A 144,179-nucleotide genomic window follows, 5' to 3' on the forward strand; every position below is an offset into this window, starting at 1 on the left:
CTTGACATCTCTGTCTTCAGTTTTTATCTGTGTCCTCTATTGCCTTAATCTTCAGGTCAGGTTCCTGCTCATAGGCATGCTAATCATTTAAGGAGTGTTCATTTAAAGCTGCTAATCTGCCCCCTTCAAGACAGAACACCAAGATAAAGAGTAGCTAAGGTATTTCCAAGACTTGCAGGGACATTCACCACGAGCTTTTACAATGTCGTGGTCTAGGCCACTTGGAGCAGCACCTGAAGTCTCCAGTCATTCCTGTCTACTTTCCCGAACAGCAGGAGCAACCACAGCCTCTTTTCCAGTCAAAGACGGAGCTCAGAGATGGCTAAAGGGATTCTGCCCACAGGTCACTAGGAGCACGCAGCAGTTTAGGTCAGAAAATGGAAACAATAATGTGAGAACTGACAGCTCTTCTGTGTAGGGTCATCAACAAGATGAGTGGGGAAGAAGCCAGGAAAGGCTTTGCACCCCAAGTAAAGTAGCAAGAGCACGCGTGTTCCTGCAGCTCTGCCCTTGTTCCCTTCCTATTAGATCATGCCCATCTCTGAACAAACTGGCACCTGCACCTCTGACCTTGAGAAACGCCATCATGAGATCCCCCACCTGTCTCCAGCTGCCACATCATTTCTCTGCCCCCCTTTTCCAGAAAAAACAACTCAGGAGAGCTACCTACACCCTACTTCCAATTCTTCTCTTTAGCCTTCTCTTTATCTTTAGGATGCTTTATTTTTCATAAATAGCAGAAAACTCTTAATTAACTGTGTAAAATAAAATGGGGATTGGTTGACTCAAATAATGAGAACTCCACAGGTGGAGTTGGCTTCAGATATGGGCTCTGGGTCTGCTTGCTATGGTTTTCTCTGTTTGGAGCCTTCCTGTTTAGGGTTGACTTTATCCTCAGGGTGGTGCCAAGATGGCTTCCGCAGACCTAGATGTCACACGCAGACATGACAATAACTGCCAGAATAAGAGGGAACTCTTTTCTCATTGTGCCTCCTCCTTCTTCCCCTCCTCCTCCTTCCCTCCCCCTCCCCCTCCTCCTCCTTCTTAGATTGAACCCAGGGGTACATACCTCTGAGCCACACCCACCCCCTTTTAATTTTTATTTTGAGATAGGGTCTTACCAAGTCTGCTGAGAGTCCTTGCTAAGTGGCTGAGGCTTGCATCAAACCCGTGACCCTTTTGTCTCAGCCTCTTTGTACTGAAGTTACAGGCGGGTGCCATTGTGCCCACTGCATCTCTTATTTTCAAGGAAAAGAAATATTGTACACAATATTTCTGATCACAAAGGTTCTCTTTCTAAGGGAAAAGGGAAGGGCGGATTGTGGGTCGGTATCTAACTTTCCAGTGTAACTTTGTCCCCAGCACTGCTCTGAGATGGAGCCACAGGAGGCACCAAAACCCCACGAGCCTCTTTCTTCACGGTGCACTTCCTTTTCGCTGCTCTTCTACATCACACTCTCCTGGTTTTACTTTTCCCTTTGGTTGCTCTTTCTCGGTTTTCTGAGTTGGGTGCACAGGATATTTATACTGGGGATTGAACCCAGGGCCTTGCACAATTCATGCGAGCTCTATTACTGAGCTACCGCCCTGGCCTAGATGCACAGGATTCTAAAACAAGACGAGTCCTATTTTGTCTTGAACTTTGTCTTCCTAATGCAATTGGAGCAAATAATTCCTGAGTTTCCAAATGATTCCCTGTTTCAAAGTGAGGAAGGAGCTAGGCGTGGTGGCAAACGCTTGTAATTGCAGTACTTGGGAGGCTGAGACAGGAGGATAACGGGTTCGAAGCCAGCCTCAGCAACTTAGTGAAGCGATCAGTAACTTGTTTCCAAATAACAAATAAAATAGGTCTGGGTTTTTGGCCCAGATGTAGAAGGCCCCTGGGTTCCATCTCCAGGACTATAAAACAAACAAACAACAAAACCCAAGGAGCAAGATAATTAAAAATTGCAGTGGAAGTGGCCAAGAATGAGCTTTATCTCTCTTAGTTGATTAAACATCCCCAGATTATGAATGAGCTGTTAAGTTAAAAAAAAATTTCCCCCTTCTCTTTCTCCTTTTCTGTGGTACTGGAGACTGAATCCAGGGGCATTCTACCTCTGAACTATACCTTGGGCCCCTTTTTATGTTTTGTTTTGAAACAAGGTCTCCCTATATTGCTGAGTGTCTCACTGCATTGCTGAGTCTATCCTCTAACCTGTGATCCTCCTGTCTCAGCCTCCCAAGTACTGGGATTGTGGGCATGCACCACCAAACCAATTTACAAATGAGCTTAAAGAGATCAAGATGCATAAAAAATTGGGGAGAGCCAGGCATGGTGGTGCACGCTTGTTATCCCAGTAGTTGGGAGGCTGGGACAGGAGGATTGCAGGTTTGCAGCCATCCTCAGCTACTTAGTGAGGCCCTCTGCAATTTACTGAGACCCTGTTTCAAAATAAATAATAACAAATAGGGATGTGAGTGTAGCTTGGAGGTAGAATGCCTCTGGGTTCAATCCTCAGTACCACAAAAAAATTGGGGAGAAATTTTTTTAGAGAGGCCTTGTAATATAAGATTTTTCTCATGCTAGGGAGACAGTGGGGGATTCTTGCCCTTCCCCTCCAGTTAAGGGAAAGGGGTCTCACTGGGAATCATTTGAAAAGCAGAGCATGGTGGACCAGTGTCTGATAGTGGCTGGCTAGCTGTTGGCACTAGCAGGATCTGATCGCAGGATGAAGAGCCAGTGCTCTAGTGGGCTGCTCTTCCAAGGTTTAGCAATTGATGTTTGAGAGCTTCCAGTGGACCAAAAATATATATAGAGAGAGCAGGTATGAGGTTTTCTTGGATTCTGCTCAAGAGGTCTTCTTGTAGAAAAACGTGTAAACAAACCACAAATGAATGTTGGCAATATGTTATTAGATTCTGAAGTCGTGATGGGGGAATTATAAGTGAATGGTGATGTGTTACTTTCACCAAGGGAGTTGCCGCTGTAAGATTCCCTCAGATGATATGGTCTCTGAAGAAGCCATCATATTATCTCACATGAGAGACAACAAGCTGTGGACATCTGTCAAGTCCAGGTAGCCCTCATAGTTCACAAGAAGACTAATCAAGCAAGATGCCTCCTGCCTCCTCACTCAGATGTGGTTCCAGGTGAAGCAGAGGTGGCCTACTGAGTTGGGAAGTAGGGTTTTGCATTTCAGGTGAAATAGAGAGGAGCTAACTCCCGCTGGAGGCAGATAGGTTGAAGTTTGCCCAACCTGGGAGAGGGAGACCTTCAACTCGCCATGAATTTGCCAGTTTTTATTATTACTCTGGATTATTCATAATACTTTCTGAAATGAGACTCTATGTATGTGTCTGGCCAGCACTAACCAGGTGTCTTTTTTACTAAAAATATCTAGCCGGGCGTGGTGGCGCACGCTTGTAATCCCTACGCTTGAGAGGCAGAGACAGGAGGATCGTGCAGGTTCGAAGTCAGTCACGCTGGCTTAAGACACCCTGTTTCCAAATAAAAAGTATAAAATAGGTCTGGGAGTGTAGCCCAGAGGTAGAAGGGTTTCCAGGAACCCCAGTACCACACACACACACACACACACACACACACACACACACAATCTAGAAAAATCACAAATTTGCCTTCAATTTTACTCAAGGAACAAGAAAAAAACCTAGTTTCAACAGTTTGAACAGGTATTGGAAGAAGAGAATAAGTGGCTTTCTGATTATAATGTGTTCCTCCGTCTTGCTCAGTGTATCAAGACTGGCTTTCCCTCCTGCTAACCGACCTCTAAAAGAAGTTGTGTCCCAAGGCCTGTCCCTAGTATTCTCCCTTCTCCCTTCTTTGCACTTTTTTTTTCTTTCTTTGTAGTACTGGGAATTGAACCCAGGGACATTCTACTTCCAAGCTACACCCCAGTTTTTAACTCTTTTATAAAAATTTATTTTTATTTATTCTTTTTTTTTTTTGCAGCACTGGAGATTGAACCCAGGAGCATTCTACCTCTCTGATTATATATATATATATATATATATATATATATATATATATATATATATATATAATTTCAGTGCTGGAAATGAAACCCAGGGGCATTCTACCTCTGGGCTACACCTCCAGCTCTATTTTCTTTGAAACAAGGTCTCACTGAGTTGTAAAGGGCTTCACTAAACTGAGGCTGTCTTCAAACTGTGTACTACCACTCCCAGCTCCCCAGCCCTATTTTTAACTCTTTATTTTGAAACAGGGTCTCACTAAGTTGCAGAGGGCCTCACTAAGTAGCTGAGGTTGGCCGCAAACCTGCAATTCTTCTGTCTCAACCTCTCAGGTACTGGGATTACAAGTGTGTGACACCATACCTAGCTTAACTCTTTATTTTTTTATTTTTTATTTTTGATGGTACTGGGGTTCCTGGAAACCCTTCTACCTCCAGGCTACACTCCCAGACCCATTTTTATACTTTTTTATTTGGAAACAGTGTCTCTTAAGCCAGCACGGCTGGCTTCGAACCTGCGCGATCCTCCTGTCTCCACCTCCCAAGTGCTGGGATTACAAGCGTGTGCCACCACGACCGGCGTTTCTAACTCTTTATTTATTTATTTATTTTTTTGGTGGTACTGGGGCTCCTGGAAGCCCTTCTACCTCCGGGCTACACTCCCAGACCTATTTTATATTTTTATTTGGAAACAGGGTCTCCTAAGCCAGCGCACACGCCTGGCTTCGAACCCACGCGATCCTCCTGTCTCTGCCTCCCAAGCGCGGGGATTACAAGCGTGCGCCACCACGCCCGGCTCTAACTCTTTATTTTGAAACAGGGTTTCACTAAATTTCACAGGGCCTCACAGTAGTGGAGGCTAGCCATGAACCCGTGATCCTCCTGTCTCAGCCTCCCGAGTACTGGGATTATAAACATGTACTTTCTTGATTTGTCATCTTTATTTTATGCCCTAACCTTCCCTTATGATGGTGAATTCCAAATGTGTACCTTTAGCCTAAAATTTTCTCTGAGCTCCAGAATCATAAGTTCAATTGCTACTGGCAATTCCACTTGGACAGCAAATGGGCAATGTTAACATGCCCCATGTTTCCCTGCCCCATCATCTGTTTTTCTCCAGTTCTTTCCTATAATAATTAAGAATGTCACTTCTCAACTGGTTGCTTAAACACAAAAGCCAGGAGTCATTTTAATTAATTATTAATTATTTTTGTGGTACTGGGGGTGAAACCCAGGGGCTTTTCTACTGCCAGGCTATACTCCCAGACCTATTTTAGACTTTATTTGGAAACAGGGTCTCACTAAGTTGCTGAGAGCCTCACTGAGTAGCTGAGGCTGGCTTCGAACCTGTGTGATCCTCCTGACTCAGCCTCCCAAGCACTGGGATTATAAGCATGCACCACCACGCCGGGCCCAATTTATTTATTTTTTGCAGTACTGGGGATGGAACCCAGGGGTATTCTGCACCCAAGCTACACCCCTAACCCTACTTTTTATTCTTTATTTTTTATTTATTTATTTTTTGGTGGTACTGGGTTTCCTGGAAGCCCTTCTACCTCCGGGCTACACTCCCAGACCTATTTTTATATTTTTTTTTATTTGGAAACAGGGTCTCTTAAGCCAATGAGACTGGCTTCAAACCTGCGTGATCCTCCTGTCTCTGCCTCCCAAGCGCGGGGATTACAAGAGTGTGCCACTACGCCTGCCTTTATTCTTTATTTTGAAACAGGGTTTTACTGATTTGCAAAGGACCTAAGTAGCTGAGTCTGTCTGCGAACCAAGATCCTACTGTCTCAGCCTCCCAAATGCTGGGATTACAAGCATGTGCCACCACGCCTGGCTCTTTAAAAATTTTTTTTGAAACTGGGTCTCACTGAGTTGCAAAGGGCCTCACTAAGTAGCTGAGTCTGTGGACCTCGATCCTCCCATCTCCACATCCTGAATGCTGGGATTACAAGCATGTGCTACAATGCCTGGCATGTCTTAGCCATTCTACTTGAAGAATATATCCAAAATTCTTCCTATTTTCTCTATTTCTGCTATCATCTCCTGATCCAAGGCACCGTAATCTTTTGTCTGATCTATTGCCAAACCCTTATCTCTCTCTCTTTCCTTCAATGTTGGCCTTGCTCAATTTTTTTTACATCATCAGAGTAAATTTATTAATATTTAAATGTAGCGATGTCACTGCCCTGCTTAAATCCTCTAATTCATACATAATCAAATCCAAAGTCTCACCTGGCCTACAAAAGCCTTTATGATCTAGTCTCTGTCTTCCTCTTTAAATTCGTATTGACCTCCCCCCACCCCCATGCTCACTATGCTGGAGCCACACTTCCTGAGACACCCAGTCTCTTGCTTACCTCAGGGACTTCTGCATCTTCCATCCCCTATGCCTGGAAAATTCTTCCTCAACCTTCAGCTCTCTGCTCCAATGTTAACACCTTGGGGAGGCTTTTCATGAGTATGCTTTTTTTTTTTTTTTTTTTTGTACTGGGGATTGAACCCAGGGGTATTCTACCTCTGAACTACACCCCCAGGCCAGTTTTATTTTTATTTTGAAACAGGCTCTCATTAGATTCATGAGAGTCTCACTACTTGCTGGAATAGCATCTGGCTGATATTAGGTGCTCAATAACCACTAAGTGAGCAAATGAATGAAAGGGGCAACGTCCAATAATGAGTAGGCGTTCTCTGTGGGACTGGTGTAGCCTTGAGTTAGAAGAGCCCAGAGTAGAATTACAGGGCTCTAAAGTTTATTTAGGTGCCAGGTGGTGTGGCGCACGCTTGTAATCCCCGTGCTTGGGAGGATGAGACAGGAGGATTGCTCAGGTTTGAAGCCAGCCTCAGCTACTTAGTGAGGGTCTCAGCAACTTAGTGAGACCCTGTTTCCAAATAAAGTATAAAATAGGTCTGGGAGTATAGCCTGGAGATAGAAAGCCCCTGGGTTCCACCCCCAGTACCACAAAAAATAAATAAATAAAATTTGTTTAGAAGGGAGGATGTTAGAAGTCTGGCTTGGTGGTGCATGTTTGTAATCCCACCCTTTGGGAGGTTGAGACCAGAGGATTGTGGTTCGTGAACAGCTTCAGCTACTTAGTGAGGCACTCCACAACTTAGTGAGACACTGTTTCAAAATAAAGAATAAAAAATAGGGCAGGGGGTGTGACTCAGAGGTTGAATGCCCCTGGGTTTCATCCCCAGACCTAGAAGAAGAAGAAAAAGAAGAAGAAGAAGGAGGAGGAGGAGGAGGAGGAGGAGGAGGAGGAGGAGGAGGAGGAGGAGGAGGAGGAGAAAGAAGGAGGAGGAGGAGAAGAAGAAGAAGAAAAAAGGAGGAGGAGGAGGAGAAGGAGAAGGAGAAGGAGAAGAAGAAGAATGGGGGTGGGAGGGGTTTCCTTCAAATGAAAGGAAACCCCTTTCTCTTCTCTGCCCCATCTTCAGAGAAGAGAAACACAAAGTCTTCAGGGTCAGGGGATACTGGTTACTAACAGTGACTAGCTTTGCCTTCTTTGCAGTCAGAAAATAAATGTGAAGTACATTTCTCAAGGCTTTCTTTTCTTAAGAAAATCCTGTTAAAATGGCCAAAGGGCAATACCTGAAGCATTCTCCTCTTTATTGGGCAGACCAAGTGACAGTCCCTCCAGTGCAGAGGGTCTAGGTGGAGATTCCTCTCTTCATGGCCAAGGCACTAGCCTACATGGAGCACTTTGAGACCTGAGAGTGAGAATGTCTCATATACACCCAACCAATAGAGGCACCATGAGTCACAGAAGTGATGAGAAATTCTGGGATACCATCCTATGTTCATCACTTCCATCCCCTCCTCTAGAACCAAATTTAAATTGCAAATGGCAATAGATGACAGTGGGTTTCTATCAGCAAGGTCTGGTGGAAAACACGTGGGCTTTGGGGTCAGCGACATCTGAGTTCAAATTCTGTCTCTGTCACTTGTTGACTTAGTGATCTTGGGCACGATGCTTCCCAAATCTTAATCCCCATCTATGAAATAATTACCATTGCAAAGTTGTTTGGGTTTAAGGGTTTAATATGTGGAAAGGGCCTAGCAAATGTCATATGATCATTATGGTTTGGCTTGTAGCTCAGTATGCTAGAGCACTTCATTAGCAGAATAAAATGTAAAGCCCATGTTACCCCTCTCCTGTCATCTGTATAAACTCCAGAGGATCAAAGCCTCTTAGAGAAGCCAAATCCTTTAAAGCAAGAAGTATATTTCAAATGAAACTGGGTCAAGGTTGCTATGCAATATGTCAATTTGAGTTTGGCTTTGCTACTCATGACCATGAGAATGCTGATGAATACAATATCTATAACACGATTCTTGGTATAGAGCAGCACCACTCTGACAAATGGCCACTATTATTATTATTACTACCTGTATTCCCAAGTACCTGTTCATAAAGTCACACCTCTAGCATGACGGGGCATTCCTGAAACTCAACTGTCAGTGTTCCTAAACTCAACTTAGACAGGTTGGTAAATCAAACTATGCTCAAACTAGGTCTTTGCCACTGGTTCTAGTAATAGATTATTTACTCCATCCATCCATCCATCCATCCATCCATCCATCCATCCATCCATCCAATATGTCACAAACTAGGAAAAAGAATTTCCTCTTAGTTGAAGTATTTGATAAGAAGAGGTACTGAAGCCTTGAGTAGAAGGCTTTGGGAGTGAGAGAGTGGATCTGGTGCTGTTGCTCAAGGAAGACTTGTTATATCCGTATAGTTAGTTTTCTCACCTCTGAACAGGGCTTAGATAGGCCATTCCTGTCTGCTGGCAGCCAATGAGTATTTTAAGGGTCTGAGCGAATCCATGTCCTGCCTGACCCTGACTGACACTCACACCAGCCTCCTGCCCGCTCTGCTCTGCCTGGCTTTAATTATCCGGTAACAGCTGCTGCTTCCTTTCCTGGTGCAGCCCAACTGGGGGCTGTCATCTAGTTGACTTCTTGAGAGCAGGCGCTCACAGGGCTGGGAGCAGTTTTTGCATGTCTTTGAAGAGGGCAGTTTTCCATGCTAGCATGGTTCTTTGAGCAGCACAGAGTCACTTTCCTGTAAGCCTTGCCATTAGCAGAGGGGGTTTGTGCTATTTGAGTTCACCATTGCCAGAGATAACTGGAGAAGCAGCACATATCACGTAAGGAATGTGTTCTTGGACGTGGATCATTTTTGTCAGGCAGGAAACCAAAAATATCACTTACGGCTTCTCCTGGGAATCAGAGTCATGAAATTATCAATTTCGTGGAAAAGCTAAGCAGCTGAATTAATATGCCAGAAAATGCCCCAGTAAAGACATTGAGGCAAGGAGCAGCCTGAGTGAGTGCTGTGGCACCGGTCAGTTCTCTATCCACAGGGATGGGCCCCTTTTTTGGGGGCTGCATTAGCAGCTTCAGGGTTACAGTGCAGCCAGTAGTGGTTCTGTAGCTTTAAGGGGGTGGGACGGGGGAGCCAGGGAGGAGTGAGTGTGCTGGCCTAGGACTGTGGATTCCTGATGGCCAGAAGCCATTCTTAGGGCAGAAGAAAGTTCTACTTAAGGGGGAGACAGGGCAGGAGGGTTACGGGCAGGTCACTTAGGGAAGCGCTGTTTTCTTGAAGCAATCTGAGGCCATGGGGCCAGGGTGGAGAACCAAACTCATGCCTGAAACAAGCAGTGTAAGCAGAATGGAATCAAGTGTGAAGGGGAGACTGGTTCAAAAGGAAGACTCTGAACAGCCAATTTCTGGGGAAGTTTCCTGCCCCTTGGGGCTTGTGTAATTCTGGGAGTGGGGGTGAGAAGTCAAAGCAGCTGTGCAGGGTGCACAGACTGAGCCTGGAGCCAGGCGGAGGGGACTCCTTCAGCTTCCTAGCACTGTAGAGTGGGCACTGACCCACTCTACCAATATAATATCATTTTGCCTTGACTATAAAACTTTGACTTACGTGGCTCATTGGGATTTCATTTTTCAACTCTATTATCTGTGATAATAAAACTGGGCTCTTCTCACATGAACACACTGCTGAAATCTGCAAGCCTATAAATAACCTCCCAGATTTTGAATGCTCTTCTTCGGGACTGAAGTGGAGACACGGCGTCTGGTCCATGCTGAGGTCTGATCTGTCCCCAAATGCAGACGTGTGGGGTTGGAGGCACTCTCTGTCACCTCTGTCAACACCAGCCAGGGTTCTGTCAGCCCCTGATCCACAAATGAGGGGGCAGTTATCTCTTTAAACATCTTCCATCTTTTCTCCATAGCTGCTCCGTGATGTCTTTCTTGAATTTCTTTTCTGTCATGTCATTTAATCATTTTTGGCCTCTACCAGCAATATAAAGCTTTTGAAAATCTTTTTTTTTTTAAAGGTACATTTTCTTAAGCATAGGAAAGTTATAGAAAGCTGTGGTAAACTTCAGAAGAATGATAGAAAATTTGAGGGGTATGGAATCACTGGCCAGACCTGAAAAATATTTCCCTTAAGAAATAAAGGGGCCGGGGTGGTGGCGCATGCTTGTAATCCCAGCATTTGGGAGGCTGAGACAGGAGGATCGCAGGTTCACGGAAAGCCTCAGCTACTTTGTGAGGCCCTGTAAAACTCAGTGAGACCCTGTTTCAAAATAAAGAATAAAACTAAGTTGGGGCCGGGCGTGGTGGCGCACGCTTGTAATCCCTGCATTCGGGAGGCAGAGACAGGAGGATCCCACAGGCTTGAAGCCAACCGCGCTGGTTTAAGAGATCCTGTTTCCAAATTAAAAAAAAGTATAAAATAGGTCTGGGAGTGTAGCCTGGAGGTAGAAGGGTTTCCAGGAATCCCAGTACCACAAAAAAAAATAAATAAATAAAAATAAAAATAATAAAGAAAAAGAAAGAAAGAAAGAAAGAAAGAAAGAAAGAAAGGGATACCGGAGTGGTGGCACACGCTTGTAATCCCAGCATTCAGGAGGCTGAGACCAGAGGATCGTGGTTCATGGCCAGCCTCAGCTACTTAGTGAGGCCCTCGCAAGTCAGTGAGACTCTGTTTAAAAATAAAGAATAAAAATAGGGCAGAAGGTATAGCTTGGAGGTAGAATGCCCCTGGGTTTCATCCCCAGACCCACACACACACACACACACACACAAAAAAAAAAAAAAAAGGAATAAAGGGAAGCCGGGCATGGTGGTGGGCATGCTTGTAATCCCTGCATTCGGGAAGGCAGAAGTGGGAGGATCGCAGTTCTCAGACAGCCTCAGCTACTTAGAGAGGCCCTTCGCAACTCAGTGAGATCCTGTTTCAAAAAAACAAAAAAATGGGACTGGGGGTGTAGCTCGGAGGTAGAATGCCTCTGGGTTCCAAACCCAGTACTGGAAAAAAAAAAAAAAAAAAAAAAGGAAGCCAGGCGTGAGGACGCATGCCTGTAATCCAGCATCCAGGAGGCTGAGAGTGGAGGATTGCGGTTCATGGAGTTGGACAGCCTCAGCTACTTAGCAAAGCCCTTTGCAACTCAGTGAGACCCTCTTTCAAAAATAAAAACACTAAAAAATAGGGCTGGGTGTGTGGCTCAGAGGTACAATACCCCTGAGTTTCATCTCCAGTACTGAAAAAAAAAAAGAAAAAAAGAAATAAAAGGTCAGCTGGGCATGGTGGCATGTGCTTGTAATCCCAGCCTTTGGGAGGCTGAGACAGGAGGTTTCAGGTTCACAGAAATCCTCAGCTACTTAGTGAGACCCTTTGCAACTCAGTGAGACCCTGTTACAAATTAATACTAAAAAATAGGGCTGGGGGTGTAGCTCAGAGATAGAATGCCCCTGGGTTCCATCCCCAGTACCAGACACACACACACACACACACACACACACACACACACACACACCACATAAAAAATAAATAAATAAATAAATAAATATAGGGTCCAGCAGTAAAGAGGTCTGGGCTCCAGTCCCAATTGAGTCTCCATTTAACAACAGACCTCTGCCAAGCCAGGCATGGTGGCACACGCTTGTAATCCCAGCATTCAGGAGGCTGAGACCAGAGGATCGTGGTTCCCGGACAGCCTCAGCTACTTAGTGAGGTCCTCTGCAACTCAGTGAGACCCGGTTTCAAAATAAAGAATAAAAAATAGGGCAGGGGCTATAGTTCAGAGGTAGAATGCCCCTGGATTCCATCCCCAGATCCGTAAAAAATAAAAATAAATAAATAAATAAAAACAACAGACCTCTGCACATTTAACAGTACAAACTCAACCTCTCTGGGCCTCATTTGTCAAAAAAGGGGGTGTCCATATCGCTGCTTCTCAAACTGTGGATTGCACATTTACTTGGGCTCTTGTTCAGATGCAGGTACCCATTCAGTGGACCCAGGTGTGGCCTGAGAGTCTGCCTCCCCCAGGACGCTATTGTTTATGGGCACAGCTGAGTAGCAAGGGCTTAGAGAACCTCTAAATAGTTCTCAGTCCTGGATCTATCGTAAAATCTTCTTGTAAAGTGCTAATATAAGATACAAATGCCCCAGGCTTTACCTCCAGAAAAGGAAACAACTGGCCTGAGAGGGAGCCCAACCATCAGTCTTTCTAAACAAGCTAAAGGTGATTTTAATGCTGATGAATGATTTTCTTTTTTTGTGTGTGGTACTGGGGATAGAGACCAGGGGCATTCTACCTCCGAGTAACACCCCCAGCCCTATTTTGTTTTCTCTTTCTTTCTTTGGTACTGGGGATGGAACCCAGGGGCTTTTCTACCTCTGGTTTATACTCCCAGACTTATTTTATACTTTATTTGGAAACAGGGTATCACTAAGTTGCTGAGAGCCTCACTAAGTAGCTGAGGTTGGCTTCGAAACTATGTGATCTTCCTGTCTCAGCCTCCCAAGCGCTGGGATTACGAGCGTGTGCCACCATGCCTGGCTGTATTCTTTATTTTGAAACAGGGTCTCACTGAGTTGCAAAGTACCTCCTTAAGTAGCAGTAGTTGAGGCTGTCCACGAACCATGATCCCCCTGACTCACTCTCCCAAATGCTGGGATTACAAGAGTGTGCCACCATGCCCAGTGGTGATTAATGATTTTAATGGTGATTTTAAAGGTGATTTTAATGACCTTTCTAAAGGTGATTTTAATGTCAAAGTGAGGATTGATATGATAAACTCTAGGGATCCATGAAAAGATGTAAATATAAAAGCATGTGTACATATATATGTATATACATACATGTCAATATATGTATGGTGTGAATGTGTACACATATACATACATAGAAAAAAGTGTTCCTTTTTACTTTTTAAGAGATTACAGAAAGTTAGAATCTGCCTCCTTTCTGATTCCTATGTGTGAGGAGGGAGGGCAGAGGAGGCTACATGAGCCTCATCAAGGTAGCACTTCTGAGACAAGATGCTGAATGCAGAGCTCTGTTTTTAAAACTAGTATCTAGCACTATAAAGCAGTCAGGCCAAACCACCTGCCAGTTTGTAATTTGGGAACTTTGAGCTTGGAAAAGTTGAGCACACCAACCGCCGGTCCAGCACGTGCAGTGAAACGGGGAAGAAAGGTTTCCGCTGTTTATTCAGGCTGAAGAAAGAGGTTCTTATGCCTAATTTCCATTGCCCTGTTCATCAGAATAGCAAAAGCAAAGAGAAAAGGTCTCTTTGAAACAGCAGCTGTCTGCATGGAGAGTAAATGCTGTTAAAGAAAAGCAGCCATGAGGTCAAGGCCTCTGCTGAAGGCTCAATGGCCTATTTGATCAGGGCGCCCCGGCTAGGAGTGGGTGGTGAGATGTGCTGTCCTGGGTGTCTGAAGGGACTTGGAGACCAGGTTGTCGACATGAATGTGTGAGCTGGTGAAGGGCAGCCTGGTAGCGCCTCCCGAGGGTGGACTAGTGGCTTCTGGGGTCTCAAATGAAAGGGCCAGTGCCAGGCGCATAACACAGGGCCAAGATAAAGGAACAACTTCGGGGCTGAACAGAGTCCTAATTCAGGGGAGGCTGCGAGTCAGAGCCCAGGGACCTGCTCTCCCCCCCACCCCCCGCAGCCATCTCAGGGAGGGCTCTGGGCTTGCTGCCGGATGTGGAACTGGAACTGGCAACCTGTCTAATCTATATCTCAAAGTGTTGGGGCTACTCAAGCTCACGTTAGGAGCACATTTCAAGTCAGGCTTATTGAATGATGAGATGGGGGAAATGGTCAAGAGTATGCATTTTCCTTATGCCCGTGCTCTGAGCCATTTCCAATTTGAAAGTAGTTGAATCCAGAGAGTACAGAGTGGCCTATTTCAGTATCATGAGGGAAGCCGGGTGTGGTGGTGCATGCCTGTAACCCCAGTACTTGGGAGGTTGAGACAGGAGGATCACAGATTCAAGGTCAGCCTCAGCAACTTATTGAGACCCTATTTTAAAATTAAATATAAAGAAGGCTGGCCATGTAGCTCAGAGGTAGAATATCCCTGGGTTCCATCCCCAGTATCAATAAATAAATAAATAAATTTATTTTTTGTGGTACTGGAGGTAGAACCCAGGGGCTTTTCTACCTCCAGTCTATACTCCCAGACCTATTTTATTTGGAAACAGGGTCTCACTAAGTTGCTGAGAGCCTCACTAAGTAGCTGAGGCTGGCTTTGAACCTGTGCGATCCCACTGTCTCAGCCTCTCAAGCACTGGGATTACAAGTGTGCGCCCCCACACCCGGCCCTTAAATAAATAAATTTAAATAAAAAGATAATACCATAAGTGGCTAGGTTGAGGAGATTTGTTGATTTGCTTCTTGAGAGAAAAAAATGACTTGCTGGGGACTCAGGCTCTGTGAGACTCAAAACCAACTGGGCTACATTTCCCCAGCAAAAGGACTTCGGGAGGCTGTCAGAACACTGACCTTGATACTTGTCCAGGGAGGTGCAGGGCCTCAGGCCCAAACCACGCAGCTGGAGACTGTGCTCATTTTCCATTTCTGAACTTCTCAGAGCTTGGTGAAGTCACAGCTTTTGAAGAGTTATAGAGTTATTTGGAAGAAATAAGTTGCAATCTTGGAAGAAATTTGATGAGTTTGAATCATGTTTTAAGTTTCTGTGGCTGCTGATGGAATTTTAAGAAAAAATTTCTATGGAGTTCAGTAATTTTCCAGAAAAACTGTTTTCCTTATTTTTGAGTGTCCATTTATAACACCTGTAATGTAAATACATGGATTTTTTTTGGGGGGATTGGGTTTTGAACTCGGAGGCATCTTACCTTTGATCTATACCCCCAGCCCTATTTTTACTTTTATTTTAAAAGTGTCTAGCTAGAGGCCAGGCATGGTGGTGCACACTTGTAATCCCCGGGCCAGACATGCTGGCTTAAGAGACCTTTTTTTCCAAATAAAAAAAGTGTATAAAATAGGTCTGGGAGTGTACCCCGGAGGTAGAAGGGTTTCCAGGAATCCCAGTACCACCACAAAAAAAGTGTCTAGCTAGGTTAATAAGTCTCATTATTTGCTGAAGTTGTCCTTGAAGCTGTAATCCTCCTGTCTCAGCCTCCCAAGCACTGGGATGGCAGATGTGCACCACCATGGCCAGCTATGTGGATGCATCTTGCACCCAGGATGTGGAATTGGGAGTTGATAGTGGGACCTCAGCATGGGCTATTTTGAGGGGATGCACTGGGATTGAAATCCTGCCTAAGCTCAGCTTGCCAAACTGTGCATCTTGAGTGGGGCTACATCTGCTGGGGGGTGGGGGAGGGAGGGATGCCTTTGTTCTTTACCTGCCCAGAGGTGGCACCATTTCTAAATTCATGCAGGGTGGCATATAAGCAGACAATTAAAAGACCTTAGCAAATGATGCCACACGAGGGTGGCATCTATTCTGAAGTGGTATTCAGGGCATATATTGGTTGCTGCAGAGAGAGCTCAGCAGCCTGGGGAGGTGGCTGGCAAAAATCTCCCATTCTGTCAGCTCTTTCTTAAGGTTCTTTATAATCATTTTCTTTGCTGTACAGAAGCTATTCAGTTTAATGTAACCCCAAGTATTAATTCTCATTTTAACTTTTTGTGCCTTTGGGGTCTTGAGAAAGATTTTACCCATGCCTATATGTTAGAGTGTTGGTCCTATGCCCTCTTCAAGTAACTGTAAGGTCTCTGGTCTAATTTTTAGTCGTTGGTCCATCTTGAATTGACTCTTGTGCAGGGTGAGAAAGTGGGGTTTATTCCCAGTTTTCTGCATATGGATAAACAGTTTTGCCATCATTTATTGAAGAGGCTATTATTATAAGTGCATTGACTTGTTTCTGAATCTTCTATTTGTATCCATTGGTCTATGTGTCTGCTTTTGTACCAATACCATGCTGTTTTTATTACTATGACTTTGTAGTGTAGTTTGAAGTCAGGTATTTTGATGCTTCCTGCGTGGTTCTTATTGCTGAGAACTATTTTGGCTATTCTGTGTTTTTTTTTTTTTGTTGTTGTTGTTCCCAAAGAATTTAAGGAATGATTTTTCTATATCTGTGAAGAATGACCTTGGTATTTTAATTGTTTTTGCATTGGACTTGTAGATTACTTTTGGAAGAATGGCCATTTTGTTGATATTTATTCTGCCTATCCAAGAGCATGGAAGGCCCAGGAAGCTGCTTTTGATGTGGCTAAAAGGAAGCTGCTTTCTGATTTCCCCACCTCCCGTCTTACCTCACCCCAAGCCATCCTTCCGGTGGCATGCAGACCTGATATTTATTTTTATTTTTATTTTCTGTACTGGGGATGAAACCCAGGGGCATTCTACCTCCAACATATACTCCCAGCCCTATATTTTTTTAATCTCTATTTTTAATTTAATTTTTTTTTTTTTTGGTGGTACTGGGGTTCCTGGAAGCCCTTCTACCTCTGGGCTACACTCCCAGACCTATTTTTACATTTTTATTTGGAAACAGGGTCTCCTAAGCCAGCACCCGCGGCTGGCTTCGAACCTGCGCGATCCTCCTGTCTCCGCCTCCCAAGCGCGGGGATTACAAGCGTGCGCCACCACGCCCGGCTAATTTAATTTTAATTTTTTTGGTGGTACTTGGGGTGGAACCCGGGGTCTTTTCTATCTCCTGGCTATACTCCCAGACCTATTTTATATTTTATTTGGAAACAGGGTCTCACTAAGTTGCTAAGAACCTCACTAAGTAGCTGAGGCTGGCTTCGAACCTGTGTGATCCTCCTGTCTTAGTCTCCCAAGCACTGGGATTACAAGTGTGCGCCACCAAGCCCGACTTTATTCTCCTTCTCTCTCTCTCTCTCTCTCTCTCTCTCTCTCTCTCTCTCTCTCTTTGTGGGTTTGGGGATGGAACTCAGGGCCATTCGACCTTCAAGCTACATCCCCTGCCCTATTTTTTATTCTTTATTTTGAGACAGGATCTCACTAAGTTGCGGAGGGCCTCACTAAGTAGCTGAGGGTGTCTGTGAACCGTGATCCTTCTGTCTCAGCTTCCCAAATGCTGGGATTACAAGTGTGCACCACCACACCTGGCTTATTTTATTTTTATTATTTTTTTGAGGTACTAGGAATTGAACCCAGAGGCACGCTAGCTCTGAGCTACACCCCAACCCTTTTAATTTTTTGTTTAGAAGCAGGATCTTTCTAGGTTGCTGAGACCCTTACTATGTTACTGAGACTGGCCTTGACTCTACCATCCTCCTATCTCAGCCTCCCAAGTATTGAAATGACAGGCATGTGCCACCACTCCCAGCCAGGCCTGATATTAAAGTGAACATCGGACTGTTGCTGGCTGTTTAAAGAGCTCGTGGTCCTACACTGTTCTCCAGTTATGTCCAGTGTGCTGTGGCTCACGCATCTCTTCAGGAACTGGCCCTGAGGTCCTCTCCAACTTTATCTGTTGACCCTTCCAACTTCCATACCACTGTCAGCTTCCTTCTTTCTTTTTTTTTTTTTTTGCGGGTCTGGGGGTGGAACCCAGGGGCATTCAACCTCCAAGCTACACCCCCTGCCCTATTTTTTATTCTTTATTTTGAAACTGGGTCTCACTGAGTTGCAGAGGGCCTCACTAAGTAGCTGAGGCTGTCCGCGAACCGCGATAATCTGTTCTCAGCCTCCTGAATGCTGGGATTACAAGCATGAGCCACCACGCCCAGCTCCTTCAGTTCTTTGCATGCTCCCTCTCCCTCTTGCCTCTAAGTGTATGTGTGTGAGTGTGTGTGTGTGTGTGTGTGTGTGTGTGTGTGCGCTAGGGATTGAACTCAGGGACATTCTACCTCTGAGCTACACTCCAGCCCTACTTTATTTTTCATTTTGGAACAGGGTCTCCCAAAACTGCTGAAGGCCTCACTAAATTGAAGAAGCTGACCTCTAACTTGTGATCCCCTCGTGTCAGCCTCCCAGATACTGGGATTATAGGCATTTCCCACAACACCCATCTTAGGCTTTTTTTCTTTTTTAGAAGTTGGCCAGCCAACTTCTAAGCAAACCTGTTTCAGCTTCCAATTTACAGGTTAAAGGAACCTGTTTCAGATTCCAATTTATATGTGACTTCCTCCATTAAAACTTTCTGTAACTTCCTCAAGTCTAAGTCATGTTCACCTGTTAAAGACTTCCAAAGCACCTACTGTGGCCCCCATAGTAACCTTTATTCTGTGTCATCATTGCTAGTCTAAGTCCAGGTAGAGAAGGGACCCTTAAAAGTGGGACCAGGGCTGTGTTAGTCCCAGTGGTATATCTCCAGTAACTACCATGTGATGGGTGTTTAGCAAATATTTGTTTATAGCTGTGGAGAGTCCAAAATGTATGACTGCCTTCAGAAAGACTTAATAGCAGATATATAATGGTAAAAATAATTTTCAAAGAATTTCCCCCCAACTTTACCTCTTCTTTCTACCCTCCCTCCCTCCCTCCCTCCCTTCCTTTTGCAGGTCTACCCTCCAAATTCGATAACATTTTGTTTTGAAAATGAGTACATGTGATAGGATAGCCTGGTATGTTTAAAAACAAAACCAAAAACAAACAAACAAACAAAAAATAAGAGCTGGCATGGTGGCACATACTTGTAATCTTAGTACTTGGGAGGCTGAAACAGGAGGATTGAACGTTTGTGGCCATCTTCATTAACATGAAGCTCACTGCCAACTCAGTGAGACTCTATTTCAAAATAAACAATAAAATTAGACTGGAGATATAGCTCAGAGGTAGAATGACTTTGGGTTCAATCTCCAGTAAAATACACACACACACACACACACACACACACACACACACACCTCCAGACTTGAAATTTTAGCGATAGCCAACATTTGCTTAATTCTTACTGTATGCCAGATGGTCTCTGAGGTACCTCACATATATTAAGTCACTTAGTCCTCACAACAGGTTTGTGGGGTACTGTTATCTTCACTTGGCAGATAAGGAAACTGAGGCACAAAGAATCAGATCTTAGTTCAAATCTTGCCACTTCTTAGCTGCACGACTTGGATAAACAACTTTTCCTTTGGAACTTTTATTTCCCAAACTATAAAATGGAGATACCTATTGTAAATTCTTGACTTTCAAATTTTTAGTTTTGTTACATGCCATATACATTACACATACAGATTACACAGTGGTGTTTTGTAGCTCACTTTTTTGTTTGTTTGTAGTTCTGGGGATTGGACCCAGGGCCTCGCATGTGCTAGGCAAGCACTCTATCACTGAGCTATACCCCAGCTCTTTTATTTTTTATTTTGAGACAGGGTCTCACTAAGTTGCCCAGGCTGGCCCCAAACTTGTGATCCTCCTGCCTCAGCCTCCCATGTAGCTGGTGTTATAGGAGTGTACCACCATGCTCCTATAATTTTGAAGGCCACCTTTCCGCTCCTGTTTATCAGTGGACAAATGACCTGCGACATGATGGTATTCCAGTCTAACAGCCACCAGCACAGCTGTAGTGGTGTTGCCAGTATGTTTATTTCTTCAGTTATATAAACATTTTACTGCAACTTGCCATCACGAGATTATAAAAATGTGTGGGAAACAAAAATAAGGGTTCTGATACTAAAAACAAGAATAACGACGAACAAGAACCACTAACAGTTATCAAGCATGAAACCAGCTATTCAACCATTGTCTCACTCATCTACATTTGTCTTTGTGATGCAGGAGCGGGGCCTTTGCTATATTCTTCCTCTTAGGCTCTGTTGAGAAAGAAGAAAATATGTTTCTGGTTGGTTTCTCCTTCCTTCCTTCGCTTCCTTCCTCCTCCCTCCTTTCTCCCTCCCTTCCTTCCTTTCCCTGAGAATCTCACTAAGTTGCTAAGGCTGTCCTCAAGCCTGTGGTCCTCCCGTGTCAGCCTCTCAGTACGAGGATGCCAGGTGTGTGCCATCATGACTCTGCCTCTGGTTGCTTTCTCAATCCTGTCATCCAGCAACATGGCTGCCGTGCTGACACATTGTTCTGGCAGAGGCAGTTCATCCCAGAAGTATTTCGACCCAGTTGGCAATTTCACCAATATGTGGAGACGGCCACATCACGTCCTCAACAAGACCCAGCATAACTGAGGGTACCTCCTCCTCCAAAGTCTGTGTCCTGGTTCCACGCAGACACTCCTCCAGACTTCTAAATTCTAATAATTCCTACCTCACTTCTCTATCCCTTTCAGCCTTGTAAACTTCTTCCTATAGGGATTACTTCTGCAATAGCTTAGTGTTTTTCTTTTGCCTTTTCAATTATTTAGTTAACAATGGTTACCTAAGTATCCTCTATATCAAATTCTCTTAAGATATCTCATCTGGTTTCCATCTCCTAATTGGACCATGACTGACACAAAGTCACTTAATTCTAACAATAATCCCAAGAAGCTAGCAATAATCTAACAATAATATAAGGAGTAGCTTATATCTATTTTTAAATTATTTAATTCTTTTAAAGATAAGAAATTGAAGCATAGAGAGATTAAGCAAGTTTTGAAATTTATATAGCCAGATAGTGGTAGAGGTTGGATTTGCACCCATGCAAGGTAATATAGGGTGGTTTTTGTTTTTTTTTGGTGGTGGTACTGGGGTTCCTGGAAACCCTTCTACCTCCAGGCTACACTCCCAGACCTATTTTATATTTTTTAAAATTTGGAAACAGCGTCTCTTAAGCCAGCAAGACTGGCTTTGAACCTGCGCGATCCTCCTGTCTCCCCTTCCCAAGTGCAGGGATTACAAGCATGCGCCACCGTGCCCAGCAAAAATTTAGGGTTTTTGATCTTAAATAAGAGGCCACTGGTTCTCAAACTTCAGTTAACATCAGAATCACAAGGATGGTTCGTTAAAACCTGAGGTTCTGGGCTCATCCCCAGAGTTTCTGACTGGGGCTGCCGTGGGCTCTGAGAATTTGCATTTCTCACACATTCTCAGGTGATGCTCATCCTAGGACAATAATCTGAGTTCTACTGTAGTAGACTACAGGTGTCAGAGCTTAACATAATTAAGACAAACATGGAAACAGTTCAGCAGGCTGGAAATTATGGTGTGACCCTCCTTCATGCCGTCCAGCAGATTTATATCTGTGAGGTGTGTAACATATAGGAAAAGAATTAAAATGACAACTGAAGGTCCGGGCGTGGTGGCGCACGCTTGTAATCCCAGCGCTTGGGAGGCGGAGACAGGAGGATCGCGCAGGTTCGAAGCCAGCCGCGCGCGCTGGCTTAGGAGACCCTGTTTCCAAATAAAAATGTAAAAATAGGTCTGGGAGTGTAGCCCGGAAGTAGAAGGGCTTCCAGGAACCCCAGTACCACCAAAAAAAAAAAAAAAAAAAAAAAGACAACTGAAAATATTTTACTGACAAGTTTGCCCTATGAGGTAGGGACAATTACTATCAATTTTACCTTCCAAGTAAGAAAACTGAGACACAGCGTTTAAGTAAATTGTCCAAGGTCACATGGACTCCAAGTATCTTCTCTGAACCTTTATACTCTACTACTTCTCATAGGAGATGATAAATAACAGTGTGTTTCTGGGGGAAAATATCATACAACTTACAGGATTAGGCTCATCCTGGGAAAAGTCGGACCAGCTTCACACGAGTAGAGGGTCCCTCTGCACTCTGTGTGGGACATTCGAGAAAGCCCAATCCTGCAGCACCCTGCAGGCCTGTCTGCAGCTCTGAGCGCCCACATGCTTGGTGTCTTTTCTTAAGGAAATAACTAAATTGAAGGCCAGTGTAAAGTGCTAGAGATATATAATTACAGTTTGCGTCTAAAGGGTTCCGTGTAATTTAGGACTTTTTTTTCTCCTTGTAGCCTGTACATTCCACATCCTCCTTAGAGGCTTTCTGTGCACACATCGGTCTTACTAGGCTGGAAGCTGCTCAAGGGGAAAGCTGGGGGCAACATCCACTCACTTCTCCATCCCCTACTGTCCATCTCTGTGGCTGACACATGCTTGGCGTTTAATAAATACCAGTTCAACTTAAATTCTGGAAACGGACCTGTTTGAGAATTCTTTTTGACATATCCTCTTGGACATGGTGGTGACTCAGAACAGAGTCCTCTGAGAAAGAGGAAGGGGCAACCTGGTGAAAGATGTATACCTTGTCCAATTTAGACAGAGAAATGACTTTCCGTTAAAGGGGGTTGTTTTGAGAGAGTCAGAAATGATTTACATGCCAGTTAGTCAGTCAGTAGCCAAAATGTTCTTATTATGTCCGAAGCAAATGTATGCCTCTGCACTTTGGGGCTGGAAACTTAAAATTTAACTGTAGCTGATATTTACTCAGCATGGCTGCATGTCTGCTGTGAGATGGGTAGTCCATTTTATAGATTTAAAAAACCCCTTCAAATTGCCTAAGGCCACACTCTGGTAAGTGCAGTTCCTAGGAATTAATTCAGGTCAGGCTCGAGAGTTGGTGCCCCATCCAAATAGTCTTTTGCTTTCCTGCTTCCTAGGCAGGGCCCCTAGACCTCAAAGTGGGGCAATGGATTTTCTGTCTATCTCTTCACACTAGATTTCTTTCCTCAGTTACAAGCACTCAAAATCCTAATCATCTCTCTGAGAACATGATGGCTAAAATTTCCAGTACAAAAAAAAAAAAAAATCCAGTTCCTGGTTTAAATTGAATAAAGCACCTTTACCTTCCCACACACTGCACCAAAAAAGAAATTTGTGAAATGTCTGTGGTGTATTCAGATGTGAGTAGGGTGTTTTACTCTTTTTTAAATTTTTGGTGGGGAGGTTGAACCCAAGGGAAAATCTACCTCCAAGCTACACCCCAATTCTTTCTTTCTTTTTTTGCAGATCTAGGAATGGAACCCAGGGGCATTCAACCACCGAGCTACACCCCTTGCCCTCTTTTTTATTCTTTATTCTTTTATTCTTTTTTTATTCTATTTTTATTCTATTTTTTATTCTTTATTTATTTTATTCTTTTTCTATTTATTCTTTCTATTTTATTCTTTTTCTATTTATTTATTTTATTCTTTATTTATTTTTTATTCTATTTTTTATTCTTTATTCTTTTATTCTTTATTCTTTATTTTTTTATTCTTTATTCTTAAACAGGGTCTCACTAAGTTACGGAGGGCCTCACTAAGTAGCTGAGAGTGTCTGCGAACCGTGATCCTCCAGTCTCAGCCTCCCAAATGCTGGGGTTACAAGCGTGAACCACCATGCCTGGCTTCCCAATTCATTCTCTCTCTCTCTCTCTCTCTCTCTCTCTCTCTCTCTCTATATATATATATATATATATATATATATATATATATATATATATATGTTTTTTATTTTAAAACAGGGTCTCTCTAAGTTACTGAGGCTGGCTTTGAACCTGTGATCCTCCTATCTCAGTCTCCCAAGTACTGGGATTATAGGCATGTGCCACCACATCCAGCTGAGAGTTTTACTTTTAAGTCTTGTCACCCTCAACTTCTCTTGTGACATTTGTCCCTGGAAGGATCAACGTGATGTTTAACTATATTACGGATACACTATGTTGGCCATTTAAGACACTTTTATTTTCTGTTACAGAAGATTGAATATCCCCAGCCCTAGTTTATTTATTTATTTATTTATTTATTTATTTATTTATTTCTGGGGATGGAACCCAGGGGCATTTTACCTCCGAGCTACACCCCCAGCCCTATTTTTTAATCTTTATTTTGAAACAGGGTCTCACTGAGTTGCAGAGGGCCTCACTAAGTAGCTAGGTCTGTCTGCGACCCACGATTCTCCTGTTTTAGCCTGCCAATTGCTGGGATTACAAGCGTGCAATACCACGACTGGCTCCTATTTTATTTTGAAATAACACCTCCCTAAATTGTAAAGAGCCTCATTAAGCTTCTGAAGCTGGTCTTGAACCTGCAATCCTCCTGTCTCAGTCTCCCAAATACTGGGATTACAGGTGTGTGCAATTACACACAGCAAAGCAAGTTTTGTTAACTTGCTATTTTCCTTGTCTTTCACCTCTCATCTAAAGTTGTACTGAAATTTTGTAGCTTGAGATTTCAGACAGACTTGATCACATTTCTTTAACTGTGTTGAAGTGTCTTCAGAGTGAAGAGGCCACCTGGCTGTTTCAGAATGAGATTGAATGGAAGTCCCCTTCCCCTGATTTCCCACCCCCTTTCTGCCTTTGTCTTATCTTTGGTCTTATCTTTTGGTTCACCTTATTCTCATAGTCTGCCCAGAGGTGACCATCCCTGGGGTTTTGTTTACTCACTGGGGGGTTGTGTTATGATTGTGTTAATGGGGAAACATTGGCAGGGGAGTGGGTGGCAGTGGCCTCTACACTTGAACTGGCAATGTCAGTGGTGTGAGCTGCAGTATCTAATACTCAGGGATGGTGAGAGCAATATCCTCGTGTGTGTGTGTGTGTGTGTGTGTGTGTGTGTGTGTGTGTGTGCATGCATGGTACTGAGGGTTGAGCCCAGGGACATTCTACATCCAAGCTACACCCTCAGCACTTTTTATTTTGAAACAAGTTTTCAATTAATTGTGCGGGTCTTGCTAAGTTGCTGAGGCTGGCCTTGAACCTGTGACCCTCCTGTCTCTGTCTCTCGAGTACTGGGATTATAGGTGTGAACCACCATTTCCAGCCCATCTAAAGATATTTCAAAACACACAACATTTGAAGTTCATACTTTTGGATCACTGGAATATCCTGTGTCCCATGTTCCCAGTATGTTACACCTAAAGAAAATACTTGTCTGCTTTATTTTGTTGTTGTTAAAAATCTAAATGTTTGTAAGTGTATAGTTCAGTAGTGTTAAGTGTGTTCATATTGTTGTGTCCAGAAGTCTTTTAATTTTTCAAAACTGAAACTCTATACCCATTAAACACTAATCTCCCACTCCTCTCTCTCCTCAGCATCTGCAACCTCCATTCTACTTTCTGTCTCTATGAATTGACTATTCCAGGTACCTCATATGAATGGACTCATACAGTATTTGTCTTTATGATTGGCTTATTTCCCTCAGCATAACGTCCTCAAGGTTCATCCATGATATGGCATGTGTCCGAATTTCCTTCTTTTTTAAGGTGCAATAAGATTCCATTCTATGTATATATATCGTTTCATTTATCCATTCATTGCTGGTGGACACCAGATTGCTTTCACCTTTTGGCTATTGTAAACAATGCTGCTATGAACACGAGTACTGTTTTTTTAAATCAAGGATCCACACAAGAATTATACACTCAACATTCTTTTTATAATTTAGTTTCTGCTGAAAATCATCAAGTGTTGATTTGTTGCTAGTCATCAGGGACCTGGACTCTACTCAAAGGTGCATGGGACAGCGTAGTGTTGTGCACATGGTAGAGGTTGCCTAACAGACCAGATGCCAAGTACATATCTCATCGTGGTGCTGCCAGCAGGGATGCTGCCTCCCCTTCCGATGCCTCCTGGCTTCAGCTCAATACTTCAGCCTTCTCTGCTTCTTTACATCCTTCCCTCATTCTGCCTCGGGGAAGAGGGTGAGTTAGAAAACAGAAACCATGGGTGAGTGGTTCTACTTCTTCCTCTCCTCTAACATGCCTGCTAACTTGGTTAATTCTGAGGGTGAGGTAGGGACAAGAGCCAGGGGTCCAGTGTTGCCACAACTGGGTGGAGAATCTGTCGACTATACAGTTTGGCTTTCCAACTCAGCTGGGACTGAAGTGTTTTGTCTTCATCTCCTCTATTTTTTTTTTTTTTTGATACTGGGGATTGAACCTAGGGGCATTCTACCTCTGAGCTACACCCTCAGCCCTATTTTTTTTATTCTTTATTTTGAAACACAGTCTCACTGATTGCAGAGGCCTCACTAAGTAGATGAAGTTGTCTGTGAACTGCTATCCTACTGTTTCAGCCTCCCAAACACTGGGATTACAAGTGTGTACCACCATTCTCAGCTTATCTCCTCTCTCTTAAAAAAAAAAAAAAAATTCCTCAATGATTTATCTTCGGAATGAGAGGGTAAAGGTTGCTATTTATTGGGCTCCTTAAAATACCTCAGTGATCTTGGATCCTAAATGTGACAATACCTGGGCAGCCCCTTTCCCTCCTGTCGCACATATCTCCTCAGGATAGTGAATTACTGGTTAGATCTGAATAGACCCATAGAAAAGAACATGAGTTGCTGAAGACATTAGCATCGAACTAACTTGGCTTCCCCTGGTAGGAAGGGGCAGTCCTGTTGAGATCACTAATTCTGGACTTGAGAAACAGCTCTCTCTTTCTTGTTATAGGCACAGGAGAAGTGTACTCTGTTTTTTTCCACTTATTTTGCACTAGGGATTTTGTACAGGGATTTTGTTCAACCTCTGCTATACCCCTAGCACTTTTTTTATTTTAAAATAGTATCTCACTAAGTCACCATATACTGGTATTGAACCTGTAATCTTCCTGTTTCAGCCTCCCAAGTGCTGGAATTACAGGCATCAACCACTGCAACTGGATTCTTCCTCCTCCTCCTCTCCTTCTTCTTCTTCCTCCTCTTCCTCCTCCTCCTCCTCCTCCTCCTCCTCCTCCTCCTCCTCCTCCTCCTCCTCCTCCTCCTCCTCTTCTTCTTCTTCTTCTTCTTCTTCTTCTTCTTCTTCTTCTTCTTCTTCTTCTTCTTCTTCTTCTTCTTCTTCTTCTTCCCCTCCTCCTCCTCCTGCTCCTCCTCCTCCTCTCTTTTGGGCCTCATAAAATGATACCCCAAAGACAGGTGCTTTGACATGCTGAGAGAGCCTAGAACCTACCTCAGAATTCAGGTCCCTCTGCCCTTCCCCTCCCAATGCAGGGAGGGCTTTTGAGAACACGCCTCACCTGCCTGGTCCTAGTCCAGCCTCCAAAAGAGAAACAGTTCCCTTTGGTCCTCTGATCCTTTCCCTGAGCCTTTGTTAAGTGAAGTTAAGTGAACTCCTATCTCAGGAAGGGAGGAGTCTGTCACACTTGGGCAGACCTGTCCTGTCACACATTACTGTCACCTATTTCCCTACCACGGAGAATCATTTACAAACCAATGTCCATTCTGCAGGCCAAACAGACATTGTCAGGGGCCCACTGTATGTTCTCCAAGCCTATTGAGCTTCCCTAAAAATCACTTTTTGTTCCCCTAACATTCCCTATTTTCTCCTCCCTTATAGAAAAGGGGGTATATAAATTTCTGAGTAATTCTGGGCCAGTGAGTAATCACACTCCCATGATTATCCAGCAGGTGTTGATTTTTCCTCTTTTGTATATTTATACATTTGCAGGCCTTTCCTCCTATTTAATCAGTCTTTGTCAATTTAGACCAGTGGATCTTCAGAAGGTGGTGGGGGAATTTCCCTTCACCACTATAACTCCATTTAGAACAAACAAACAAACAAATACACATTTATATATTTCATTGGTGAAAATTTGGGAAAACCAAAAAAAGCTCAAAGAATAAATCAAAGGACAAACAAAAGCTTGTCTGTTTCCCAGAAATAACTACTTTTAAAGTTTTGGTACATGAATTTATATCTACAGCCAAATTTCCCTTCCATGGTATAGGCTTGTATAGTAAGTGTCCTACCCCAGAGCTGCCAGGTCCTTCAGACTGTTCCCTTTCCAGTGTCCCCCATGGTGGAGTGTTGGCTCCTCTATTTATTCAGCTGTTCACACTTGAAACCCAGGCCACTAATGGAAATTCCATTTCCTTTACATTCCACATCTACTATATCACCAAATCTATTGGTTTTGACTTTTTCCCTCACATTCATCTGCCGTCTCTGTCCCCAGCAGAACTTCTTGGTCCATACTCTGTCATATGCCACCTGGGTTACCATGACTGATCCAGACTGATCCCTTCTCTATCTCCCCCATGCTGGCCCCTAGCAATTGTTTTTCTACACTAAGACCATATTTGCATTAAAAAAGATTTTCCAGATCACTTCCGGGAAGATGGTGATGGAGAAAAGCAAAGCGGGGCTTACAAGCCCCACTAAAAACCAATCTCTGTTACCACAAAAACAACACCTTTCATAGCCAGAAAACACCATCAGCAGAGAAACAAAAAATGTAATTACAAGGGACAGAGAAAAAGAGGGCTGGAAAAACAGGACTCCAGAAAGAAACCAGACCACAGTGCTGCAGCTGGAGTCACGGCGCGAAGCGGCGGGCACCATCTTCCCTTCCCTTGCAGCACCAGGCCCCAGAGAGGAGGGGGACTCAAAATGGAGCTCAGAGCCACAGAGGAGATACGCCAGCCTCACACCCGAGGATGCGGCAGCAGCACCTTACTGCTGGCGGCAGCGGTGAGTTCACCAAACGGCTCCAGACCAAAGCACTCAACAGCCCACCAAGCTCCAGAGAGGAGCGGCGGACAGCGAGCTGAGGTGAGCCGCTGCGGATTAGCTGGGAGGAATTCGGCAGATTACTTAGTGCAGGGAGCATCTAAAGCTCCCAGGGGCTGGGCTCGGCACACCCAGCAAGGACTCAGAGTGGAGCTCAAAAACAGAAGAAATACCCCAGCCTCACGGCCGAGGGCGTGGCAGCGGCGCCATATTGCCACTGTGGCAACAGCAGCAGCGAATTCACCGAGTCCACTACAGCTCCATCTGCGTATTCAACAACAGTGAGTCAAATTGTGGACCCCAGAGGAGAAATTCCAGTACTGCACTCCTAGGGACTTGACCCAGTGGGGGAGTGGCGGTGGCAGAGTTATCACACCACAGGAGAACGCCCAACCTGGCATCCCCCAAGGTCTAAAGCAGCCTCGATTGACTCCCTGGGTCTGAGACTCTGTGATACAACCCAGTAAAGGAGTAATAGGGACCAAAATACCACAGACTTGAGATCCAGAGCACCTTAAGTGAAGTCGTAGTGACCCAAGGGAAGAACCCAGAGAAGGCACAAACTTCCGAAATCATGGGAAAGAGGAATAACAATGGAGCAATGAATGCCCACAACCCCACAACATCAGAACCCGATAAAACAGAAATTCAGAGATTTCTAGAAGATCAAATCAGGAAAATAACTGAAGAAATAATAGAGGTGTTTCGAAAAGAATTCAGAGAGAGCCAAAAAGAGATAAAGGATGCAATTAATGAAGTAAAGACCTCAAGTCAAAGTACAAACAACCGATTAGACCACATGGAGAATAGAATCTCGCTCTTAGAAGATGACCATTCAAAAAAAGAACGCATAGTTTCTAATTTAGAAAAAAAAATCCGACAGCAGGAATCTGACATTGAAGAAATATGGGCCCATTTTAAGAGAGCTAACCTAAGAATAATTGGAATAGAGGAGGGAAAAGAAGGTGAAACCAAAGGGATCAACAATCTCTTCAAGGAAGTAATAGCAGAAAATTTTCCAAACATACAGCAAGAGGTTGATACACAGGTCCAGGAAACTTACAGAACTCCCTTTAGACAGGATCGGAGAAGAGGATCCCCACGCCACATCATTGTCAAAATGACCAATGTGGAAGCCAAGCAGAGAATCTTAAAGGCAACAAAAACAAAGGGCCAAGTGACATTCAGAGGCAAACCAATTAGAATCACTCCAGACTTCCCAAACCAAGTCATGAGAGCCAGAAGGGCTTGGAGTAACATATTCCAAACTCTGAAAGAAAACAACTTACAGCCAAAAATTTCCTACCCAGCAAATCTTTCTATCAAATTAGATGGGGAAATAAGAAATTTCCACAACAAACAGAAACTAAAGGAATTTATGTCTTCAAAACCAGCACTAGAGAAAATACTCAAAGAGATTAACTACAATGAAAAAAAAAAATAGGTAGCACACATCAGAACCAGAAAAACAAGAGTTTCCATCCAACAGACAACTAAGATTGGTTATCTGTGGAGATTAATTACTTATGTTAGTCTTTTACCTATCTCTAAATTGTATTGTTTGCTTTTATTGTTGCTAATTTTTAGGATTTCTAGTTGGAATATTAATATACCTTCAGATATAGCATTTGGAAATATTTTATCCCATTCTATCAGTAACTTTCAACTCTGTTTACATTGTCTTTGGATATACAATATATTTTAATTTTTTAGGTAGTTTGTTTACCCTTTCGTTGCCTATGCCATTGAAATCATATCCAAGAAATCACTGCCAATTTCAATGTTGTGAGGTTTTATGACCCAGATTTTCTTCTAAAAGTTTATAGTCTTAAGATTTATATTTAGGTCTTTTATCTATTTTGAGTTAATATTTGTATGCGGTGTTAGGTAAGGGTTCAATTTTATTCTTTTTCATGTAATTATTATTTTTCAGCAATATTTAGTTAAAAGATTATTATTTCCACCACCAAATGTTCACGGAAACCTTATCAAAAATAACTTGACAATATATGGAAGAATTTATCTCTAGGCTTTTATTTAATTCCATTGGTTTATATATCTGCCTTTAGAACAGTACTACACTGTTTCAATTATTGTAGCTATATATGATTTGAAATCAGAAAATATATATCTTCTAGCTTTGTTCTTTTTCGAGATTGTTTTGGGTATCTAGAGTCCATATTCCATATTAGGATAGATTTTTTTCTGAAAAATAAATAAATAAATGTATGATAGTTTGACCTAAAAAAAAAAAAGAAAAAATATTCTCTGGTAAGAAATAAAGCAAAAAGAAATACTGAAATGTTATCTTTAAGTCATCAAAAGCTTGATATCAGACAAATGAAACTGTTATGTGAGATTATCATTGTTAATTTTGGAAATATTGCTATAATACTAGATGTCAACCACTAAGCCAAGCATGGGAAGGAGGGATGGGGAGGAAACGGGGTGGGGATTGGATAGGGGCTAAATGGGCGATGTGTGCATGTATGTCTACAAAATAATAAAAAAATAAAATTTTTTTATAAAATTATGATGTATGAATACATTGCACCAATAAAAAATAAATAAATTAAAAAAAATAAAAAATAAATAAAAGATTTTCCAATATCTTTAAATTGACAGATGAAATTGAATGTGTTTATCGTGTGCAACATCATGTTTTAAATATATATATAGACTTCCGGGAAGATGGCGACCGAGAAAAGCAGGGCTTAAGAGCCCCGCTAACAACCAATCTTCATTACCACAAAATCAGCGCCTTTCATAGCCAGAAAACACCATCACCAGAGAAACAAAAAAATCACCAGGCTCCAGAGAGAAAGCGGACTGAGAACAGAGCTCAGAGCCACAGACACCGGCCTCACACCCGAGGACGCGGCAGCAGCGCCATACTGCTGGCGGCAGCTGCAACTTCACCGGACGGCTACAGCAAGCCGAGGTGAGCCGCTGCGGAACAGCCAGGTGGGATTTCTCGCCACAGGTAAAATCTAAAGCTCCCAGTGGCTGAGCTCGGCACACGCCGCAGGGATTCAGAGTGGAAATCAAAACCAAGAAGAAATACGCCAGCCTCACGGCCGAGGGCGTAGCAGCGGTGCCATATTGCAGCAGAGAATTCACTGAATCCAGTACAGCTACATCTGCGTACTTAAGAACAGTGAGTCAAATTGCGGGCCACAGAGGAGAAATCCCAGTACTGTACTCCCTGGGACTTGACCCATTGGGGGAGGGGCGGTGGCAGAGATATCACACCATAGGAGAACATGCAACCTGGCACCTCCCACAGTCTAAAGCAGCCTCTATCAACTCTCTGGGTCGGAGACTCTGTGATACAACCCAGTAAAGGAGTAGTGGGGTCTGAGATACTACTGACTTGAGATCCAGAACACCTTAAGTGAAGTCATAGTGACCCAAGGGAAGAACCCAGAGAAGGCACAAACTTCTGAAATCATGGGAAAGAGGAATAAGAATGGAGCAATGAATGCTCACAACCCCACAACATCAGAACCCGATAAAACAGAAATTCAGAGATTTCTAGAAGATCAAATCAGGAAAATAACTGTAGAAATAATAGAGGTGCTTCAAAAAGAACTCAGAGAGAGCCAAAAAGAGATAAAGGATGCAATTAATGAAGTAAAGGCCTCAATTCAAAGCACAAACAACCGTATAGACCACATGGAGAACAAAATCTCGCTCTTAGAAGATGATCATTCCAAAAATGAGCGCATAGTTTCTAATCTAGGAAAAAATATCCGACAGCAGGAATCTGATATTGAAGAAATATGGGCCCATTTTAAGAGAGCTAACCTAAGAATAATTGGAATAGAGGAGGGAAAAGAAGGTGAAACCAAAGGGATCAACAATCTCTTCAAGGAAGTAATAGCAGAAAATTTTCCAAACATACAGCAAGAGGTTGATACACAGGTCCAGGAAACTTACAGAACTCCCTTTAGACAGGATCAGAGAAGAGGATCCCCACGCCACATAATTGTCAAAATGACCAATGTGGAAGCCAAGCAGAGAATCTTAAAGGCAACAAAAACAAAGGGCCAAGTGACATTCAGAGGCAAACCAATTAGAATCACTCCAGACTTCCCAAACCAAGTCATGAGAGCCAGAAGGGCTTGGAGTAACATATTCCAAACTCTGAAAGAAAACAACTTACAGCCAAAAATTTCCTACCCAGCAAAACTTTCTATCAAATTTGATGGGGAAATAAGAAGCTTCCATGACAAACAGAAACTGAAGGAATTTATGTCTTCAAAACCAGCACTAGAGAAAATACTCAAAGAGATTAACTACAAAGAAGAAATAGGTAACACACACCAGAACCAGAGAAACAAGAGTTTCCATCCAACAGACAACTAAGATTGGTTATCTGTGGAGATTAATTACTTATGTTAGTCTTTTACCTATCTCTAAATGGTATTGTTTGCCTTTATTGTTGTTAATTTTTAGGATTTCTAGTTGGAATATTAATATACCTTCAGATATAGCATTTGGAAATATTTTATCCCATTCTATTAGTAACTGTTAACTGTTTACATTGTCTTTGGATATACAAATTTTATTTTTTTTATTTTTTAGGGAGTTTGTATACTCTTCTGTTGCCTGTGCCATTGAAATCATATCCAAGAAATCACTGCTAATTTCAATGTTGTGAGGTTTTATGACCCAGATTTTCTCCTAAAAGTTTATAGTCTTAAGATTTATATTTAGGTCTTTTATCTATTTTGAGTTAATATTTATATATGGGATTAGGTAAGGTTCCAACTTTATTCTTTTCCATGTAATTATTATGTTTCAACAATATTTAGTTAAAAGATTATTATTTCCACCACCAAATGTTCGTGGAAACCTTATCAAAAATAACTTGACAATATAGGGAAGAATTTAGCTCTAGGCTTTTATTTAACTCCAATGGTTTATATATCTGCCTTTAGAATAGTACTACACTGTTTCAATTATTGTAGCTTTATATGGTTTGAAATCAGAAAATATATATCTTCTAGCTTTGTTCTTTTTCACGATCGTCTTGGGTATCTAGAGTTCATATTCCATATTAGGATAGAGTTTTTTTCTGAAAAATAAATATATAAATATATGATAGTTTCACCTAAAAAAATAGAAAAAAAATATTCTCTGGTAAGAAAGAAAGTAAAAAGAAATATTGAAATGTTATCTTTAAGTCATCAAAAGCTTGGTATCAGACAAATGAAACTGTCATGTGAGATTATCATTTTTAATTCTGGATAAATTGCTGTAATACTAGATATCAACCACTAAGCCAAGCATGGGAGGGAGGGATGGGGAGAGAATGGGGTGGGGATCGGGTGGGGGCTGACTGGGCGATGTGTGCATGTATGTCTACAAAAGTTTGTATCCCACTCTGATGTATGAATACAGTGCACCAATAAAAAAAAATTTGGAGAAAAAAAAATATATATATACACACACACATTATAGAATGGCTATATATAGCTAATTAGCATACTTTACAAAATTAACATCTTTGTGGTAAAAACATTTAGGATAGACTCTTATTTTTATTTATTTATTTTTTTGGTGGTACTGGGGTTCCTGGTAGTCCTTCTACCTCCGGGCTACACTCCCAGACCTATTTTATACTTTTTATTTGGAAACAGGGTCTCTTAGGCCAGCGCGGCTGGCTTAGAACCTGTGCAATTCTCCTGTCTCTGTCTCCCAAGCGCAGGGATTACAAGCGTGCACCACCATGCCCGGTGACTCTTATTATTTTTAAAGAACACAATATAATTGCCAGTCATCATGACATATATCTGTAATCATCTGTAATTCTAGCAATGTAGGAAGCTGAGGCAGGAGGATCACAAGTTCAAGACCAACTTGGGCAACTTAATCAAGACCCTATTTTAAAAAGAGAGAAGGACGCCAGGCGTGGTGGCGCACTCCTGTAATCCCAGCATTTGGGAGGCTGAGACAGGAGGATTGCAGTTTGCGGACAGCCTCAGTTACTTAGTGAGGCGCTTTGCAGCTCAGTGAGACACTGTTTGAAAATAAAGAATAAAAAGTAGGGCTGGGGGTGTAGCTCAGAGGTAGAATGCTCCTGGGTTCCATCCCCAGTACTGCAAAAGAAAGAGAAAGAGAGAGAGAGAATGAGAGAGAAAGAGAGAGAGAGAGAGAGAGAGAGAGAGAGAGAGAGAGAGAGAGAGAGGGAGAAGAAAAAGGGCAGAGATCATGAAAATAGAAAGGAGGCCATTAGAGTAGAGGAAAGAGACCAGGGGGAGGGAAGAGGTGAAGAAAATGGGAGGAATAAAAAATTGACTAGATTATGTATCTACATGTACAAATATGTAACAACAAATCCTACTACATTGCAATTATAATCATAATGCACCAAAAAAAAAAAAAGGAAAAAAAGCATCTCCCTCATGGTAATTAGAATGACTGCAGTGTTTGTCCTCTCTCTCTCTAGCTCTATTTTATGTTTTATTTTGAAATGGGGTCTCACTAAACTGTTGAGGGTTTCTCTCACTAAGTTATCAAGGCTGGCCTCCAACCTACAATCTCAGCCTCCCAAGTACTGGAATTACAGGCATGCATGAACACGCCTAGCAAATGGTATTCTTTTTTTTTGTGTGTGTGTGTGGTACTGGGGGTAGAGCCCAGGGACTTTCTACCTCTGGGCTATACTCCCAGATCTATTTTATATTTTATTTGGAAACAGGGTCTCACTAAGTTGCTGAGAGCCTCACTCAGCTGAGGCTGGCTTCGAACCTGTGCGATCCTCCTGTCTCAGCCTCCCAAGCGCGGAGATTGCAAGCGTGCATCACCATGCCCGGCCAAATGGTACTCTTTATTGTGTCACCCATAGCTGATTTTTCAAATTGCCTTTCTAGTATGAATTACTTTGGGTAAGATTTTCCAGATAGACAAATTCTTTTATGAATTCTTATGACTCTGATTACAATAATATTTCTGACTCAAAGAGTGGAGTGGTAGGAATGTTTATTTCCCTGGGGAGGTGGTCTAGGGACCCCTTTACTCCAACTATGTGGAAATGATCCAGAATATCATGGGACAATAGACGGTCTGTTGATACTAACAAAGGCCATTGTACTGAAGGAGTTTTGGTCTGAAGCCAGCAGCCAGATTTAAAATGAAATGCACACACTTTCTCTTCTTCAGAAAGGTTTGCATAATGAGAGCTGACACTTACATAATGCTTAGCACATGCCAGCCATTGTCCCAGAGGTTTACATATGATAACTCATTTCCTTCTTTCTATAACACATTGAGGTGGATACTATTATTACCTTTAATTTACAGGCGAAGAAACTAAAGCATTGACCTGTTTTTTAAAATCCATGACAAAGCCATCATTAACTGACCTAACAAAACTTCCTTTAACCTTCTACTATCTTTAGTCTGTTTTCTGAATCTTCTTGTTCCTCGAGGAATGGTTTACCACCAAAGGCCTTACTATCTTTTTTTTTTTTTGATACTGGAGATTGAACCCAGGGGCATTCTACGTCTAGCCCTTTTCATTTTTTATTTTGAAACAGGGTCTTGCTGAGTTATGGAGGGCCTCACAGGGTTTGTGAGGCTGGCCTTGAATCTGCAAACCTCCTGTCTCAGCCTCTTAAGTACTGAGAGTACAGGTCTAAATCACCATGCCTGGATTCAAAGCCCTTAATATCTTGACCAGTCCTGGCTAAAAGGCAAACCAGGACACAATGCCATGTGGGAAGAGCTCCATGGGGCTAAATGGTTCAAAAGTGAGTGTTGTAAAAATTCCTTTAATAGAAAGTTGGATTTACCCTCAGGGCAGGCATAGGTGCTGGGTGGTACCAACTTGGGCTACAGATGTGGCATTCAAAGAGAGTACTTGCAGGTAAGACAAAGGTCTGGAGCGGAAGGAGCTACTGTGGTCAGCATCTGGGCACATTGAAGAGTGTCATAGTAGTGCTCTGTCTCTGTTCTGGAGATGTATTTGGATATAAGGAACCAGACTCAATGAATCGATCTTAAGAAAAGAGGATTTAGGCAGACTTTCTCCAAAACTCAAGAGTGAAGGCTTACCTGGAGCTGGAGAGTGGTCCAGATTCAAGGAGGCTTGAATTGATTGTACTGATCTGCACCCCAGCACACCAGCTGTTAATTTTGATTTTTCTTAATTGTCCAAGTTTGTAACAAGGTACATTTACTATTGTTCTACAACCAGAACCCCCCCTAGCAAATGTGAATTAAAAAAAGAAATATGGAATTTCTTGGTATGAGATGAAATGTGCAATGTAGAGTGGTGTATTAAGAACAGAATCCCCTGGTTTCACCATTTGTTGAGAGTCATTCTGGGCTTTTGCCATCAGTTGCCTCCCTGAGCCCCTGGGACCACCTGAGGATTATGTCAGGCTTGGTTGTGTTCACAGGTACCCTCAGGTAGACCCCTCCACATTTCGGCTCCCTGTGTTATGGACATAGTTTCAGGGAAAGGTTTATCAGAACTAGGGTTTCACTAAGTTCAGATCTGCAGAGGACATTCCAGGGTGATGCATAGAGACCAGGCCAGGTGGCCCTGAGCAGAAACCTTTAGGAAACTATGACCTATTTAGAAAAGCCTCTTTTTACATTAACCAAAAGTGAAAAGTTATGCCATGGAAAGTGTGTGCTCTGGGTGGAATCTGTACGAGAAAATACATACAGATCAACACAGATCTTTTAAAAATGATCTCCAAAAAAAAAAAAAAAAGATCTCCTCTGGATTAAATGATAAAGCATTATCTGTGGGCCCAGGACTGCAGGTGCCTGAGATTTTGATTCTGGGCTTCAGCCTTTTGCTCATTCTCAAGCAGGTACTGAGCGTCCTGTTTCTAACCTAGGCAGCCCTAAGGGCTTGTGTTATTTATGACAGTATTTATCTTTTGTTATTATTATGAGGAGATATGGTTGGCAGGAGGAGTTGGTCCAAGGGCCCAGGGCTGGGTTTCTTTCTTCCTTCTTTTCTTCCTTCCTTCCTTCCTTCCTTCCTTCCTTTCTTTCTTTTTCTTTTTCTTTTAAACTGGGGATTGAACCAAGGAATTCTCTACCTCTGAGCTACAGCCCCAGCTCTCTTTATTTTTTTTATTTTGAAACAGAGTCTTGCTATGTTGCTGAAGGTCTCGCTAAGTTGCTGAAGTTGGCCTTGAACCTGTGTCCCTCCTGTCTCAGCCTCCCAAGGACTGGGATTACAGGTGTGCTTTGCCACGCTCAACAGGACTGACATTTGATGGGTGGGAGCATAGGAGCACTGGGCAGCCTGGAATGAGACAGGGAAGAGTGGCCAGGCAAGCGGTATCTTCAGGATGGGCATGGTGGAGGCTGGGCGCTCACTCCCCTGTGAGCTGGGGGCCCCTCAGCTGAGGTAGAAGTGGAGCTTCTATGTTCTTTCTGAGCTCTCAGGTATTAACTAGAACTAAAATGGGGTCACAGGCTGGAGGGTAATGCTGCTCTTGTTTGATACACAGGTGAGATTCCAGTTACCTTACAAATAAGTAAGCTACACACAGAGCCTGGCCATGCTGCTTCAGCATGGGTTGGGGGTAAGGCAGGCTTAGGAGCTGCAAGTCCTGAACTGTAGTATCATTTCAGCTACTATTCTAGTGGTGGAAAAAAATCACTTAACCTCCTGTCCTTCACCTGCACACTCCCCCCCACCCCAAACTGGGGATCAAACACAGGTCTTACACATGCTAGACAAGTGCTCTACCACAAAACAGCCCTAAAAAAGTTAAATTCTGGGGGGGGGTTTGTTTTTGTTTGAGACAGAGCCTGGCTAAGTTGCTCAGGCTGGATTTGAACTTGTGATCCTCCTGCTTCAGCCTCCTGGGTAGCTTCAATTGCAGGTGTGAGCTGCCAGCTATACTGGCTTTGTTTTGAGATACACTGTTTGAGATAAATGTAGGCTAGCCTGGGACAGCTCTAAGGACTTGAGAATCTTTCGTACTGGGCTGCAGGTGGCTTTCCTATCACTCTTTCCCTGGGCTGTTATTTGACCCGTTGGCAGCATCCTTAATGCTCTCCCCCGTGGCCTCTCAGACCTCATGTCAGGGTCCTTCTCTTCCCCTTCCTTAAGCGTGTGTGGAGCTTCTGACAGTGGTCTTCAAAGAATGAGCCTGGACCAGCCTGGGCTTCACCAGGGAACTTGTGAAAAAGGCAAATTCTCTGGCCCCACCCTAGCTCCACCAGATCAGAAAGCCTGGGTGTCCTGGATTATTCCGACGCACGCTCAAATTTCAGCATGACTGCTGAACAGCTGGGTCCGATCCCCTCACTAGCCTGGCCTTTTACAACCCCTCCCTCCTTACATGCCCTGTGCTCCAATTGTATTTCATGGGTTGTGCTTCTCCAAATACTCCTTGCTTCTTTATTCTTCTGAATATTGATACTTAGAAACATTGCTAATCTTACCATCCAGAAATAAACACCACATAACTCCCCCCCCCCTCCTGGTTCTGGAGATTGAATCTCAGGCCTTGCGCACGCTAAGTAAGTGCTCTACCACTGAGCTACAACCTAAGGGGGACAGTTTTGATAAGAATATATCTAGGACGGTGGCTCTCAATGGCGGGATTGTTGCTCAGAGGACATTGGCCAGTCGTTGGAGACTTTTTGATCGTGATAACTGAGGAGTATGAATCTGGTGGGTAATGACCAATGCTGCTGCTAAACATTCTATACTGCACAGGGCAGCTCCCTAACAAAGACTCATCCAGTGCGGGGTATTAGTGCTATGGCTGGGAAACCCTGATCTAGAATGTGTCTATGTATTTTTTTTTTGAATTCTATAAAACGGCATTAAACCTATGTATTGTTTTGTAATCTGATGTATTGTTTCAGGCACCAAAGGAGACCGAGTCTAGGCAAAAGGAATGAATGTGTGTCAAAGGCAGGAAAACTCAGCAAGTTGACAAAGGATGTAGTTGTGAAATCACAGTTAAAGAATATTTCATAATGGTTAGAGTCCTGACTCTGGAGTGAACAAGTTGGGCTTAAATTTTTTTGTTTGTTAGTTCCTGTCTTGTGTGTGTATGGTGGTGGGGGTACTGGGGATTGAACTAAGAGGCATTTTATGTCTGCGTATACCCAGCCCTTTTAATTAATTAATTTATTTTTATTTTTTTTTGTTTATTTTATTTTATTTTTTTATTTATTTTTTTTTTTTGGTGGTACTGGGGTTCCTGGAAGCCCTTCTTCCTCCGGGCTACACTCCCAGACCTATTTTATATTTTTGAAACAGGGTCTCTTACGCCAGCACGGCTGGCTTCGAACCTGCGCGATCCTCCTGTCTCCGCCTCCCAAGCGCGGGGATTACAAGCGTGCGCCACCGCGCCCGACCTATTTATTTTTATTTTGAAACAGAGTCTTGCTAGGTTGCTGAGAGTCTCACTAAATTGCGGAAGCTGATCTTGAACCTATGATCCTCCTGTCTCAGCTACCACCACATCTGAATAGTTCATATTTTATTTTTGTTTATTTATTTATTTAGTGATACTAGGGGTGGAACCCAGGGGCTTTTATACCTCTAGGCTATACTCCCAGACCTATTTTATATTTTATTTGAAAACAGGGTCTCACTAAGTTGCTGAGAGCCTCACTCCGTAGCTGAGGCTGGCTTTGAACCTGTGTGATCCTTCTGTCTCTGCCTCCAAAGTGCAGGGATTACAAGTGTGTGCTACCACGCCCAGCTTTAGTTCATTTTTTTGGGTGTTTTTTTTTTGTTGTTTGTTTGTTTGTTTGTGGTGGTACTGGGGTTCCTGGAAGCCCTTCTACCTCTGGGTTACACTCCCAGACCTATTTTTACATTTTTATTTGGAAACAGGGTCTCCTAAGCCAGCATGCACAGCTGGCTTCGAACTTGCGCGATCCTCCTGTCTCTGCCTCCTAAGTGTGGGGATTACAAGCGTGCGCCACCACGCCCGGCTAGTTCATGTTTTAAACTCAGCACAATTACTTGCTTTGGTTGAAGCGTAAGGAAGATGGCACCATAATGTCTGTCAAAGGGGTTGGTAACGCGTTCATCTGAAGGGCATTCCTGATGAAGGTAACTTTTCTGTTCTCATTCAACTTACGGTGTTTAACACAGTCAGCTCAACCTTCTTTGTCTTCTTCATCTTGGGGATGGTGTAAAACTTCTTTCTTTTCTTAGTGATACCATGAAGTCCCAATGCAAGATGAAGAGTGGACGCCCTTTGAATGTTGTAGTCAGGCAAAGTATGTCTGTCTTCCAATTACTTGCCAGCTGGTCAGGAGGAATTTCTTCCTTATCCTGAATCTTGGCCTTTGCATTTTCTTTTGTTTCCAAGGGTTCAGTCTAGAGAATGATGATCTTATGAAGATCTGCATTTTAGTGCTGGTTCCACCACATATGCCAGATTGGAGAGTGGGGTTTCAATCATAACTCCATCTCTTAAAATCAAGGAACTAAAAGAGAGGAGAAAAGAGGCGGATCAGGATCCGCGTGACCTCACAAGCCACCAGGCCTCTGTGAGCCTCAGTTTCCACATGTTTGATTTGAGGAAGAGCAATACCTATTTCAAAGCATTATTGTTTGCCTTAAAAGAGATAATGGTTGGCCAATTCTTTGCATCTGCCAGGTGCTCAATATATCTTGACTATTATTATTATCTTTTTATTGTAAAAAAAAAGATGTGGAAAGTGACCCCATCAAATTCATAACAGTGAAGTATTATTATTATTATTTTGTGGTCCTGGGGCTTGAACCCAGGAGCATTCTACCTCCAAGTTACCCGTCAAGCCCTATTTTTTATTCTTTATTTTGAAACAGGTTTTACTGTTGTGGAGGGCCTCACTAAGTAGCTGAGGCTGGTCGTGTACCTGTGATCCTCTTGTCTCAGCCTTCCAAGTACTGGGATTACAAGGGTTTGCCACCACACCCAGCTCTTAGTGAATTATTATAAAGCACACATGCTTATAAACACCACTAGGTCAAAAGATTAAACTTTGTCAGGCATCCCAAGTCTTTTGCATGTGTCTCAGCCCAAACTTAGTCTGGTGAAGGAATATGTTTGGTGTGCTCCTGCAGGATTTCAGTTTGGGATGTATTTAGTTGGAGGAGGCCCCAAGCATTAGACTTCAAGTGAAATATTAAGGAGGCAGTTTGGTATATGAGCTTGCAGTTCAGGGAGAGGTCATGGTTGAAGAACAAGCATGGAAGCTGCCAGCATACAGGTAACATTTAAAGCTGTGGAACTGGCACAGTTTCCTAGCAGTACCAGCCAGTCGTTGCTAGGCTTTGTGCTATAATAATTAAAGATTTTATTTATTTATTTATTTATTTATTTATTTATTTATTTATTTTTGGTGGTACTGGGGTTCCTGGAAGCCCTTCTACCTCCGGGCTACACTCCCAGACCTATTTTATATTTTTATTTAGAAACAGGGTCTCCTAATCCAGTGCGCGCACGGCCGGCTTCGAACCTGCGCGATCCTCCTGTCTCCGCCTCCCAAGCGCGGGGATTACAAGCGTGCGCCACCACGCCCGGCCTTAAAGATTGATTTTTAGATTTGTTTAAACATTATTGCAATCATCAGATACATTAAGAAAAAAGTGTTTATTTCCCAGAAAACAAAAGAATAGACAAAGATATAGTAGGAGAAGTACAAAGGGAAAACAGGAATGACAATAGGAATTTCTTTTGTGTGTGTGTGTGGGTCTGGGGATGGAACCCAGGGGCATTCGACCTCTGAGCTACGCCCCCTGTCCTATTTTTTTATTCTTTTATTTTGAAACTGGGTCTCACTGAGTTGCAGAGGGCCTCACTAAGTAGCTGAAGCTGTCCACAAACTGTGATCCTCAGGTCTCAGCCTCCCGAATGCTGGAATTACAAGCGTGCACCACCACACCCGGCACAATAGGAATTTCAAACCAGGAAATTATTTAAATAAAATAATTAACAGGATCAAGAGATTTTTTTTTGTAGTACTGGGGATTGAACCCAGAAGCATTCTTCATCTGAGCTATATCCCCCCAACCCTATTTTATTTTTTTTATTTTGAATCAAGATCTTACTAAGTAGCTGAGGCTGTCTGTGAACTTGCGATCCTCCCTTTCTCAGCCTCTCAAATGCTAGGATTACAAGTGTTTGTCTACACCCGGCTCTGTGCTTGTCTTTTTTTTTTTTTTTTTTTTGGTGGTACTGGGGTTCCTGGAAGCCCTTCTACCTCTGGGCTACACTCCCAGACCTATTTTTACATTTTTATTTGGAAACAGGGTCTCCTAAGCCAGCACACACGGGTGGCTTCGAACCTGCACGATCCTCCTGTCTCTGCCTCCCAAGCGCGGGGATTACAAGCGTGCGCCACCACGCCCGGCTGTGCTTGTCTTGATACTGAAATTTAATCTAAACTCCAATTTTTAAAAAAATTTTATTAAAGCAAAACACACTTATAAATATCTTAATAAAGTGTGCTAGTTTTCTTTACATTTTTTTTATTAAGGCTCTTCCTAGGCCTTTCCATATGTTTTATATACCCACCAGCTCTATTTTATTTATTTTTTTAATTTTGAAACAGGGACTCTCTGAGTAGCTGAGGCTGAGTAGCTATGATCCTTCTATCTCAGTCTCCCAAGTACTGAGATTACAGGTGTATGCCACCATGACCAGCTAGGATAAGACTTTCAACTTTCTACCAATATCATGAAAATAAAAGATCTTTTTTCCCCTCTAGAGGGGATTGAACCCAGGGCCTCCCTAGCTGCACCCCTGACTACTTCTACTTCTCTTCTCCTCCTCCTCCTCCTCCTCCTCCTCCTCCTCCTCCTCCTCCTCCTCCTCCTCCTCCTCCTCCTCTTCCTACTCCTACTCCTTCTTTTTCTTCTTCTTCTTCTTCTTCTTCTTCTTCTTCTTCTTCTTCTTCTTCTTCTTCTTCTTCTTCTTCTTCTTCTTCTTCTTCTTCTTCTTCTTCTTCTTCTTTTTGAGACAGAGTCTCATTAAGTTGCTCAGTTTGGCCCCTTAAATTGTGATCTTCCTGCTTCAGCCCCTGAGCTGCTGGAATGACAGGTGTGTACCATCATGCCTGGTGGGACCCTTTTTTGGGGGACATCAGTGGAGGCATCAGTGATGCCAGAGGGGTGCTGCATTGTTGGTATTTAAGGCCGTGTGGACCTGGAAAATGTGGTGAGCCCAGAGGCACTGTGTGGACAACTTGTGATGTTTGGAAGCACTTGCAGTGTCAGTGATGCCTGGGGCCCCTCCACAGCTGGATGCAGCAGCAGAGAGCAGGGGCCTGAGACTGGACGGGGGTGTTGTATGGAGATACTCAGGTGAGAGTGGGCTAGAAGACTGGATCCTTGATCATGATGGATCAGGGCCATGGTTGCATTGGAGTGTCTGGAAAAGCTTCTCCTGGGGACTGGATTCCACTGGGATCACTGGAGTTAGCCAGACCTGAGTTCAAATCTTGTTTCCTCCATCCAGCCAAATATATTCAGCTTCCTGCCAGAGCAGACCATAAGACCAGGATTGAGTAGAGCAGCTGGTTGGGGAAGCAGAGTGACAAGGTGGGGAAGTGAGATGGGAGAGAAGACCTTAGAGGATAAGTGAGCTACACTGTGAACAATTAGAGCCTCAGAGAGATGGTGTAGAAAACTGTTTAGTATTGTCCCACCAAAGGCAAGAAGCTAATGTATCCTTCTACAAAATCCTGGACCTTGATTGAAGGTCACTCTTGGGAGTTTTAACTCTTCAGCACCTCTGCTGAGCTGGCATACTTCCGTAGCTCAGGAGGAGTGAGGCTCTTGGTGCTCTCTATGGGTAGCCTTCAGGATGGGCAGAGGGGAGGTGAGAGAGTGCTGAAGACTGTGCTACAATTGTGTGACCTCGTCTATTTTTTTTTTTTTTGGCAGTATTGGGGATGGAACCCAGGGGCATTCAACCTCTGAGCAACACCTCCAGCCTATTTATTATTATTATTTATTATGAAACAGGGTCTCACTGAGTTGCAAAAGGCTTAAGTAGATGAGGCTGTCTTCAAATCGCGGTCCTCCTGTCTCAGCCTCCCAAATGCTGGCATTACTAGCATGTGCCACCATGCCCGTCTACCTCGTCTATTTTCATATCTTTAAAGGTCCTGGCCTGTGCTGAATTAGTGGGAAGATTGAGTGCATTAAAATTCATAAAGTGCTTATCATAATTCTTGGAATATTGTTACTAAATGATAGTTTTAGTAGCAATAAATTAACATGGGAAGGCAGTGATTTTTTCTCTGGATTTGACTTAAAACTTGTTTTCAACACTGTAATTTGTGTCAAAGAAGACAGCTGACTGGTGTCAGAGGGTACAATGTGTGGTCTAAGGTCAGAGATTTTTCTCTGAGTAAAGCCACCCACTCCACTGGGAGCAGAATATATTTTACGTGGGCATCATAAAGACAACTGGCCTAGCGGGATAGAATTATTTTCTTAGTAGTAAAGTTTTTGCCAATAGCTTCTGCATTTTGTTGCCTCATGGGGAAATAAAGCTTCCATAGAACAGAATTTGTACTCAGAAAAAATATTTATCACAAGTTTGAGGACAGCCTGGGCAATTTAACAAGACTCCATTCCCAAATAAAAACCCAAGGCTGAATAATCTCAGAGCATATCCAGCTTGCCATAGATGCCAAACTGATGTTTTTTAAACCTTTGATCTAATCATAGATATTATCATCACACTTGCTATGTGCCATGATAATATCTATCTATCCACATATCTAATTTATCATTATCATACCTGATATAACTCTGCGAGTGCTCGTCTACTAGGAAAATGGAGGGTGGAAGGTAACAGGTACCTGCTCATTTTGGGGGATAAGTTGGTGGGCTTGGGAGGTATATGAAAAAGAATAAGGGAATTTGGTGAACAGGATCTTTCATGAGTGAAGATTGATTTTTACTCTTGGTTTTGTTTTGTTAGAACTGAGTGGAACTGAGTATGGCCAATGTTGTTTATAATGTGAGAGGTTCCAGGAACTGAAGTGTCATGGGAGGGAATGGGCTGCGTGTCGTCCTCAAACCTACCAGAGGAGGAGCTTAAAATCATGTAGGTAGAAGTTGGGTCTCCTGGGCAAGACCTGCTGGTAGTGAAGGTTGTGTGTGCCCTTGTGGCAGGCCAGAGGTTGACTGAACAGTCCCCTTGTATGTGTCACTTGGATCTGATTTTGTTCAGCTATCAGATACTGTTCCTTGATCTTGGAGAAGGTGGTCTAGTACCAGGAAAAGAATCAGGCTTGGTCCTTGCCAATCATGATTATTTATTTATTTATTTATTTATTTATTTATTTATTTATTTATTCACTTGTTTGTTTGTTTGTGGTACTAGGGGTGGAACCCAGTGGCTTTTCTACCTTGGGGCTATACTCCCAGACCTATTTTATACTTTATTTGGAAACAGGGTTTCACTAAGTTGCTGAGAGCCTAAGTAGCTGAGGTTGGCTTTGAACCTGTGCGATCCTCCTGTCTCAGCCTCCCAAGTACTGGGATTACAAGCGTGTGCCATGGCTCTTATTTTTCAATTTGAAACAGGGTCTCACTAAGTTTCTGAGGCTGGCCTTGAACCTATCACAGCCTCCCAAGTACTGGGATTACAAGTATGCACCGCCATGCCCAGCTTATAGTGAGATTTTAATAATTGACAATTACCACTAAGTAGTGCAGACTTATGGAGAAAGCGAAAACACTTCATGATCTACTGTTAGATACAGGATTAGTGGATGTTGGATAGGATGAGACCAGCTTGAAACTTGCGCTGACGATCAGGTTGTTGACTTACCCTGACAGGTCTTCTAAGAAGGAAAAGCCTGGGGATGGAGTTGGTGGCAACCACTTCTTCTCTACTCTAAAGTCATATTTGGCACAATTGGCATTTTTCCAGGTGGGGGTCAGTCATGTTTGCTAAGGTATTGTTTTCCTATGGAGCAGGGAGGAAGAGGAAGACAGAAATGGCAGAGACAAGTGGGGTTTCCAAGGTCCCCAAGGGACAGGGTGGGTGCTCATCGTGGAGCCTCAGGCTCCAGGAAAGAGGCAGTGGGAGGATCATAGAGCGCCCCCTGCCTTCCATCCCACTGTTGACACCTTGGGTTATTGAAGCACCAGGAATACAAATGTAAAAACCAGAATCAGAGGCTTCCTGTTCACGGATGTGAGGTGGGAGATGGACCAAAATAACCACCCGGCACTCTTAGTGGAATCCAAGAATCCCCCTTCCCTCCCAGAGCCTCCTCCTACCACCCACTCTAAGTAACTTCAAACCCTGTGATGCTTCAAAGAAAGAATAATAGGAGTTGCTGGTGTTTGTAGTAACAGGATGAGAAAGTCGGAGACTTCCTGTTATGTGTGTGTGACAGCTGGTGATAAGTGGAGGGCCCTGCACAGGAAATCCGTTCAGCTTCTGCAATGTGACCTGCCTGCAACTTGGGCACTCCTTCAGTCTGGATGTCGATGGCAGCACAAAGGGGCTCCTGGACCATGGGTGATGTGGTGGAGAAAAGTTTGGAAGGGCCCCTGGCACCCTCTACAGAGGAGCCCTCCCAAAAAAGTGGAGACTTCGTAGAAATTTTAAATGGGGAGAAGGTAAAATTCAACGACTCAGGACTCTCCTTAATTCTTCAAAATGGTCTGGAGACCCTGCGAGTGGAAAACGCTCTGACAGATGTCATCCTGTGTGTGGATGTTCAGGAATTCTCCTGCCACCGCGTGGTGCTTGCTGCGGCCAGCAACTATTTCAGGTCAGCATGCTCTAGAGCCAGAGTCAAACTGGGTGCAAGTCGCAAGGATGAGGTGTGATGACGGGAGAGCCCATTCGAACTGGCTTGCGCTGCATTTTTGGTTTGGGTACCTCTCCTAAGGGTTGTGTGTCTACTTAACATATCAGAAAGGGAGATATCAAATTTCAGACTTTAGGATTTCAGTCACATTATAAAACAGGCTGGCATTATTTAAAAGCAATGTTCATATATATTGGTAAAACATCTTTGTGCTAAAGGATGGAAAATTATTTAAGTAGTGGGGACTTTTTTGCCCTTTCCTCATTCTGACCAATGTGCTGGAAACATATTGTTTTCTTTGTTTATCAATAGAAGTAGAAAAAGCTGGGTGTGGTGGCACACACTTGTAATCCCAGCATTTGGGAGGCTTGAGACAGGAGGATCTGGGTTTGTGGTCAGCATCAGCTACTTAGTGAGGCAACTCAGTGAGACCCTGTTTCAAAATAAAGAATAAAAAATAGGGCTAGGAGTGTAGCTCAGAGGTAGAATGCCCCTGGGTTCCATCCCCAGTACGGGAAAAAGAAATAGAAGTAGAAAAAAAAAAAAAAAAAGGATGTGGCCTCTCTTTGGAATTTTCAAATGACTTGCTGAAAACAAGAGGCTTCTGTTTGTGGAGAAGTGAGTGGGAAGGGAAAGGGGCTGCAAAGGAGCTCTAGATGCACTAGCGTTGCAACAAACTCACAGTTGAAAGACCTGGAGTCCAGAGTTTGGGCTTCCTTCCCACTGGGCCCCTTCTTGGTCTTAAGACTTTACAAGTCTCTTAATACTCTGAATTTGTCACTTGTAAGATGGGGGCAATGGTGATCACCTCTGAAGACAGCTGTGATAATTAAACACGCGGGGGAAAGGGTCTTCCATAGCACACGGCGTCTTGCAGATGAAATGCTTTACCCGATTCTGCGTCATTCAGCTCAGAACCTCTTAGTGTTTACCATGAGCAAATCCCTGGGGTAGGGATGCGGAAGAAGCAGGAACTGAGTGAACATGGCTGGGCTGAGCGCCGTCTGTATCAGTGTGGACAGGAGGGGAACCAGTCCAGAAGGACCATGTGGATGAAGAAGGTATTTGGGGCACTTGAGAAAGAAATACTCTTAGAATTTTTCTGGGTGAGATTCTTCTCATCTTTCGGTTCTGGCTGAGAAAATTAAGCAAGTGCCATGGAAGGTGTTTTATGTTTTCACTTTGTTGAAGTACTCTGTTGAAGAACAGGGTCGGCTGGGTGTGGTGGGGCCAAGTAGCCCCCATGTGTTGACGAGGCAGGAGGTGTCTGAGTTCAAGGGCAGCCATGTCTTCTAGGTGCCAGACATACATAGTTACCTGACTTTCTTTTGTAACAGTGCACTGAAGGTGGTGGCTGTGCCCTTTTATGGAGGAGAAAATGGGAACTGGGCATTTCATGTCTGGCCATTGTTGCAGCAGGAGGTCTGTACATTCTAGAAATCCTCATTTAATGCAATATAAACTGCCACTAAGTAAGAGGTTTATCCCCCGGGAAGTATATAAAGGTAAAGTGTAGAAATAGCCATAAAAATGAATTGACATGAATAAGCATATGACTTGCTCCATCTGTCAAAAAAAAAAAAAAAAAAAACAACCCCCAAATGCACGCCTGTAATCCCAGTACTTTGGAGGCTGAGATAGGAGGATCGAAGATTCTAGGCCAGCCTCACTTAGTGAGACCCTCAGCAATTTAGTGAGACTGTTTCAAAATAAAAAATTAAAAAAGGGCTGAGGAAAGGCTTTGGGTGTAGCTCAGAAGTGGGATACACCTGGGTTCAATCCCCAATACCACAAATAAAATATAAAAATAGTGAGTTTGGGTGAGAAAAAAAAACGGGGGCTGAAATCATGACTCACTTCTTAACAGTTGTGTAGATTTGCCACTTCATCTAATTTATAAGCCATAGATTCACTTTATCTTCCCTCTAATTGCATGTGATAGCACTACAAAAAATGTTTAGTTAAAATGAAGGCAAAAGGAGATTACAGGTATGTACTCAGTTAAGCATGCTGAAGCGTTAACAGAGAGTGCAGGAGACTTCTGAGTAGGCTACATCACTCAAGAGAATTCTGGACTTTCAAAAGAAAGTAGTTTAGCAATTTTGCTGCAAATGTGATGAAAGGAATCCATGTTTGTTTTGTATGTTTTTGTCAACCTATGTTAACTATAGCATGTTTATTTCATGTACATCAGTATAGAGATGAGTGTCAATATTATTTATTGCTCAAATCATTTGTTATCTATACTTTACTGCAAAATTTACAGCACTTTCCTAATACTAGATGATTATTTTCCCTCCCCTCTTCTATTAATATCTTAAAGTCAGGAATCTGAAGTTCTAAGTCTAGAAATCTGTGACAAGGTTGGCCTACTGGATATGGATTACTTTTTTTTTTTTTTTTTTTTTTTGCGGGTCTGGGGATGGAACCCAGGGGCATTCGACCTCCGAGCTACACCCCATGCCCTATTTTTTATTTTGAAACAGGGTCTCACTGAGTTGCAGAGGGCCTCACTAAATAGCTGAGGCTGTCCGTGAACCATGATCCTCCCATCTCAGCCTCCCGAATGCTGGGATTACAAGCGTGCGCCACCACACACAAGCATGCGCCATGCCTGGCTGGATGACTTTTTATATGTGACAAAAGATGCTTCTTTTATAACATTGTGGAGTCAGGCCCTCTCAAATGCAAACACACTTGAAACGTTTCTGGAGTTATATTAATAAAACTAAATAATCTTCTGATTTTAAAAAATAATAATAAAGATAAAAAAAGGGCTGGGGGTGTAGCTCAGTGGTAGAATGCCCCTGGGTTCAATTTTCAGTATGATCCTCCCCACAAAAAACACAAAACAACAACAACCCAAAACAAATACATCTGCAGTCTTGGTAGAGCTAGCTAGCTTCTCCTTCAGAGGAGTTGAATCATTTTGCATTTAATGTGGCTTTCCTAAAAGAGAGTAGCATCCAACGGTTGAATTTTTAAATTAGATATTGACATATTAGAGCTGTACATATTTGTGGGGTGCAGAGATGTTATGATTTTTTAATATAATGAGAAATGAGCAAATCAAACACCCAAACCCATCCATTAACACAAACATCTGACGTTTTCTGCAAAGAGAATATTTAAGATCCACCTTCCTAGTGACATTGAAATGTACAGTACTCACATGTTAGTTATGTTCACCACACTGTGCAAAATATAAAACAAGAGCAACAAATACCAGCCCCAGTGTCTAGGGACCATTTGACTCTCTACTTCTATTAGTTCACTTGCCTTAGATTCTTTATATAAGTGACATCACGTGGTATTTGTCTTCCCATCAAGCTGTTGAATTTTTGCCAGTCTGATAGGTGAGAAAGAATATCTCAATTTAGTTTTAATTTGCATCTCTTATTTTAATAAGGTGAAATATATTTTCATTTGTTTGAGTCATCTGAAGTTATTTTTCTGTGAACTGTCTATTCCTTATCCTTTCAAATTTTCACATATGTGTTTTATTTTTTAATTTTTTATGTTTATTTTTATTTTGGTGGTACTGGGGTTCCTGGAAACCATTCTACCTTCGGGCTACACTCACAGACCTATTTTATATATTTGTTTTTATTTGGAAACAGGGTCTCTTAAGCCAGCGCGGCTGGCTTCCAACCTGCGCGATCCTCCTGTCTCCGCCTCCCAAGTGCAGGGATTACAAGCATGCGCCACCACACCTGGCCACATATATGTTTTAAAACTGAAATTTATTTTTATCAAAGTAAGGTATGTCAAAAGTCGTATTGTACGAAAACCCAAAGCTCCTCCACCCTTCAGTCTTGTTCTCCAGCTGTCACTATTTTCGACTTGTAGTTGATTCTTGTAGCAGTATCTCTGTACTTATATAAAACATGCTTATATTGCTCTACCTTGACTTCTTAATATTAGATATAATTTACTTATTTAGAATAAGGATCTTGCAATTGTACCTAACTTTCTTATCATACCCTTCCCTATTGTCTTACAACATAATGTTATCATGACTTTTTGTTGACTTTATCTTAAGAGCTGACGTGATTATGCTTGTGTTGAGCCAAATAATACCATATGATATTTTCTTCCTTGTAAAAATTTTTTTCTTTCCTGCAGTTATTAGCACACTCCTGGGTTAGAAATGTAGCCCAGGCATGTGCTGATAATGTGGTAGAGTGCTTGTCTAACCTATGCAAAGCCCTGAATTCAGTCCCTATCTCTGCAAAAAGAAAAAGAAAGAAAAAAAAAAAGCCTCCTTTTCCCATTGCTTAGTTTCTGGAATATCTTTTGCTCACAGTTTCTCACCGTGGTCTTTCATGTGGGCTGACACATCAAGAATCTACCAGCTTTAGCTGGGTGTGGTGGCCCCAACCTGTAATCCCAGTACTTTGGAGGCTGAGACAGGAGGATCACAGGTTTGAGGCCAGCCTTAGCAATGTAGCAAAACCCTCAACAACTTAGAGAAACCCTGTTAAAAAAAATAAAAAGGGGTGTAGCTCAGAGGTAGAATGCTTCTGGGTTTAATCCCCAGTACAAAAAAAAAAAATCTACCAGTTCCATTTCCCTCCATATCTTTTTTCACATTCATCATGCTACACATTTTGTGGACTTGCGGCTTCCTCAGCCTTCCAGAACCTCTGGCTCCTTTATTTCATGGAGTTTCTGCCCTCATTCCCTGATTTCCTCTCCCTTGATTTCCGCTCTTACTTAGAGTATATCTCCCAATAGCTTCCTAAGAAAGGGGCTTGGAAGGCAAATGTGTGAGGCCTTACGCATTTAAAAAATCATTATTCACTTGGCGTAGAGGCTAATAATGGTCCCCAAACATGCCTGTATGTTAATCCCTAGAACCTGTGATATGCCACTTTGCATGGGGAAAGACATTGGCAGAAGTGATGAGGTTAAGGATACAAAGAGAAGACTGCCCTAGATTGTCTGGCTGGGTCCAGTGCAGTCACCAATCCTCACTAGAGGGAAGAGGGACCAGAGTAAGAGAGAGGAGATGCAGCGGGGCAGGAGTTGGATGATTGGCTTTTAAGATGGAAGAAGGGCCCAAAGAATGCAGACAGCCTCTAGAAACAGAAAAAGACAAGAAAACGATCCTCCCCTTGAGTCTCCACAGGCAGCTGACCCTTGGGTTTTGGTACAGTGAAACCAATTTTGCACTTGTGAATTTTAGCACTGCAAGAAAACACATTTTTGAGCCGGGCGTGGTGGCGTATGCTGTTAAGAAGTCTGATGTCCCTTTGTCTGTGGTCAATTTTTTCTCTCTTGAAATTTTTAGGATTTTTTTCTTTCTTTTTTTTTTTTTTGGTGGCACTGGGGATGGAACCCTTCTACCTCCGGGCTACACTCCCAAACCTATTTTTTAAAATATATTTTATTTGAAAACAGGGTCTCTTAAGCCGGCGAGGCTGGCTTCGAACCTGTGCGATCCTCCTGTCTCCGCCTCCCAAGCATGGGGATTATAAGCGTGCGCCACCACGCCTGCCTTTGGCTAGACATTTTTAGGATTTTAAAAAACATTTTGTTGTTCCATGATGACACATCGTGTGTGTGTGTGTGTGTGTGTGTGTGTGTGTGTGTGTGTGTGTGAATTCAATCATCCTGATATGCATTCAATAGACCCTTTTAATGTGGAGATGCACATCCTTTAGTTCTAAAACTTTTCTCATATTATTTCTCTGCTAATTACTCTTTTCTTTGGTCTTCTGTCTGGATTACCTAGTAAGTGGATGTGGACTTCTAGAATAGTCCTCTAGCTTTCTTATATTTTCTTTCCTGTTGTTCATCATTTTATTGTTCTGGATAATTATAATTTTTTATAATTTTATTTTCCAACTTTCTGAGATCACAGTTTTCATTTCCAAGAGCCCTTTCTTATTTTATGTGCATTACTTTTAATGACATCCTGTTCTCGTTCATGTATATTTTTCCTAATCTCTTTGAACACACACACACACACACACACACACACACACACACTATATATATATATATATATATATATATATATATATATGCATGCTTGTATCTCTCTCTTTGGTTCCAATTTCTTTTTTAATTTTTATTTTTGATACCTTTATTGGTGCAGTATAGTCTCATATCATAAGCAGTTCACAGCGATGGTGACACGCATGCACAATCTCCCTTCCCCATACAGGGCACTGAGATTGGCATGGCATCCTCACATATGTACATATGTACATGATCTCCATGGGAGCGATTGCTTCATTGGTCCTCCCTCTCCCCTCCCCTTCCCTACACCACCTCTCTGGCTCCACTGGAGTTCCTCCTCCATTACCTGAGGTTCCTCTGGTATCTTGAGGGCTCCCTAGCTTCCCCATATGAGAGAACATATGACCCTTCACTTTCTTTCTTTTTTTTCTCTTTTTTTTTTTTTTGCGGTACTGGGGATGGAACCCAGGGACATTCTACCTCCGAGCTACACCCCTGGTCCTATTTTTAGTCTTTTTTATATTTTATTTTATTTTATTTTATTTTATTTGGTGGTACTGGGGTTCCTGGAAGCCCTTCTACCTCCGGCTACACTCCCACGGGCTACACTCCCAGGTCTATTTTTATACTTTTTTTTTTATGTGGAAACAGGGTCTCTTAAGCCAGCGCGTGTGGCTGGCTTTGAACCTGCGCGATCCTCCTGTCTCCGCCTTCCAAGCGTGGGGATTACAAGCGTGCACCACCACGCCCGGCAGTATTTTTTATTTTTTGAAACAGGGTCTCACTGAGTTGCGAAGGGCCTCACTAAGTAGCTGAGGCTGTCCGTGAACCGCGATCCTCCTGTCTGCTGGGATTATAAGCGTGTGCTACCATGCCCAGCGACCCTTCACTTTCTGTACCTGGCTAATCTCACTTAACATGACACTTTCCAGGTCTTTCCATTTTCCTACAAATAACATTTGTTTGTTCTTTATTGGCGAGTAGAATTCCATTGTGTGGAATTCCATAAAATATTGTGATCCACTCATCCATTGATGGACACCTAGGTTAGTCCCATAATTTGGCTATAGTGAACTGTGCCGCTATAAACTTGGATATGCATACATGACAATAATATTCTGATTTCAATCCCTTTGGAAATATACTTGGGAATGGTATAGCTGGATATTTTAAAATTTTGAAATAGAAGCTTGCTAAATTGCTGAGGGTCTTGCTAATTTACCAAGGTTGGCCTACAACCTGCAATCCTCCTGCCTCAGCCTCCCAAGTACTAGGATTATAGGGGTGCCCCACCACTGAGGTTTGTTTGTATTTTTTGGTACTGGGGTTCCTGGAAACCCTTCTACCTCCAGGCTACACTCCCAGACACCTTTTATATATATATATATATATATATATATATATATATATATATATATATATTTTTTTTTTTTTTTTTTTTAATTTGAAAACAGTGTCTCTTAAGCCAGAGAGGCTGGCTTCGAACCTGCACGATCCTCCTGTCTCCGCCTCCCAAGCGCGGGGATTACAAGCGTGCGCCACCACGCCCGGCTAAGGTTTGTATTTTTAAATAACCTATTCTTCTGTTCCTTGTGATATTTATGTTTGGGTTTTTCTTTGTTTTAGTCTTTTATTTAAGAGGCTATACTCTTAAATAAATGGTCTTTAGAGATCTAGTTGTATTTAAAAGTAAGGCACTAAAAGCCAATGGTGCTGAGCTAGGGTGCTGAAGGGCTTTGCTCTGGTGCCATTGGGTACAGAACTTAGCTTGTGTTGGGTATTTCCAGAGTTCAGTATTTAAAAGGCTCTTTGCCTGGTCCCATTTTGTGTGTGTGTGTGTGTGTGTGTGTGTGTGTGTGTGTGTGTGTGGTACTGGGGTGGAACCCAGGGGCTTTTCTACCTGTGGGCTATCCTCCCAGACCTATTTTTTTATACTTTATTTGGAAATAGGGTCTCACAGTTTCCAAATAAATAACAGTTGCTGAGCGCCTCACTAAGTAGCTGAGGCTGGCTTTGAACCTGTGCGATCGTCCTGTCTCAGCTTCTCAAGCACTGGGATTACAAGCATGTACCACCATGCCCGGGCCAATTTGTTTTTTAAAAGAAAAATCCTCCATATTCTTGTCCGGGAGGATATAAGTCTACTTATTTGTTTCCTGAGAAAGCAAGAAGTCAGGGTATATCACTCTTTGGTTTTTAAACTTATTTTTAATTTTCCTGTTGCTGGTTCCCTTCCCTTCCGGTCACTGCACCTGGAGGGAGGCACAGGCTGGGCCTGGTGAGTGAGCTGGTTGACTTCCTCCAGAACTAACTTTGTGTCTCCTGCGAGTGGTCAGGGGTTGTTGCTTTGACAGGCGGGGTGGGGATGGGGATCTGAGTGTGGCAAGAAGCAACTGTTTCTTTTATACAGATTCTGAACCAATGCTGTTTGGTTTCGTGCTGCCTTCCCCTCCCTCATCTTTATCTGCTATGATGCTCACAATGTATGGTCCTCTGTGACTCTCTCAGAGCTGATGGGGTAGCAGTGGCTGCACTGATAGAGCTAGATATCATTCTCTTTTTCCCAGGGCTGATTTTTTGATGCCAAACACTGCATTTAAATATTTTATATGCATTACTTTATTTAATTCTCATAATACTCCAAAGTACAGTTATAATTTCCACTTTACAGATGCAGAAGTTGAGATTCCGAGAGGTTAAATAATTTGCCCAATGTCATAAAACTAGCAAGAAACAGAATATTGCCTTGGTTCCTAATTTCTTCTGTGTGTGATAACTCCTGAATTTTGCAAAGATCTGCTCCCTAAGAAACCAGGCAAAATGTAAAGGAAGTCTACTGTGGTAACTGCTATTACCCTGTGACCAATCAAATTTCCATTAGCTAGAGAGGTCTTGAAACCAACACCGTTTGTCACTTTTTATATGGGGAGAAAACCTATTTGGCTGCCAACTATCCCATTGTCTCTGCCACAAACTGTCCCTAAATCCCAACCACACACATAGAAAAGCAGTTTCAAAAATTTATTTGTAGTATCAGAGAACTGAGAGGGTTGGAAAGTGTTAGTCAAACTGGAGCTATATTAGTAACTCAGACAATGTATTTCCCTTTGGGGACCTATTTAAAAGTCTTGGGAGGAATGAGGAAGTTGGAGAAAAAAAAATGTTTAGTTGAGACTGAGAAAAAGATGAGGGAGAATAAAGATTTTAAAGTAACTTATAACACAGTCAAATGTCCAGGTGTCCAAATATTCTTATGCCAGAAAAACTGGGGGAAGCATAGATCTAATATTCATAATACATATAAAATATATTGTATATGTAAATAGATATTTATACATGTATTGCATAATATAAAACATTACATATCATTTATATTTACTTATATAACTTTATATAATGTGTAATATATACAATTTTATTTCTATACATTTATATACATAACATAAAATATGGTATATAAATATATCAATGCATTATATAAGCATATACATTTATATAATAACATAAAAATATATATACATATATTTTTTGGTGGTACTGGGGTTCCTGGAAGCCCTCGACCTCCGGGCTACTCTCCCAGACCTATTTTTACATTTTTATTTGGAAACAGGGTCTCCTAAGCCAGCGCGCGCGGCTGGATTCGAACCTGCGCGATCCTCCTGTCTCTGCCTCCCAAGAGCGGGGATTACAAGCGTGTGCCACCACGCCCAGCTAAAATATATATTTTTATGTCTTTATATGTCTTTTGTAAGACTACTGATAAAACTACCATTTGTGTTATGCCTTTGGACAGGTTCCCAAGGCAGTCACTGCAGGGACAGGCACCTACGCTCTGAGCCACGCTAGCTGGCAAAGGACTGCCATCTAAACCATTGGGGACCTATTTAAAAGTCTTGGGAGGAGTGAGGAAGTTGGAGAAAAAAATGTTTAGTTGAGACTGAGAAAAAGATGAGGGAGAATAAAGACTTTAAAGTAACTTTATTTTACCCTTTGAGGGGGCTCACCTCACTATGACATATGGCACACTCCGTAAGTGACAGTGACCTGCACGGGCAGTTGTGCTGTGATTCTTAGGGTTGGCAGAGGTGGGGAGTACATGGTGGTGATGAGCAGCGTTAGCAGGTGGTGCTCGGCCCTCCCTACACACCGATAGAACACGTGGCCAACGCTGAGTCGACCTGAGCTCCTTTGTTGCTGCAGACGCGTGAGATCTTTGTCTGGATTCTGCCCCTTGCTGTATCCCAGTCTCCAGGTCTGGTTCCCAAAGCTATTGTGTTGCGAGGACTTTGTTCACCAGCTGCAAAAACCAAGCACAGTATTGGGCGTGGTGGCACACACTTGGAATCCCAGCATTCAGGAGGCTGAGACTGAGGATTGCCATTCCTGGACAGCCTCAGCTACTTAGTGAGGCCCTTAGCAACTCAGTGAGACCCTGTTTCAAAAAAATAAAAAAAGACTAAAAAAATAGGGCTGGGGGTGCAGCTCAGAGGTAGAATGCCCCTGGGTTCCATCTCCAGTACTGAGGGGGAAAAAAAAGGAAAAAGAAAACCAAGCACAAAGCCACAAAGCCAGGAACAAGAAGGGTATTGTGGGCACAGTCTATGCATTTATTAATGACTATTACATACTAAGAGTAACTAGATCGCAGAAAGTGGAGCAAGAGGCTACTCCTAGCCATCTTTAGCTTATATCTAAATAGGAACCAGCAAGTCTAGGTGATAGAGTGCAAAGGAAAATGAGATACAGCTGCCTGGGTCTGGATTGAGTCTGTACTGGCGGGAGCGCTGGCCGCTGCTGCCACGTGGTGATCTTGCTGAAACCACCTGCACTGCTAGGGTCACATCCTGTGTTTTCCACCTTTAATATTTTCAAATACTGTGGACAAGACCAATACAGAGGTTAATGTTTAAGTATAAGAGTTTTATTTTTAATTTTAATTTTTATTTATTTATTTATTTATTTATTTATTTTTTTTGGTGGTACTGGGGTTCCTGGAAGCCCTTCTACCTCCGGGTTACACTCCCAGACCTATTTTATACTTTTTTATTTGGAAACAGGGTCTCTTAAGCCAGCGCGGCTGGCTTTGAACCTGCACGATCCTCCTGTCTCTGTCTCCCAAGTGCGGGGATTACAAGCGTGCGCCACCACGCCCGTATAAGTATAAGAGTTTTTAAATCTCTTCTCTGTAATTCCAAATTTCCCAAAGAGCTGATAAATGAAGCATTTTTCATAAGTTGTTTGACAACCAAGTCCTACTTGAACTGTACTCACTGGTTAGAGATGCCTGAGCAAAACTGAGGCGAGGCTACGTATAGTCTCTCTTTATCCCACTTACAGCTACTATTCATACATTCACTGCTAAAGTACTAATGTTGAATGCTCAGTACTATGTAGCTGGAGGCACTGTGTAATATTGAAGACCTGCTGATATCCAAACAATTCTGAATGTCAAAGCATATGCAGTTGTGAAATTTTTGGGTAAGGGATTATGCAACTGGTTTCATTGTCCTGTTGTGTATTTTTTTGTGTGTGTGGTACTGGGGATGGAATTTAGGGGCATTCTATCTCTGAGCTACATACCTTCCCCTAGTCTTTATTCTTTATTTTGAAACAAGGTCTTACTAAATTGCAGAGGACCTCACTAAGTAGCTGAAGCTGTCCGTGAATCCATGATCCTCCTGTCTCAGCCTCCCAAGTACTGGGATTACAAGTGAGCACCACCACGCCTGCCTGTTATATACATTTTACACATGCATTTCTTTTTTGTACTAGGGTTTGAACTCTGAGCTACACTCAGTACTTTTTATTTTAAAACAGCGTCTAAGTTGCTGAGGCTGGCCTTGAACCTATGATCCTCCTGTCTCAGCCTCCCAATATTGGGATTACAAGTGTGTGTCACCACATTGGGTCTCATGCACATTTTTACATATCTGTAAAAGTATTTTACATAGAGTTTTACATCTGGCTTTGCCTTTTCTTTCTTTCTGGGTTGTTTTTTTTTTTTTTTTTTTGGTGATACTGGTGAAACCCAGGGGCTTTTCTACCTCTGGGGTATACTCCCAGACCTATTTTATATTTTATTTGGAAACAGGCTCTTGCTAAGTTGCCGAAAGCCTCACTAAGTAGCTGAGGCTGGCTTCGAACCTGTGTGATCCTCCTGTCTCAGCCTCCCAACTGCGGGGATTACAAATGTGCGCCACCATGCCTGTCTAGCTTTGCCTTCTCTTATCATTAAAGTATTTTTTTCCTATGGTGCTCCATAGCTTCCATCACAACTATTTATTTATTTTGCTACCAGTTTTAACAGATATATAATATGAATATCATTCTCTCTCTGTTTGGTATATAAGTTGCTTCCAATATTTTGTTTTTATAAATGATGTGGCATGGTAATCTTTGTATTTAGGGATTTTTTGTGATTTGGAATATGGAAAGGCCAACATTTTTTTAACTATTCACTATGTGTCAGGCACTTTGCAAGAGAGAGAGAGAGAGAGAGAGAGAGAGAGAGAGAGAGAGAGAGAGAGAGAGTGAGTGTGTGTGTGTGTGTTACTAGGAATTAATCCCAGGGGCGGTCTATCTCTGAGCGACACCCTCCGCCCTATTTTATTTTTATTTGGAAATAGGGTCTTAGTAAGTTGCTAAAGGTCTCACTAAGTTCCTGAAGTTGGACTTTAACCTGCGATCCTCCTGTCTCAGCTTCCTAAGAACTGGAATTATAGGCAGGTGCCACGACACCCCACTTAGATTCTCTTTTATTTCATTAAATCCTCAGAACAATCTCAACAGTTAGATAACAAGTATATAACATTGTCTCCAATTCACTATCTAAGGAACTCAGTAGGAAAAAGATTTCCCCTTTGGCATCCAAAGTGAAAACACAACTCTCCACAGAGGGTAGAAATGTGGCTATTTGGACATTTCCTGTGTTGTAAGACTACCAGGTCTTCGCAACCCCCATGCATAAAGTGAAAACGGAATGTGAAAAGTGTTGCTGACTCCTGTCTGCACACATACACCCAGGCAGGGTGCTGTTGGAACATTCATCACAATTTGTGTCTGCAATCTGAGCAGACGAGCCCGGTGGCAGCCAAAGCTCAGCATGGGGCAAAGCGTAAGGCTGGGTCCTAGGCATGCTGTTTTTGCTGCTAGGATCTGTCTGCTCAGAGTCCAGACACCAGCTGGGAAGAAGATTCCAAGAGCATCCTGCCTGTGCGCATGCGCACACAAGTAAGAGGACGTGAAGTGAAGCGATGGCGCGCTCTGAAAGAACAGGGGCCTATATGCCATCATCAGGCTAGAACCAGAAACTTCTTGGTATTGTGGAAGAATTCCTGGCATGGGGGTCTGAGTCCAGATGCTGCCATTCATTTTTGGTCTGTGTAGATCTTCAGGGAATTGCTTGGCCTCTCTGAGGCTCAACATCAATATCCTCCGCACGGTAAGGCAATGGTTGACGTCTACCTATCCTGGTGGGTTATGAAGTGCAAATAATAAAATGGATTCATTTATGAATTTATTTGCTTAAAAACACTTTACGGTGATACATTAGCTTAGTTTCAGTGAATAGAAATGGACTCTGGCTTATTTGAGAAGAGGAATTTATGTAAATGATAGCAGGAACTTAATCAAACTCAGAAAACAGACAGATGCAAAGGAGATCAGGCAGCGGCCAGGACCACAGCCCAAACACACCGTGAGCCCGTGCGGGGAGGAATCCCCAGCGACGTGCAACCTGGAGGCCGTGGCTGCGCAACTATGCCACCTGCACTGCCGCTCGGCTGTCCCTGGGAGCTGGAGATGGGTGCAGCTTCTGTGGCCTCCCTGCAAACAGGCTCGCCCCTCTGGCCCTGCTTTTTTGTTTCTCGAGCTTCCTATTCCTATTATCTGATTTCCTGAGGCTGAGTTACACAGGTTAATGCCTTAGCTGGACTGAGCTGGGAAGGTGAGCGTCAGGTCTTTGCAGCCACTGGAGAAAGAAGTGGCTTCTGCCATTCACTATCTTATTCGCAACACCTAGGGATGAGGTTCAGATGCTGGGCAACCACAAAAGGACAAGTGGCAAGCAGGTGTGGTGGTGCGTGCTTGTAATCCCAGTACGTGGAGGCTGAGACAGGAGGATTACAAGTTGGGGGACAGCCTCAGCATGTAGTGAGACTCATCAAACGAGCAAGACTCTATTTCAAAAAATAAAAATAAAATAGGGCTGTAGCCTGGAGGTAGAAGGTAGGATACCTCTGGGTTCAATCCCCAGTATGACACACACACAAAAAGACAAGCATTTGTTACAAGCAGTAGGTGCAGAAAAGGTGTTAAGCTATTGTGAAAATTTTACAGGCATTAGGAGACCCTGACTCTTTTCATTAGGCATTAAAAGTGTAGATCATATTTTGGCTATTACAAATTGTGCTGCTATGAACATGGGTATGCATATGTTACTGTAGTTCTCTGATTTCAACCCTTTTGGACAAATACCCAGGAGTGGTATAGCTGGATCATATGGTGGATCTATTCCCAGTTTTCTAAGAAATCTCCACACTGATCTCCATAGTGGCTGAACTATTCTGCACTCCCACCAACAGTGTAAAAGAGTTCCTCTTTCCCCACATCCTCGCCAGCATTTGTTGTATTTGATTTCTTTATGCTTGCCACTCTGATAGGGGTTAGATAAAATCTCAGCGTAGTTTTGATTTGCATCTCGATGATGACTAATGATGTTAGGTTTCCATCAACAGATGAATGGATTGCAAAATTATGGGAAATATACACAATGGAATTCTACTCAGCTATAAAGAACAAAATCATGTCATTCGCAAGAAGACGGAAAGACCTGGAGAACATTATGTTAAGTGAGATCAGCCAAGCAGAGAAAGAGAAAGGACTTATGTTCTCTCTAATATGCCCAAACTAGGGAGTATTAGGAATTCCAGAGGGACTCCATATAATGGAGGGGAAACCTCAGCAAAGCTAGAAAGGAAGGGTAGGAGAGGAAGAAGGCTGAGGTTGATTAATGGAGGAGATATATCCGAATATGTGTAAAAGTGTGAATATAGCATGGTCAACCTGGACACTTATTTTTGGGAGGGAGAAAGGGGAAGTGGGGGGGAGAGGGCACCAAGCACCATCTGAATGTATGCCATTTTCAGTATGTTCCAAATAAAAATACAAAATTAAATTTAAAAAGGTATAGATCATGAGACCCCCAGCAGGCAAGAGGACAGTCATTAGCTCTTTTTCTCTTTTCCCCCAACTGTGAGTGGCTCCAGTCCACGTGTGTGTGTGTGTGTGTGTGTGTGTGTGTGTGTGTGTGTGTGTAGGAAGTGGCAATGGTGGCACAGAGGAGTTATGCATCACAGACGGATGGGAAACAGGTTGGAAACCTGAACTCTGTGGAGGCAGCGACTGCCTCATTGGTCCCTTTGTCCTGGGTGTGACCGCAGTGACTGGCATTCAGCTGATGCTCTGTAAATGTTCCAAGTGAGTAAAACTGCAGGTGCAGTTGCTGATGGAGTGGCATCCTGCCAGAGCAGGAAGTCCTCACAGAGTGGGGAGGCTATCAGATGCTTCAGAAAAGGGAAGGATGATAGAGTGTTGTCTTCATAGGAAAAACGGGGAGGAGCTGTTGAAAAATCCAAATTGCTTCAGATGTCAACAGGCCACTCACATGATTATCTGGACGCAGAGGGGCTATGTCTGTACTGTAACTCTTGCAGTCCTTTTTTAGTACTGGGAGGTGGAGGTGCGTGGGCAGGAAGTTGTGCCCCAGAGCAGAAGTACAATCAGGTCCTCTGATTTATTAATAAAAAATCCTCTCAGTCACCTCTGCCCCTGGTGTCTAAGGCATGTGGGTCTTCTTTTATTGAAAACAGAAACTCTATTCCTTTCCAGCTTTGAATAGTCATTCATGCAATCTCCCAACTAAAACACAACAGAGAAAGACTTTCATAATTTGAATGTCAGGTTGTGAGCTCATCCCTGCATCAAGTCCGTGGTTATGCAACTGTCCCTCCCTGAAATGCTTTTACAGGACCAGGTGCTAATATGGCAAATGCCAAACGGTCCATGAGAAGAGCGGGCCGTGTGCTGAATGTCTGTGATTTTGGTAGAACTGCTGCAGAGCTCACCATCCGTCATGGTGTTCAATGTTCTTTTTGTTGTTGTTGTTGTTGTTGCCATACTGGGGATCAAACTCAGGGGCATTCTACCTCCGCACTATACCCCAAACCTGGTTTTTTTATTCTTTATTTTGAAACAGGGTCTTACTAAGTTGCAGAAGGCCTCACTTAGTAGCTGAGGCTGGTTGTGAAACTGTGATCCTCTTGTCTCAGCCTCCCAAGTACTGGGATTACAAGTATGTGCTACCACGCCCAGCTTCAATGTTCTTTTATTAGTCAGCTATCCTGCCCCCCCCCCCAACCCGGGAGATAGAAATTCAAATCAAATCAGCTTAGGCAAAGAGGAAGGCATTTGGTCAGCTTACCAAATCACAGGAAGGGCTGGGAGAAGAGGAACCCAGCCCTTGAGTGCAGTGGGCTGTCCTTCCCACCCCTTGTCTGGCTGTCTCTCAGGCTGGATCTCTCAAGTTAGCTTCTGCCGCATACGTAGTGGTTTTCTGTTGATAGCTCTGAGACTCACTTTCCCAGGTTTGGTTCCAGAGGGAAAATGAAGGGCTTTCTTCTACCTTTAGTTCACTCAAGTCCAACATGAACAACATGATGTAAATGGAGCCTGGATGGGGAGAAGAGAATTTCTCAGAAAGTGGAGACATTGAACAAAAGGGTCACAAATCCTGGTTTCTTTTACTAACCAACTTACTGTATGTCTGATTTTTGCATTGGCAGCCAGGAGGCTCAGTGTGTTAGCTTTGTTTAGCCTGGGTTTTAGTGATGTATTCTCTCCATTATTCACTTCATTCTTATTTCATTTAGGTTGTTACCATGTTGTATTTTATAATACATCTGCTTCTTTAGTATAAATTATTTAAAATAGTTTTTGCAAGGCCACCTCCATATAAAGATGTCTCCCATGCTATGAAAGAATATCACTTGGGCAACTTGCATGGCCCTTGCCATCTAGAAGGGTGAGCTTTATTTTATTGCCTATTCCTTTTATGGAAAAATTTAAGGCCACAATAATTACAGGAGTGATGTTGCTCCTCTGGCTTTAAAACAATCAAATGAGCCGGGCGTGGCGCACGCTTGTAATCTTAGAGCTTGGGAGGCTGAGACAGGAGGATCGCACAGGTTCGAAGCCAGCCTCAGCTACTTAGTGAGGTTCTCAGCAACTTAGTGAGACCCTGTTTCCAAATTAAGTATAAAATAGGTCTGGGAGTATAGCCTGGAGGTAGAAAAGCTGCTGGGTTCCACCCCCAGTACCACAACAAAAACAAAAATAAAACCAAAAACAAAAACAAAAAAACATAATCCAATGAAAGCTAGCAAGTTAAATCAGGAGTCTATAAAAATAATAGGCGCTCAGCAGATTGGCATATAATGTTGTCCAAAGGTCAAGTAATAGTTACCAGATTCAAAAGATCCTGTGTCATGTTGGGTAAGCTTGGGCTTATAGAGGACTTTACAGCAAGGACATTTTGGTGTTGGGGAGTTTTGGGAGGGGCCCAGTGAATATTTCCTGGAAAGGAGAGTTGGTAGATATTACACACACACACACACACACACACACACACACACACACACACACGACAGAAGAGATTATAGATTAGGGAGAGTTAGGAAAGTATCATGTGACCGCAGCATCCTTGACTCAGGAGAGCAGGCTGGGTTGAGGGGAGATGCCTATTGCATTTGCAGGTGAATCTGGAGATGGAGGGGAAAAGCATTCTTAGTAACTGCTATGAAAGTCCTCATTCCTCCCACATTTCCTCATGGACCACCAAGATTGACAGGCCTTCAGCTGAGGCACACTGGATCATGTTACCTCTCTTGAGGTACAAATACCTGGATGGGAGGGAATGCAAAATACTAAGATTTTACTCCTAGGGTGTTTAATGGGTTTAAGAAAGTTTTATTAGTTTATCCATTTATATTTATCCAAAGGACACAGATTTATTAAGTGCCTAGCTACTCTAGGCCAGGCACAAGGTATACATAAATAATGAGCTATGGTTCCTGCCTAAGCAGGAAGACCAATCTAGTTAGGGATAGAGAAGAATAAGTCAGCGTTTATGAAAGAGGAGAAATTGAATTTTAAAAAGCTCTGTGTCTGGGAGGACCAGCCAGAACAGAAACCCTTTCTTTGGGGAGGCTGCAGCCCACAGTAGAGTGCAAGGCTTGGCAGGTGTAGTGGGCCATGGACTGTAGCCTGACTCAGGCTCGGCCCTTGTACTCCTGAATAGCCCAACCTGCTGGCTTCACAGCTGCTCTCCATCAGAGCTCCTGCCTTCTCCGCTTTACTTCTGGCTTCTCTATCAAAGCTCAGGGAACAGAACTGGCTGTACAGATTGTGCTGTGGCAGCTGGCAAAGGTAGCAACCCCAAATATACATATGGCCACTGTTGCTCTGCCACAGTAGGGACCGCTTTGACTGGGGCATCTCAACATTTGAATACCTTGGGCCAAAGACTGGAACCAGTGCCACTTTGCAAATTTCCAAGTGGTTGGAATCAGGGAGTGCTCAGATAAATCTCTAAGCAGAGGCTGGTCCTTGGTTTCTGGATAATGACACAGCAGTCACCGGGAAGCCACCATGGGGTCCTGGAGGGGTAGAATGGAAAATGTTTAGAAAAAGAAGTACAGTGTCACCTCAGGGTGACAGCCTGTCAGGATGTGACAGCAGACAGTATGCACAAATGCTGACCCTACTCCTGGCCCAATGAGGAAGTGAGAATCTGAGCAGAGCTCTCAGAAGAGGGTGTGTGTGATGTGGTATTTGATTAGGGGAAGCCAGGTTTTATCTCCACCAAAGAGATGGAACAAGTACAAGATCAGAAGCAAATTAAAGCAGAGAATAACCACTGTGCCCTATAACATAAAATCTCAGGTAGGAGGGCTCAGGATAAACATCAGTGGGCCTGGGGTTCCAATTCAGAGGATCACTAGATAATGCAGTTCCACTCAACCATAGCAAGATTACTCAGGAGCTCATTGTTATTTACTCTCATAGTTGTTACAGGGGAAAAAATGTGGGTTTGGAGTACTGGTGTAGTGTAGGTATCTCAGTCTCTATTCTCACTGCTGCAATGCCAAACAACTGACCACACAACTTTGCTCACAGTTTTTGGAGATTTCAGTGTTCAGTTTATGTCAGGCTGGGTCTGTGGAACTCAGGGCATAGCAGCAGAGGGAGAGCACAAGGCTCTGCAGTCACATCACAGAGGCTGGAAGAAAGGAAGCAAGGGGGTTCAGAGACAGAAGCACAGCCACTAAGGTCACACCCAGGGGCCCACCCTCTCCAGCCACACTCACTGCCTAGGTTACCACACAGTAAATCCACTGCACTGAATTTATCTATTGATGAGGTTATAATCCTCATGACTTAATTACATCAACTCTGACCATGAATACATGAGCTCTTCAGGGGACATTCTGTAACCATAACAGTAGGAAATATACTCAGCCTAATTGAAGTATAGGACCACACTGTATGTATATATAGGCTTCTTTCTACCCATCTGTCCATCTCTCCATTCATCCACCTATCTGTCCAACCACTGGTCTTTCCAATAACTATTAAAAGTGTCTATTGTGAACCAGTGGTTAAGAATTGAGAGAGATAAAATCTGACCCCTTTCTCTCAGGTGCTTACAAATCTAATAGAGAAGACATTAAAACTAGATCCAGTAGGCTGGGTGTGGTGGCACATGCTTGTAATTCCAGTGCTTGGGAGGCTTAGACAGGAGGATTGCACAGGTTCAAAGCCAGCCTCAGCTACTTAGTGAGGCTCTCAGAAACTTAGTGAGACCCTGTTTCCAAATAAAGTATAAAATAGGTCTGGGAGTATACCCCGGAGGTAGAATGCCCCTGGGTTCTATCCCCAATCACACACACACACACACACACACACACACACACACACCAAAAACCAACCAAACAAACAAACTAGAGCCAGTAGAGTATATCTAGAGAGGCCTGTCTGGAGCCCCAGAGTGTTGAGTGAACAAAGGTGTGTATTGGAAACTGTTGGTTTCCAATCCGGCGTAGCTGCACCATGGGCTGGGAAAGGCCATGCGCAGTCCACACTGTGAAGGGCCTGGTATGACAAGGTGCAGAGTACTTGAGACGCACTTTATCTAGGCACTTTATCTATTTTGTAATCTTCATTGAGCATTTGCTGTTCAAGATTTCTCTTGTCCAGTTGTATCAGTCAGGACTCTACATTGCAAGACATTCAGCTTAAATTGGCTCAAGAATAAAGGGGAAAAAAGAATTTGTTCAAGTAATTTTAGAAAATTTTAGAATCTTTGTTTTGGGCATAGTTGGATCCTTGTGTTCAAATCGATATCATCAGAACTCGTTTTCTTTCTTGTGTTCTCTGTCCTCTGCTTTTCTCAGGAGGAGTCTTCATGGAGACAAGGAGGTCAACAGGATCTCTGAGATTTCATTTATGACAATTCAGCAGTCCTGTGGGAAGGTAGCTTCCCTCTCTCAGTACTTTGAGAAAAAGTTCTGGAATAAGCTCTGCTTGCATCAGCTTTGTCCTGTGTCTGTCTCTAAACAGTTACTGTGGCATGGACAATATAACACGTGGCTTGGACTATATTTACCCTAAGAGGTAGTGCATGTTCCATCCAAACAGTGCAGACTGCATGGGAGGAGGGGTGGTTCCCAACGGGAATACCTACTGAAAAGTATAGGAATGACACTGGGCAGGCAAAACAAGTACTGTCCATTAGATCTTTGTGGCTGAATCATCGCTAAAGCCTGACCACAAGCATTGTTATGAGTGATGTTCTCTCCAGCATGATCTTGCAGGACAGAACAAGCCCTTCTTTTTGTCTTAAACTTAGATGAAGTGAGTTATGGGTTGCTGAGATACCAACAATGATCTAGTGGGGCTTGGAGGGCTCTGGTTGCATGGTAGCAGGTTCTAATTCTCCAAAGGGGCCAAGTGCAGTGTCCTGAGGAGCAGTGAACCTGTACAGAGAGCTTGGCAGGCAGAGGTTCTTTCAGAGTCTGATGCTTCGCATCAGTTGTGGGGAGCTCTGGGCTTCCAGCTCCTCTGTCAGTTTGGGACAAATACTCAGCCTGTGTCTGGAGTTAGTGGAAAGAGAGAAGGCCATGGACTTCCAAATGTTTCTCCAAAGGTGTACGAGTCAGTTTTCCATTACTATAGCAAAATAACCTGAGGTTGAGTACTTTAAAATGAAGTTTCTTAGCTGGGTATGGTGGTGCATGCCTGTAATCCCAGTACTTGGGAGACCGAGACAGGAGAATTGCAGGATTGAGAACAGTCTCAGCAACCTGGCAAGACTCTGTTTCCAAATTAAAAAAAATTATAAAAAGGCCTTGGAGTGGATCTTAGAGGTAAAATGCCCCTGGGTTCAATCCCAAGTGCTCCCCCTCCCCAAAGCTTCTTTAGCTCACAGTTGTGAAGGTTTAAATACACAGTGCTAGCATTGGCTTGGCTCTGATGAGGGCCTGCTTGGCTGTGTCATGTGGTGGGTGGCCTCATGGTGGGCGTGCATGTGAGAGGGAGAGATCACATAGTGAGACTGGAAGCCAGAAAGTGACTAGAGAGGGGCCAGTCTTGCTCTTCTGTAATCCTCTGTGAGAAGTAACCAGTGTCTCATGAGAACTGTATTGATTTCCTCTGGAGGCAGCACCCCCAGCCACCCAACCACTTTGTGACAGGTTCTACGTCTTAAAGGTCCTGCCACTTCATCACCCCACCCTGAGGACCAGGCTTCCCACACATGAACCCTTGGGGGACAAACCACATCTGAACTGTAGTAGAAGGTATTCCTATCGGTGTGTTAGATCTGTGTGTATGCAAAATACAAAAACAAAATGACACACTACTACTATGAGTAGGGTTTGGGTGTGAATCCTTTTTTCAGCCCTCCTGTTTCCAATGAATTGTGCTACTCGAATATAAGCCATAGTGTACTTTCTGTGTATCTAAGCTAGAAAAAGCCATAAGAGGCCAAGACTAAGGCTGCTTTCGTCTGAGCCTTCCAATCTAGGAAAAAGAGGGGGTTACTTCCCCTTCCTCCATTTGGGAAGTAGCCCTGGACTTCTTGGGATCTAGGAGGGCTGAATCTCAGAAGATAAAAAGGAGAATCTACAGCATGGGAGAACTTCTGTGGGACATGTCTGCTCTAACCAGTTGTCTTCTTGGTCTTGATCTTTATTCAGTCTCCTTCTCAGGTGTGAGCCAAGGTGGGCTGTGTTGGGGCCTGGGGGTGTCCTCTTTCTAGGGCAGTGTTTCTTAGTTTGCAGATGAATTTTGAGTGGGAGCTAAGGGAGCCTAATAAGATGCATCTCGCTAACCTCACTGCCAGAGACTTTAAGTCAGGGGGCCTGGGGTGGTGGGATTTGGGATTCTGCATTCTTAACAAGCAAGCAAAGGATCCTGAGGCTGCTGGGCCAGGGATCATACCCTGTGGCCCACTCCTGGGGCTGCTGTGTCTGGGGCTGAGGATATCAGCAGGACTCCAGGGTTGGGAGAGGGTCTACATGACGGGTCTGAGGGGAAGCCTGAATTCAGAAACGGGGATGAGGTGAATGGGTACGTGCCTTCCTTGGTTACAACTGGCTCAGGAAATAGCAGTTGGAAGGTTTCAGCACCTGGAGCTATGGGTTGCTGGGTTGTTGGGGACATGGAGTGAAGGTCATGCCACATGAAGTGACATTTGCCTCTGCTCACTCTCTGCTCTTTTTGCAATGGAAACCCCTTTGATTGGCTATATTAGTTCATGTCCAATACTCCTTTCTTAACAATGGTGTTCATTGTACAGCACCTGATGATGAGTTTTAAAAATTATTTTCACTGATCAATTATCCATGGACACTTGTGTTTTTTACTAAAATTGTACTCACTTTGAGACTAATGTTAAAGCCACTCTGATGCAGAATATCTCAGTGAAGCAGAGGAGTTAGCTCTTGGTATAAATGAGAATGGTGACCAGATCAAAGCCAGAAAAGAAAAAGGGGGAAGTCAGGAGTGAAACTGGTGGAAGATAGGACAGGTGATGGGTGAGTCTTTGTTTACAGGGTTGGAATGGGCATTCAGGTACAAGAGGCAGAGAGTTCAGAGATGTGGTGGTCTGGTGCGGGAGGTGAGCATTGGGCTGGGCAAAAACTTCAGAGTTGATAAAGTTTAGGAACTACAGTTACCCAAAGAACTCATCAAAGTAATAAGTTTAATGCTCAAGTGCAGATGTGTCCTCTTCAAATTAAAGGCCTTGGACTTGGGAGTGTGACAGGAGTGCCTTAGAGGGGGTAGAAGATACATGAGGCAGGACTCCTCACACTCATCCTCTAGGGAATGCATGATAATTCTTAAAAATTTTTAATTCTTTTGGCTGAGTGTTGGGGTGCACGCCTGTAATCCCACTACTTGGGAGGTTGAGACAGGAAGATCTCAGGTTCAAAACCAGTCTTAGCAACTTAATGAGACCCTTAGCAACATAGTGAGACCCTATTTAAAAATAAAAAAATAAAATAGGCCTTGGGTGTAGACTGGAGGTGTAGATTGGCAGTAGAATGCCCTGGAGTTCAATTTCATACACACACACACACACACACACACACACACACACACACACACACGTAAGGTAGTTTTTATGAGTGCAGTGTAGTTAAGCATCATAGTGAGACTTAAAGTGATACAAACGTGTGTGCACACAGCACTTGGTGTAATTTGCTAATTGGAGTGGCAGATTCCTGGTAAAAGCAAACGCAAAAGAGTAGGAACACCCTGGTTTAAATGCACTTTAACCTTATGATATTTTCAATTTACAATGGATTTATCAGGACATAATCCCATCCTAAGTTAAGGGGCATCGGTACATGGCTTTAATAAAATTTACCTTTCACTAATCTTTTTTTTTTTTTTTTGGTGATGGTGGTACTGAGGTTTCTGGAAGCCCTTCTACCTCTGGGCTACACTCCAAGACCTATTTTTTAAAATATTTTTTAAATTTGGAAACAGGGTCTCTTAAGCCAGTGATGCTGGCTCCGAACCAGCGTGATCCTCCTGTCTCCGCCTCCCAAGCGTGGGGATTACAAGCGTGCGCCACCACGCCCAGCCTGGAACCACCTTTCACTAATCTTAAAATCACATATGCTGGGTGTGGTGGCGCACACTTGTAATCCCAGCATTTGGGAGGCTGAGACAGGAGGATCATGATTTGCACCCAGCCTCAGCTACTACTTAGTGAGACCCTTTGCAACTCAATGAGACCCTGTTTCAAGATAAAGAATAAAAAATAGGGCTGGGGGTGTAGCTCGGAGGTAAAATGCTCCTGGGTTCCATTCCTAGTACTTCCAAAAAAAAAAAAAAAATCACATATAAGGTAAAGTAGTGTTTCTAAATTTGGTGTTGAGGTGTCTCCAGAGTTATGTGAAGCTTCTTTTGACATAATAACTGTTGCCCACCCCACTTGCCAAAAGACCTGTTTTCCACCTGTTTGTACACATGGCATCCATGTGGTGACTGAGAAAATTAGGGTCTGAGCGACCCCCATACCTGAGTGTAGGATTTCTGGGCCTGTGTTGTTTAATAGTAGCAGCCTCTAGACACAGGTGGCTACCAGACATTCAAATTGTGGCTAGTCTCAACTGAGATGTCCTTTAAGGTACAATGTACACAAGGGATTTTACAGCCTTATTATTAAAAAAAATAAGGTAAATTATCTTGTTGGTAATTTCAAAATATTTCTTACATGGAAAAATGACAATATTTTAGGTATCTATTAGGTTAAGAAAAAAGCATATACATACATACATAATGTACTAGGATTGCATTCAGGGGCATTCTATCTCTGAACTATACCTCCATTCCTTTAAAAAAAATTTTAAAATTTGAAACAGAGTCTTGCTAAGTTTCTAAGCACCTCGCTAAGTTGCAGAGGCTGACCTAACCTGCAGTCCTCCAGTCTCGGCCTCCCAAGTATTGGGATTGCAGGTGTGTGCCACCACGCCCGGCTAGTAAAATGTATTTTTAAATTGATTTTCATGTTTATTTTTATTATTAAAAGTGTGGTGACTTAAAATAACTCAAAGACAAAAAATAGTAAGGGTGGTGAAAAAAGATGTCAAATTACACACGTGGTTCTTGTTCTGTATCTATTGGGCAGCATGGCTCAAGAGACTCCAACACAGGGACGTTCCAAGGAAAGGACCTGAGCTGAGGAGAAACTGCATGGTTGTTGTGAGGGTGGAGTTTTTATAAAATTAGGAGACAGCGAGGAGAGACCTACGTGACATCACTTTTAAAGGCACATGGTTGTGTTTCTGCAGACAGCTCCCTGCTGTCCAAGAGGATTTATGGCTGAAAGTGCCTCGTAAACAGGTCACCTGCCCAAATGACATCATTGCTTGTCTGCTTCCAGGCTGGGATTTATTAATTTTGCAGGCCCTGGAATTTGCAGTTGTTATTCCTTTTATATTGTCAAAGTCTTGTGAGGAGAAAGATGCCAGCTGAGGGAAGACAGAAGAGAGGAGAGAAAGCAGGGGTTGGAGGGTTATCATCCATCAAAGCAAGGAGGACAGAGGAAGACCAGAGGGGAGATCTCACTGGCTAAAACAAAAGGTTCAAGAAGTCAGCAAGTTGAGGATTCTCTCTGCTCTCTGCCCTCTCCCCTCTCTCTCTCCCTTCTCCCCTCTCCCCTCTCCCTTCTCCCCTCTCCCTTCTCCCCTCTCCCCTCTCTTCTCTCTCCTCTCTCTCTGGAAGCCACCATGAGCTACCTTTGCTTTGCAGATTAGGAAAAAGGAATGGATTTTTTCCAGAGGTAAATAGGAGGTGTGGGAAAGGAAGGAGTCAAGGGTATAATCCTTTCTGTGTTCAGATGGAAGTTCCAGTTTGGGGAATTACATTCCATCACCAGGGCTGCACCTGGGACCTTCCAATGTTAAAGACTTGGCTGGGCCATAACTGCTTTCCAGGCAATATTCATGTGTCTGAGGCTTAGAAAGTCTATGACAAAGGGTTGGAGAAGACCCCTAGGAAAGGCTCTGGCATTGTCACAAGCCTTTCAGCTCTGTTTGGACACAATTCTTGACTGCAGTGACACCCATCACTAGCAAACTAAAGTGAGAATGTACCTGTTAAAAATGTCCTTTTTGAGTCCTGCTTTTACTTATCACCCTCCAGGGGCCTCCCATTGTCCACTGGATAAAAACCCAATGCCCTACCTATCTCCATTGTCCTCCTCCACAGTCAGGACCCAGGTTACCTTTCCATACTGCCTTCTTAGCATCTTTCAAATCCCCAGCTGAATCACCTATAGAATCTCTTAACTTAAAATGGAGTTGTTTCTCTTGCAATAACATGGCTGACTGGGAGCTATAACTCACCACCACTGCCCAGCATTGTATAGAGCACTGTGCTATGTAACACTAGAAAGACTGAAACTCAAAATTCAAAGAGTGATTTCTTTTCTTTTCTTTCTTTTTTTTTTTTTTTCCAATACTGGGGATGGAACCCAGGGGGTTTCTACCTCTGAGCCACATTCCCAGCCCTATTTTTTTTATTCTTTATTTTGAAACAGGGTCTCACTGAGTTGCAAAGGGCCTCACTAAGTAGCTGAAGCTGTCTTTGAACTGTGATCCTCTGGTCTCAGCCTCCCAAAAGCTGGGATTAAAAGTGTGTACCACCATGCCCAGCTCTCGAAGAGTGGTTTCTACTGAATGCATATTGCTTTTACACTATCATAAAGTTGAAAAATCCTAAGTCAAATTTTTGTAAGCTGGGGACTGTCTGTCCCCACTAGCTCCTCCATGTGCTCTTCACTCTTGCATTTTTATGCCTCCTCCACTCATGGTGTTTATTACCTAGAAATCCTATTTGCAACCTTCACAGAGCAAAAATGTCTTCCTCCAGGAGTAGCCACTCTTGGCCTCCATAGCACTTTGGAATCTTTAATGGCTCTTGTAGGCTATTATTTGTGTGTATATATTTAGATAATATTTACATGAGTCTTTGGAACTAGATTGTGAACAACTAGGGGTTGGGGTTGATAGAGTCCATCAGTATTAGCTTGTACTTCTATAATAAAATACCACAGACTAGGTGGCTTAAACAATAGAAATTTATTTTCTTATAGTTCTGGAATCTGGAAATCCAGAATCAAGTTGCCAGAATAGTTTGGTTTTGGATGAGAACTCTATTCCTGGCTTGCAAATGGTCATCTCTCACTATGCCCTCATGTGGTCTTTCTTTGGTGTATGAGGGGAGAGAGAGAGAGAGAAGGGAGAGAGAGATATCTTTTTTCCTCTTATACAAATACCAATTCTATCTGTTTAAGATGTCATGTTTATGACTTTGTTTATCCTTAATTACTTCCTAAAAGCCCTCTCTCCAAATATTGTCACAATGGCAGTTAGGACTTCAACATGTCTATTTTGGGAGGGACCTAAATCAGTCCATGACATCCCACATTAGGCCCCTCGAAGTCATGTGCTTTTGTGTGTGTGTGTGTGTGTGTGTGTGTGTGTGTGTGTGTGGTACTGGGGGTTAAATCCATGGGCGTTCTACCTACAAGCTACACCCCCAGCCCTATTTTCCATTCTTTATTTTGAAACAGGGTCTCACGGAGTCGCAAAGGGCCTCACTAAGTAGCTAAGGCTGTCCACGAACTGCAATCCTCCCATCTCAGCCTCCCAAATGCTGAAATTACAAGTGTGTGCCACCACGCCCAGCTTTCATGTGCTTTTTATATACAAAATACATCCAGTATATCCCTGTAGTCCCAAAAGTTAATTTGTTCCAGTGTTAACTCCAAAGACTCATGTAAATATCTAAATCAGATATGGTGAGAATTTATGTGTAATTTATCCTGAGACAAAATTTTTTTCCAGTGTGAATCTATGAAGCCAGACAAGTAATGTGCTTTCTAGTACAATAGTGAGACAAGATAACATTCCTGATCTGAAAGGGAGAAGTAAAAAAAAAAAAAAAAAGAAGAAGAAGGAAATGATGATGGTTCCAGAAAGAGCTCCAAACCTAGAAAGGTGAATTCATGGGGTTTTAAGGATTGAGAATAGTCCTCTCTGGCAGGATGCTCTGCCCCCCAGACTCAATGAGGTGGCAACAGCACGCCTATGGCTGTGACCAGGAATCCTGCCCCAAGGCTTCTGGTAGAGGCTGCCCCACTTATTGAACTTCAGTGGTGGTCTCGGTGACCTCTGAATAGCAATCAGGGTAATTTTTATCTCTTGAGAGATAAGGCATATTCATAGTTGAGTACCTCCATTTTCCTTCCTATTCTGTCAAATCCAAGTTCGATAGCTTTCTTTCATTTTTTCTGTCTCCATCCTTTTAGTTCAAACTTGTAGTGTTTCTGTTCATATAATCCCATAAGCATTTTGTCATCCCAGATCATTTCATCAAAATAAATGTTCCCTTCAGGGCATGCTTTCTCATTACTTGCAATATGAGTATTTATTGTCTTGGGCAATATTCTCACTGCTAGACTCAATATTCCTGACCACACACAGTTTAGATGAAGAAAGATTTCTTTGCTCACAGTTTTTGGAGGTCTAGAGGTACAGTCCATGTGAGGCCAGGTTTGTGGAGCTCAGGGTGACAGGAAGAGAAGGAAGGGGAGCACTAGGCCCCACCCCTATTCCAGTATCTTACATATAAAGTGAGTGTTGTGTAAGTGCATGGTGAGTTGAAGGGAATGAATTCCAGAACCTCCAAGGAGTTATTTTTATAGGTGTTACTGTCTTAGCTTGTGGAATTTCTAGGGTTTGACACCCATTGAAAGGGCAAGAGAGTGAAGAGTTTTTTGTAGAAATGAGACTGAAGAAATTATTTCAGTTACAGCTATGAAGAATTAGACTCATGGGGTAAGAATGTTATGAGGCTGTTTTTCATTTTCAAGAAAACTTTCATATAGTTCATAATACTAACAATAATTCTAATCATCTAGACTTGCTTAAAAACATTTATAACAAGAATTGTAACTGGTGTAACTGACAAACTTGCCTCTCTTATGCATGTAAGCCACCTGAAATGGCAGCGAGGCTATTGTGGTGGGCATTTCTAGCCTTATTCATAGATTGTGTTTATGTTCCACCCATGTTTTTCTGTTGTCTTCCCTCCTACTTTAAACTTATGCAATCTGCCATATTTCTGATACCCTTTAAATGTACTGAATTCCAGAAGTCTTTTTAGGTACACGGTAAGGTTTAAATGCACTTAATTTATTTGTTCATTTATTTTTTGAGGTACTGGGGATTGAACCCAGAGGCATTCTGCCTCAAAGCTACACCCTCAGCCCTATTTTGTTCTTTATTTTGAAACAGGGTCTCCCTAAGTTATGGAGGGTCTTACAAGTTGCTGAGGCTGGCCATGAACCTGTGATCCTCCTGTCTCAGCCTTGGAAGTACTGGAGTTACAAGTATGCACCACCACACCTGGCTAAAATGTAGTGTGTGTGTGTGTGTGTGTGTGTGTGTGTGTGTGTGTGTGTGTTATTGAGGATGGAACTCAGGGTCATTGCACCTCTGAGCTACACCCCCAGCCCTATTTTTTAGTCTTTTTAGCTTTGAAACAGGGTCTCACTGAGTTGCGAAGGGCCTCACTAAGTAGGCGAAGCTGTCCGCAAACTGCAATCCTCTGGTCTCAGCCTCCCGAATGCCGGAATTACAAGCGTGTGCTACCACGCCTGGCTCTAAAATGCATTTTTAAAATAAATAAGTTTAGCTGGGCGTGGTGGTGTGTGGTGGTGCATGCTTGTAATCCCAGCATTTGGGAAGTTGAGACAGGAGGATCGTGGTTCGCGGACAGCATTAGCTACTTAGGGAGGCCCTTTACAAATCAGTAAGACCCTGTTTCAAAAAATAAAGAATAAAAAATAGAGCTGGACGTGTAGCTCGGAGGTACAATGTCCCTGGGTTCCATCCCTAGTGCTGCAAAATAAGTAAGTAATTAAGTAAATAAATTGCTCATAAATAAATAAATTGCCCTGAGAAAGACTAACTGTTCAAGTGTCAAAGTCTAAGAAGAATGATGAGTTCATATATTGGCCTGACAGGGGTGTGAAGAAAATCTCTCTATCTCTCCTTAACTATTAGCTAATGAGCTAATCCTTGATAATAAACTAAAAATAGACCTTAAAATCTCCATTGCAGAAGAAAAAACTGAATTTCATGGAAATTAAATAATCTATCCAGCTTTTGAGTTGGTGAGACTGGGATTAAATTCTGGTTTGTTTATGCTAAAACTAACATCCTTTCAAACCTGCTTCTAAGATAGATGCTAAAGATCCAAAATCTAGTCCTGGGGAGGGACCGAAGGCATAGGGCGAGTACAGAGTAATGGCCTTGAGAAGTTAAGGCCTGGGGTGGGGGAATTCAAGACTCCCAGCTGCAACTGGGAATCCATGAGCAAATATCCAACTTCTGGGGTAAGAGGCAGCTGCAGGAGCCACTTGCACTGCTAGAGGAAATTTGGGTCCCTGGTAGCAGAGCTAGGATGCAGAGCCTAGCTCTAGGCCAAGGAGAACTGGGACAAGAACTGAGAACTGAGTTAGAAATGCTGTTGTGCTGGGCATTGAGAAGGAAAGGACAAATGAGGCTTTGAAATCCCACAATGCCCTCAAATTGGTCAAAGGATCCCCAGCACTTTGAGCCCATAAAATAGATCTGGGACTGGTCTTGGTGATTCCAGCTGGCATCAGCAGAGCAGGACAGTTCAGTAAGCACTGAGTGAGTGTCTGGCGTGTGGTGGATGCTGAAGAAGCCAAGCAATCACCCCCTCCAGGGGACCCCAATGTTCCAGAAAGACAGCCTAGAATCAGGAGTTCTGGTGGGATTCACACTTATGTCTCTCTTCCAGAGCCATGTTCTGCAATGACTTAAAGGAAAAGTATGAGAAGAGGATCATCATTAAAGGGGTGGATGCTGAGACCATGCACATGCTCCTGGACTACACGTATACCAGCAAGGCGCTGATCACCAAGCAGAACGTCCAGAGGGTCCTGGAAGCTGCCAACCTCTTCCAGGTGTGTAAACAAATGGGCTCAGGCACATCTGAGCAGGTGAAAAGCAGCAAGTCCCCAGAGACCTGCCTGGACTGGCTCCTGGGCCTGAGATGGACATACACACACACACACACACACATACATACATACACACACACATACATACACACACACACACACACACACACACACACACACAGCTGGACCTGTGCTTACTTGAAAATCAGATGCCCATTTGGAACTTTTTATGAGCGATGGTGACATGGGCATTAATTCCTTCCTCTGATAAAGTCAGGGCAGCTGGGTGCTTAGAACTTACACTTGGTCTCTGACTCAGACACAATGACTACAACCAGCCACAGACTAACTGGAGCCAGGGCTGCAGCCAGACCTCATATATATATATATAACTTGTGGTTCTCAGCCCAACCTGGGCTGGTGATGACTTCCATGTTGTAAGAGTAGGGAAAGTTAGGCTGCACAGAGGATGACTGACAAGGATACAGTTTGAACCCTGGGCTTTCTGAGTCCAGGCTCCCATGTTTGCCACCATACCATGCAGTTTCTCCAACAGCGAGGTCTAAGCTCAGGCTGAAGCAGGATCTTGTGTGGTCAGCGCAAGACTGAAGGAAGGTCACTGGGAAGTAAGGGGTAGTATAGACGATGAAGCTGAGGACCCTCGGATGAAGTTTAATTTATTTTTAAAGTTTAGTTTTAATACATTTGTTTCCTTTCAGTAGTATTTGCTTCAATTTGGTTATAATAATTGTGTTTATCTTCATAAAATAATTAGACCCATAGATGATGTCAACTGCACCCTTATTTATAACAGGGGTCCATCCCAAGTTACCCTCTTTGCCCAAGACTTAAAATATTATCCCATCAAGTCTGGTTCTGCTGGGTTGAGGCAGAGACTTCTTGCCTGGCTGTTGAGACTTCTGAGAAATAAAGCCCAGGGATAGCCTAGCTTGTTCCCGGGAGCCAGGGACAAGCATCGGCTTTTGTGTATGGTTTGGGACTGTTAGCAGTTGAGGGGAACAGAAAGCCAAAGCTTGGGGAGTGTGAGGTCCAGGGTCCAAGACCATCAACAGTGGCACTGATTTTGCTGATGCTGGGGTCAGAACAAAATTTATGAGGTCTGGTGAAATTGGAAAGAAGTTGAAAATTAACCACGAGACAGCTCTGATTAATTCTGAGCAATAGGTTGCTGCAGGTTTAGCCAGTTTTGTTGACTCCGTTTTCCCAGGGAATCTTAAAGGTACAGAACGCGTTACCTCTGTCAGGTCTGCTGGTGCCTTCCCCGGTGATGTCTCCAGGTCAGTTAACGCTCCCATTCCCACCTCCTCACCTTCTCTGTGCTCGCCTGCCTACGCCTGCAGCCTCGTGGACTGGCAGGAAAACATCACTGTATGGAGGAAGGAGCTCAGCAACTTCACGTGCAGTGTCCCCACCTCATCCCCTCCTGCCCACTACTCCAACCATCTAAGTCCAGGGAAACCCTTCCTGTTCGCAGGGGTCTCTAGCTAGTTCAGGTTTTATGTTTGCTTCTTTTTGTTCCTCCTGAACTTTCCTGAAAAGAAAAGTATCCTGTTCTGTACTACTTGGAGCAGAATCATTCCATTCACAGCTATTCAGTCAAGCCACGACTACCACTGTCATCTACATGCTAATGTCCTTTTACGGGGACCAGTCTAAAGATAGACAGGTAACACTGATAGTAGTAATAGTAACAGCTTTCTTGCCTCAAGTGTAGTATCTGACACCAAGGTAGATACTGGATGAAGACAGATTTTGAGTATTTCCCATGTGCCTTGAGTGATAAAACTGTAACTAGTAGTCAGGTCTCCCATCTTTTCCATTAGCTGAAAGCAGGTCCTATAATATAGGCTAAAGAGATGTATTTTTTTAAAAAATGTGGTTTATAATATTTTTTTGGTGGTACTGGGGGTGGAACCCAGGGGCAGCCACCATGGAGCTCAGAGAGAGACATGGGGCAGGTCCTTCCCTACATCCCCCAGAGGGAGCCTGCCTCCAGATTTTGATTGTGCACTGATCTCCAGAAAATAAATTTCAAAAAAAAATTTTTTTTTGCAGGTCTGGGGATGGAACCTGGGGCATTTGACCTCGGAGCTACACCCCCTGCCCTATTTTTATTCTTTATTTTGAAACAGGGTCTCACTAAGTTGCGGAGGGCCTCACTAAGTATCTGAGGCTGCCCACGAACCACGGGCCTCTGGTCTCAGGCTCCGGAATGCTGGGATTACAAGCATGCATCACCATGCCCGGCTAAATTTCTGATTTTCTAAGCTGCTAAATTTGTGTTAATTTGTTGTGGTAGCCCTAGAAATCTGAAACTTTAAAAGGCAAGAGCTAAAAGCCTTAGAAGAGCAGTTTCTTGTTTCCATTTCCTCCTTCAGCCCACTCTTCTGGAACAATTGATTTCACTTGTTTCAAATAGTTCTCCTTTTATTTACCTCCATGTTTCTAAATGATTTGTGAGCCCGGCCACCCCTGGATACCTCCATTTCAGAGAGCTTTCTTTCCCTTGGCCCCTGCTCTCTTCTGAGCTGGTGGCTCTCGAGGCCAGTTTGCACAGACGTTACGCCAGCTCTTTTCTTTGCTGTCATCCAAGGAGCTTCTTTTGTCTTGTTTCTATGTGATTTTCCCTTCTTGGGTCCCATGTACAGTGGACTGAAAATTTGTGCCCCCTAAATTCATATGTTAGAATTCTAGCTCCCAGTGTGCTGGTGTGTGCCTGGCGTGGTGGCGCACGCCTGTCATCCTAGCGCTTGGGAGGCTGAGACAGGAGGATCGAGGCCAGTGCAGACCTTCAGCAACTAAGCCAATGTGCTGGTGTGGGAGAAGGGGCCCTTGGGAGGTGATGAGGTGAGGAGATGGACCCCTCATCCATGAGGTTAGTGCCCTTAGGAAAGAGACTCCAGAGAGTTCCCTCACCTTTTTTCTACCATGTGAAGATTTTTTTTAAAAGTCAACAATCTTCAACCTGGAGCATGACTTTCACCAAACCTGACCGTGCAGGCACCCGACGTCCAGCCTTCAGAACTGTGGGAAGTAGATTTCTGCTGTGTACGAGTCATTCAGTCTATGGTATTTTGTTGTAGCACTCTGAACTAAACCATGATATCTTCTTTCTTGTATCATCCTTCATTCTAATCGATCATGACCTCTAATAGCTTACTATGGAAGAGTATATGGGAAATGAATTTGTCTCCAAAAATGTTTTTCTTCTACCTTCTTACTTGATTGATAGTTTCAGTATAAAATGCAAGGTTGAAAATAATTTTATTTTGACATTTTAAGGTTATTGTTCCATATTATCTATTAAATATTTTATAAGAATTGCTCTTATTTGACACATGACAGTTTATCTCATCTATATTGTATTATAATCATTTTTCATGTCAGCAGATGCATTTCTACAACAGCAGTCATAATAGCCAGGGGTCTTTTCTCATTCATTGGATTGGATATGATGGGTTTTTTTCAATTTGAAGGCTCATATTTTTCAATTCTGAAAAGTTTTCTTCTATAAGCTCTTTTATACCTTCTACTGTTTTATCTAGTCTCTCCTCTAAAGCTATTATTAAGTGTTGGACCTTTTGAATTTAATTTTAGTTTTTTTTTGCCTTCTCTTATTAAACATTTCTATCCTTTTTTCCTATTGTGTAGATAATTTTCTCAATTTTATTTTTCAACTCTTCTGTGAACTGTTAATTTCTGCCATCATATCCTTAGTTTGAGTCCTTGCTATTTATTTTAGGAGTCCCTACATTTATACATGATATATATTATATATAATATATATTATATATAATATATATAATTATATATTATATATTATATAATATATTATATAAGGCTATTATAATCTATTTAAAGTTTTTGTCTACATTTTCATTCTTCCATTTCCTTTATTCTGCTTGTTGTATCTTGTGGGTGTATCAGTTTCCCAGGGTTGCCATAATAAGTTACCATAAACTGGGTAGATTAAAACAATGGAAATTTATTCTCTTGGAGTTTTGAAGGCCAGAAGTGCAGAGTCAAGATGTTTTCAAGGACTTAACTCCCCTGGATGGAGTGTCCTTAGCATTCTTTTACTCCTGGACGTGCAGCTCCAGTCTCTGCAGCCGTGGTCACCCTGTCCCCTCTTGTCTATGTCTTCCCCTCCATGTGTCTGTGTTTTGTAAAGGTTCAACTAGTTCATTTAGGGACCATTTTCTGGAAGAGCTCCTCCTCTAAGCTCTATACCTTGATCATGCCTTGTGCCATATGAAATAATGTTCACTCTTTTTGCCGTACAAGTTAATATTTACAGATCCTGGAGATTATGACACAGACATCTTTTGGGGGCTCACTGCTCAACCCACCCAGAAGTTTTCTTCAAATACGGTGCTAATATTTGTACATGGAATACGGCTGGAGGCTGGTGGGCTGGAGAGTCTCACCAGGGCTATCACTGGGGATCCCCAATGTCAGTATCTTTGGGCCTCTCTATTCGTGTATATGTGTGCGTGCACGCAATCTCTACTTAACCTCTTTATTTTCAGTGTGATGTCTGAATTGTGACTCCCTCAGTTTCAGGTGTCTGGAGTCTAGAACCGCTTTGATCTGGTTTCTTCAGAGAATAAATCTTTTTCTCGTGAGAATGAGAAGGACAGAAGGCATAAATTTTAATTTAAAATTTGTTTGTGATACTGAGATTGAAACCAGGGATGTCCTGTGAGCTACACTTCTAGCCCTATTTTATTTTTTATTTTGAAATAGGGTTGCTAAATTGCAGAGGGCCTCACTAAGGTGCTGCACCTGGCCTTGAACCTGCAATCCTCCTGTCTCAGCCTCCCAAGTACTACAGTTACAATAATGTGCCCTGCTGGCATAAGGACTTCTTCAAGAAGCTCCCCATTATCAGCCCCACCCACCCTTGCCTTCCTTTTCCCACATGACCTTAATATTCCTGGTCTTTTGATTTCTGAGGGGCAAGCATGTCTCTCTTTAGTCACTTGGTCTGACCTTTCTCTCTGCAAAGTCATTCTCCAGTCTCTGTGTTCTGTGGTTTAGGGTTACTGATGACTCTTGGTTTCATTGAGGATGGCGTTTATATTTTTGTTTTTTGTTCTCCTTTCAGTTTTGGGTGATTTTTCAATAGAGCTATAAAAACTATTTGGATATTAAAGGCTATAATCTTTTGTAATGCATTTTGAAAATATTTTCTACTGGTCATTTGACTTATAATTTTAAATTATGAGTCAAAATGTATTTATTTGACCCATAATTTTTAGTTATAGCTTTTTCACTTATAATTTTTTTGTGTGGTACTGAGGATGGAACCCAGGGGCTTTCTACCTCTGGGCTACACTCCCAGACTGATTTTATATTTTTATTTGGAAACAGGGTCTCACTAAGTTGCTGAGGCTGGCTTCAAACCTTGTGTAAACCTCCTGTCTCAGCCTCCCAAGTACTGGGATTACAAGCATGCACCACTACGCCCGGCTGACTCATAATTTTTAACTATAGCTTTTTTTTTAATGTACAAAAGTATTTAGGTCTATTATTCATTTCCTTAATGGTCTTTACCCTTGGTGTGCATTTTTAGAAAGGCCTTCCATTGCTTATTAATATACTGATCCACTTATAATTTCTTTTAGTTTTATTATATTTACAGTTTGATAGTTAAATCCTTAGTGTATCTGGAATCATTTTTGCATGAATATTCTCTCCTCCCTCACTGCTCTGCCATCCTCCTGCTCCTCTTCTTTTCCTTCTCTTCCTTTTTCTCCCACCTCCTCTAAGTAACGAGCTTCAATAGAGAGGTTGGTTTTGAGGAGAGAGCAGACACAGGATAGAGATGGGACAAGCTCTGTTCATTGTCGATTCATCTACTCTGGTAATCCTTAACCTCAAAATTTCTAAATCTCTTTCACTTTCTAGGCAAAAGATAGTAAATTTCTCCCTGAGGCTGCTTTGTTTCAATTTTCTTATGAATGTTAATGCTTATGAAATCGAGAGAAACTTGCTGTGAACTTCTGGATATCTGTTTAACCTATTGATTCCCATGGTCTCTGGACGACTTGCTGTGAAGTTTTGAACATAGAAAACTGGGACTGTTTTCATGCTTGAAGACACCACAGGGACAGAAATTCACAGGTTATTGAAATAATTTTGTGGTATTTAAAAATGTTTCTTTTGATTAGGTAAAACATACCCACATTCCAAAATCAGGAGCCCAGAAGGGAAAACAATGACGGTTTACCATCCTCACTGTTAGCAATGTCTGGGTGTTCTTATTCTATGCAGGGCAAGTTGATTTGTGCATATCTCACTGCACTCATTGCCCTCTGTTAAAACAGAAATGCTGGCCTACTATATACAGTATTTTTCCTTGCATTCTTTTAGTTTCACAGTATATTTTTGTATTTTGTTACAGGTCAGTATGTGAAGAGCTGTGTTGTTTATTTCAGTGGCCATAAAATATTGTTAGAGACTTCTGAGGCATGAAATGTTATCTCTAATGGTCTCATATAAGGCAGATGGGATAGAGTGGAAAGGATGTGGGCATTGGAGTCAGGCAGATCCGGGTTTAAACCCCAGCCTAGTCATTTATTTGCTGTGTGGCTGCAGACAAGTTACTTAAGTTTTCTGAGTCGCAGTTTTCTCATTTGTCAAATTAGGATAATAATACAGTCTACTCTGTGTGTGTGTGTGTGTGTGTGTGTGTGTGTGTGTGTGTTTGTGTGTGTGTGTGTTGCTGGAGATTGAGCCCAGGGGCATTCTACCTCTAAGCTATACCCCCAGTCCGATTTTATTTTTTTATTTTGAAACAGGGTCTTGCTAAGTTCATGAGAGTCTCACAACTTGCTGAGGCTGTCCTTGGACCTGCAATTCTCTAGCCTTCCAAGTGCTGGGATTACAAGCATGCACCACCATGCCTGGCTTACAGGATAAACTGGGTTGACATTGAGCTATGAGAACATTTTCCTAAGCATTATAAAAGACAATGCTTAAGGCTGGTTTTAAAAAATCATGTCCACATGGTAAATACAATATTAGAACAATGAAGTAGAGAAGTGTTTTAATTAACTCAGAGCTATATAGGTAAAGGGTGCCAGAGCTGGAATTTTTCTTGTCTACAGAAACTTATTCTACCTTTATGGAACTGAAATCAACAGACATCAGATGATCTCAAGTTCCCAATCCACCTGGTAGTAATGATTTCTTAATCTTCACACCACTGATGTGACTTAGTGGCTTCTCCCATTTTCTTCCTCTCTTTTCAGTCTTCTCTTAGTTTCTCTTGTTACCCACCAATTGCTTCTTCCCTGGAGTTTCCCAGTCCTGAAAGGAACAATTCATTGACCAAACCAGTCACCCCTGCTGCCGTTTGGGAAGAGCGTTTCACACACACCAGCCAATGTCATGATCTGCTGGCCAGTTTCTAGACTGGTGACCCAGACCAAACAGCTATGGCATGGCGTGGGACCGTTTCTGCTAGGAGAAAACTTTGGCGTGGCAGGTACTGACTGATCTGCCCACTAGAGGAATTTTGCAGTAACCTGGCCATGATTTATTGGCCACTCATGAGGATAAACAGATTTTTCTCCAAGTAGCTTTTGAAAAGGTAAAGATAAAAGATGTATCTATAAGTAAGGAAAGGCCCAAGGGACCTGTTCTATGCGAGATGGGGTCTCTAGATGAGTGTCACTCAGCAGAGGCTCCTAAACAACCCCCCCCCCCCGCCGCTTTAATCATACCTCTAGGCTCCCGAGTTCTGGGACGCGGCCAGCCAGAAAACACAGAGGTGGAACAACGACTGAGGACTTGGCAAGACTTCTCAGTCTTGGACAATTCATCATGTTGTTACTTTTACTTTTACTCATTAACTTTTCATTTTATTATTAAAAATCCATGAAAGAACAGGGTGCTTATCTGCAGGGCAGTAAGAAAATGAGAGGTCAGGGAAGCTGTACTTCACCTGCATTTAGTCCTGGAACAGAGAGATTCTTATTCTACAGAGCAGTTGGTTAGAAGCAGCAGCTCAGGAGGAAACAAAAACAAAATGCTAGGTGGTTCCCTGCGGCTGGTGTGAGCAAGGAGAGGGGAGTGCGGTCCTCTGGCCTGGCCCGAGGCAGCCGTGCCTGTGGTACCTTCACGGTACCCCCGGGGCAGTGATGTAACTTTGTCCATGGTGGCCGTTTGAGGACACTTGGGTAATGATCCCAGCATTGCTTATTTTTTATTATTGTATTTTTTGCTTATGAATGACAGAATGAATGCTCACAAGACCTGTGTGGCCAACCTGATTGCCCCGCTGGTCCCTGGAGCATAGTAGACACTCTGTAAATATTGGCTGGACAAGTGAAGGTTAAAGGTGTGAGTAAGGGCAGGAACCAGCGTGTTGCTCTTGCTTATTACTAGGGAGTATGAGGACGTCCTCAGAAACTGCTCAAGACTCCAACAAACATCGCTTGGCCTGCCTCTTAGAATGTCATGGCTTAGTATGGAAGCAAGCATTCCACAGGTCACCCATAACCGCTTCATTTTAATGTGCCTACTAGCTGCCGGGCACCTAGTACAATATAGGTCCCATTCCTAGCATGCACAGGTGAACTTCTGTTGTCATTGACAGGGACTCACAAATTACATCCACTCAGCACCGAGTGGCCAGTCACTCTAGGCAGAAAAGTCAGCTTGACTATTTCTTTACTGTCATCTAGATAAAGCCAACCTGTTGCCTGCCTGCTGCACCCCTCCCATCATACCTTTGGTCAATCGCCATGGCCCTGTGGCTAATGAGTGCTAAGAAATCAGGGTTAGTCTGCTGGGTTCCCATGACAACGGCAGCTGCCTTTTCCAGGGCCATCATTAAGTGGTGATCTCACTAAAATGAGATCATCACTTAAAATGAGATAGGTAGCTGGGCGTGGTGGCACACGCTTGTAATCCCCGTACTTGGAAGGCGGAGACAGGAGGATCGCGCTGGTTCGAAGCCAGCCTCATTGGGTTAAGATACCCTGTTTCCAAATAAAAAATATAAAAATAGGTCTGGGAGTGTAGCCCAGAGGTAGAAGGGCTTCCAGGATCCCCAGTACCACCAAAAAAAAAAAAAAAAAGGTATTTTTAACCCCAGCTTATAGACGAAGGACATAAGATTCAGTGCTGTTAAGCAAGTTCTTCAGGCTTCCCAGAGAGAAAAATAGAGCCGGGTCTAACTCCTATCTGCCTGCATAGATCAGAGAACAGAATTCTCCACCAACCGTACTGTGTCTATCACTTGGAGCTGAGCCTGAAAGCAGCTTGACCCTCAGGCAGTGGGGCCTCCAAGGAGGGCATCTTCACCGAGGCTGCCTGCTGGAAAGTTCTGAAAACCAACAGTCCTCCGTGGGAGGGTTGGGGGGTCAGGACTGGCACAGCTGCCACCCCTCTGGCCAACACCCTCTGGGGTACCCTGGATGCTCCGGCCTGCCAGGTATCCCACAGTGAGGGACACATGGCATCTCTGGCATCTCTACATCTCTCAGTGATTGGCCTCAACTCTTAAAAAAAATTAGGAGCCAGTGTGGTGGCCCACGCCTGTAATCCCAGTACTTACTGGGAGGCTGAGACAGGTGGGTCACAGGTTTGAGGACAGCCTCAGCAACCTAGTGAGATTCTCAGCATCTTAGCAAGAACCTATTTCGGAACAAAAATGAAAAAAGGGTTGGGATTGTAGTGTGGAGGTAGATGCCTCTGGGATCAATCCCTAGTACCTCAAAGGAAAAAAAAAAGGTTAGGTATATATACAACCATGCAACCACCATGTGGATCAGAGTTAGAACACTCCTGGCATCTCTCCCTGCACCCTCCCCCCCCCCCCAGGCAGTTAAGACCCAGAATAACTACTGTGCTAGCATCAGTCACCGGGGCTCACTTTTTTTTTTTTTTTTTTTTTTTTTTTTTTTTTGGTACTGGGGAATACCCAGGGGCATTCTACCTCCGAGCTACACCCTCAGCCCAACTTTTTGTCCTTTATTTTGAAACAGGGCCTCACTGAGTTGCAAAGAGCCTCTGTAAGTAGCTGAGGCTGTCCACAAATCACAATCCTTCTGTCTAAGTCTCCCAATGCTGGGATTACAAGCATGCATCACCACACCTGGCACCACATGTCACTTTTGCCTGTTTTTAAATTTTATTTTCTTCTTTGTGAGTTCTGACTAGCATGCAGGGCCTAAATCTTAGGCTATAAACTCAAGTGCGCAAAATATGTGTGATTTAGACTATTGTTTTTTAACCATTGAACTTAATCTCTGTCCTGAGCTCCCCATTATAGCAATGGCAGAAAACACAGTCCACTTATGACACCTCGCTTTAGGATGGTCTAATCAATTGAGCACTAGGGTTGCTCTGTAGTCCTGGGGTGTTCACACAGTTGCAGGGCACTGTGGAAAGCAGCGCCTGGCCCAGGCTTGCAGGGGTCACCTGCATCACTAGTCCGTGCTGGCACCCGCTGGAGAGCCCTGGTCACTCTCCTGGTCTTTAGCTCCGTCCCCAGCTCTCTGCTTCTGGCCATTGTTCTTGTAGGCCAGTGCATTCTCTTTATTCTCTTTGTCCTGTTGGCAAGGCTTCTTCAAGCCTGCCAGTCCTTTTTGCTACCCCTGCACCACCCTCAGGCTCCCAAGACTCTCACCCTCTCTCCTGTGCCAGTGTGGAACTACAGGGAGCAGGAGTCACTGCCACGGGCCTTTTGTCCAGGAACAATGTCCAGCAGTTCTGCTGCTTTTACTTCCTTCCTCCTTCTTTCCTCTTTTCTTCCTTCCTTTCCTTTTCCTTTTCCTTTTTTTAAATTTGGTACTGGGGTGGAACCCAGGGGCTTTTCTACCTCCAGGCTATACTCCCAGACCTATCTTATACTTTATTTGGAAACAGGGTCTCACTAAGTTGCTGAGAGCCTCACTAAGTAGCTGAGGCTGGCTTCGAACCTGTGCGATCCTCTTGTCTCAGTCTCCCAAGTACTGGGATTACAAGTGTGTGCCACCATGCTTGGCCTTTCTTTCTTTCTCTCTTTCTTTCTTTCTTTCTCTCTTTCTTTCTTTCTCTCTTTCTTTCTTTCTTTCTTTCTTTCTTTCTTTCTTTCTTTCTTTTTCTGTGCATGGTGCTGGGAATGGAATCCAAGGGCATTCTACCTTTGAGCTATACTCCCAGCCCTATTTTATTATTGTATTTGGAAATGGTCTTGGTAAGTTGCAAAGGACCTTACTAAGTTGCTGAGGCTGGCCAAAAATCTGCAGTCCTTCTGTTTCGGCCTCCCAAGTACTGGGATTACAAGTGTGCACCACCACGCCTGGATCCGCTGCTTTTCTGATTGCATCTCAGCAATCCAGGCACACATTCTTTTGTTCCCAAATCCACAACCTGCAAGGGGCTTTTTAGCATAGTTCTTCTGGAGTTTTGTTCTGAGAATTGGGGGGAACAGGGCATAATCTCAGTGGCCCATACCTGTTCTGTTGTTAGCCTCTCTCTGTCTCCACTCAGAGCAAGGTAGTTCATGAGAAGCTGTGAGGAGGGAAATAAAGATAAAGATGAAAACTATCACTATAGATCATAGTTATGTGTCAGTGAATCTTAGTCTCTTACATGATCTCATGTGTGTGTGTGTGTGTGTGTGTGTGTGTGTGTGTGTGTTGCTGGGGATTGAACCCAGAAGCATTCTACCTCTGAGCTATACTCCCAGCCCCATTTTATTCTTTTATTTTGAAACAGGGTCTCACTAAGTTGTAGAGGGACTAAGTTGCTGAGGCTGGCCTCAAACCTGCGGTCTTCCTGTCTCGGCCTCCCAAGTACTGAGATTACAGTTATGTGCTGTATGGTCTCCTCTGGTGTTGACAGTGTCTCTGTGAGTGAGCAGGCCAAGTCATACCCTCACAGTGAGCCTGCAGATAAGCTTTGTTCTCAGCACTTTCCTAGTGAGGAAACTGTAGGTGGTGGAGCTCTGACCTGGGGTCTAAAGCCAGAACTTCTGACTCTGTTGTCTGCTTCTAACCACCATCCCTGAAGCCTCTAAAACAAGGATTCCATGCCGGGCGTGGTGGCACATGCTTGTAACCCCAGCATTCGGGAGGCTGAGACAGGAGGATCGTGGTTTGAGGGCAGTCTCAGCTACTTAGTGAGGCCCTCTGTAACTTAGTGAGACCCTGTTTCAAAATAAAGAATACAAAATAGGACAGGAGGTATAGCTCAGAGGTCAAATGTCCCTGGGTTCCATCTCCACAACCATGAAAAATAAATAAAATAAAATAAAATAAAATAAAACAAGGATTCCCAATGAGCTTCCAACTCACTGGGCAATCCCAAGGAGACTTTGAGGCAGGAAGGAGGGGCATTGAATTAGACCTCACAGAATGGGCAAGGTGTCAAGAAGTGGCAGCAAGGTTGGGGGAAAGTCCTCCAGGCAGAGAACTTGTGACACTTACGGTTTCGGCTTTCTCCAGCCCCACCCCACCTCTTGAGCTCTCTGCATTTATGGACTTGCTTTCTGAGCACTCGGCTTCTGCTTAGATTCCTGCTTCTGTGTCACACATATGCATGCACACACGTGCACACACATGTATGCACAAGCATGCACACACATACACACACACACACACACACACACACACACACACACCCTTTATTTAACCTTAACAATAGCATTTTGCCCTTACCTCACCTTGCCCCCAGGAGGAGTCACTGAGTCCCTCCTTGGCCACTCGCTCCTTGAATGTATGACCTTAAAGGTGTCCCCTGCTGTGTATCGCAACCACCTCTATCTCCACTGGAAACTTGAGGGCCATTTGTTGTCTGAATTTTGGCCAATTTCACTGCATCCTTGGTCCCTTCCCTCTAACTCCTCTGCTAAGGCCAGCCCACTACAGGTGCCCCCATCTCCACACCTGTCTCACCTTGGTGAGTGGGTCTTTTGCACGTCTAACCTCCTTCCTTTCCTGACCTCTCCATGACCTCCAGGCACCAGCAGATCTCTCAGCTAAGGCTGGAGAAAGGACTGAAAGGAGGGAGCCGAGAGTAGAGCCTGCCCATCCTGGGGGCTGGGGATGTCTTCCCACAGGACTGACCTGGCGCATCACTTGGGAGGGGGAACAGAGGTAAGGAAGGAAGACTAGGACCAGTGGTAGTCTTTAATCTTTGAGTAGGGCGACCCCTTTTATGCACCAATACAGAACTCACAGGGGAACTTTAGTTTCAGTATCTATTGTTTGAGTAAAAAAAGCAGTGTCAAATATTTTATAACACACTTAGAAACACTCTGATATAAATTTGAATTTTTCAATCACATCAATTTATCTTTCACACACTCTGAACATAAGATCTGTTGAAGGTGAACACAAGAATTCCAATGTCTTTATAGACCAAGACCACTTAGGCTTATGGTTGATGGAATTGCTAATTTGGACTAAAATTAGACTTCAGTTACTGTGGAGTGGATTTGCCGGAGCCTCGAAGGAGACGTGGGGTCATCTGGGTGAAGTCCCTGAGGACCCCGATCGTGCAGAATACAAAGGGGAAGAGAGGAGGGCTGGTGGGGATGAGGAGCAGGCAGCGCCTCCCCTTTATTAAAACACATTAATGGGACTCAGTGTGATATTTTTATATGGGACACACTGATCAAATCCAGCCCCCTTTTCCCATCCCCTCCAGATCTCTAGTAATTTTTTTTTTTTTTTACTTCTAGGTTTACATTTTAATTTCCACATATGAGAGAGAACATGAGATACTTATCTTCCTGTGTTTGGGTTCTTTGATTTCACATATGTCCTTCAGTTCCATCCTTCTTCCTGAAAATGACAGGATTTCTCTCTTCTTTGAGACTTAATAATACACCATTGTGTATGCATATCGTGTTTTCTTTATTCATCTGTTGATGGACACCTAGGACGGCTCCATATCCTAACTATGCCAAATAGTGCTGCAGTAAACACGAGCCTGCAGGTGTCTCTTAGGAATGCTGGTTCATTTCTCTTGCATGCATACCCAGATGTGGGATAGCTGGGTATACACCAAGAAAACAAAAATAGAAATAGGGATTTATATCAAACTAAGAAGCTTTTGCACAGCAAAGGAAACAACAGAGTGAAGAGAAACCTGCAGAATGCGAGAGAATAATCGCCAACTATTTACCTGTGCAGAATATATAAGAAACTATAAAAGCTCTAAACAAAGTAATTGGATTAAAAATGGGCTAATAAGCCAGGCGTGCTGGCACATGCTTGAAATCCCAGTATTTGGGAGGCTGAGACAGGAGGATTGCACAGGTTCTAAGTCAGCCTCAGCTACTTAGTGAGGCTCTGTTTCCAAATAAAATATAAAAAATACAAAATAGGTCTGGGAGTTGTAGTTCAGAGGTAGAAGGCCCCTTGGTTCCATTCCCAGGATCGGAAAAAAAAAGTTAATAATCTGAATAGACACTCCTCCAAACATGAAACACATGTGGCCCCTTTAAGGCAGAGCCTCCTCAGGGGAAGCGCAGTGGCCTCCTGCAGCGGCCTCCAGAGGGTTCTCTGAAGGTGTTTTGTTCTCCCTGCCAGTCAGGGGCAGGCTGCAACCTTTTGCTCACGTGTCCCCCAAACAGGAAGCTGGCCAGCTGTTGACATTCTCTGCCATCTCTCATCTCTACCAAACAAGTTTATGTGTCATGGGGACAGGCCGAGACAGAAAATCTACACTAAGGTCTTTAATAATCTTGAATGTGGTAAAGAAAAAAATGTATTAAAAAATCAATTCCTTGTTCCCATGATCTCCCTGCACTGCAGCAGCTTCCCCAGCCCTGGGTCAGCATCCCAGGGTCCTGAGACACACCTCGCTCTCAACAGCGTTTGGCCGCACATACTTGGGGCCTTAGCCTCCGGGGACGCCCTCTTCACATGCTCTTAGCAGTTTGTTAGCTCAACAGTGCAAGTTACAATGGCAGCGTGGCGTGAGCCAGCAGAGCAGAGGCTTTGAGAGCCTGCCTGCCAGCGGGCGGCCTTGGCCACGCTCTTCACCCTGAGCTCTCCTTCCTCCTCTGTACAAATGGCAATACTCGCACTTTCGTCTTTTACTTTTAATGAAACATACTTGTTTAAAAAAAAAAAAAGAAAAAGAAAACTAGCCAGGTGCATTGGCACATACCTATAATCTCAGTTCTTGAGAGGCTGTGACAGGAGGGTTGCAGGTTCAAGGCCAGCCTCAGCAACTTAGTGAGATTCTTAGCAACGTAGAGAGACCCTGTTACAAAATGAATAAAGGTCGGGGGTATAGCTTAGAGGAAGGATGCTTCTGGGTTCAATTCCTAGTACCCAAATAAATAAGTTTAGTTTGTTAAATAAAATAACAGATGCAAAAGTGCGTACCACAGAGCTTACGACATACTGGGTGTGTGGTTAAGTATTCCTGTCTTCTACCCTCTTTCTATTGTTTCTCCTCCTTTGTTAGACTCTGGGCCAGATGCTCCTGGAAATAAAATCACAATCCTGACCTTGAGCCTGCCTTGAGATGCTGGTCTTGACTGGCCCAACAAGCAGGAAAGTTGCAGGTGCCAACACCAAGGGGCAAAGGAGTTGCCAAACCGACGGGGGAGAGAGGAACCCCTCTCCTGTGGGGAGCTGGAGGAACTCTCAGGGAAGAAGTGGGGGAAAAGACTGCACGGATAGGTAGATTTTCTCTACTTCTTTTCAGGTCCCTGTTATCCTCTTCATTTCTGGGTTAATGATTGACCCAGAATTGAAAATGTCTAGAGGTGGGAAGGCCCCGAGCCCAGCCTGACCAGGACTTGGCTCCGTTTCTCTCTGGTTCTCTTGACCTGGCTCTCCCTCTTGCGTTGGCTTTGTCCTCAGGTGGAGGACACCAGGGCATAACTCAGTGGCCCCTGTGACTTAGATCCCAGAAAAATGCTACATGTACAAACAAAGGTTTGCATATCCTTACAGGGGCTCCCAGACTCTGTGGGCCCTCCAGATCTAATTACTGTGAGTGAACAAAACAGCTCTTTGTAGCTCTACTGATGGCCATGGTATTCACTTCTGTCTTGAGTAAACTTAGAGAGGACTTTGCTGTTGAAAAATGGAGTGAGAGCCAGGCGTGGTGGTGCACGCTTGTAATCCCAGCATTCCAGATTCTGAGACAGGAGGATAGCGGTTTGCCGACAGCCTCAGCTAGTGAGGCCCTTTTGCAACTCAGTGAGACCTTGTTTCAAAATAAAGAATAAAAAATCAGGCTGGGGGTGTAGCTCAGAGGTAGAATGCCCCTGGGTTCCATCCTCAGCACTGCAATTTAAAAAAATAAAAAATAAAAAAAGGAAAAGAAGAAAAGAAAAAAGAAAAATGGAGTGAGCCACTGGAAGTGGTGGTGCTATAATCCCAGTACTTGGGAGGCTGAGACAGGAGGATTGTACGTTCAAGGACAGCCTCAGCAACCTAGTGAGAGTCTGTTTCAAAATTAAAAAATAGGGCTAGGGGTATAGCTTGGAGGTAGAATGCCCCTGGGTACTGAGAGAGAAAGAGAGAGAGAGAGAGAGAGAGAGAGAGAGAGAGAGAGAGAGAGAGAGAGAAAGGAAGGAAGAAAGAAAGGAAAAAAGAAAGAAAGAAAAAGGAAAGACGGGGGTGAGCTATTCTGAGTTCTTCCTAAAAAAGTCTGCCTCTGGAATCAAATTGTCTGGGTGAGAAATGTGGCTTGGTTTGTTTGCCTATTTGCTTGTTTGCTTGTTTGTTTGTTTTTGTGCTGGGGATGAAACCTAGGGGAATTTTATTTCAAACTACATCCCTAGCTCTATTTTATTTTATTTTTATTGGGAAATAAATCTCCCAAAGTGGCTGAGACCCTCACCAAGCTGTGGAGGCTGGCTTCGAACCTGTGATCTGCCTGCCTCTGTCTCTCAAGCCCTGAGATTACAGATGTGCACCACCACGCCTGGCTTTTAACAGGTTAATGGCAGAAGATGCCTTGAGAAGGCGAGGAGGCGAGCTGAGCATTGAGAGGCACAACAGAGCGCTTAAGGGAGGTTTGGTGGCCAGACGGGCTGTATGAGGGAGGGGCCTGGTGAGGGCTGACAGCCAGCTTGAGGGGAGGAGCAGGACTGTCTTTAGTCTCAGGCGGTGGACTCACTGGACTGGCACCAAGCATTGGTCCTAGTTGTAATTTTGAACTCTTTGTGTGGTTATTTGATGAGTGTCTGCCTGCCCCCTGGCCTGGCCGCTCTCAGCACCATCCCCTGCTCACCCCTGTGCCCCAGTCCAATGTAATAGATGCTTAATATGTGTGGGGCTATCGGATGAGTGGCTGAATGGTTTCTGAATGGGGAGAGACAAGCTTGGGTTAATGTTTATAATAAAAGTGAGCTTCCCCACTTGATTTGATTCTATGGTTTCCTTCTTTGTTTATCAATCGTCATCAGGCAGGGATAGAAGTTGGCATCTTCTTGGCCAGTCCTTCCTGTTCTGGGCAGGTTAGGTAACCCGAGCTCCCTGGTGAAGTGTACAAATGACACTGGGCATCTGCCAAGCTCTGGTCTCCCGCCCCCACAAACTGTCTGACATGTTGCTTTTAACTTCTGGTATCTTCTTTGTTCACGAGCCACCTTATCTACTTTAAAAAGCCAGTTTCTACGCACAATTGGAGATGGTACAAAAGAGCAAGCGCTGGAAAGTGCTTCTCCCTTTTCTGCTGAATCTAGCCACCCTTTCCCAGGCCACTGTCAGGTGTTAAATGGCCTCCCAGAGAGAGTCCAAGTATTTAGAAATATCTCTTTAACTTCACATCATCTTTTTCTCATGAAATGCTAGCATGGCGGGCATGGTCTTGCTGGGGGCTATAGGTTAAGCGAGTTTCCTTTAGGCCCCATCGACAGCTCTGTTAGGGCTCTGATGGAGTGTTTTAAGGGCTCAGCGTCACTTCGTCTCAGCTGTGTGTTTTTATTCTTTGAGAAATCTGCAAATAATTACACAGGTGTTGGACGGCTCAGTCTCAACCGTTTTCACAGTTGCTCAAGCGAGGAGCAGAGCTGTAGGCTGTTGGGGCCAGAGATGGGGTCCGAGGCAGAAGCCGGGCTTCCTCCAACTTTGTTTCGACTCCCAGGGCCATATTTTGGATTGGACCAGAGACTTGGGAATGTGTGACCCAAGATGAAGGCACACATCGAGGCTGGGCTGGAGTCCATGAGTCCACTCGGAGGCCAGTCCTGACACTCTCTCCCTCAGGCCCCACAGCCCCGTTTCCCACCCCATGTCCTGTCACCAGAGCCTCCTGCAGCTCACTGTGCCCTGCAGCAGGATGCCTCCTCAACCCAGCCTCCCTCCTCGCCCCTCCCCTCGGCCTCCCATTTCCCCTCCTACTACTATTGACCATCTCAAGCACACTGGGAACCTGACCCTATAACTAGGGCCCAGTGGGCAGGAGGGGAAATAGGAGATGGGACTTGTTAAAAGCCAGGCTCCAGAGAATGGCAAGTACAACCAACTGACAATGTATCTGTAAAATCGGTAGAAATAATGCGATGGGCACGGTGGGCTTTGCAATCTGCCAAGCGCCATCCAAGCACAAGGGACTCAGATTCTTATGAAGATGAGGATAAAAGTGGCACGCACCTGTAATCCCAGTGCTTGGGAAGAGGAGGATTACAGAGGATCCCAGGGTCCAGGCCAGCCTCAGCAGCTTGGTGAGAGCCTCTGCAATTTAGCAAGACCCTGTTTCAAAATAAAAGATAAAATAAGAGCCAGGTGTGGTGGTGTACCCCTATAATCTCAGTACTTGGGAGGCTGAAATAGGAGGATTGCATGTTTGAGGCCAGCCACAGCAATTTAGTGAATATCTCAACAACTTAGTGAGACCCTGCTTCAGAGTAAAAAATAAAATGGAGCTGGGAATATAGTTCAGAAGTAGAGCACCCCTGGGTTAAATCTCCCATACTATAAATAAATAAGGGTGGGGTGTGGCTTAGAGGTAGAATATCCCTGTGTGATCCTCCTATCTCAGCCTCCCAAGTACTGGGATTACAAGCGTGCGCCACCATGCCCAGCTCAGTATATATTTTTTAAAAATAATCTTCCTCCTCTTCCTCCTCCTTCTTCTCCTCCTCCCCCTTTTTTCTCCTCCTCCTCCTCCTCCTCCTCCTCCTCCTCCTCCTCCTCCTCCTCCTCCTCCTCCTCCTCCTTCTTCTTCTTCTTCTTCTTCTTCTTCTTCTTCTTCTTCTTCTTCTTCTTCTTCTTCTTCTTCTTCTTCTTCTTCTTCCTGGGGATTGGACCCAGGAGCATTCTACCTCTGGGCTACACCCCCAGACTTTATTGTCATTATAAATATTTCTCTGATTTAATATTTCTTGTTACTTAAATCAAGGATCTGAATAAGATCCTAACTTTGCAGTAGGTTGATATGTCTCTTATCTTTAGGTTTGCCCTCCCCTCCCTTTTCTTTTCCCCTTTACAATATATTTGTTGAAGAAACTGAATAATATGTTGTGTGGAATTTCCTTCTGCCTGGACTTTGCTGCCTGTGTTTTAATGATGTCATTTAAGATGTTCTTCTTTCTCCCATATTTCCTGCATATTGCTGATTAAATCTAAAGGCTTGGGGTGGGGGTGTAGCTCCGTGATCGAGCATTTATCTAGTATGTGTGATGTCCTAGGCTTTATCCCCAGCACTGCAATAATTAAATAAGTAGATTTAAAAATAAATGTGGTGGCTTAATAAGATTCACTAATGGATTTTTTTGTGTGTGCTACTGGGAATTGAGCCCAGGGTTATTCTTCCTCTGAGCTATACTCCAGCCCTATTTTTATTTTGAAACATAGTCTTACTAAGTTAGAGAGGGCCTGGCTAAATTGCTGAGGCTGAACTTGGGCCTACAATCCTCCTGTCTCAGTCTCACAAGTACTGGGATTACAGGTATGTGCCACCACATCTGCCTCAGTGATAGATTTTTAAAACTCAATATATTGTTTTTCCAGAACTGGGGATTGAACCTCCTAGCTACACCCTCAATTTTATTTTTTTATTTTTATTTTAATTATTTTATTTTTTTGTAGTACTGGGGGTGGAACCCAGGGGCATTTTATTTTTTTTGTAGTACTGGGGGTGGAACCCAGGGGCATTCTACCTCTGAACTATAACCCCAGCCCTATTTTTTATTCTTCATTTTTTTTTTGGTGGTACTGGGGTTCCTGGAAGCCCTTTTACCTCCGGGCTACACTCCCAGACCTATTTTTACATTTTTATTTGGAAACAGGGTCTCCTAAGCCAGCGCGCGCGGCTGGCTTCGAACCTGCGCGATCCTCCTGTCTCTACCTCCCAAGCGCGGGGATTACAAGCGTGCGCCACCATGCCCGGCAATTCTTCATTTTTAAAACATGTTCTCACTGAGTTGCAAGGGACCTCACTTGAGGCTGTCTGTGAACCGCGATTCCCTCTGTCAGCCTCCTGAGTGCTGGGATTACAAGCATGTGCCACCATGCCCAGCTTTTATTATTTATTTTTGAAACAGGGTCTCACTATGTTGTGGAGGACTTCACTAAGTAGATGAGGCTGGCTGCAAATCTGAGATTCTCTTGTCTCAGCCTCCCAAGTACTGGGATTACAAGCGTGAGCCACCATGCCCGGCAAAACTCAACATGTTAAGAATAATTTTTACACCATTTTATACCCTCTTACCTGTTTTTAAAATAATTATAGAGATTTTGAATGCATGACTGTATCATTCACTTAACTATCCTACTATCGTTGGATGTTAGGTTGTTTCTAATTTTTTGCTTCTATACGCAACTCAATTGGTAGCAACCTGCAGCCCAGTCACTTTTTGTCCTGACTTGCTCTCCTTCTGTCCCGTCAGTTCCTTCGAATGGTGGATGCCTGCGCCAGCTTCCTCACAGAAGCCTTGAACCCAGAAAACTGTGTTGGGATACTGAGGCTGGCAGACACACACTCCTTGGATGGCCTAAAGAAGCAGGTGCAAAGTTACATCATTCAAAACTTTGTGCAGATTCTGAACTCTGAGGAGTTCCTTGAAGTCCCTGTGGACACTCTGTACCACATCTTGAAGAGTGATGACCTCTATGTGACTGAGGAGGCTCAGGTATTCGAGACTGTGATGAGCTGGGTCCGGCACAAACAGTCAGAACGACTCTGCCTGCTCCCCTGCGTCCTGGAGAACGTGCGCTTACCGCTTCTGGACCAGTGGTACTTCGTGGAGACAGTTGAAGCAGATCCTCTCATCAGGCAGTGCCCGGAGGTCTTCCCGCTGCTCCAGGAAGCCAGGATGTACCACCTTTCTGGCAATGAGGTGAGTAGGAGATGAGAGATGCTACCTTTAACTAGGGATTCTCAGAGATACCAGTGAAGCTGCTTCGCAGGTCCTTAGGGCATTAAGAAGATGCTATGCAGTTCATAGTTTGAATTAGTCAGTGCCAGGAGCCTTGGATTCCTGATCTGTAAACTGGAGATGATTGATACAACATTTTTAGACAGCTGCTGAGAGGGGTCATTGAGATATAGAAACCTCCCAGCACTGTGCCTGCCACATCCTTCTTCTTTCCAGTTGTATAAAAGCAGGAGTTTGGCAGGGCAGTGCGTTTTACAGAGGTTATATTGCTCCTCCAAGGTCACATGGCCATGGATGATGGGACCACAGTGTATTTGACTTCCAAACCTCTGCCCTTTCAGAGTTCACATGCCTGTAGTGTGCTTGTCTGAGGTTCCGAGGGGTCATATGCTTGATGTGGGGACTGATGGCCACACTCGGATCCCTTCTGGTTCCTTTTTCCTAAGTCTCTGCAGGGGTGATAGTCAGTGATACTGCCAGGGGTGGGGTGGGGCTGGAACGATTCAGGGGTGGTAGCAGCTTTAGCTGTAGTTTAGGGACATTGAATTAAAATAGGGTGTGGTGGAAGTGCCCAGGGGGCACTCTAATCAGAATCTATGTGGTTACGGTCAAGGATTTCTCTTCTAGAAGGTTGGTGGGAAGTAAAGTGTAAAATATCATGAAGAAATTGAAGCCAGGGGCAATGGGAAATAGCCCAAAATGAAACTACAGGTTTCATTAAGGTTTTAGACCAGCTAAGAGGAGTAAGGCAATAAGTATATTTGATGACAAATAGCCCTGTCTTCTTGAAGTAGCAACAGAAACAAGTAACATATATTGAGTACCTATTATGCCCCAGACCCTGAGCCAAGCACACCACATGTGTCATCCCATTCAGTCGCTACAACAAACCCATGAGGAAACAGAGGCCCATGGAGGTCAAGTCACGTGGCCATGTCGTGGCAGACTTGGGAGCTGGGGCTTGCTCAGTGTGGCTCCACAGCCTGGGCTCCCAACCATTGTGCCATCCTGCCTCTCTGTCCCCCATTGCTTCCCAGATCATTTCAGAGCGCACCAAACCCAGGATGCATGAGTTCCAGTCCGAGGTGTTCATGATCATCGGTGGCTGCACGAAGGACGAACGGTTTGTGGCAGAGGTAACCTGCCTGGACCCCCTGAGGCGCAGCCGCCTGGAGGTGGCCAAGCTCCCCCTGACAGAGCATGAGCTGGACAGTGAGAATAAGAAGTGGGTGGAGTTTGCATGCGTGACATTAAAAAATGAGGTCTACATCTCAGGTAAGCGGGAGCCATATGAAGCCGAAGCCAGCCCCCAATAGCACCCCAGCTTTTCCTGAGCGAGAGCCAGGCAGCTGTCCTATGAGAGTGACCGTGAGTTGGCAATGACCCTGTTCTGGCCGGCTTCTAACCTTGGAGAGCACAGTATTACTTAAATAAGCACCAAAGTGTGAGCGGCATTGTGCTAGGATTTGGAGGGCCAGGTGGAGAGGTCTTGTCTTCCATGAAAAGGAAGAAAGAGATACTAGGGTTTATTCAGTGTCTTTATGGTGTGGTAGCAAATGGTGATAGGAACAAATGGAAACATGTGCTCTTCTCCTAGCCTGACTCCCACCCAAGTGCACTGGGTGGCACGTTGGTAGACTTCAGCAGTATACTGAGGTAATACGGAAGAGCACACACTGCTATCGCTCAAGTGCTGCTTGGTTATGCACCATGATGTCATCCTATCTTCAGCTTACACCTGAAGTCCCACGAGAGCTCACAAGATCTCCCTGGTGACTGCAGGCCTGACCTCAGTGCAAGCGCACAATCAGTATTGAATGTCAACGTCGTAGCCATCTTTACCACATACTAGATGAATCTGTACTTTAATAACATTTAGTCAGTGCCTCTCACATCGACTCTGTAAGGTAGGTGTCTTTATGGTGGGAGAAAACTGAGGCCCAGAGAAAATCCTGAACTTAAGTAGGGTCACACCCTAGTAGGTATCAGGCAGATTCTCCACAGGTGCTAAGCCCAGGGCCTAGACTCTCACATCAAAAGCCAGATGGTGGCTGGGCATGGTGGCACACACCAATAATCCCAGGTCTTGGGAGGCTTCAACAGGAGGATCACAGGTTCTGGCCCGCCTCAGCTACTTAGTGAGACTGTTTCAAAATAAAAAAAATAAAACAGGGCTGGGAGTATAGCTCAGAAGTAGAATGCCCCTGGATTCAATCCCCAGTACTGAGAAAAGAAGGAAACGCCAGTTGGCTGTTCTGGGGATCCCAGCTGAACTTGTTTTACTTCAAAACCAAGGGCAGGGCAGCTCTTCTTTAGATAGACTCATGACATTGGATAAGTTCTGGCTATCTTTTATATTATAGAAATAATTTTGAATTGTTATAGAAGATTCAAACAATACAAAGTATAGATTCATTCTATGTCATTATGATCCCATGTTTTAATTTCTTATGAAAATAATTATGTCACTTTAGGGCAAGTAATGCTTGCTGATGTAATAAGTCTATTTTGTGAAGTCAAACAATGACACATGGGAGTGGGGAGTGGGGATGATCTGCTTCCACTCAGCCACTCAGGGACCCGGGCTCCTTCCCTCTTGTGACTCTGCATTTGCCATACATGGCCTTCACTTAGGGGAAAAAGAAACTGAGTTGGGAATGCACATCTGCTCTTAAAAGCCTTGGCCTAGAAGGACAACATCCACTCTGCTCTCATTCCATGGGCCACAACTAGCCAAGTACCCTTTCCCCCAGCAGATAGGGCGACTGGAAAGAGTAGCTCAGCAACATGCTCAGGAGGGAAAAGCGAGTCTGGCAGCCACAGTCAGTCTATACCACATGTACTGCATGCATTCTACAATTTGTCCTTCCCCTCTCTTAAATTTATTGTTCGAGGACTTCCGGGAAGATGGCGGCCGAGAAAAGCGGGGCTTAAGAGTCCCGCTAACAACCAATCTCCATTACCACAAAAAGAGCGCCTTTCATAGCCAGAAAACACCATCACCAGAAAAACAAAAAAACCACCAGGCTCCAGAGAGAAAGCGGACTGAGAACAGAGCTCAGGGCCACAGAGGAGACACACGCGCCCGAGGACGCGGCAGCAGCGCCATACTGCCGGCGGCAGCGGCGAACTCAGCGGACGGCTACAGCAAGCCGAGGTGAGCCGATGCGGAACAGCCAGGCGGGATCTTTCGGCGCAGACAGCATTTAAAGCTCCCAGTGGCTGAGCTCAGCACACGCTGCAGGGATTCAGAGTGGAAATCAAAACCAGAAAAGAAAAAATACGCCAGCCTCATGGCCGAGGGCGTGGCAGAGGCGCCATATTGCCACCGGCGGCGGCAGCAGCAGTGAATTCACCGAGTCCAGTACAGCTACATCTACGTACTCAAGAACAGTAAGTCAAATTGTGGGCCACAGAGGAGAAATCCCAGTATTGTGCCTCGTGGGACTTGACCCAGTGAGGGATTGGTGGTGGCAGAGATATCACACCATAGGAGAGCGTGCAACCTGGCACCCCCCATAGTTTAAAGCAGCCTCTATCGATTCCCTGGGTCGGAGACTCTGTGATACAACCCAGTAAAGGAGTAGTAGGGTCTGAGATAATACAGACTCGAGATCCAGAGCACCTTAAGTGAAGCCATAGTGACCCAAGGGAAGAACCCAGAGAAGGCACAAACCTCCGAAATCATGGGAAAGAGGAATAACACTGAAGTAATGAATGTGCACAACCCCACAACATCAGAACCTGATAAAACAGAAAATCAGAGATTTCTAGAAGATCAAATCAGGAAAATAACTGTAGAAATAATAGAGGTGCTTCGAAAAGAACTCAGAGAGAGCCAAAAAGAGATAAAGGATGCAATTAATGAAGTAAAGGCCTCAATTCAAAGCACAAACAACCGATTAGACCACATGGAGAACAGAATCTCGCTCTTAAAAGATGAGCAATCCAAAAATGAATGCATAGTTTCTAATCTAGAAAAAGATATCCAACAGCAGGAATCTGACATTGAAGAAATATGGGCCCATCTTAAGAGAGCTAACCTAAGAATAATTGGAATAGAGGAGGGAAAAGAAAGTGATACCAAAGGGATCAACAATCTCTTCAAGGAAGTAATAGCAGAAAATTTTCCAAATATAGAGCAAGAGGTTGATACACAGATCCAGGAAACTTATAGAACTCCCTTTAGACAGGATCCGAGAAGAGGATCCCCACGCCACATAATTGTCAAAATGACCAATGTGGAAGCCAAGCAGAGAATCTTAAAGGCAACAAAAACAAAGGGCCAAGTGACATTCAGAGGCAAATCAATTAGAATCACTCCAGACTTCCCAAACCAAGTCATGAGAGCCAGAAGGGCTTGGAGTAACATATTCCAAACTCTGAAAGAAAACAACTTCCAGCCAAAAATTTCCTATCCAGCAAAACTTTCTATCAAATTAGATGGAGAAATAAGAAGCTTCCATGACAAACAGAAACTGAAGGAATTTATGTCTTCAAAACCAGCGCTAGAGAAAATACTCAAAGAGATTAACTACAAAGAAGAAATAGGTAACACTCACCAGAACCAGAGAAAAAAGAGTTTCCATCCAACAGACAACTAAGATTGGTTATCTGTGGAGATTCATTATTTATGTTAGTCTTTTACCTATCTCTAAATGGTATTGTTTGCCTTTATTGTTGTTAATTTTTAGGATTTCTAGTTGGAATATTAATATACCTTCAGATATAGCATTTGGAAATATTTTATCCAATTCTATTAGTAACTTTTAACTCTGTTTACATTGTCTTTGGATATACAATATTTTCTTTTATTTTTTAGGGAGTTTGTATATTCTTCTGTTGCCTGTGCCATTGAAATCATATCCAAGAAATCACTGCCAATTTCAATGTTGTGAGGTTTTATGACCCAGATTTTCTCCTAAAAGTTTATAGTCTTAAGATTTATATTTAGGTCTTTTATCTAGTTTGAGTTAATACTTGTATGTGGGATTAGGTAAGGGTCCAATTTTATTCTTTTCCATGTAATTATTATTTTTCAACAATATTTAGTTAAAAGATTATTATTTCCACCACCAAATCTTCGTGGAAACCTTGTCAAAAATAACTTGACAATATAGGGAAGAAGTTAGCTCTAGGCTTGTATTTAACTCCAATGGTCTATATATCTGCCTTTAGAACAGTACTACACTGTTTCAATTATTGTAGCTTTATATGGTTTGAAATCAGAAAATATACATCTTCTAGCTTTGTTTTTGCTTCGAGATTGTTTTGGGTATCTAGAGTCCATATTCCATATCAGGATAGATTTTTTTCTGAAAAATAAATATATGATAGTTTCACCTAAAAAAAAGAAAAAAATATTCTCTGGTAAGAAAGAAAGCAAAAAGAAATATTGAAATGTTATCTTTAAGACATCAAAAGCTTGGTATCAGACAAATGAAACTGTTATGTGAGATTATCATTTTTAATTTTGGATAAATTGCTATAATACTAGATGTCAACCACTAAGCCAAGCATGGGAGGGAGGGATGGGGAGAGAATGGGGTGGGGATCGGGTGGGGGCTGACTGGGCGATGTGTGCATGTATGTCTACAAAAGTTTGTATCCCACTATGATGTATGAATATAGTGCACCAATAAAATAAAATTAAAAAAAAAAAAAAAAAAAAAATTTATTGTTCATTTTTTAAATGATACAAACAGTACAGGAAAGTATGCTTGTTGTATGCAGTGTAATCAATAGAAACTTGTACTTCATTTAACAATATAACCTTGATATCATTGTATATTGATACAATGATATAATGATATATAATCTTGATATCATTGTGTATATATATATATATATATATATATATATATATATATATATATATAGTGATATACTACATGTAAAGCACAGCACAATGCCAGGCACATGGCAAGGGCTCAGAGTTAGCCAGCACCATCTGCATGGCTATTCCAGCCCTACTTATTTATTTATTTAGTGGTACTAGGAATGAACCCAGCGGCATTCTACCACAGAGTTATACCCCCAGCTCTTTTTATTTTTTTTAATTTTGTAACAGGGTCTCACTAAGTTGCAGAGGGCCCCACTAAGTTGCTGAGGCTGGTTGTGAACCTGCAATCCTCCCAAGTACTGGAATTATAGGTGTGTGCCATCATGCCCGGCCCCATTACTATTCTTTTTTTTTTTTTTAACCAGCTATAAGGCAGTCTTTCAAATAGATGAATAATAATTTTTCCAGATTAAAAAAATCCTTAAAATATAAACTTGCACAGGCATTTTTATACATATAGACTGTGCTGCTATTTGGAAAAGTTCCTGAAACTTTTGAGAGTTGAGAATTTTGGTATATATTGCTAAATTGTCTTCAGAAAAGTTTGTACTTATTTGTAGCTCAATTGGTGAGGTTGAGCTTATTTTCATATAATTATTAACTCAGTTTATTTGTTTATTCATTCATTTATTATTTGTGTGTGTATGTGGTACTGGGGATTGAATACAGGGGTGTTCTACTTTTGAACTAATCCCCAGCCTGATTTTATTTTTTATTTTGAAACAAGTCCTTGCTAAGCTGCTGAGGCTGATTTCAAATCTGATCTTCCTGCTCAGCCTCCAAGAACTGGGATTACAAGTTTTTGCCACCATGCTCAGCATTTCTTTTTAATCATTTGTTTGTACTCTTTGTTTTTCTACTGATTGTCTTTTTCTTACTAATTGTTGGTGCTTTTATGTATCCTTTGCTTTTTGTGTTGCAAATACTTTCTATAAATTGCTACCAAATCATGGCTGTCTTTTAACTTTGATTTATATTTACACAGTCATTTATTTTGTATATTATTTTGAGTTTCATGTCATGCTTAGAAATCCTCTTTCTTCCTCAAGATGGTCTTATATAGCCAGGCATGGTGGCGCACGCTTGTAATTCCAGCACTTGGGAGGCTGAGACAGGAGGATCGCACCGGTTCGAAGCCAGCCCCAGCTACTCAGTGAGGCTCTCAGCAACTTAGTGAGACCCTGTTTCCAAATAAAATATAAAATAGGCCTGGGAGTGTGGCCTGGAGGTAGAAAGCCCCTGGGTTCCATCCCAGTACCACACATAGACACACACACACACACAGACATATACACACACACACAATGGTCTCATATAGTCTCCAATTACTTTACAGCAGTTACATTGGGTTTTATTTTAGATGTAATGTGAAATAGGTATCTAACTTAATTTTTCTCCAAAAGAATAGCAATTGTTCTCATGACATTTATTTAATGATTTTTTTTCATGTTATTTTGTTCTGTACTCTGAGCTTTTAGTTGACCAGTTTGCCTAAACTTAGGCTACCATAATGTTTTTATTATAATAGCCTTTAGCATATTTTAATATTTGATAAAGAAAACCTTCATTCTTCTTTTTGTAAAGTTTTTTAGAAGTTTCCCCAGTGGTCGAGTGCTTGCCTAGCATGTCAAAGGCCCTCAATTTCATCCCCAGAAACTGGGGAAAGGGAGGATTTCAAGATAAACAATTATTTGAAGATCAATCCTCAAATTGGCCTTCAGGTAGCCAAACTAGAGTGACTGTGCTTTTGAACCGAGGGAGCAGTTCAGTGGTACAGCGTTGGCCTCACATACAAGAGGCCCTGGGTTCCTTTTCCAGCACTGAAAAAAGAACAAAAACAACAACAAAAAAGGTTTTTCCAAATTTACTCTTTCCAGTGAAATTTAGAGTAATCTTGTTCCCTAAAAATGTCCTGCAGGAGCCAGGTGTGGTGGCGCACGCTTGTAATCCCTGCACTTGGGAGGCAGAGACAGGAGGATTGCGCAGGTTCGAAGCTAGCCGCACTGGCTTAAGAGACTCTGTTTCCAAATAAAAAAGTATTTAAAAAATAGGTCTGGGAGCATAGCCTGGAGGTAGAAGGACTTCCAGGAACCCCAGTACCACCAAAAAAAAAAAAAAATGTCCTGCAGGCACTGAGCACACAGATGACCTGTGGGAGAGTGGACATCTTTGCAATAACATGTCTCTCACCTATGTACATGCTAGGCTTTCCCAGGTAACCAGATCTTCTTTTTATGTCCTGAGGTAAAAATCATGGAGCATTCTTCCTTTTTTTATAAGGGTGTATGCATTTCTTTGGAAGATTACAGTTATGTTATAATCTTTGACACTACCTAAATAGGATCGATATCGGTGTTTTGTTTGAATAGAGACTTCTAATAGACCAAACAAAAATGGTCAGGATATATGAACAAGAAACTAAAAGAAAAGAAGCTCAGCCTCTCTTACATTCATTCGAAACAAGGACATCATTTTCTCTATCAAAGAGATAGAGAGGGAAAAGGAGGAAGGAAGAGTAGGAAGGAGGGAGAGAGAAAGAAGAGAGACAGAGACAGAGACAGACAGAGCCTCCTAATGTTTGCTGTGGTTGGATATGAAGTAAGGTCAAATACAGCTGTGTAGGATGCTTTGGTAGAGCCTATGAAAATTCACGCATGGACAAATAGGTAACAACAAACTCTACTATGTATACTCATAGTACATAAATTTAAAAATCTGACTGTGAGACTATTTAATGGTCCATGCTTTTGACCTAGAAATCCGACTTTTGGGTTTCACCCTAGAGAAACATTTCTGGGCAATGAGGAATAATTTTAGGGATATTCTCTGTCCCCCTAGAGCATATTATAAGTCTGGGAAAAGTACAATCTCTTGCTTTAAGAAACTGGTGGTACTATATGAATGGAAACATAAAGCTGGTAAAATATTAAAGTTCCTCCAAAAGACAGCTCTTCTTTCTCTTGGTCTCCCTCCCTAACTGCTGAATTGTGTATTTCCTGTTTTTTTATAGGAATTGTCATAAAGAAAATGTTGACCAATTCATTCTCAAATGATCTCTTGTGAGCATTTCATATTTTAATAATAAAAATTAATTTTAAAATAGGATAAGTCCCATTTATATTTTATATAAATCAGAGATAAGAACCAAGAGAATTTTGTAAGATTTCTTGGCAATTTTTCCAGACTTGTATCTTTGCTTTTTGTAGTTGAAGTCAAGTTTAAGCTGCCTCAGATTTGCTTGCTGGTCAGGGTCCTGTCATCCCTGCCCGGCCTCGCCCCCTGCCCATCGTGGGCACAAACACTGAGCCCGGGATCCGTCTGTTCCCACCCACCCTGCTGACTTGGCCACCTCATCTCTGCGCTCGAGTGGTTTGAGATGGCACAGCACACAGTGGTGGGTCCCCCACCTCGCGCTGTCTCTGGCTCCTCCCCCGCCCAGACCACAGACCTGGATTTATCTGGTGCCCCTTAGGTTAGCCCCGTCTGAAGACCTAACCCCGTGGAGTCCTGGAAGTGACAGGAGAAGCTGCATTCCTGACACATCCTGATGGTTCCTTAAATGTTTCGTTTGTCTTATAGGTGGCAAAGAAACACAGCACGATGTTTGGAAATATAATTCTTCAATCAACAAGTGGATTCAGATTGAGTATTTAAACATAGGCCGCTGGAGGCACAAGATGGCGGTGTTGGGCGGCAAGGTCTACGTCATCGGAGGCTTCGATGGCTTACAGAGGATCAACAACGTGGAGACCTACGACCCCTTCCACAACTGCTGGTCAGAGGTATAGGAGACGGCGTCTATGAGTAGCTCTGTCTGCATTATTACTTCAAAGCTTTAAAAAAAAAAAAAACGGCACTTGCCTGTGATGGTGGTCAGTTCCTGACTGCTCTGGAGTACTTTTGGTGGCTCTGAGCTTCCCTGCTCCGAGGAGCTGTGGCCTCAGCATGGCTGGTCAAGTCACACTAAGGTGGCCAGGCTTTGTGTGGGCACTCGTCCTACCTGGCCAGAGCCCCAGATGTGGCGGGGAGGCTCCCCTGCCCTGAGATGGTAGATCCCTTGGTCCCACGTCTTGACTGAGAGTCTGTCTGCTTAGATCCACTCACTACACTGTGAACCCAGAGTCCTTTTGATCATGTTTAGAGCCCTTAGTTTATTTGCAAATGTGTGTGTGTGTGTGTGTGTGTGTGTGTGTGTGTTATTGGGGATTGAACCCTTGAGCATTCTATCCCTAAGTTACATCCCCAGCCAAATGTTATTTTTTATTTTGAAACAGAGTCTCACTAAGTTTCTAACGTTGGCCTTAAATGTGTGACCCTCCTGTCTCAGCCTCCCAAGTACTGGGAATACGGGTGCACCGCCACACCTGGCCCCACCCTTATTTATCTTCCCATTAATGATAAACTGTTCACATGCCTGTATACAAGTATTTGGCAATGAGACCTGGGGTATATATTATATCCAGAAAAATAAAGCAACTTAACTTCCTGTAGTTCCAGGTTATTCTCAAGTTCAAATGTTTTTGTTCTTATCAGAGCATGTTTCAAACAAGGTCACCATAGGCACAAGTAAAGGTCACCATGTTACCACAACCTCCAGCCAGGACCTGTCAATCTGAAAAGTGCCCTTAATATTTATGGAGGATGTACCCCACATATTCTCCAATTGTTAAGTCCCATCATAGACCTGCTCCAAGACCCAAAGTGGTCATGTAAATGGGCGTGAGGCTCTTGAAATCCCTTTTAGTATCCTGGGCTTTACACAGTAGAAACGTAGGTCTGACTTAATTCCTAGATCGGCAATCTGCCCCAGAGTGGGAGAGTCTGCTTAGATGTGGCCACCTTAAATCCTTATGCCGGCCTTTCTTCCTAAATACAAGAACCAAGGACAATCAATCCTGGCATATAGTAAGCACCCAATAAATCTTTTTGAATGAATGTGAATATGTACATTTGAAAAATCATTGCCTTACAACATTGGCTTGGCTTCATCTGTATAATACTTATTCCTGCCTATACCCCTCTTTCCCTGGGAGCTGGACTCTGAGAGAAATGGCTGTGAATATCACAACTCACAGCCGCTTTAACCTGCCTGGAGCCTTTCAGGCACGTGGGAGATGCATTTTTGATTCTCTGTCTCCAGGAGAATCAAGCCCATGGGCCTTGCCACTTTGGGCCAAGGGTTCCCAGGTTTCTCTTCTGGGGTTATGTCCTGTGAGCCCCCAGCAATCTGGGCAGCGTGATTGACAGCTTCTTCTGGTGCCCTGCAGGCTGCACCCCTCCTGGTCCATGTCAGTTCCTTCGCAGCCACCAGTCACAAGAAGAAGCTCTATGTGATCGGTGGTGGGCCCAACGGAAAACTGGCCACGGACAAAACTCAGTGTTATGATCCTTCGACCAATAAATGGACTTTAAAGTCGGCCATGCCTGTGGAGGCAAAATGCATCAATGCTGTGAGTTTTCAGGACCGCATCTATGTCGTTGGTAAGTGATAGATTCTTATTTATATGAGGTCCCCCACCCATGCAGCACTGCTGGTAGATCAGATAAGGTCCTTTTGAGAACTTCTGGGATCACCAGAAGTGGGGCTGAAAAGGAAGAAAAGAAGGGGTTAGTCCAGGCCTTAGTGGGATTTTCCTGGCAGTCCTGGAGGCAGAATCAAGCCACATTTAGGAGACACAAAGCAGATGAGCACTGGCCCAGGGGAGAAGGTCAGAAGTCTGCAGAAATGAAGTTGGAGTGCAAACACTGGCTACTGCACAGAAGTTGAAACATGCATAGTATAATAAGAGTCCAACCAAAGATGGCGATCATTATCTCCTACTTTGTGTTCATGGGAATTTCCCTCTTCCTGCTTGTTTTAGAGCCTCTGAAAGCTGCACTTACTTGGGAAGAAAGTCTGGCCAGTCAGACCACAGGTGGCACAGGTGGATGGTAGATCTCAGTCTTGACTACTCATTAAAATCACCGGGAGCGTTTTGCAAAAATGAAATCAGAATTTGAGAGGAAAGCAGGATGCTGGAGAAAGCTGTATTTTTAAAACTCCAGGTGATTTTAATGTCCAGCCAGGATCCAGAACTACTGATTAAGGAGATGCCAGAAAAATAAATAACTGCAGTGAATGAGATCTAATCAGAGAAAGCATCTGGAGGCAGAACACTGAAACAGATTAAGGGGAAAGCACTTATCCACCTGGCTCCAGATTTTGTGTGTGCTTGTTATGGTTAGTCTTCTGACAGCTTCAAAGGTCTAATTTTAAAATGGGTCACTGGGGCTGGTGTCCCAAATCATGCTCGGGCTACAAAGAGGCCACCCCTAGCTACTGCGGGGGTGAATGGCTTCTATGAACCAGGTGCTTGTTTAGGTGCACAGTCCTTCTGACTACAGAGTAGCCGAGTGGGAGTATGGGCAAGTCCACCCGAGGCACCGGCTGGTGTTCCCACCGAGAGCAGCCCTAAGCTGCGTTTTGGCAGCCATGTCAAGCCAGGTGTTCCTTAGAGCCTGATTCACACCTGGCTGCAGAATTTAAAGGCCATTCGGAAGTTTCTCCGCATTGGCAACCTGCCGGCCCTGGGGATCCACGCCGGCCTTCTGGAGGGAAAGCCACCATCTTCTGCTGCTCATGGCAAAGTGCAGTCCTGACCTAAGCAGAGGTCGAGTTTTAGAGCAGAGGAGCTGGTGTGCCCGCGCTCTCGTCCGCAGGCGGGGCCATGCGCGCGCTCTACGCCTACAGCCCGCGGCTGGACAGCTGGTGCCTGGTGACGCGGCTCAGCCACGAGCGCGCCAGCTGCGGCATCGCGCCCTGCAACAACCGCCTCTACATCACCGGCGGGCGCGACGAGAAGAACGAGGTCCTGGCCACCGTGCTGTGCTGGGACCCCGAGGCGCAGAAGCTCACGGAGGAGTGCGTCCTGCCAAGGGGGGTGTCGCACCACGGCAGCGCCACCATCAGGAAGTCCTACACCCACGTGCGGAGGATCGTGCCAGGGGCGGTGTCGGTGTGAGCGGGGAGCGGGGAGCCGGGCTCTCAAATGAGCTCACTAAAAATTAATTTTAATCCCCAAGGTGGAGAATCAGGTTAAGAGATACTGTTTCATACACTGTCATTAAACACACAGAATATAGCATGGTTAATCTGGACTTTCAGTGTTGGGAGGGGGAAGGGGAAGAGGGGGAGAGGGCACCAAGTACAGTCTAGGTGTATACCACTTTCAATATGTTCCACTTATAAATAAAAGTAGAAAAAATCAACAACAACACAGTAACTGAGCCAGGCCTGGTGGCGGATGCTTGTAGTAGTTGGGAGGCTGAGACAGGAGGATCATGGTTTGTGGCCAGCCTCAGCTACATAGTGAGCCCTCTGCAACTTAATGAAACCTTGTTTCAAAATAAAGAAATAAAAATAGGGCTGAGGGTTTAGCTCAGAGGTAGAATACCCCTGGGTTCAATCCCAGTTCCACAAACAAAACAAAACATAGTAACATAGCATTATCTAAGAAACATTATTTTCAGTGTATGATTTCAGTTCTCTATAGAGTTTTAGTTTGTGCCAGTTGGGGCATACTGTGCTTATATTTCTCAGTAGTTTGAGAAGTTAGAGGTATTAGAGTTGATAATGAATTTAATTTTTATAAGAGTATGATCAGAAGAGCTTAATGTTCAAAGACATTTTTAAAAACTTGGAAAATTATAAGTGAGATTTCTGTTTATGTCTAGCTTGTTCAGGATCGATATAAATCCAGGTTGGCGTATGAAATGCGCTCTGTGCCTCTGCTTCAGGTGGGACCATTCGGTTCCCTGCTAGGAAAAGTGAGACAGGACAATGAACACACCTGTGGACACCAAGAACACACTGGCAGAGACAGTGGAATCTAGCTCAATTCAGCAATTTAATCAGTGCACACATTTGTTAAGCCTCAGGAATAGCACAAATGCTAAATCCCCACTTAGAGTAAATAGGGAAGTAGGCCACTAGTCCATATTCTACCCCCCCCCCTTTATGTAGCCAACAAGGAGAGGCTCAGGAAAGCACCGGGCTGTCAAGGTCTCCACCCCTGTCCAAGGGTCCCCTCTGGGGAGCCATGCCCTTAGATCAGCTAGCAGTGGTTGCTTACATGTTAGCATCTCAGAGATCACTGTCAGAAGCCATTTTTTGTTGTTGTTGTTTTTGTTTTTGTGGTACTGGGGTTTCTGGAAGCCCTTCTACTTCCGGGCTACACTCCCAGACCTATTTTTTATATTTTTATTTGGAAACAGGGTCTCTTAAGCCAGCACGGCTGGCTTTGAACCTGCACGATCCTCCTGTCTCTGCCTCCCAAGCGCGGGGATTACAAACATGTGCCACCATGCCCGGCATCAGAAGCCATTTGTGAGCTACAGGAAAAACCTGTCTTAGTCCAAAGGCCATTTCAGGGAAGAGCCTCCAAAGAGGAAATCCAATGGCAATGGCATCAGCCTACATGGAGAGCATTAACTCAAAAAGAGTGCTTGCTCCTCAGCCGGGTGTAGTCTCAGTACTTGGGAGGGTAAGACAGGAGAATTGCAGGTTTGAGGCCAGCCTCAGTAACTTAGCAAGACCCTGTTTCAAAATAAAATAGGTCTGGGTCTGGGGGTGTAGCACAGAAGTAGAAATGCTCCTATATTCTATCCGCAGTCACAAACACATCCATTCTCTCTGTCTCTCTCTGTGGCTGTCCGTCTGTCTGTCTCTCTCTCTCTCTCTTTCTCCACATGAGGAGTTCGTGGCCATCCTCTGAGAGGAGCACTCAGCAAAATTCAGACTTCTCAGGGGGTTAAGACTGTGCTGGGAAAGTGAAGAACTAGGATCTCTGAGTTGAAAATTTGATTCTAGATGCGGCTCTGAAGTTTCGGAACTAGTTCAGAAAACCTAAATGTACACAAGGGAGGGACTCTTTATGATTTTTATAACCAGATAAGCATGTGCACTGTGCTAAAATCACAGCTACCTGTACTAAAGAAATAGGAGTTCTTGCTGGGTGTGGTGAAGCACACCTGTAATCTCAGTACTTGGGAGCTGAGACAGGAGAATTGTAGGTTCAAAGCCAGCCTAGGCAATGTAATGAGACCATATTTCCAAATAAAAATTAAAATATTTCTAAGGTTGTAGCTCAGAAGTACAACCTCTCTGGGTTCAATCACCAATAACACACACACACACACACACACACACACACACACACACACAGAGAGAGAGAGAGAGAGAGAGAGAGAAAGAAAAAAGAAAAAAGGAGTTCTTAATAATGGCACAGAGTAGAGGATGGATATACCTATTAAGAAGATAAAAGAGTTCTACATTTGAAGCCACCAGTCTGTAGTTTTTAGGGAAAGAAAAATAAGTTGAAGTCCTCTTGGGAAACTTATAAATAAAATTTCTGTTTACACATCAACAGCTTGAGGAGAGCAAGTTGGGAATAACCCAGATACAAAAAGCCCCAGGACTCAGGCAGGATTGGGTGGGATTTTCACACACCAGGCACGTCCTATGCCTGGCTAGGGCATCCTTGCCTGGGAAGAAGAAGATAGGGAATGACGAGACCAGATTCTAAGGATGAGAGTCTGGAAAATGCTATCAGGGGCCCTGGCGTTTGTGAGCATGACTCTAGCCCCAAGATGGGAAAAGGAGAATGAGGAACAGGGGGCTTTCAGGCAACAAGGAAACCCAGTTCCCAGAACTGAAGCACAAGTTGGAGCAGGACCAGCAGCCCCGCCAATTTACTGTGGGGTTTCTGAGTTGCCTGGATGGGTCTCCTATCCTAAAGGACTTAGAGAGTCTTTGATGGAGTGGGATATGTTGGAGAGGGCAAGGGACCCCCATTACCAAGGCTGGTCTGAAGTGGGTAGAGATCTAAGCTCACCAAAACACCAATAAATAAGTGATCTTGGCTTTCATCCATTCTGGTCCCAGTGGCTTAAGGAAATACACACATAAAACTCAGTGCCCTTGAACTCAAAGCAAACCATGCTCTCATGGAAATACAGTTATCATTCTCCTGTAGCAATGAAAGCATAGCTTCGTTATGTATAAATGTCCTTGAGGTACTATTGTTATCTACTTATCCAGTATGGTTTTGAAAGTATGCAAATAAAAATACTCAATAGAATTTTTAAAGTGAATGGAATCAATGGAATTTTTTAAGTATCAAATTCCCATTTGGGGTTGTGAAATAATTTTCCTCTAAATAGTATAAGTAAAGATTTGAGAGCCGGGCGTGGTGGCACACTCTTGTAATCCCAGCATTCGGGAGGCTGAGACTGGAGGATCATGGTTCACGGACAGCCTCAGCTACTTAGTGAGGCCCTCTGCAACTCAGTGAGACCCGGTTTCAAAATAAAGAATAAAAAATAGGGCAGGGGCTGTAGCCCGGAGGTCAAATGCCCCTGGGTTCCATCCCCAGACCCGCGGGGGGTGGGGGGGGGAGATTTGAACAGTCAACTATCATGTAAATCCTTATGTGTTTCAAATAGCCAGTTTTGATAGGTCAGTTTTTCATATTTATAGGTATAAGTAATGAAGCAAACCCTTTAAGGATTTTGGTTATATAAGGTTGTATTTTTTTAAGTAACCAATGTAAGAATGTTGTTTATACATTTTTTAAAGTTTAATTTATTCAATAAAATATGTATAAAATTGATAAGAATGTATTGTATATACTCACTGGATGATTTTTTTTTTGCTTCTTTTGATATAAATAAAAGGTTATCTAGAGCCGGATGTGGTGGCCTCTACATCTTAGTAAGACCTCATTTCAAATAATTACAGAATAAAAAAAAAGTACTTAAACATATTGAAGTCAACCACTAAGCCAAGCAAGGGAAGGAGGGGCGGGGAGGGAATGGGGTGGGAATTGGGTAGGGGTTAAATCAGTGATGTGTACATGTCTGTAAACACAAGATTTTTACCCCAATATGATGTATAAATATAATGCACGAATAAAAATTAAAAAAGGAAAGAATTAAAAATAGAAAAAGTTGTCTGAATAGAAATTGATTTAGGGGTGGAAATTTAAAATATTTCAGTTAACTGGGCGTGGTGGCTCATGCTTGTAATCCTTGCGCTTGGGAGGCTGAGACAGGAGGATTGCACGGGTTCGATGCCAGCCTCAGCTACTTAGTGAGGCTCTCAGCAACTTAGTGAGACCCTGTTTCAAAATAAAATATAAAAAAAGGTCTGGAAGTATAGCCCAGAGGTAGAAAGCCTCTGGGTTCCACCCCCAGTACCACACAAAAAAACCCAAAACATTAAAAATAAAATAAAATATTTCAGTTAATTTAAGAAGGTTTGGATTAATTCATAGGACAGGAGCCATCAGGCTGGTAAACAGTAGACACTTGCCCTTAGAAAGCCACGTTGCCTCAAGGAGAAGCTTTTCCCAGCCCATTCGCCCTGCGTGGCTTTCTCCCTGCCTGGCCTCACCCCTCCCTACAGGCTTCTCCCCATTCAGGTGTTGATTCCTGGTGTGACTCCCACGCCAGCGTCTTCTGGGTTGTCTCTCAGTCATAACCAGCCCGTGCTTCCCCAAGCTGGGGCCCCCGCACTTGGGATATGAGCTGAAGGGCTGAGGTTCTCAGCCACTGAAGAACTTACCGTTAGTTTGGTTTGTTTTAGGTTATAATGCAAAAGTCCTGTTATTTCAAATGGAAACATGAGGCTGCAAACAATTGGAGGCCCCATGAATGGCTGTTGGCCGCCCCCTGGGCCTCTGTTTGCTTGCCTGCCTCGGGAGTTCTTGTTGAAAAGCCTTGGGAAGCGCAGCTTTGTCTCATGCGCAGACTGCTCTGGACTTGATCCTGGGCCTTAAATCCAACAGACTGAGAATTGGCTGTGAGTCAGAACAGGATTTTGACCTTAATTTTGCTGTTGAGCCCTCCACCATCCCTGTGGGGTGTCAGTGCTAATTGGATGTGTGGATGGCTGGGCAGGCCTACCACCTGCCCCGCTTCCTTAGCTCCCAGTCCCTGCCTCATATCCTGTCCTCATATGCTCCCACAGTTCAAGACCCCTGGTGCTGGGGACCAGACCAGGTCTAGCCCCATCTACCCCAGCACTGGCTGGCTGGCTTAGAAGTCACTCTGCTTTCCATATCCGTGTTTGTTTCAGGCACCTGAGGACTTTTCCCTTCCTCTTGCATGCATAGATGTCTGCTTTGCTATTTATTCCTGCAAAACAGGCTACCTGGAAACCCATGTCCAGCCATCTCTGTTCATTTACCTATGGCCTTTACCTGCTGCCTCCCCTGGGATCTTCAAACCTAGAAATCTCACTCTGCTTCCTGTCTTGGTGGTTGGCTGTTCCAGCCCCAGAGTGTTTCTAGCTTCTGACTTCAGAGATTTGGAGAAAGAACGAAAGAAGACATGAGACTCTCTGACTGCAATGCTTTAAGAGCTGGATGGAGGGATGAGGGCATCTTCTGTGTGTAAGACACCTTTCGTTCTCCCTTAGACACTGCCTCTCCTCCACGCTTGTCAGTATAGGGGAAACTCCCAGAGTGGACAGAGAGTGGATGCATCACCTTAACTCCCAGAGTCATAACCAGAGTCGTCCCATTGCAAAGGGAGACATTGCAAAGACTCCTGTAGGAAAGTGTCCTGTACCCAACTCTGCACTTACTTTCCCAAAGGACATTCCAGGAATAATTAAGTAACACTTTCTGATGACCTAGAGATGATAAAGGGAAGCACACAAGAAGGATAATGCTCCCAACGGAGAGATGACAAGATTCAGCTGTTGTTCCTGGGGAGCAGCGTCAGTCCTTAGGAGTGTGCATGTGTGCATGCGTGTGTGTGTATGTCAGTGTACTCACGGCTTCACACATACATGTTGTTAAAGATGCACAAAGCCAGGCACTAGTGAGAGCAATGAAAACAAACAGATTTTCAGAGTAATGAGAACAGTTTCCCCTCTGGTGCCAAGCTCAGAGGAGCAGGCCACGTCACTAAGGCAGAAGGAAAGATGTCTTACACACAGAAAGAGATGCCCTCTACCCTCCAACCAGCTTTAACTTTCCTAAAGACTCTGCAGCCAGGAAGTCCCATGTCTTCTCTTCCTCTTCCTCCAAATCTCTGAAGTCAGGGAGAATCAAGGAGGTGAACAGCGACGGGCTTGGTCGGTGGCCACGCGCCGAGGCCGGCTGCGTGCGTCTGCTTGAAGTTATGAAAGCGCGTGTTCTGCCCTCCCACTGGGCCTGGGAGGCCGAGGCCCTTTCCTTCCTCATGCTTTTGTTCAAAGGAATGACTCTGAGGTCCTTAAGAAACATGCATGCGTTGTTCAACATGCACATTGCAAAGGGACAGAGGGAGGACTCACAGGCATAGACCATTTTAGTACCGGCTCTAAGAAGGAGGTCGGGGGCCTATGGTGAGGTAGTCAGGATGGAAAATTGTAAATTCTTTTGTCAGCCTTGAGTTTTTCCAGGAAGTAACTCAAAAGAGGGCTGGGTCACCCCAGATATGTGGCTTTAGGTGTCTAGAAACCATGCTCACGTGGAGTCTCCCAGTGTGGGGTCTAATAGGATACAGGTGCAGCGTTTGGGGCCCAGGTGTACCCACTTTATGAAGCAGCTAGCATTAAACAGGTGTGCTAACCACCGCGCTGCTTTTGGCAGTATTTTAAAAAAGAACTGAGCAACCAACAAGGCCCACGGTAAGACCAAGAATGCCAAAATCCCTATTCTAGAACCTTCTGAAGACAAACAAAGAGAAAATAGTATGAAAACTTCTTTTACCCATTGCAGGCCACAGTAGTATAGTAGTATATTCAAACTTCAATTCTTATCCTATTTATTTATTTATTGCAGTACTGGGGATTGAACCGAGGGGCATTCTACCTCTGAGCTACACCCCCAAACCTATTTTTTATTCTTTATTTTAAAACAGGGTCTCACTAAGTTGCAGAGGGCCTCACTAAGCAGCTTGGGGCAGGCCGCGAACCACGATCCTCCTGTCTCAGCCTCCCAAGTGCTGGGATTATAAGCATGCACCACTTCACCCAGCTTAATTTTGTTTCCTTACTGTTTGCAGTCCACCAAATTAACTTCATCCTTGATCCACAAATCACAACCTACATCTGAAAAACACAAGGCTAATGGGGAGAAGGCAGGCAGGGGTGAGGGGAGAGGAGGCTGGCTAACACTGCACAGCGCAAAAAGCAGCACCACAGAGAAGCCAGATAGAAAAACCCAACAGCACGGAGAAAGCTTCAAGTCTGACCTTTATTTGCGGATGAAATTCTATTCTTTCATAATAAAAATGTAAGTAACAGGAGCATCTATTGAGCAGTTTCCCAGAAACAGGAGACCGAGTTAGAAATAGTCCAGGAGATGAGGCCAGTGACAAAACTAGCCGACATAGAAACGCTGAGTCTTTTAGCGTTAGAATACATCCTGGTAAAATGCTGCACTCCCAGAAAAGATCGCTGTAGAAACCTGGAGGAAAGGCACAGCAAGAGATCTCATTCTAAGTTCTAAACAGACATCAGTGAAAGAAGCAATTAGGTGAGTTTTTGTGAAACCATGCAACTGATACTTACTGAGCACCGATTATATTCCAGGTGCAATTTTAGGCACTAAGGCTCTCTCTGTGAACAAAGTCCCCATGCTTGTGAACTAGCATTCCAGTAGAAAGAGACAGGCAGCAACCAAACAAGTGCATGATATAATGTCAAGTAGTCATCATGCTAGAAGAGCAGAGCAGGGTACAGTTATTAGTACTTTAATCAGGACGAGCAGAGATACCTTTTCTAAAAAAAAGACCCTCAGATAAGTATGTGTGAGGCCTGAAGATACCTGGGGAAAGATTATTCCAGGTAGTGGGAATAGCCAGCGCAGAGGCTCTGAGGAAAGAGGCTCACTGTGTTCAAGAGACATTAAAAAAAAGCCCGTGAAAGCTGGGTGTGGTGGTGCACGCTTGTAATCCCAGTACTTGGGAGGCTGAGACAGGAGGATCCAGCAGTTTCGAAGCCAGCCTCAGCAGCTTAGTGAGGCTCTCGGCAACTTAGTAAGACCCTGTTTCCAACTAAAATATAAAATAAAATAGGTCTGGGAGTGTAGCCAGAGTTAGAAGGTCCCTGTGTTCCATCCCCAGTACCACACACACACACACACACACACACACACACACACACACAGAATTATTAAGGACTGAGATTCAGCACCTTAAAAGACAATAGTTCTTTCAGGCATGGTGGTGCACACTTGTAATCCCAGCGCTTGGGAGGCTGAGATAGGAGGATTGCACAGATTTGAAGCCAGCCTCAACTACTTAGTGAGGCTCTCAGCAACTTAGTGAGACCCTGTTTCCAGATAAAGTATAAAATAGGTCTGGGAGTATAGCCCGGAAATAGAAAAGCACCTGGGTTCCACCCTCAGTGACACACACACACACACACACACACACACACACACACACAGAGACAACAGTTCTGTCTTAATATCCTTGGTCCATATTTATTGATCCAACCAATTGAAAATATTGAAAAGAACCGTGCTTGTACTGAATATATACAGACATTTTTCTTGTCATTATTCCCTAAATATTACAGTATGCTATTTATATAACATTTGCATCATGCAAGGTATTCTAAGTAATCTAGAGATGATTATATGAGAAAAGGATGCAGGTTATGTGCACATATGAGGTCATTTTATATAAGGGACTTGAGCATCCTTGGATTTCAGTATTTGTGTGTGAGGGGTCTGATAAAGTTCCCACAGAGATTGTGCGACGAGAATAAAAAATCCTCAGTGGCGAAGTGCATATACAAATAGAAATGAGTATAAAATATGTGGCGATTCAGATGCAGACTAGAAATTAGGTGCTAAAACTATTATTTCCAAGTGATGTTGGAGAAAGCACTTCCTGGGGCTGTACTGGAATTCATAGGGGAACCCAGGCTGGAGATGTGGGAACCAAGACTGGAAATGGTTTGCTACCAAGCCTCCCACTCCAGCTGGCCTTGTATTGAAAGTAGGGTAATATTAGCCAGCACCTCATAGGGTTTGGATGAGGATTAGAGGAAACGATACACGTGGAATGTTTAGCTCATTGTCTGATGTTGTAAACGTTCCATAACCTTAGCTGCTGCCATTGACTGAAAGCCCATAAGGCTGGGGACTGTGTTCTCGCAGTTCTTTGTGCCTGCAGCACCCAGCACAGAGCCGGGCGCACAGAGAACACTACAGAATGTTGTGTGTCTGTGCCTGTCGGAAATAGCGTATGGGGACAGGTCCCGAGGAGCTGCTACCCCATGGATATCGATCACCTTCTGGACACTTTTCACACCGTGGCAATAACAGTAACAGCGAGAGATAACACTTCTGATCCATGCAACATTTTAAAAAATTGACAACACAGGGCCCAATTCCTACTGAGCCGGCCAGAAGGAATGGGGAATGTTCCCTTTAGAAAAGGGCTTATGCTGTCCGCTGTGCAGCCTCATTTCCCTCCGAAAGCGTTTGGGCCTCTGAGTACACTCTCATGTTTAAACCTTGCACTGCACTAACTCTATGAAGTGAAATGATGCCTCCAGGATGAGAAGACTGGAGCTTAGAGAGGCTAAATTACTTCCTGGAGTCAAGCATGCGGTGTTCTGGAGCTGGGGTCTCTTGGGCCATTGTTGCTTGCAGGGAGGGGCACAGGCTACATATAGTCCTGCTGTAGGTCTCACAATTATGTTTCTATGACTTCAGGATGTTCGATCATTCATGGCACAATTTTAAGGTAACCCTAAAAAAAATCTGTCTCTGCCTCCCAAGCGCGTAGATTACAGGCATGCACTACCACGCCTGGCGCGAAGCACAAACATTTTAAACACTGATAAAGGACAGTTTTTTAAAAATGTGTTTAATTTTGGTGTTTAACCTAAGAATTCCTTGATGCACTGCAGCTTATGAAGATTTACTCCCGTTTCTCAAGAGTTCTGTATTCTTTGCTCTCATGTTTAGGTCTATAATGAATTCCGAGTTCATTTTTGTGAACATTTTAAGGTTGCAAATTCATCCTTTTGCATGTAAATATCTAGTCACCAGACTTCCGGGAAGATGGCGACAGAGCAAAACGGGGCTTATGAGCCCCGCTAACAACCAATCTCTATTACCACAAAATCAGCGCCTTTCATAGCCAGAAAACACCATCAGCAGAGAAACAAAAAATGTAATTTTAAAGGACAGAGAAAAAGAGAGCTGTAAAACGAGACACCAGAAACCAGACCACAGTGCTGCAGCCAGAGCCGCCGCGTGAAGCGGCGGGCACCATTTTGCCTTGCAGCACCAGGCTCCAGAGAGGAAGGGAACTCATAACGGAGTTCAGAAAGCAGATAGGAGATACGCCGCCCTCATGTCCGATAACGTGGCAGCAGCGCCTTACTGCTGGCGGCAGAGGCGAGTTCACCGGACGGCACCAGACCAACACACTCAACAGCCCACCAAGCTCCAGAGAGGAGAGGCTGACAGCGAGCCGAGGTGAGCCGCTGCGGGAACAGCCGGGCGGGATTCGGCAGATCTCTCGGCACAGCGAGCATCTAAATCTCCCAGGGGGTGGGCTCAGTGCACCCTGCAGGGACCCAGAGTGGAGTTCAAAAACAGAAAAGAAATACACCAGCCTCATGGCCGAGGGCGCAGCAGCAGCACCATATTGCTACTGGTGGCAGCAGCAGCGAATTCACCGAGTCCACGAAAGCTCCATTTGCGCACTCAACAGTGAGTCAAATTGGGGCCCCTAGAGGAGAAATCCCAGTACTGTACTCCCAGAGACTTGACCCAGTGGGGGAGTGGTGGTGGCAGAGATATTACACCATAGGAGAATGACCAACCTGGCACCCCCCATGGTCTAAAGCAGCCTCGATTGACTCCCAGGGTCAGAGACTCTGCGATACAACCCGGTAAAGGAGTAGTGGGAACTGAGATACCATAGACTCACATAGAAATCCACAGCACCTTAAGTGAAGTCGTAGTGACCCAGGGAAGAACCCAGAGAAGGCACAAACTTCCGAAATCATGGGAAAGAGGAATAACAATGGAGCAATGAATGCCCACAACCCCACAACATCAGAACCTGATAAAACAGAAATGCAGAGATTTATAGAAGATCAAATCAGGAAAATAACTGTAGAAATAATAGAGGTGTTTCGAAAAGAATTCAGAGAGAGCCAAAGAGAGATAAAGGATGCAATTAATGAAGTAAAGGCCTCAATTCAAAGTACAAACAACCGATTAGACCACATGGAGAATAGAATCTTGCTCCTAGAAGATGATCATTCCAAAAATGAACGCATAGTTTCTAATTTAGAAAAAAAATCCGACAGCAGGAATATGACATTGAAGAAATATGGGCCCATTTTAAGAGAGCTAACCTAAGAATCATTGGAATAGAGGAGAGAAAAGAAGGTGAAACCAAAGGGATTAGCAATCTTTTCAAGGAAATAATAGCAGAAAATTTTCCAAACATAGAGCAAGAGGTCGATACACAGGTCCAGGAAACGTATAGAACCCCTGTTAGAGAGAATCAGAGAAGAGGATCCCCACGCCACATAATTGTCAAAATGACCAATGTGGAAGCCAAGCAGAGAATCTTAAAGGCAACAAAAACAAAGGGCCAAGTGACATTCAGAGGCAAACCAATTAGAATCACTCCAGACTTCCCAAACCAAGTCATGAGAGCCAGAAGGGCTTGGAGTAACATATTCCAAACTCTGAAAGAAAACAACTTCCAGCCAAAAATTTCCTACCCAGCAAAACTTTCTATCAAATTAGATGGGGAAATAAGAAGCTTCCACGACAAACAGAAACTGAAGGGATTTATGTCTTCAAAACCAGCGCTAGAGAAAATACTCAAAGAGATTAACTACAAAGAAGAAATAGGTAACACACACCAGAACCAGAGAAACAAGATTTTCCATCCAACAGACAACTAAGATTGGTTATCTGTGGAGATCCATTATTTATGTTAGTCTTTTACCTATCTCTAAATTGTATTGTTTGCTTTTATTGTTGCTAATTTTTAGGATTTCTAGTTGGAATATTAATATACCTTCAGATATAGCATTTGGAAATATTTTATCCCATTCTATCAGTAACTTTTAACTCTGTTTACATTGTCTTTGGATATACAATATTTTTTTATTTTTTAGGGAGTTTATTTACCCTTTTGTTGCCTGCGCCATTGAAATCATATCCAAGAAATCACTGCCAATTTCAATGTTGTGAGGTTTTATGACCCAGATTTTCTTCTAAAAGTTTATAGTATTAAGATTTATACTTAGGTCTTTTATCTATTTTGAGTTAATATTTGTATATGTGTTAGGTAAGGGTCCAATTTTATTCTTTTTCATGTAATTATTATTTTTCAACAATATTTAGTTAAAAGATTATTTCCTCCACCAAATATTCCTGGAAACTTTGTCAAAAATAACTTGACAATATATAGAAGAATTTATCTCTAGCTTTTATTTAACTCCAATGGTTTATATATCTGCCTCTGGAACAGTACTACACTGTTTCAATTATTGTAGCTTTATATGGTTTGAAATCAGAAAATATACATCTTCTAGCTTTGTTCTTCTTTGAGATCGTTTTGGGTATCTAGAGTCCATATTCCATATCAGGATAGATTTTTTCTGAAAAATAAATAAATAAATGTATGATAGCTTCACCTAAAAAAAAAAAAACGAAAATAAAAAAATATTCTCTGGTAAGAAAGAAAGCAAAAAGAAATATTGAACTGCTATCTTTTAGTCATCAAAAGCTTGCTATCAGACAAATGAAACTGTTTTGTGAGATTATCATCGTTAATATTGGATAAATTGCTATAAAACTAGATGTCAACCACTAAGCCAAGCATGGAAAGGAGGGATGTGGAGGGAACGGGGAGGGGATCGGGTAGGGGCTAACTGGGCGATGTGTGCATGTATGTCTACAAAAATATCTTCTTTATACCATTATGATGTATGAATACATTGCACCAATAAAAAAAAATAAAAAAAAAATATCTAGTCACCCCAGCAGCATCTGTTGAAATGACTATTATCCTTTCTCCCACTGAATTCGGAAAGAAGAATGACACCTACATCGGAAAGAAACAACTAAAACAATTTTTATTGCTAGCTGGTATCATTTATTATCTATGTAGATAATATTATGGATTCTATTAAATATTCTATTAAAATATTAAAAATAACAATATTTCCAGAACTATCAAGAAAATTTGGTAAGTTTGTAGAAAATATCAATGCAGAAAAATTGCATTGCTGTTCACTAGCGCTAGATGAGCAGAAGTTGATTTAAGAAAGCAGGCCACTCACTTCAGCCCTCTGGAAACCCAGAATGGTAGATGGTAGACTACTTTCTGACCCTTTTTGTTCATGACCCTAACAGTGAGCACCTCCTCAAGCTTCGTGTCCTGGGCACCTTGCTCGGAGTGCAAGTCTCAGGATATGAGTGAGGGGTGGTGGTTTTAAAATATTCTTTCCAGAATTCTTTGATGATCTTCCCTTTAAATGGTGGAGCTTCCCCTCCCCAATCTTTGACATGGCTGGAAATACTGGCCACATGTAATGGATGGAATATGGTGGATGTGGCATGCAGAATGCTAAGGCTAAGGCTGGGTCATGGCAGATTTGGATCCTTTTGCTTTTCTTCTCATGGCCACTCACTTTGGAAGCCCACTATCAAGCATCCTTGCAGAGAAGACCACGCGGCCCAGACCCAAGGCCTCCTGCCAACAGTCACGAGGACGGGCTGCCTCTGGTGGGTGCTCTGGTCCTGAAGCCTTCAAAAAACTGTAGCACTAGTCCACAGCTTTCCTGGCCTCTCCTGAGAGGCCTGGAGCTAGAACCACCAGCCAAGCTGCAGTTCACAAACTATGACATGAGTTGGACATGGACGTAATAGCACATGCCTGTAATCCCAGTATTTGGGCGGCTAAGACAGGAGGATCACAGTTTGGAGCCAATTTAGCAAGATTCTCAGCAACTTAGCAAACCCTATTTCAAAAAAAAAAAAAAAACAGGGCTGGGAGTGTAGCTCAAAGGTCAAAAACTCCTGGGCTCAGTCCCCAGTACCAAAAGAAAAAGAAAGAAGAAACAAGAGAGAGAGAGAGAGAGCGCGAGAGAGAGAGGACATGAAGGGGCCTTGGCTCCTTGACCCAACTATCCCAGGGTCATTGAGGCCATTCTGGCCCCAGGCAGGGACCTGCCGAGTCTGGAGAGAGGAGGCCCCTCCAGGCCACATCAGGACCCAGGTTCAGGTGCGGTGGGGACTAGAGCACCATAGGGAATCCTAGGGAGTTTTGCTAATCCTAGTGTTTCTAGAATTGTGTTTTCTATACTCCTTAGAAGGAGATCCAACTTTTATACCTCAATACCTACACTTATAAACACATTTCTGAAATTAAAACAAAAGCTTAGGGGACAGTATTTAGCTGTGTGTGTGTGAGTCCCCATCTACCCTGACTACCCCATCCCAGCATGTTCCGCTCTACTCCAGGAGGAGAAGCAGGGGGTGCCATGGGAAGGGTGGGGTCACAGCAAGCCCTTCCAGGCAGCAACAGCTCTGATGTCCTCTCCTGTGGTCCTGGGCTTTAGGTAGCAAAGAAGACACTATTCAATCTGTATCTCCTGGGGCTCCTGGAAGATACCCAGAATTCTAAGAACCCCCAAACTGTTGAAAAAGTCCTGCAGGCAAAGCCCTTGGTAACAGGGAGGACAGAGTGGCTCACAGCGTCAGGCATGGCTGTCAGTGACTTGCTCAAGGCCTGAAGTGTGTGAGGAGCCCCGCCAGGTCAAGTCCTCCCCTAGATGGTGTTCCCTGCCCCATCCAGCCCCAGCTCCCTGTGCTGCCTTCTGCTCCAGCTTAAGTCATCCTTGTACTCCGGGTCCAGGCCCTGGGCTCTGGGGTCCTGGTACCAAGTCTTAGGTACTAAGGAGCTGGGCAGCACTGAAGGGTCAGTTCTGGGCACCCATGTGGGGCAGATGAGCGGCCCACCACCCAGTGCAGGGGGAAGGGGCTCTGGAGTCAGCCAGGCCCGAGTGCGAGTCTGACTGCCACTCACCAGCCGTGTGATCTTGGGGAAGGAGCTGGGCCTCTCTGGACATCTGCTTCCTTATCTCTACAATGAGAACAATGCTGCCTATTGTGTAGGGGTGGTGTGAAGATTAACAAAAAGGTATACAGTGTACAGTTCATTTGAGTTCCTGGACACTCATGAATAGCTCAGGCTATGATTCTTGCAATAGTAATTACGATGTTACTAACTGGAGGATCTCAAAATGACTCTGAGTACTTCACGGCTATCCAACTTTGGAGGGATTTGGCTGCTATTGTTTTCATCATCTTAAGCAAAAAGGAAACTTTTGTAAAAACTTAGGGGAGGAATATTTGTCACAAACAGCTTGGATAATTAAAGGAGAGGAAGCACATACACACAAGGCCAAAGTGAACACAGGTCCATGCCAAGCTTGCCCATTGGTTACAAGTGATAGTTGCATTTTTGGAAATGAGCAGACTGGCTCTGGGACCCGCCAAGCTCCCGTGGTGTGCCTGAGGTCACGGCCCCAGCCTCTGGGCCAGGCCCAACCATGGACCAGAATAAACACGGAATGTTTTGGAGCACAAGGACGAGATAAATGGGGCCTGTGGGGTCACCCATGCTCTGGACTGGGAAGCACTCTTTCTCCCCTCAAAGGATATTTTCATAGATCATATTGTTTAAACACTAAATGATTTAGTTTGGGGGCTTAGTGTTTGGAATCTATCATTGTAATTTTGCTTTAGATAATTGAATATGTGAAAGTTTTCAGAATCATAATAGAGTTACTCTGTCAAGCCCTAATTTAAAAAAAATAAGAATAATAAAGCCAGGAGGTTATGAGGGAGGGGATCTCATGTGTGTGCCTTTGGAACAAGAACTATTCCAAAAAGACTGTGCCAAAAGCAAACCATCACACAGAGGCCACCACGACCCCACACAGGAAGTACTCCTGCAGTGTGTCTGCCAGCAACTGTCTGTTTAACCTTGGACGGGCATTACCCTTGTTATGGATCCTTGTACCCAAGGATTATTGTTTCAAAATATCAATCCTCTTTATTTTACCTTTAAAGAAAACTTTTTCTTGCCTTCATCTTCATTCATTTATTTATTCATTCATTTATTGGTACCGGAGATTGAGACCAAAGCCATTCTATCTCCAAACTCCACCCATGATCCTTATTATTTTTTTATTTGAAACAGGATCTCACTAAGTTGATGAGGCCTGTTTTGAACCTGCAACCCTCCAGTCTCAGCCTCCCAAGTACCGGGGTTATATACGTGCACTACCATGCCCAGCGTCAGCCTTCTTCAATATGCACACAGTTTACCATTCCCATCGCAATGCTCTGCTTTCTCAGATAAACTTTATTAATGTTTATAGAATCTCTGAGTGTTATTTAGTATGATAAGTCAAATCTCTTAAGTGAATCTAACAGAGATTTCAACTATCCTGAAAATCCATTTTCAGTCAATTACAGATTTCAAAAACAAAATCATGACAAGCTCTCTGATTCTGCTCTGAACAAAGCACTTCCATGCCTGCTTGCTAGACAGCGGGGTGGGACCACTTTAAAGCTCACTGGGCAGCTCTTTCTCGTGTTTTCAAATGAGGAAATTTGTTTGGGTTTTGGTTCCATCCAAACTTTTCTTTTCCTTTCAGAAAAGAAAGGTAAAGAATTCATGCACAGTACTTGAAGGACTCTTTCTAGCACGTAAACAGTGGATTTCTGTTCCCTGTTTGAAGGCTGAGGACACTGACCGGAAGCCAGGTGCCGTCAGCCAGCATCACCTCATTTATTTTGCACAAGGAAATTGGAAAATGTCACTTCCATCTTGATCGAACGTTTGTTAGTCATTTTGTTTTGTGGACATTTTGTAGGTCAGAACTCTGGTATAGGAACTTCATTCGTGACTACATGGGTCAGATGGAGAATGAATCTAGTGGCACTAACCTCTTTGGTTGCCCACGTTTTCATTCCTGGACAAGAGGGCTAATGTGACCAAGTTCTACATTTCTTGTGCAGGGGCAGGAATCATCTGGATCAAGCAATCAGCATGCACCTGGTTCAGAAATGAAAAGCAGCTGTAGGAGCTGGTGATCACAGGGGCCAGAGGCAAAGGGTTCCTTTCTGTTCAGCCCCAGTAATTCAGCATGGGGTGGGGGGGTAATCCGCCTCCCCTGGGGCAGGCACAGTGTTGACTGCCTCACCTGTCACCTGGTCCTGTCTACTCCCGACCACCACCTTTAGTGCAGACGCTGTGAGGGTGGGGAGATGCACAGGCAATTCCGCTGAGTCGCTAAGTTGTTTATGTGGACTTAGCTAATGCTGTTGAGGGAAGCGGCGACTCAGCCAGAAAGATGAGCCATAGTGCTGACCTCTAGAGAGTCTATGATTAAAAAGGACTTCCATCGCTGAGTCTCCACAAACAGGTTCCAGAAAAGAAAACTACTTTGTTTAGCACGAGTGTTCAGACTTTGGAGCTGGTTCCCGAATAATCAGGATTAAATGAAATCCAAATACATCGGCGTCAATAGGGAAAAGTCTTTTGACACACGGAGGGAATTGACTTCATTCTGGTTCAGGTCGTGGAGGCAGTCAGTCTCTAGAAGTATCTCCACTCTGTGATTCAGCCAAGCCATGAACTCACTGAGCATGCAAATGGGAGAAAGATAATGATAATACGGAGTGACAGGAAATGGTAGAACTTACATATGTGACTTGGAGGGATATCTAATTTTGCTAGGGGTAGGGAAAAGACCCTGGCAATATTTCATGAGTGAGGTATAAAAGTAAGTGGAGGGAAGGGTCGGGGTGGGTGTCCCAACTTAGAAGAGCAGCGTGGAGGAGGGAGCGGAGGCCAGAGATGTCGGCTCTACCAGGGCCTTCTGGATTCTTCCGTGGGGCTAGCAGGATCATAAAATGTAGATGATGTATGCCCTCACAGGCCATTTGGTTCATCTCCACTGGACACACACAAAAAGTCCAGAGGTCAAGAGCCATGAAATGATTTGTTAAGGGGCTTGGCTTCGGAAAGTTAGAATGGTGTTGAAATGTTTTGACTCTCATGAACTTTGGTGTTCTTTCTCCTATGCTAGGATGTTCTGGGCCTGTATTTTGGTAAATATCTAAGGCCCTATTTTCTGGCTACTAAATAAGACAAAAAGTGAAACTAAAAATAAAAAATTATAAAAAATACTGGGCTTTAGCCTAAGGAGGCTGAGGCAGGAGGGTCGAAAGTTCAAGGCAGCCTCCTGTGCTTGTGCCTAGGATTTAAGAGACTCGGCCGAGTCTCAGAACCACAGTGGAGAGCACACCCGCAATCCTGATACTTGGGACACTGCGAAAGAGGGTTCTGGTTCACCATAGAGCTTCCCGGAATACTGTGATAGGAACTGTTAAAAAAAAAAACAAAACATTATTGCTTCAACACAGGGGAAAGAATTGTGTTGGCAATGATCCCAGCAGGTAGCAAAGTAAGTAAATAATTATCAATAAGAAAAAACATTTTGAAATCACTACTACCCTTTCACCTGTATTAAATATAAACAAAAGTAAATCTAAGAGCTGGGTGTAGTGGCGCACACTTGTAATCCCAGCCCTTGAGAGGCCGAGACAAGAGGATTACACAGGTTTGAAGCCAGCCTCAGCTACTGAGTGAGGCTCTTAGCAATTTAGTGAGACCCTGTTTCCAAATAAAGCATAAAATAGGTCTGGAAATATAGACTGGATGTAAAAGCCCCTGGGTTTTACCCCCAGTAACACACACACACACACACACACACACACACACACCTAGTACAAAAATTCCTGAGTGAAAAACATAACTACTAGCCAGGTGTATTGGTGCACACTTGTAATCCCAGTACTTGGGAGGCTGAAACAGGAGGATCCGGGTTCGTGGCCAGCCTCAGCTACTTAGTGAGACCCTCCACAACTTAGTGAGACTCTGTTTCCAAATAAAGAATAAAAAATCAGACTGGGGGGTGTAGCTCAAAAGTAGAATGTCCCTGGTTTCAATCTCCAGCACCATACACACACACAAAGGAAAACATAACTACTTATTATCCTAAAAGTAAAACATGTTTAGAAAAGCTGCTACCTTCTTTTTTTATTTTTAAATAATATATATTTCATAAGTAATCCTTATTGACTTCAGTTATTGTTTTAAAAAATCACTAATTGCCAGGTGCAGTGGGTGAATATGTACAATCTCAATACTTAGAAGGCTAAGACAGGAAGATCACAGGTTCAAGGCCAACCTCAGTAACTTAGCAAGATCCTGTTTCAAAGAAAAATAAAAATAAAAAAGAAAGGGCTAGGGATGTAGCTCGGAGGTAGAATGCCCATGAGTTCCATGTCCAGTACAAATAATTAATAATAATAATAACAACTTCCTAATTATGTTGTCATGATGTGATTATCACGTAGCTTTTCTAGGATAGGCCCAGTCACTGTGCGCAGCACTCCACACATCCTTCTGGTTGTGCTCAGTCCTCCTCACCTTACAGGCCATTATTACTGTGGGCAAAGAGGAGTTAGGTAACTTGTCCAAGATCCTGTGTAGGGCGCTGAGTCAGGATGCTGGCACTTGTCTCTAACGGGCCTGGCCTCTCAGGAACACTGGCCGGTCTCAGAAAATACGGCTTGTGGTTTGAATTCATAGAACAGGGCCTGTTAGGGACTGACCTGCTTGACCCCAGGGAAACCAAATTAAGTGAGCAAGTCAGGCCTCACACCGTGGGGTCCGTTTCAGCAGTGCTGGGCATTAAACCAGCCAGTCACCCGAGCAGGCCTGATAAACGCCCGTGTTCTCTTGCCATCTCTTTCCAGGGTTAATAACAGGATCCTCACTGCGTTTTTCCTGAAAGTCCGCTTCTCACCTGCTCCCATCTTATCCCTTCTTACACACACATGTAAACTGTGGCTACGTTTGTTTTTTCTAGCCTATTTTTTATTTTTTATTTTTTTGCAGGTCTGGGGATGGAACCCAGGGGCATTTGACCTCTGAGCTACACCCCCTGCCCTATTTTTGATTATTTTGAAACAGGGTCTCAATAACTTGTGGAGGGCCTCACTAACTAGCTGAGGCTGTCTGTGAACTGCGATCTTCTGGTCTCAGCCTCTCGAATCCTGGGATTACAAACGTGCGCCACCACGTCCGGCTAGCCTATCTTGATATTACACTTTCCTTGTGCTGCCAGTTCTTTTTATTTTATTTTGTTTTGTTTAGCTCTCCTTCCCTGCAAATCCAGCTCCTTCTTCCCTCCTCTAAGTGGTTACCATCTATCCACCGTCTGCTCTTGGGTCAAGTTGCATCATCTATCATCTCTGATCTATGTCTATTTCCAACCCGTTTCAAAATCTTCATGCACTTTTCTCCTGATACTTTGTTCTCAATCATAAAAGCTCTCTGTTCTTATCCTTCCAGGGTTTCCTGGGGATTCTGTCTCCTCTAGGAAATCCCCCCAGATGGGCAAAGGGCCTCTTCCTTGTCCCCTTCCCTGTGTGGTATGTGCAGTGTAGGCCCAGGGCAAACATTCTGGGTCCCTCTGCCTGTCCCCACTTCTCATCTACACCCTGCTTGTTTCCTCTTCCACCAAAAGCCCAGCATCTTCTCATCAATCTCCTAACTTACTTTAAAAATGTTTATTTGCCAGGCACAGTGGGGCATGCCTATAATCTCAGTACTTGGGAAAACAAGACAGGAAAATCACAGGCTTGGGACCAGCCGCAGCAATTTAGGAAGATCCTGTTTAATAAATAAGAAAAAAAAAAATAGGACTAATAGGGCTGGAAGTATAGCTTGGAGGTAGAATGCCCCTGAATTCAATCTCCAGTCACACACACACACACAGAGAGAGAAAAAAAAATCAGGAAAGTGTCCCATGCCTGTAATCCCAGTACTTGAGAGGCTGAGACAGGAGGATTGCAGGTTCGAGAACAACCTCAAAACCTCAACAACACAGCAAGTCTCTTAGCAACCTAGCAAGACCCTGTTGTATTTTTTTTTTTTTTTTGGCAGTACTGGGGATTGAACTCAGGGGCATTCTACCTCTAAGCTATACCCCAACCCTTTATTTTAACCTTTATTTTTAAACAGGGTCTCACTAAGCTGCAGAGGGCCTCACTAAGTAGGTGAGCGTGGCTGTGAACCTGTGATCTTCCTGTCTTGGCCTCCCAAGTACTGGGATTACAAGCGAGCGCCACCACGGCTGGCCTGAGCATGTTTATTTATCGGGTACAGTCATTTATATGTAAGATTGAGTTTGTGATTGTGTGTGTGACTCAGGTTATTGGGGTTAGGTCCGGTCCTATGTGATTTTGCAAATGCAACTCTGACATGAGGACACAAGTGAGTATTACCTGAAGGGAAGATGCGTGCCTGTGGACATTTGCACGTGCACGTGTATTCACTATGTATTGCCAGTTTCTGCTCAGCATTTACAGCTGGAATGGGTAGAGCAAAGTAGCGGATGTGATTTGTTCTCTACTAACACCGAATCAGCTGGTTTACGGATGAATGCTAATGGTTTTGTAACAAAGTACAGATATAAATGATAAACTAGTGCTTTCTTTTGATGGGCAAATAACGCTTTACACTTTGAGATAATAAATGCTATACTTGGTGCTGGAACTGAGTAATTTCGAGTGCTGAGCACTCCCATCTGGGATCTACGGTGGGAATGGCAGGATTGGAAAAACACGATGCAGCGCTCAAAGAAAGCAACCGCAGATTTTAAAGCAGGTTTTGATTTGTTTTCTAATAATGGATGGGCAGCGTTTCCCAGGGTAGAGGGAGTGCCAGGCATATGTCTTTCTTTGTATGTCAGAAAATACGCTTATTTAAGCAAATTTCCCCTAAGAAGAGGATGTGTTCTGTTTTAGTCTCTGAAGGGCATGCTCTGTTTCGTCCTTGTGTCTTCCTCCTCTTCCTTATCCCTTAACTCCCATCTCTCATCCCTGATAGCAGCAGGTGCCACTCAGGTCCCTCTCCCATCCTGTAGCTTTCTCTCTGGGACAATTCTGTGGGCACAGAAAGAAGGGCAGCGGAGCCCTTATCTAGTGGAGCTATCTAGAAACGTTGAGGTGGAGGGTAAGAAAAGGGTAAGTTGCACAGAAAACGAGGTGAGAACCAACAAGGGGCAGGTGATACAAAATATCAATGGCTGCAAACTTCAGGCAGTGAAGGAAATTCTCACCTTCTTGGGCCACTGCTCCTGGCCCTGCCCCAACCTCTCCCTGATGGGATCTTGGAGAAGAGCGTGCAGGGAAGGGCAGTGGGTGGCCCTGGGACAGATCCTCAACTATCTGCCTGATCTGCTCTCTGATGGAGGTGACATGGTCAGCCCGGTATCCCTGTGCCTCCCTTTCTTCTTCTGCAAAATGGGGAGATCACTTTTGACTCATAGGTTCCTGTGAGACTTCTAGAGTTAACACAGATGTAAAGTGCTCGGAACATTGTCTGTGCACAGCAAACACAGGGAGGTAACCTGCCAAAGGAGATCTTGGATTCCTAAGTGGGCAAGAAAAGCATTGACAAGAAAGGTACTCAGAAAAACAAGCAGTCCTGGTAGCAAAGCAACCATTTCAAGAAGGCACACTAAGCCCAGCTCGGTGGCGCACGCCTGTAATCCCAGGACTTTGGAGGTTCAGACAGGAGGCGTGCAGACAAGTTAGCGGCAGCCTCAGCTACTTTGTGAGGCCCTCCACAACTTAGTGAGACCCTGTTTCAAAAATAAATAAATAGCCGGGCGTGGTGGCACACGCTTGTAATCCCCGCGCTCGGGAGGCAGAGACAGGAGGATCGCGCAGGTTCGAAGCCATCCGCACGCTGGCTTAGGAGACCCTGTTTCCAAATAAAAATGTAAAAATAGGTCTGGGAGTGTAGCCCGGAGGTAGAAGGGCTTCCAGGAACCCCAGTACCACCAATAAATAAATAAATAAATAAATAAATAAATAATAAAAAGGACTGGGGCTGTAGCTCAGAGATAGAATTAATTCTCCTAGGTTTACTCCCTAATATGTGGTGGTGGGGGGGCATACTAAGGACCCGTTGAAAAAAGCATACCTTTTCTGATACCTGCCTTATAATTCAATCTTTTTATATATTTCAATTTTTTGCATAATCAAGGTAGTAGTTGGGAATTTTAATGTCTTTTAACATAAGTCTTTAAAGCACAACCTTCTATGATACTTGTGCCACCAGCCTCCTTACTAAAGATCCAGGGCCTTGCCTTTGTGTGTTCATTTGGCATACACATTTGTACCTTCATTTCTTTATACTAATGAATAGAAAACTGCATGCCTCTCTAACTTGTCAGCAAAGATGTAACTTAGTCTATGTGGGCAGGGGTCTTGTTGCAGAATTGATACAGTAGGTCTTAACTTGCCAGCTATGAGAGATGGTAACATATCTGGAGTTTTCTCTTTGCCCTGCTGTTGCCGACTAATCTCAGTTGGGTCGTTATTGTCAGCTCCCGGTCAAATCCTCAGAAAGATGGGGCAAAAGGCAGGTGGAGTTCTGCAGAAGGCTATCTGCAGCAATTCTTTCCCCTCTATGAATTCCCTAAGTTTTTAGGTACGGCGCTTGGGAAAGAATTTGAGGTGGACAAAGGCTTCTTGAGCCAATGACAATTTATTACAGGAACCCAGAGAAATTTATACCCTTCACCAGTGAGATTAATAATAGGAGAAAAAAGAAAGGGAAGGGGGGCAATCACAGCAAAACAATAGTAAATTACATATAAACAAAGTAAATGACTAGTCCAGCATTTAGGAGATTAACTCCTCCGATATCGCAGCAGGGCAGGTCCAAAGGTAAATTCCAAAGGTAATACAGGCACGCCCAAGGCCCAGGGCTTGGAGAATACGCCTTCTCATGGAATCTTCTTTTGCTTTCTTTTTTGAAGTTTCCATCTATATCCAAATGACAAGCATGGGGAGCTGTGGCGGTCCAGGGAGATGCAATGGGCGTCTCTCAGATCTCATCCGCTTTGCCTTCTGAAGTCTGAAAGCTTACAAAAACTCACAACACAGCTTGGCAAATAAGACACCACAAATAACACTGTGAAGTTCTTGGATTTAGTTGTCAGATGTATTTCCTTGACTGCTGAACACTCTTTTTTAGACAAAAAGCCTATTAGAGGCTTATTGGTCTCTAAGAATCCATTTCCTTATCACAAACCCTCTGCAACCTGCTTCTAACTTTCTAATTCCTTTCTTTCCCAGTCGGGACGTTCTTATGATAAGCTCTTCTTCATGAAAAAGTGCTTTCTTACTCTTACGGTATTTCCTTTCCTTCATACATATATATTTAGAATATCTGTCCTTTATTTTGTCATTTTCATTTCTAGCCATGCGGCATTCTCCCTGTTTCGGGGAACGCTCACACTGGACGTGAAGGTCAACAATCTTTCTCCTTGGCTCTATTGTATTTTGGCAACTAAGTTGTTCATCAGTTAAATTGCTTTGAAGTCACACCCAAAAATTTTATCTTCTCTGTCTCTAGGCAGGATCTCAAGGGTAAACAAAGTTTCCTTAAACTGAGCTATCGGCCGGAGTTAATAGCTTAACCTAAGTTAGTGATAGTGAGGGTCAGAGACCCTTTGTAATTGCTGCAGTTGGAATGCTTATCACAGCATCTGAGTTCTGGCCAGTTTTTTCCTTACTATTGAGCAAAGCCAAGGACGTTTATTTCCACGGACTCAATTTCTGATCTCACATCATCAGAGCAATTCGTGTAGAGAGTTAAAAGAATACCAAGAGAATAATAGTTATGAAGGATATCTAAAGTGGGGGATATTTTTTTGCCAGAGACGATACCTCTTTCTCGGGGCATTCTGCCGATAACTATGTGGAGTGGGGTCTTCAACACATAGATGCCGAGGCAGCAGGATGTCTTGGCACCCTGCAAAGTTGGAACTTAATATCTTTGGACTAATATTGACTCAAGAACTAATTCTCTGTAGCTGCATTTTTGGGTGAAGGGATAACAACTCCTAACTCCATCATCTTTGCTCATGGATTAAGCAAGGCCTAGCTAGTCACAGCTACCAAACACCCAAAAAAAAAGCCAGTGAGTAGAATCACATATTTTCTAGAGGAAATTGAAAGCTCTCAATTTTGAATTAACAAATTATATAGGCTTAGCCCGGTGTGGTGTGGCACATGCTTGTAATCCCAGTACTTGGGAGGCTGAGACAGGGAGATTCAGTGTTGCAGCCAGCCTCAGCTACCTAGTGAGGCCTTCTACAACTTAGTGAGACCCTGTTTCAAAATAAAGAATAAAAATGGGCTGGAGGTATACCTTGAAGGTAGACTGCCCGTGGGTTAAATCCCCAACAACAACAACACACACACACGCACACAGTAAAGGATAAAAAATAGGGCTCGGAGTATAGCTTGGAGGTAGAGTGACCCTGGGTTCCATCCCCAGTACTGCAAAAAAAAAAAAAAAATTATATAGGCTTGACATAGTGGTATATGCCTGTAATTCCAGTACTTGAGAGGCTGAGACAGGAGGATCATAGGTTTGTGGGCAACCTCAGCAATTTAGTGAGGCCCTCCACAACTCAGTGAGACCCTGTTTCAAAATTAATTAATTAAAAAATAGGGCAGGGAGCCAGGCATGGTGGCACACGCTTGTAATTCCAGCATTTGGGAGGCTGAGACCGGAGGATCATGGTTCTAGGACAGCCTCAGCTACTACTTAGTGAGGCTTTTTGCAAGTCAGTGAGACCCTGTTTCAAAATAAAGAATAAAAAATAGGGCTAGGGGTGTAGCTCAGAGGTAGAATGCCCCTGGGTTCCATCCCCAGTAAAAAAAAAAAAAAAAAAAAAAAAAAGAAAGAAAGAAAGAAAAAAGAAAGAAAGAAAAGAAAAGAAAAAGAAAAAAAGAAAAATAGGGCTGGGGTGTAGCTCAGAGGTAGAATGCTCCTGAGTTCAACCCCCATTGCCTAAACAATATATAATACAACAACTGATAGAACACAGATTTTTTCAACATGTAAAATGTGAGTTATAAATTTGATTTTCAGGCTGTCCCCTTTCTTTTTAAGTAGGTAGGAAAAAGAGTTACTTCTAAACAGCAGCCATTTACACTTCCCAGTACCAATGAATTTACTGAGAAATATCTATGAAGTTGAAATTACAAACATCCCAGTAAATTCTGGGTGATTTGTGATTTCTTTAATTCTGGGTGATTCATGATGCCAATTTGATCCTGGGCTGGTTTTAATGGGGTCGAGCAAGTTTGTCTAATGGGCAATAGACCACCACAGTTAGGTAGGAAAAATATACTTAGAATGCAGAAATTGTTATAGTATAAAAATCTTAAAGATAATTTAGTCTTTCTTTGTCATCCCTGGACAAAAGCCAAGAATTGTCCTACAGTCATAGGCACCTTCATGAAAAACGACCCCTTAGGGCTGAGGGAGAAGTACTAACACTTCTCAAGGGACATAAGACAGCCACACTAGCTCTTGAGGCTAACAGCCATATCAGAAAAGTGGAGTTATAAGGTGAAGTGGTCGTCAAGGCTAGGGGAGGGAGCTGACACACCAGGAGACGGGAGGCTGGGAACTGCAGCTCAACCTTCTGAGATTATGTGGCTGGTAGAAATGCCAGCTAAAACCGGACAAAGCAGGGTCTGCTCTATTCTGAAAATCATATCAGAGACTTTCCCCAATGATAAGGACAACTCCAGGTGGTGAGGGCAAATATACGCGTAGAATAACCACCAAAGCTACCTCACTGTAGTCAAGTGCACACCTGTGGGTGGGGACTTCCTAATAATGAGATGCATGTGGAGAGGGGCATGGGGAGGAGGAGCAGGGCCGACTCCAGCGCTCCCACCTGCCCCGGAGATGCCATGAAAACGAGCCCCATTGTCCTCTGCTTTAGTCAGCCAAGGCTTAAACTCTTCCTATAGTTTGTTTCTACAACGCTGGAGCCAAGAACCCAAGGTCAGTGATGCTACTATAGGATTTGAAAGAGCAAAACTAAATGTACGGAGTAATTTTTTAACTGTGGCTTCCTGAAGGATCCTCATCAGTTTATGATTGTAACTTTTTTCTTATTATTCTGGGGATTGAAACCAGGGGTATTCTATCTCCAGATACACCCCAAGCAAGCCCTTTTTATTTTGAAACACGGTCTTGCTAAGTTGCTTACAAAGTTGAAACCTTCAATGTTCCTGTGTCAGCCTCTCAAGTACTAGGATTACAGGTCTGCACCACCCCTAAGCCAGCTTCTTCATACCTTTGAAAACTATCAGTTTCATTTTTTTCCCTCCTTCAGTACTGGGAACTGAATCCAGGGCTTTATGCTTGCTAAGCTAGTGATCTACCTTTGAGCTACATCCTCAGCCCTTTAAAAAACTTTTATCTTGAATACCTGCAATTTGAAGAAAAGGCCAGTAGAGGGATTTGAAGTTCTATCCTACTGTAAAGAGACCATAACTCTTGATACTTGAATGCCAAAACAAAAGTAAACCTCGAAGTTCTACATGAGTAGGTGATATATTCCCAAAGTGAGACTAGTGGACTAGAATCGGGAGATCTTAAATGCCTGCTAGAAAAAACCAAATCATTTAATTATGATTTAATGATTACTTTAAATATGATTTAATGATTAATATGATTTAAATGATTAATTAACCATTTAATTAATCACTGTGGAGTGAGTCAACTCCCTCTGGTGCCCCTCAAGAGAACCTGCTTCTCTAAATGTTATGTATCTTCTTTATGGAAATTGACTAAAATTGTAGTCTCTTTTTCTAGTCTAGTCTGAACATATATTATGAAATAATAATAGTATTCTAACTTAAAAAATCAATCTGACATTCAAAACACCTCGTGACTTATTAGAGATAAAACTGCCCACGTGTCTGTAATCCCAGTGACTTGGGAGGCTAAGGCAAGGAGATTCCAAGTTTGAGGCCAGCCTTGGCAATTTAGTGAGACCCTGTCTCATTGTTTTTGTTTTTGTTTTGGTGCTAGAGATTGAATCCAGGAGCTTTCTACCATCAAGCTATACCCCCAGCCCTATTTAAATTTTTAGTCTGAAATAGGGTCTCACTAAATTGCAGAGGGCCTAAGGCTGGCTACAAACCCTCAATCCTCCTGTCTCTGACCCTACATACTGGGATTACAAGTGTGCTGCACCCTCTACTGGCGTTTTCTTCAAATTGCAGGTCTCCACCAATTTGGGGATCCAGAATTCAACGCAGTGGGGTGCGGGTGGAGGGAAGCAGAGAGAGCAGGTAGCAGGTAAGTACTGTTTGGTAGAACAGTGCCTATGAGCTCACAGTCAAGGGCATATTCTAGTGAGAAACACTCAGTACCCAGGAGCTGGTCGGTAGGGTAAGGCAGTGTGGGTCCTGTGAGGCAGAGCTACCTTCATGCAGCTCGTTTAAAATGGTGACATTTTGTTTATTGTGGATTTTTTGTATTAATTTTGATTTAAAATATTGCATTGAAAGATTACACTGAGTACTACACTTTATTTATTTATTTATTTATTTATTTATTTATTTAATGGTATTGAGGATTGAACCTGGGGGCATTCTATTTCCAAGTCGGTGTGTTTTACAGAGGGAATGAGGGCAAGAAGAGTGTGGGCGAGCCTGGGCAGCCTGCAAGGAGATGACACTTGGGGACCAAGCGCTGGCTGTTCAGTGTTTCCTCCCTTTTATAGGAAACAGGAGGTGAAGTGGGCGGAGGAAGAGGACAGCTGGGAGCCGGAGGTTTAGCAGGGCTGCTGAAGAGGCTGGGAGAGGGGGAAACATTGTTGATTTCTATGAAGTTTTTAATAAAGTAGCAGAAAACAAAAGATCGTTGCTATTTTACTTAAATACGAACAATGTTGCTCATCTGTGCATGAAGTTAGCAGGTAGTGTAATTTTGGCAAATTTTATTCTGTCTATAAACTTCTTAAAGAAAATAACAAGATCGTGCCTGCCAATGGTCCTGCACGCCACGTGCACAACATGGCTGGAAAGGAGGATGGTTTGCTTACTGTGATACTGAAGCTTTTCATAACTAAGTTTGGGTCATATTTCCATTTTTTCCAATGTGAAGAAACAGTTATATTTTTAACTTTATAGAAATGGAAGGAGCGAGTCTCTTTAGATATGTATCTGTAAGATGGCTGTTGTGGTTGCTGGTCATATATTAACAGGTACATTGGCTCTGATCAATGAACAGCCAGCTGGGCTCTCCAAGCAAGTCTGCAGATGCCATGTGAATGAGCACTGTCAGGGACCTGGGAATTTCACATGTCTGCAAGTCTAAAACACCTGCTTGTGCTACTGAGTACATCTGTATGCAGTACTCTCTACCTGCCTTCCAAGCTTTGTAGGGAGTGGATAATCAAGTAGATGTCTCCTCTATGTTTCATTAGAACCTCTTTTTGTACATTTACTTACTGAAGACAGTGATGACTTTTAATTTTTTACTTCGAATATTTTAATATTAAATTAAATATTATAATATTTAATTTTAATTTTTGCTACTTTGACATAGTGATAGTTCTATGGCTTTAGGTAGCAGGCAGCAACACTAAGACTTAGAAAGGACAGGGAGTGGTTCTCACCAGAAACTCACTAACGTATCATTTGGTAGGTGATACCAATCTAAAGGACTGGTGGAATATTCACTGCATATCAGAAAGGTCATTTTGATAAATTATAAGCTGTAGTCAACACAAAGCTTGATAAGTAATCTGTGAGTAGAAAATATAAGGATCATATAATATCAAATCTAAATCAACATCAAATGCTAAAGAGGATGTGGAACAACAGGATTTTTCTATATTGCTAATGGGGAATGCAAAATGGTACAGCTACTTTGAAAGACAGTTTGGCAGATTCTAAAAAAGTATACTCTTACCATATGATCTTGTACCATTCTCCTTGTTACGTACTCAAAGGAATCCAAACATCTGCACAAGGGTGCTTCCAGCAGCTTCACCCATAACTGCCCAAACTTGAAAGCTACCAAGATGTCCTTCAGTAGGTGGATGGGTAACTGTGGCACATCCAGACAATGGAATGTTATTCAGTGTAAAAAAAAAAAAAAGTGAACTATCAGGTCATGAAAAGACCCAGTGGAGGAAATTCACAAGCATATTGCTAAGTGAAAGAAGCCAATGTGAAAATACTGCATACTATGTATTTCCAACTATATGACATTATGGAAAAGGTAAAACTATACAGACAATCAATAGTTAAGTGGTTTCCAGGGGTTGGGGATGGAGAGAGGAATGAGTAGGTAGAGTCCGGAGGATTTTTAGGGCAGCAAAAAGACTGCATGACACTATAATGGTGGGTAAATGTCATTATGTAAACAATGAGTTTTGGCAATAATGATGTGTTTGTGTAGATTCATTGACTGGAACAAAGGACCACAAAACACATGTGCAGGGATGTTCATAGGAGGGGAATCCTTTGTACTTCCTGCTCCATTTTTCTCTATGCCTAAAAGGACTCTAAAGAATAAAGTGGATTAAAAATAAAAAGATCACATTCACTGGCAATGTTTCTGTCGTAGGACAATTACAGCAACTCCATGCTATTATTAAAGTGCAAAATTACTCTGGTTCATCAACACAGAAAACTTTGCCGTTAGTAATGACTTTGCGTGTGCCAGAAGATGTTGCTGCACCAGAAGAGGGAGAGACCTACATTCAGATGCTTCTTCTCATAAAGACCAGGTAACGGCGGCAGCTGGTGCTTATGACACACGCGCTGGCCAGTCTCTGTGCCACTGCCAAGCAGTGCTGACGTGTAACTATTGGCCTTTTATGAAATGCCACATTAGCGTGCAATGTTGTAATTGGAATAAAATATTTACTATGGAGTTCTGTTTCATCTTCCTTCTTGATACAGAATTATGGCAGAAAGTCACTTTAAAGAAAAATATACTTTATTGCAGTTTATTGAACATTTAACATAGATGAGGCAGTTTTTGCTGGGATTTTGCCCTAGCACACTGGCTGGTGCTTAACAAAAGGTTCCAGTTGACACACAACACTAATCAGTGCTTTTTTGCAGGTCAAATATTTTCCTTAAAATTATTTTAAAGTTTATTCTATGCAGCCTAATGACTTGTGTCATGAAGGCAGACACTCTAGCGTAATACAACTGGCTTATTTTTACTCAGCACATGTCTTTTAGTCCACAAGTATATTATTAAGTAATAGAGAATATTCAATATAATCAAAGTAGGAAAAACATTTCTTTTTCTTTCTTTTTTCAGTACTGGAGATTGAACCCAGGGGCATTCTACCTCTGAGATATACTACGCTATCCCTATTTTTTATTATTTACTTTTGAAACAGGATCTCACTGAGTTGCGGAGGGCCTCGCTAAGTAGCTGCGGCTGTCCTTGAACTGCGATCCTACTGTCTCAGCCTCTCAAGTACTGGGATTACAAGTGTGCGCCACCACGCCTGGCTTTTCCAGATTACTGTTGTTGTTATTATTATTATT

General features: G+C 43.4%; 1 protein-coding gene across 4 annotated transcripts; it reads left to right on the forward strand.

Moving 5' to 3' along the window:
- Positions 1-47,071: 47,071 nt before the first annotated feature.
- On the forward strand, positions 47,072-112,655 carry KLHL6 (kelch like family member 6; the record flags this gene model as incomplete). Of its 4 annotated transcripts, none has more annotated exons than XM_080695470.1 (7): positions 47,072-47,364; positions 78,337-78,502; positions 99,324-99,773; positions 100,850-101,087; positions 109,234-109,436; positions 110,922-111,135; positions 112,354-112,655. In XM_080695470.1, the coding sequence occupies 7 exons, from the start codon at positions 47,072-47,074 to the stop codon at positions 112,653-112,655; spliced, it is 1,866 nt and encodes a 621-aa protein (XP_080551596.1). The 4 variants fall into 4 exon arrangements, with proteins under 4 accessions (XP_080551596.1, XP_080551595.1, XP_080551598.1 ...); XM_080695469.1 differs by having other exon boundaries at positions 47,078-47,364; positions 99,324-99,777; positions 100,782-101,087; XM_080695472.1 differs by having other exon boundaries at positions 47,078-47,364; positions 109,315-109,436.
- Between the last annotated feature and the right edge of the window lie 31,524 nt (positions 112,656-144,179).

The sequence above is a fragment of the Muscardinus avellanarius genome (genome assembly GCF_963383645.1).
Source record: "Muscardinus avellanarius genome assembly, chromosome: 5".
Classification (NCBI taxonomy): Eukaryota; Metazoa; Chordata; class Mammalia; order Rodentia; family Gliridae; genus Muscardinus; species Muscardinus avellanarius.